The 136260-nt window shown below is 45.5% G+C and overlaps 4 protein-coding genes and 2 non-coding genes across 12 annotated transcripts in view; 5 read left to right on the top strand and 1 right to left on the bottom strand.

The window, feature by feature from the left end:
- The window catches only part of LOC135912903 (diacylglycerol lipase-beta-like), a 70557-nt gene extending 56991 nt beyond the window's left edge, over positions 1-13566 (bottom strand). Inside the window, exon 1 of the mRNA XM_070523786.1 lies at positions 13188-13566. The gene's annotated coding sequence lies outside the window, so the exon portion shown is untranslated. The remainder of the gene's footprint in view (positions 1-13187) is intronic.
- Positions 13567-17538: 3972 nt separating this feature from the next.
- On the top strand, positions 17539-17641 carry LOC135912956 (U6 spliceosomal RNA). The gene has a single exon (XR_010567835.1). It is a non-coding gene; the product is annotated as a U6 spliceosomal RNA (small nuclear RNA).
- Positions 17642-20306: 2665 nt separating this feature from the next.
- Positions 20307-87145, top strand: LOC135912902 (retinoic acid-induced protein 1-like). Of its 3 annotated transcripts, XM_065445500.1 has the most exons (10): positions 47860-48137; positions 54566-54664; positions 57466-57518; positions 59201-60161; positions 60282-61130; positions 71912-72084; positions 73211-73357; positions 75379-75472; positions 76509-76558; positions 84050-87145. In XM_065445500.1, exons 1-10 carry the CDS (start codon positions 48122-48124, stop codon positions 84071-84073), a joined length of 2466 nt encoding a protein of 821 aa, XP_065301572.1. In that variant the 5' UTR covers positions 47860-48121; the 3' UTR covers positions 84074-87145. The 3 variants fall into 3 exon arrangements, with proteins under 3 accessions (XP_065301571.1, XP_065301572.1, XP_065301570.1); XM_065445499.1 differs by lacking the exon at positions 47860-48137 and adding an exon at positions 20307-20906 and having other exon boundaries at positions 59201-61130; XM_065445498.1 differs by having other exon boundaries at positions 59201-61130.
- A 6353-nt stretch (positions 87146-93498) lies between these two features.
- Positions 93499-109399, top strand: LOC135912901 (uncharacterized). The gene is made up of 3 exons (XM_065445497.1): positions 93499-93765; positions 99415-99784; positions 106943-109399. Exons 1-3 carry the CDS (start codon positions 93723-93725, stop codon positions 107247-107249), a joined length of 720 nt encoding a protein of 239 aa, XP_065301569.1. The 5' UTR covers positions 93499-93722; the 3' UTR covers positions 107250-109399.
- TRNAT-UGU (transfer RNA threonine (anticodon UGU)) lies at positions 96312-96383 on the top strand. Its single transcript has one exon. It is a non-coding gene; the product is annotated as a tRNA-Thr (tRNA).
- Positions 109400-115799: 6400 nt separating the features above from the next.
- On the top strand, positions 115800-136046 carry LOC135912872 (oocyte zinc finger protein XlCOF6-like). 5 transcript variants are annotated; one of them, XR_010567809.1, is made up of 5 exons: positions 115800-115983; positions 120744-120950; positions 132264-133814; positions 135004-135044; positions 135920-136046. XR_010567809.1 is itself a non-coding variant. In XM_070522920.1 (5 exons), exons 4-5 carry the CDS (start codon positions 120788-120790, stop codon positions 133745-133747), a joined length of 1647 nt encoding a protein of 548 aa, XP_070379021.1. In that variant the 5' UTR covers positions 115848-115983; positions 116736-116862; positions 116947-117031; positions 120744-120787; the 3' UTR covers positions 133748-134961. The 5 variants fall into 5 exon arrangements, 4 of the variants coding, with proteins under 4 accessions (XP_065301517.1, XP_070379021.1, XP_065301518.1 ...); XM_070522920.1 differs by lacking the exons at positions 135004-135044; positions 135920-136046 and adding exons at positions 116736-116862; positions 116947-117031 and having other exon boundaries at positions 115848-115983; positions 132264-134961; XM_070522921.1 differs by lacking the exons at positions 135004-135044; positions 135920-136046 and adding exons at positions 116733-116862; positions 116947-117031 and having other exon boundaries at positions 115878-115983; positions 132264-134961.
- The last annotated feature ends 214 nt before the right edge of the window (positions 136047-136260 follow it).

Raw genomic sequence — 136260 nt, 5'->3', positions numbered from 1 at the left:
TTGGACGTGGCAAAAGGTACCCCGGACCAGCGGAAACAACGCTGTCTGCTATCTTCCACTGTGAAAATGAGAAGATAACGATACAGAGAAAGCAATAAGAGCTAAAGACGCGGAGTAAGATGATGCAACTTCCCTGTATACTGAATGAAGCTAAACAATAAAGGGGCTCTAAAATAAGAGGAGGAGAAAAGGAAACAAAAGAAAGAAAAAAAAACAAAAGCAAGCACACTCACGAACCTAACGCAGCGTGCGGTAACCTTTCCGCAAAAAATAAAAAAAACGCATGGTTTCCCAAATGCTCTGTCTCTATCTCGCACCTGTTCTTTCGGCGCACTCGGGCCTCCTTCCGACGCTCGTGTGCAAACGTTTCTTATCGCGCACTGAGAACCGTAAAAATTCTGCGTCGACGATCGATAATTCGCTCGTGGACCAATGTCCTTGGACCTGATTTCGCTAACGCAGGGTGCTTATATAGTTCGAACACCAAACTAGCGCAGCGGCGTTAACCGCGGCGGTCATAACCCGAAGGGAGCGGAATGCAAAAAAAAGTAAAAATAAACAGCGCACGGGTGCTTATATTTAGATGCATGGTAATGAACACCGGGTGGCCGAAATTATCCCCGAGTCGCACACTACGGCCTCTGTCGTAACCCTTGAGCTGATTTGTGACGTTAAGTTCCATAATTTCAGTTCACAACGAACTAGGCCTTTCTTTTTTTGCTTCCGAGAACTGTTAAATATATACAGACATGATTTTTTACCTATTGTATTTTTACCGCGGGGTGCACAGATGAGCGAGATTTTTGCAGGAGTCCGAATGCAACGCATATTTGCGTTAAAGGAAAGAAAAAAATCTAAACACCCGTATGGGTGCAGTCGTGTACATGCATCATCTGCAGTTGCTAACTGCGTTGTACTGGTGCCTGTTATCACAGGGTCGCAGGTTCGAGTCACTGCAACGACGACTGCATTTCTACGCGATGGTGGTTTTCAAAAAGAAAACAAAACGAAAGAGATAAACCACTCGCGCTATTATATTTAGTTCGCGCTTTATTAGGAAAATGTACGGCTGGTGAAAATTAGTCCCAAAAGAAACTTCTACTGTACGCCTTCGTTCTACATATATATCCCACGTTTCAGCCGCTTTGACGAAACACCTTGCCAGTTGGAACTGTTGTTCTCACTATACACTGTGGGTGTTTGATGAAACGCGAACAAGAAGGTTCAGAGGGGCACGCGAAAACTCCCAGGTGGTTGGCTGATGTATATTTCGCCATTGCGGTGCATTTTTTTTTATCCGCTCACAAAAAAAAAAAAAGATGTAGGCGCCTTGTCGATCGCTCTTATTTAACACGTCAACGTACATCGCCTAAACGCCAAGTACGATATTTAAGCAGCGTATGCATTATCGGGCAAGTCGGCGCATAAGCGGGAGGGTGGGGGGGGGGGGGGGGAGAAGAGAATCTGAGCGCGATATACACCGGAAAATAATTTACACCCTTGAAAGTGGAGAAAGGTGTAAATCGGTTTACAACTCCCCCTTAACACCCTTCTTTGAGTGTAAGGGTGTGACTTAGAGATCGATATACACCCTTATTCACTTTCCACAGCTTTGAGGCACCGTTCTCTCTCTTTATATATATATATATATATATATATATATATATATATATATATATATATATATATATATATATATATATATATAGTGTCATGGGTATAAAACTGTTTACACGGTGTATTTACAAGGCGTATATGAAACAGCAGCCGAGAATCCCGAGAGGCTGTTGCCACTTCGTCGTCTTCACCGTCGATGACCTTGTCCTGTTTTTCCCACCTATTGTGTTTTTACCTCGGCGTGCACAGATGAGCTAGATTTTCGCAGGAGACCGAATGCAACGCATATTTGTGTTAAAGGAAAGGGGAAAAATACATCCGTATGGGTATTACAGCGTATGGGTGTATATATATATATATATATATATATATATATATATATATATATATATATATATATATATATATATATATATATATATATATATATATATATATATATATATATATATGTATATATAGTCATATCATAAGAAGCCAACAAACACTGACACCAAGGACAACATAGGGGAAATTACTTGTGCTTAATAAATGAAATAAAGAAACGATAAATTAATGGAAATTAAAGTGGGTGAGAAAACAACTTGCCGCAGGTGGGAACAGAACCCACAGCCTTCGCATCTCGCCTGCGATGAGAAGGCTGTGGGTTCGGTTCCCACCTGCGGCAAGTTGTTTTTTAATCCATTTTAATTTCCATTAATTTATTGTTTCTTCATTTCATTTATTAAGCACAATTAAGTAATTTCCCCTATGTTGTCCTTGGTGTCAGTGTTTGTTGGCTTCTTATGATATGGCTAATAAATATGGGGCCCCTCGGTTAACCCCCTTTCTTCTAGTTATATATATAAGGTACAAAGCTGTATTTCCTCAGCGTTGTGCTCGAGCTATTTCGCGCTTGGAATATATATAGCTTTGTACCAAAAAGCGGAAGGGACAGAGCTGTCCCTTCACAGCTTTGCCCAGTCTATTTCGCGCTCCGCTTACGTCAGGTGAAGTCTTTTCTTTTTCAGCTCTTTTGATTTTAAATTTGCCGTTAAGCTTTTTTCTTTCGTTGTCGTTGTTGTTTTAGGATCACAATCCGGATGTGTTTCCCGCATGCCGTCACACGGTCGCCCAGTTCGCAGCACGCGGGCACAAGTAGCCAACCGCAAGCGCGTACACAGTGCACATACATCCGGCGCTGAATTTCAATGTGGAAATTTCCCCGACGTTCTAACCGCTTGCCGACGCCTTTGTTCAGCGCCCGCGAAGTGTAAACAAGTCCTTTCTCTTAATTCTTCTTCGCCCGGGCGCTTACGCCGGTTTCTCGTTTCCAGCGTCTCTTTCTTGTTCGCAGGTTAGCCGCGCGTATAAGATTTCCCAAATTAAAGCGTATACACGCATCAGACCCGCGCAACTTGTCCCTGGCAGCGCAGCGCCCTCTCGCGTGCGCGTCGACACACGATCGTGATGCGCCTCTCGTTATTTTCCCCCCGCCGTCGTCTCGGGACCGCCGACAATAGAGAGTTTTAGATTGCACTGTAAGATAATTTACACCCCAAAAAGTGAAAAATGGTGTAAATGTGTCTTAACTCACACTCTTAGGGTGTCCGTCCTAAGGGTGTGAGTTATAGACACATTTACACCCTTTTTTCACTTTTTAGGGTGTAAATTATCTTACAGCGTAGGGGACGCAAGCGGGCTTCGGTACGCAAGAACTAGGGGCCACGCGGTACTGCGCGTGCGCAGACCGGTACGTCTGGGTCTGCGCATGCGCAGTGCCGCGGCCCCTAGTTCTTGCGTACCGAAGCCGCTTGCGTGCCCTAACCTAAACCTCTCTAATGACGCCTGCCGCACTCCACCGTGGGTCAAGGACGATCTTCGCAGAAAATGAAGGTGCAACCGCCGCCATATAGATAGGAGCCTATGGACTGTTACGCAGGTACTTCGGTATACCCGTCACCGGGATCCGTTAATGTGACCGCACACGGATCGTTGCGGTCTGCAAGCCAGGGATCGAGGTCTACGGATATGTGCATGACGAGGCGCAGAGGCGCACCGTGAGGACGGACGTTGCGTGATCTGCACGTTCAAGGTGGTGTCGCGACGTGATACGAGTCACGTGTCACGTGACACGTAACGTGACGTGACGTCCTCGCCGGACCTGCAATAAATGTTTCTTCACTCACTCATTCACGTGACACGTGAAGCGAGCTTTCATACGTGGATTACTGTGGAAACTTTCACATGCGAACTAGATATGGTCATTGAGGTGTCTGTCTAACGTTTAAGTAGAGAGGCTGCGCATCGGAGACCGAGAGACGTAGGAACTTAAAAAAAAAAAGAATCGCGAGTCATTGCACTCTGTGAAGGTGGATGACCATGCGAAGGTGTTTAGCATACGGCACAGAGATGCCACAGAATTTTGAACGAAGGTATGAACATATTTTTGGTCTTGGTCGCTGTTCATGATGACGATAGGTATACGCGCAAGCATTCTCCTATCATCTCTGTTATTAAAATGCCTAAGCACTTCTATGTTTCTACCCAACGAGAAATTTGTCCGTCACGCAAGAAAATGAATGGCTCATACCTCGACAAATAATTTTAAAAAATTAACGCGGCCTTCTCATTACGACGATAGAAGAGAAGCAAAATTATATGCTGATATGATGAGCGGCAACGGAGCTATACCTGTAGAAGAGGACGACGACGTTCGTGCCATTACTGATGATAATAGTTTTTGCTCACGCAGATTTGTTGACGGACACGAAAAAATGCACGGAACCCTAGCTATAAGCAGCTTCGCTTTAAAGAAAGTGGGTTCCTGAAGTAGATGACGTCTACGTTTGCTTTACCTTATTCTGCTTGCCGCAACATATGTGTATAATGACACGTAATAGTTCATATTGATACGGGATAGTATTTCCTATGACGAAGAGCCGAGCAGGAATAAGACGACGACGACGATTGGAAGCTATAGCGCGGGCTGTTGCCTCTTGGCCAAGTGCGGCGTATTGCCTTGTAAATATACTTGTAAATAGCTTTTCGTCGGTGTCTTCCTACGTAACAATATTGTGAAAGACCAGCGCTTAGACGAAATACATTGAGAACAACGATACTCACATATTGCGCCAGTCATATACCAACCGTAGGAGCCAAGTAATGCTATGTTCAGACTACGTTCGTAAGGCGCCGATTTTTCGTAACATACGTAAGCGGAAGCGCAACAAGCGTATGCGTCTAGTTCAGACTGCGAACGTAAAGGTACCAACGTGCGCAATTCTCGCAAAAATCGTGGGTGAGAGTGTTGAAGGGTCGGCAACATTTACGACTGTTATGTTACGACCGTTGCGACACAGCCAATGACCGATAAGCTTTCGGCTTTCAACAACCGGTGACGACACTTCCGTCCTCCCGTCTGCAGATAGCTCCGGGCGCGGGAAGTGCCATTCCGCCATTCCGTGCGCACGATTGGCTGTGTTCGTGAAAATTTTTGCAGTGCGCCTTGCGAAAATCGCGCTACCATACTCCCCTTGAAAAAGCGCCTTGCGAGACTGTTTTCAGTTCATCTGGTTTATCCGCCGAGGAAATCGATGGCCGCAGATGCGTGCTCCGAACTTCGATGAGTGGTCTCATTAGGTTTTCAAGGAAGCGGAACTGCTGGGGCGACATGCGCATGATGTTATGAAACATCGCAGCGTCACCAACTCGGAGCTTGGCGAAAAGGTTGTGAAAATTGCCGTCCGCGGCCCTGTCGAGAAATACTTGCCGCACCCAAACCCTTCTGCGTCGCCTTCGTCGTCTTTGGGCGATTGAATACATGACTATAAGTTTGTTTTGAGCGTGAATTTCTTCGATCTCGGCCAGCGCTCGCATGTTGGCAGGAGCCATATTGGACCGCTGGTGACGTCCATTCTGCAGCTCCAAATTTGATTGGCCTGTTGTAAAAGCCGTAATTTAAGCAGCAGTAAATGTGAACAAAGGTGCCGGCTTAACTGCCGTAACGTTTTTTACAGCCGTTACGTTCGATACGCCAAAAGAGCTGTTACGCGCGTTACGACCGTAGTGTGAACATAGCATTAGCCTAACACTTCTAGCGGATCGAGGCTTGGTTATAGGCAGAAGGAATATGCGATAACAAAAGCCGTACACATGGCAACATCACTTTAATATTTCGGAAAAAAAAAAAACCTCTGCGACGTCATAAATTTTCATCAATCTCTCGCGCTTTAATTTTTTTTTTTCACTATAAAAACGTTACCCTGCATGCGTTCAAATTGAGATCTTTGAAAAGCCAAGAGGTCGGGCCTTAACGATACTGCGTTCCAGCCTGCCACTGAGCGTCGGGGTAAGGGGAAGGGCAAAAATAGCAGATGGAGAAAAGGGCAATGACTGCGTCCAAAAGGGCACAACGGCTAAGCCTGGCAACTTTTGAAGGTAATTGCTGTCTACGACAGCGACGGATGGGACCATTGTCCTTCAGGATCTTCGCCTCTGAATATGCTTTAGTGTCCGTCCTGCAGAAGTGAACAGAGGCGCTGAATGTCATAATGAGGACAGAGTCAAAACAGGTGGCGAATGTGTCCCGGCCGCAGATGCTGGAGCAGACGGACGTCTGGACAGACGCGCGTTTTTGCATAGACCATTGCAAGAGTAAGCGTTCGCAAACGTCACTCCCTCCCTCCCCCCTCTCTCTATCTCTCTGTCTCTCTCTAGCTCTCTCCATATGGCTCTAGTACAACGCGGACAGAAGACGGTGAGACGTTCTTCAAGAACAGCAGGACAACCTGTTCAAAAACAAAGAGGACAGAGACCCGTCTTCGTCCTCGCCGAATATCACTGACCCACTAGGCGAAGTCCGTTAATGTCCTTATCGTCGTTGTCGTCTACATAGAATGCACGCGTCAATATATATACTATTTTTTTTTTTCAGATGTAATCTTTGAGAGCGAGATTTAATGAATCCTGGAGAGGATTTCGAGTCTGGCGGCATGCCCATAGAATGCTACTGAAGATGGATAGGGTGAAAAATGAAACGATGTGCACTATTCACAACAAAGATGCACAGCATACACAAGAGCACAACGCTCAACACTCGACTGAAGTTTCTCGTTGAGAAGAGTGCCTCAAAAAGAACACAAAGGTGCCTTCGCTGCTAGAGATGCACACAGGCAGCGCGAGTTCATGGGCCAAGCACGAGTTCAAGGGTTGACAGTTGGCGAATGGTGAGTTTCGAACATTAAGGCCGTTCTTTGTAGTATATATGCCGGCTGTTTCTGTGAAAACTTTAACCGATATTTTTTTTTTTTAATCACCTAAGGCTGATAGTTTCTTTCTAATCCTTGAGATGGATTGCTCAAGCAGGTGGACATTACTTTCCCGAGGAATCTAAATGCATATTCGACTAATTAACAAAACTCCCCAATTAACTTTCTTTAAATTAATCACTTTATTGCGGACATTGCAGTCTGTAGCCGGCGAGTTCGCTAGGCGTATTTACTTGGAACGAATTTTTCAGGATGACAAAAGTTTCGAGATATTCAGTCCAGAGGTTGGCGACGAAAATACATGAGAATTTTTTGTGCTTCAGTGCATAAAAGGACGTTCACAACCGGCTCGAAACATCGCCGGAATCATCTTAGGGACCCTGGACTGAGGGTTCCTCCCACACTGCTCTCGCCATTCAAATATTATAAATTAAAGATGTTTTACTCTCTCTCTCTCTCTCTCTCTCTCATAAAAGCGTAAGTGGAAGAACAGTGCATTTTTTCTTTAATTCTGAAAGTTTGACTGCGCGGATCCCGAAACCGGTGCCATCCTTACAGTATTTGCTACAAGTAGATATGCCTTGTAATCTCGCTGGCTACAATTCACGAATTGCAATATATACGAAAATCATTCTCTCAGAAGATAATTATAGCGAATCTTGTTAATTGGTTGATTATGGATTTCGATTTCTCGAGCCAGTAATGTTCACCTGTTCGAGTGGACCTGCTAAAGGACTATAATTGTGCTACCTGGCGCAGGTGATTTTGAAAAAAAGTTGCTTAAAGCATTCGCAGAAACACCTGGTATATGTAGCCTGCAAGCGCTGATTAGGTAGGCAACATCTGCCTGCCACTTTACACGCATTGCACAGTGGCGACCTTATCCGTTTGATTTTAAACAGGAAATATTTTGCGTTCGCCACGTTTCTGGACAAATGAACAGAGGGACATCAGAAGAACTTCAGTTTGGCCTAGTTGGTACTTACTGCAAATCATATTGACCGCAAAAAAGACGGGGACAGAGGATGACGGCACGAGTAGTGACCGCCCGTGCTGTTTATGTGTTTTCTTCCTCTGTCCCCATCTTTCTTGCGGTCAATATGATTTACAGAGGCACATCACTTGTTCAAGAAATCGAAACGAATAATTGGGTAAATCACCTTTCATTTTTGAATCAGCTGTTTAACCAACAACTTTATGGCTCATTTTGCAAATTACGAATTGAATGCAGCGTGTTTTGAAGACACATTCACTTGTGAAAAAAAAGTAATTTTGAGACGAGCACCGGTTTTGAGATAAGTGTTGTCAAACTGTTGTTCGATGCTCCTACTTTCCGAATTACAACTCCCACCCCCCCGCCCCCTCCATTCCTATATATTTTTTTTTTCTTGCAATATGCAGGACAAAAATAACTGCAACATCAATGCACTTTCGTGGCACACTTCGTGAACGTATATATTTCAAAACTGGAGTCATCCTCAGAATTCGATCCAAGTGGATACAAGCCTTGCGGCTACAATTCGTAAATTTCAATGCGTACTATACAACAAAAATGGTTAATGTTTCCTATCTTTCTCAAGTAGTGACCTGTGCATTTCGATTTCCTGCGCGAGAAATGCAAATGCATATTCGACTAATCCAGCTCAAGGAGTACAATGGTGTTGCGTACCACAGGCTATATGTTTCTTAACATTTATGACCGCTTAGAGCGAATGTATAGCGATCGCGTATTGCGAAACGCGTATTCAGACACGATGTATCGAATAGCTAACGACTTCAGAATCGTGCATACCGTATGCATCGCGAATGGCACCCCGAAAACTATGGCAGGAAGGCAAGCTGTGTCGCTTCATTAGCGAGCGTGAATTATCCCATTGTTTCGGGAGACGGCATCTCTGTTTCTCCACCACTTCTGACGGATGAGAACAATGAGGCGGTCGGCGCATATCATCATCATCACTCGAGGACGCGGTGCTTCAGACGCGAGGCGAACGCTAATTGTGACAACTCGAGACGGGAGACGCCCGCCGTGAGAGTAGCTATAATTCGTAACACGAAGTGAAACTTCAGCGAGCTATGCGGCACACGTGTAACGCTTTCGTGATTACGGGGTGCTCTCGTCTCTTCCTGACAGCCTGAGTGGGGGCGCTTGGTTGCAGTGAGGTCGACGGGGTGGTTTAACTGTCCCATAGGCGTTGAGCGGTGACGTCACTTTGTGACGACGCGGCAGAAAACCTCGGATAGCGCGTGCGTGCGTGCGCGTGTGCGTGCGTGCGTGTGTGTGTGTGTGTGTGTGTGTGTGTGTGTGTTTGTTTGTGTGTGTGCGCGCGCGCTATTCTGTCACAGCAAGTGGATTACCTGAAAGAAACGGAAGTGCGCGAGAAATCGCAGGGGCCGTTAGCTTGCCGATGATTGGCCAATTACTTTGCAACGATTTACTTCGCGCCACATGCCTCGATTGCGGAATTGAAGCTGAACAGGATTTAAGTCGCAACTATTTAATAGAGATTCAACTGTGCTATGCAGCATCCGTTTCGGGAAATAACGTGCTCCAAGCCTTAGCAGAAATGCACATGGCGTCCCAGTTAATGCATTAATCAGCACCGCATTCTTTTTTTTTCCAACGGTGCCAAATGAAATGCTAATTAACGGGAACGTAGATCCACCTCTTCCAGCAATCCGAACTGGTGTGACAATCTATTGCTGTATGCCACAGAAATCATTTCCAAGTCGATATATGTATTGCGAACTCGGCACCTCTGATTCACAAATTCCACGGCGTGTCCTCAAGTGATTCGTTAAAATGTTGCTTAGTGATAATTCGTTAATTAGCTGATTAATAATTTCCATTGCTGGTGGTTTACTAATAGACCGGCGGTCCATTAAAGTTACAGAATGGGTTCTGAGGGAAGGGAAGCGCCGTCGAGGACACCATAAAACTAAGTGGTGCGTTGAAATTAGGAAACTTGCAGGCACAAGGTGGCGTCAGCTGGCGCGAGACAGCGGTAATTGGAGGTCGCTGCCGGGGAGAGGTATTTGTGCTGCAATGGACGTGATGATGATGATGACCACCGCCTTCTCGGGTCATTCAGCCAAAGGAGGGGAATTGTGTTATCTCCAACACGCGAAATTTAAATCATTGTTGAGGAATTTACGCTTGATCTACGAGAAGGCAACAGAATCTTAACGTTACGGTGCAACAATTACGAAACAATTCGTAAGTTTATATCTTGCCTTCAGGCGCCATTTCAATCTGTCCATTGAAAACTTAGTTTCACCACATTCCTTTCTTTTTTTTTTTTTCGCATCTTAAGAATCATGAATGGCGCATACTGCTGCAGAACAAATTCATAATATTCGATTCTTGAGTGAGCTTTATGGTGCTTACAGAATGTGGAAATCATGCTAGGGCTACCTACAGGGACATCAGATATGAATGAGGCCATCAACTATTTCATGTCCAGCATACTTAGAACGCACCTACGCGGTCACTCGAAATATATGCTGGACGTCGAACGCTGCCAGAAACAACGGAAGAAAAGTGAACACGAAGCTGCATGATGATGCATATGACACAGGGAGCAGAAGCCCTGCCGTGTATCCATGGCAACACATTTTATTATATCTCTTTGCACGCATTATTCAAACTAGCAGCGCTGCAGGTCCGATCAGATCGCGTTTCGAGGTGTTTGTGGCACGTTATAGATGTCAGTATTTTCATCGGTGCTTTTGCTTTAAATGCTCTATGTCGGAGTGCAAAGTTGAACACAACACACGGTCTATATATATATATATATATATATATATATATATATATATATATATATATATATATAGCCGACACGTGTGGGCTCAGAGTGTGTTGTTGCCCCAAGGTTCCCCATTGTGACGTGACCGTATAGAAGTCCCTACTTTGACCTCACAAAATTTTTATTGAGACAGCCTGCTGAAAGTCTGTAGACGCTTTTCTGTGGAGTCTATAGAGTATATGTGCATAAAAGACCTGCGATCATAATGGGCATATATATATATATATATATATATAATTTGTCGAGTTACTCTCATATAGGGAACGAGACAAAAGCAAGACAAACAACACCGGGGGGTAAAAGTTAATCCGAAGATTAATCCATAGATCTTCAATAGACCACTCGCAGAAACTCTTTGCCTGATTTCATCGTGCTTACTTTATTCCTATATTTTTCCGACCGTACAAATTTTGCACGCAAATAGGAATGCATTCGTTTCTCATACATACGCAGTAACCACATACACATGCCATAAACACACAAAATAAAATGCAAATGACGTAGTGAACGAAAAATACATACGCAGTAACCACATACACATACCTTAATCACACACAATAAAATGCAAATGACGAAGTGAACGAAAAAGGGAGCGAAAAATGCCTCCATGCAGAGAGAACATGCTGGCGTGACGACATAGATTTCAATATTTCGTTAAAGCAATTTTTTCTTTTTTCGGCTCTCACGAAACACACCGCTAATCCGCGCGGCGGGCAGAAAGCAAGTGGCTTGCATGGAACAGTAAGATATAGCTGTTCGAACCGTAACGAAAATAAGTGTTCCATGGATTTTATAGTAAAAGTGTGCGATCGCTTCGCCCCTAAGCTGACCGCTGCGCCAGAAGTTCTTGCACAATCACCCTAATGTTTCACTTCGTCTGACGCAAGCACAGTCGCGCGATTCTGTTGTGAACCGGAAGGTTCTAGTTGCCGTTGGAGTTGCGCAACCGAGACCTTTACGATGGAACCACATTCGGCGTCTTTGCGCGTCCTTGACGCGTAACGTCGGGCTCCATTGTCAACCCATTAAGGCGAACGAAGATGAACGTTAGATCAGACGGGAGCCCATATGGGCGTGCTCCCATGTGGGTACGGGTACAATGCCCAAAGTGAATTGTAATGTCCATCTGACGCCTTCACCCAATGACAGGGGGCGCAAACTTGCATTGTAGCGTCTCATTGGTTGACCGGGTTTTTACCGTTTCACAACTGCGCAGGGGATGACGATGCAATCTCTAGCAGTGGGCTCGAGAATTAATTTTGATGTGTCCAGCTGAGGTGCGTTATTTAATCTGCACATGTTGTGAATCCGGGCTGCATATGTAGGGAGCATATTTTTTTTTTATTGCGATAAAGACTTGCCCTTAACGCATAATTCTTGATGCCTATATGTGTATTATATGTGTGCTGTGAGGCCTGTGTTGTGTATGAATTGAAGCAGTGTTTTGTGGAATCTGTTGTCATGTATCCAGCGGTCATAGCTGGTTGTCACACTGTAGCGGAGGCCGGCTTGCAGTAGGAGACGCGAGCGTTCCGATGTTAAACCAGTACATGTCCATATTAGGTGGTATGCATCTGCTTCCATCACAGGAACGGAGCAGTATGGACACGTAGCACCCAGTGGTAAATGCGATATTCACAAAAGACAAGTCACCTTGTTGAGCCACGTTTGCGATCAGGCTGAGGTTTCCCTCGCTAACCAACAGTTATTGGACTGGAATCGAGCCCGAATCAACCGTCAGGGTCTCTTAGCACTTGCATCTTCTGCAGGACAACACCTAAGCAGACGACTGGGAAAGATGGCTCACTTGAAGCAACACGGCGAACGTCGGTGAAATTGTCGGAAGCCGCTTGAACTGGCTTATAGCGCCATTCCATGGATTGTCTCAGGTAACACCGAAGCATGCACAAGTAATCCGTGCAAAGGCTTCAAGTACGCCATAGCATTGGTTCAGCATACATTCATGGAATGAACGCGCTTCCATAGATACCTATTATAGCGCAGCACAAACAATGAGTAACTTTAGTTAATCTGAGATTAGCTTTACAAGAAAGAAGGCTTGGTATAGTTCTATAGCTGTATAGGAAGTATTTAGACATTTGAGCTGGTCGAACGCTAGCACTAACTACCGCGGCCGATCCCCCCACCCACCCACCTATACTCTCTCGACCTTCTTTAATCTTTGTATTGGTTTCGTACGGGGCACTTTCGGTGGGATCGGGATCGAATTTCTCGATCGCAATCGGCTCGTTTCCGCAGGCTGAGGAAGTGAGCCGATCGCGATCGAGAAATTCGATCTGGATCGGGCTCGATCGCGATCGAAAGGGGCTGGCGTGACTCAGGTATAAATCCCAGTAATCTGTTATTACTAGATTGCTCGTATAGCGTGCATTTGGTGCTCGAAATATAATTGGTGCGCTAAACAAAACGTCGAGCAGGCGTCAAATTTGGACGGGACTGTAGAAAACGTTGCGCGATAGAAAGAAGAAAAATAAATGTGACGGACACTTACCGAATTTTTTTTTTTCTTCTATTGGAAGTCGCGTCCGAACTCGGCTCAGATGTGGAACAAAAGCTGAAAGCACACAGCCACGGATTCCCTTATATGTTGCCGTGACTTTCTCTATACCACGGTGAAGATGTCACAGTACAAACAATCGTCTGTTTGTCATGTCTCCAGAAGTTCACCTCCCAACAATGCACACGGGGTATCACGAACTCGGTAGTAGTAGGAAAAAAGATTACAACGCGCGCCTTCGTTCTTTCACGTACTTTCGCGAACAAGCAGACGATCACGGGAATGGCCAGAAAACAAAACCGCGAGGAACATTTTCACACATGCCACTCTTTAAAACAGCAAAACCGCACTCTTGTCGTCTGCCTTCTCTCGCCTGCAAGTTTAGCTCTCGGGGCAGACGAAGCAACCGGCCGCCTTATAATAGCAGACGACATCCGCGCTTTTCCCCTCTCTCACTGGTCCTCGGTGGTGGCGGGGCGCACGACCAATGAGAAGAGATCGTTGAGGCCTTTTGTGTTTCGAGCGTCGTCTGGCGTGGGCCGGCGCGTATTACGTATTTTTTTCCGTGGTTGCCACTTTCGTGACGCCTTCTTCGTAGTCGTAACCGGTTCTTAGATCCTCTGCGTCATGTTACACCAAGTCACCAGCATATCTACGTGGCTGTGTACCTTAAATGTGACCAGCAAGTGATGAGGCCCAGTTCCTCTGACTTTAGGGATCAGTTTGACATAACAATGTATAAAAGAAATGCTTTTTTTTCTCTTCTTTCCTTTTTTTTCTATCCTGGTAAACACTCAACGAAGCAAAAACGACGAAACAGGAAGAAAGAAAACTCATAGGTGCCTGTGATGTTAAGAACAGGCAATGCTTTCTTTCACCAAGGTTCTCGCAGAATTACTGGCGGCAAATGCCCCCATCTCCACAGTGAAAAGCAAAAAAAGGGGGGGGGGGGAAACGGAGTGGGAAGGGTGAAGTCGAAGGGAAGGCGTTGCGCCAACGTTTCACTGAAAGTAGGCAAAATTACTTTAATTAGAAGTCACCGAGGGTCCGTAATCTTCTATGTGTTTGCATTAATTGCGTAGCAGGGCCCGGCGTTGTTTTGATTCTCCGTCAAGAGTATGAGCACCTCCAAAAGTGTTCGCGGCAAGAGCGCCAACCAAAACAAGTTGTTCAGAAACAGAAGGCAATCTACAAACAACAGACAAGCCTTATATGACAACACTGCTTAGGAGTGCACGTGAACCCCCGGCCACATGAAAACTAAAATAAAGTTATGATAAATAAAACATTCATGCCTCTATAGACGATGTTCAAAACCCGAAGTCTGTGACGTGTTTCCGGCTCCTGCAATCGCTTCCACCGCATACAACAGGCAATCGCATAGCCTTTAAGATCCGTATTTTTAATCCAGAGTTTGTCGCACCTGAGACGTGAATTTGGACACCACCTGTTACGGCATGTATTGGCCTCGAGCTCCACCACTGGAAAAGCTGGCGCCACCGTCGGCGTGACGTGCTAGGAGGGATCACGTGGACATAGCGGCCGCGTCGGCTGCTTCGGGCGCGCCGAAGCGAGCTGAAAACGAGTTTAAATTCCCTCGTACGCTGCGGTTTTCATTTAGTGGCGAAATTTTCCCGCTTCGAGTGTCTCCTTTACAACGCTTGAAAGCACTACAATAGGTAGTGGCTGCCTTTGAAGGCGCGCGACATGGTAGGCTACTGCTCGGTGCCGCAGGGCCGGACGCACGTAACGGAGGCCGGTGTCAGCCTTATTCACACGTAGCCGCAGGACAAGAAGCTGTGTGAAGCTTGGCTCGCGAAACATAAAACCGGCAAACAGTCATCGGCTACAACTCGGGTATGCAGGAAGCACAGACGCGAGGAAGATTTCTGCTACGGCGCCCGGTCTGCGATGTTCTGAAAACGCGCACTGAGACGCACGCCCGAGTCCGCTGCCCGACTAATGTCACAACGGTTTGGTCTATGAACTTGTCGATGCTATAGATACTGGCAAGTTCAGTGGAGTGGAAAGGCAGCGGTAAGCAGCACATTTAAAGAAAGCATGGCATATGGTCATGTTTGTGTTATGAATTAATGCACTGGATTACAAAAAAGGAGCAGCGGGAAATTGCACGCTGAGAACGCCGATAAACATACAGTGCGACGCAACTCGAGAAATAGTATCGAAAGGTCAAAGAATTTTGAAGAAAAAAAAGATTGAATCGTCGCGACGGCACATCACAGTCCCCCCCGTAGGCGTCGAAGTCTCTACAATGAAATGATTTTTGAACAGCTCTGATAGCGCCCACGCAACAATGGTTGCTTGTATACTGTCAAATGCTCATATTCTGCGGCCTAAAGTTCATGGCACGGTGCGAAAACGCGCGCGCGGAGAAAGCGAAACAGTGCGTGGACAAGCATGCAGACGCGCAGTCGGTCGCTGCGAATCTGCGCGATCGCTGCATTGAGGCTTCATTCTATTACGCTCCATTTAGTTATACAAACACTGTAAGAACATATTTCACATAGTTTGCCTTCAGCGTTTACCTACCTTTCACGCAAGAAGCCGGTACGGGAGACTCCATCGCGGCGACCGCGCGCAGTGGCGTTCACTGTACGTATTCGGTAAAGAGATAGCGACTGTAAACGATTGTGTGCTTTCAGTTTGCCCAAGATTATTATTTAGACAGTAAGAAACTTCTCTCGTTTCGAAAGTACTTACAGAAATGTCCGGGAAAGCTCGCGCGTGGTGTGTTCAGTGAGCGCTGACAGCAAACCCTATGAGGAGCGCGCCACGTGATCCCTCATACTACGCCAGCGAGGCGCTTCCGATAGAGGGCGACTCCGTAACTCCTCGCCGCCAATATGTTTGGGTGCAAGAGATGAGAGAGAGGGGTGACAAATATAAGATAGAGTATCTTGTTATAACGTTGTCGTTGTTATTATTATTATTTGTGTTGATCAATTGCTAGCAATTGTTAAAAAAACTGCACTCATCGAACATTCCACACAAATAAATGCATAACCACTCCGAACATGTAGTACCACTTTATTCAAACGCAGGCTGTCTTTTCTTTCGGCAAGTACGAAACCATTTTGACCCTTTATATGAGTTGGGATTGATTTTTGTCTCCGTTCATTTTCCTAATATTCCTGTGATTTTTCATTATTCCTTTAACCCGAATTCAATGCTTCCTATATGAAGCTTCAACTTCTCCTATTAGAGCACCGGCTTAATTATTTATCTTTTCATAACACTTCTTACGTTCTCCTGCGCTCTAGGTAAAAGTGCCCCGTTTGGTATTTGCAAAAGTGCGACCCACTTGGCTTCTTAATACCTTACCTATCTTAATAGCCAACAGTCACTCTGGACTGAGCTGAACAAGTTGAATGCGCTTCGTCCGGCTAATCCTGAACGTCGAAGTACGGTATCTTCAGCGTATTTTGTCACACTACGAGTTTAAATTTGACGCCTTAATTTTACACGTTCTATTTACTTTCTACATCAAGTGTACTAGAATATCTTTGCCCGATCGCTTTGTGGTGGGCTTGGCATCTTGAGTGACTTCTTTTTACAATTTTCGCGTGCTTCTACTCATTTCACTCTTGCTCATTTTTAAACATCAGTTGCCTCAGAAATATCTTAACCGATCTTGAAGGCCATGCTTCTGTCGCAAGGGAGGGTACCAAATTAATACGTCATGGCCGTCATGACATCATTCACACTTTTATTGTTTTAGTCGCAATTCCACACTTTTCTTTTAACTTTCTTCTCTTATTTTTAAATTCTTTTTCTGTCTCTACAATTTAGCAGTGTGGTTGTGAGCCAATTGTGGTAGGGTTTGGAAGTCGGTCCCACGGAGCAAGCTATCTTCTGTGCTACTCAAATAACAAGTATACCGTTGTTGACATCTGCCAGCACCGGTTGTTGCTGTTGGACAGGTGCGTCATCTATGCACTCACAGACAATTTCAGTTAAACACAATATATCCTCCGAGAGGGCCGTTTGAATTTTACGCCTATCTTAGAGTCTATAGAATGTCAGCGTTCGCAATGCCATCTATCAAGGAGTACACAAAATGCTTAAGCAACTGCTTTGACTCCGAGACTTGTAGCTGCCTTTTCTATCAGGCTTTATTCGAATTATCATGTACAGTAAACTTTTTATCACTAATTTTGCTTAACAGTACTGTGCGTACTATAGAGTTCATTTATAAAATTTATAATACAACCAATTTTACTAAGTATTAAAGAAGATATGTTGCAATATTCGCACCAAGTCACCGGGTATACTACAGGGTAGTGAAAACTGTGGCTATATATACGTTGTCCAACGGATGAGTAGTGTACTTCCAAAGTACATATACTAAAATTGGAACGATACAGAGAAGATTAGCATGGCCCCTGCGCAAGGATGACACGCAAAATCGTGAAGCGTTCCACATTTTTTTCTTAAAATTTGCTTTTTTCTTTTATTTTCTGTTTGTAATGGCCCCTCTCCGGCATATTCAAACCACTTTTGCTCATCTTTTGTGCAGCGATTTTTGTTGTAGAAACTTTGGCATCCGTTCTCTCTGCATTCGGACGTCATCGGTGATGCTGCACTTATATACGAGCCGAAAGCAAGCGGGAAAATTACGTGTTACGTGCAATGACGTATAGTTTATTTGTGAACCCTTGGCCAGCGTGACCTAAAAATTCGAAATCGTAATCGAGGTGCAGTGAGAGAGAGAAAGAGAGAGAACGCGTTTCATATGAGAAGCGGTGTAGGCAGGTGACGGTCGTACCGTACGTTGGTCGTATACGTCGATCATTTATTTATTCACGAGCTCATTTACATACCGGGTATGACGATGTTCCGGCAAGCGAACATTCCGTCCGTTCAATGCGGTGGCTGGAATCGCTGGAATATCTCTTACCTCACGTAAAGACTTCATTTACCAGACCTATTTCTGACGCCCAGCAGAATGAGGGGTGTTTTATGTTGCACCGCACGCTGATACGCTGAAGCGGTAGTAGAACGAAATTCCTTTGTGTGTGTGTGTGTGTGTGTGTGTGTGTGTGTGTGTGTGTGTGTGTGTGTGTGTGTGTGTGTGTGTGTGTGTACTTTCGGTTTCTCTCTTAGCTGAGTATTACATTTGCAAACTAAGTATTTGTTGTATCTCGTCGCATCATATGACCCGGTACCAAATATATGCTACGTAGCAACACCCTCCACCCCCCCCTGCCCTCCTTTCTTCACGCACGAACGCACGCACACACACATAAACGCATAAACCTACGCACACACCTTCCGTGTATACCAGCTGAGTATCCCCACCCTCGATATTTGCGCATCTACGTCACATTTCTCGTTGTTTAGGGCAGATGCACACACAAACCTTCCCTTGCCTAGACATCTATCCATGCCATGGTAGAGAGGTGGATGCCACTGGTTACTTAGCGCTGGCCTTGCAATCGATCGTGTATCGGTAGGGCACCTCATTGTGATTGTTACACTATACTGGTATCGGAGATTATCATATGACAGTTAATTAATATTTGGGGTTTTACGTGCCAAAACCACTTTCTGATTATGAGGCACGCCGTAGTGGAGGACTCCGGAAATTTTGACCACCTGGGGTTCTTTAACGTGCACCTAAATCTAAGCACACGGGTGTTTTCGCATTTCGCCCCCATCGAAATGCGGCCGCCGTGGCCGGTCATATGACAGTTGGCACTGATGCTGCGTATAGAAAGCCGACCCATTTTGTGGTCGAACGCTCGTACGACAGTAATTGATCCTCCTATTCACGGACGAGGCCAGGTTGGATAGAACGCCAGCTCCTTGACCTTGTGCCTGAGAGATAAAGGAAAAAAAGTGGGCCCGTAAGATTAACATTTTCATTTCTTCATACATTTATTGCCGCATTTATATATCATCTCGCGATGGACACTGAGCTTCCGAGCGAATTTATCGCGCGACATGAACTTAACAAAAATTTATCAAGTCAGTACATACTGCGTGGATCTTTCGCGTAGTGTGATCGTAAGGCAGACCTTCAAGTGCAAAATCTTTTTCTTTAGAGAGAAACTGAGTAGGCCTCTTTTCTCTAACTCATGAGTCACATGCTTAGAGTGACATTCTTCTGTCCTTAATGTGCACGCACTAAACGATACATGTGAATAAGTTTAAACATTTATGTTCCTTCTTTCCATTCCTTCTAATGTTTACAAGCAGTTCAGTTTCATTCTTTTTTTTTCATATTTTTCCACATTGTGGTTAAGGCCAAACCCTCGCTCATATCGGCATACCCCCTACTTCCTGACGTCATTTATTACGTCACAGCCTCAATACCGACATCACCACTTAATGGCGTCCTCCACCATCCCGTTTCAGAGGGAAGTGCATATCAATCGTCCAGTAATGGTGCACTATTTATTGTAATAAATATGCACGCACGTTATAAAACTGCAGAAAAAAAAAGTACATGTTGGCAGAGCATTAAGAAGTGTTGTAAGAGACATGCAGCTATGATATCTAAAAATAATTAAATGATCGAGATGGAGCATTTTCACACAAGTTGTCATTAGTGACACATGATATCTTTATTTCGTACGCACCGCAATGATGTCATTCATAGCCAGACACCTCATGTAAGGCTGGAGATTTACATTATTTACCACATGTAAATTAGCATATATCCTACACACGCTAGTAAATTAAGCTATATAAAAAATTGGAGTGTACTGCGCCAAGCTGTATTTCTTTATCTTGTGTTTCTTTACATAATATTTCATTTCATCTAATCACAATATACCTAGGTGTGTAGATTTGATGGATAATTTTTGTTTGCAGCGAAAGTTCTGTCTCAGTACTGTTTTGCTATTTAGTATCATACCATGGATATTGCGAAATATCGAACACTTTATTGGCAGCGGGCATTCCCAAGCTGTATTACTAAAGAAGGCGCCTTTATTCGCTGTGGTCGTTTATTGGACACGGAGTACTCCTGCGATTGAGGGGTGATGCTTAAGCGCTTTACAAATTTTATGTTCTTTGTTTCGTGCACTCCAGAGTGCTCTAGAGGTTCTAGACGTACTACGCGCTACTTTTTGAGTTTTTGGGTTTTTCCCGCCGCCGTCAGATGGTGCGTCAGTCGTTGCCATTGTGACAGTGTGTGGACTTTTTATTTTTCATAGAGTGGCTTTCGGACAATGTAGCGGCCATGGCCTTCGTTTTCGAGCGAAAACAGCGCAACGAGGAGATCACGGTAAGCCACTCTACCGACGCCGAAGGCGATCCGAGGCGCCGGGATCGTTACTGCGTCGAAGACGCGGCGACAGCCCCACGACTCGGCTCGCGTTCACGCCGCTAAGCCTAACGGTGCTCCCCCCGAGCGACACTACACTGCTGCTGGATGCGGATTTCGGACGCCGCCTCCTCCTTCCCACAGCGCCGATTTTTCCCGCATTGCTTTCGTGCGATTCGCTCGATCGCGAGGGAAACTTCAGGAACCTTGCCATTGTGTACCGCGCGACGCTAAGCGGCGGCTCGCTACGGTCGAGAAAGAACAAAAACTCCTCTGCGTTGCGTCCCTTGCCCCCCCCTCCCGGCTGGCTACCCGGATTATGTGTGCATAATCCCGCTCCAGTGATGACTCCAGCGGACGTAACGCCGGGCCCGTGGTGCGTAATGCGCGACGTCTACCCACTTCTTCAGTGCTGCCGCTAGGTAAGACCTATTTTTTCATTTAGCGTCTGCTTGCGTGCGAGTCGCTGAGAAAGAAAAAAAAATAAAATCAGGTTCGCCCGAAACGAAAGAGAATTGCGAAAGGGTGCTTTGTTTAGTCGCAAAGGGTGCTGTGGGATTTCTCGAAAACAAAACAAAAATATGAAAGCGGAACTAAGCGCTGCTATGGTATCCGTCACGTGGAGCGCGCGCAGTATTTCAAGGGAATTTCGGCCACTCCTTCGCTTAGCCGTCGCCTAGCTGTTCGGTTGTCCCAGCGTAACTTTTATTCACTCCCAAGGCCGTCGGTGTAGAACGGCGCGCAGCATGCGTAAACGTGGGGTGCGGGATTGCGCAGAAAAAAAGCAAACGCTACAGCTCCTTCACCGAATTTGACGCGCCCGACGGACCTTGTACTCGAATACCTGCGGCGTCTGACTCGAGCGCACTTTGTTACTAGCAGACGCAGCAACGTGGGATGGACCGAATCGTCGCTTGACAGACGTCGGTCCAGAAAGAAACATGAAAAGTTTGCACCGATCGGTGTTTCGCCTAGTCACAGCGAGGCCTAACTGCGGCGTTAATGTCTTTTCTTTTTGTGATCGCGCCCCCTCCCCTTTATTGAACACCCGGTTTTTGTTGCGGTCGCCGACGGTCTTCTACGTTCCCGTAGGATTTCGCGTGATGGCTTTCCAAGGGGCAGACCTTTGTGGCTGGGCGTTTCGGCACGCAACTAAAATAGATGAGCGTCTGCGCGAGTTTACGCGTGTTTGCGTTGGTGCGCAGTTTTTTGGCGTCGCGTACCTGGCAGAAGCGATGACGAATGCGGACCTTCTTGTTGCATAGCGTTGGCGCATGTGTTTGCGCCAACTTGCGCCAGACGCGCAAGTTCTTCCTCTGTTTACTCGCTAGTCGGATGGAAGAACGATCGTTTCGTTGACATTCTGTCGTCGCTGTGTGACCCGTTTTGCGTCGCGTGTGTTTTGCAGGCGATCTTAAACACCGGCGTGTTGGGCGTCGGCGATTGTTAACGCGTTTTGCTCGCACAACTAACGTAAGCATAGCTTGCCTTGCGTGCAACGGCAGCAGAAGGCAACAAATGGAAACCAACTGCTGCCGTTACTTAAAATAAGAAAGAAGTAAAAAATGTGTGCACGGTCATGTCGATTCTTGTTTTGAGCGCGTTATTTGGCCGAGCCATGCACGATCGATAACGTTGCCGTTTATTAAATGAACATAAGCGACGTCTGTTACTTTTGCATGCGACAGTACAGCAGAACTTTCAGCCGAGCGCTGAGGCAAAGTGCTGCCTGTTCTGCAGCGCCGTTTGGAATTCCGTGCTTATCGCATTTCGTAACACGTAGCTCCATGTCTACGTAGAAAAGGCCTTGAAAATAACATCACGTGACATTGCGTACATGTAGGCGCATTTACGCGCCGATATGCTCGTACCCCCTTATTAAGACTCGGTGAACGTAGTTGGTTAGATAAAACAACGCGAAAGACACGTACAGGGATGAAAGCTACGCAATTGAACATGTTCGTCCAAGTTTAGAGATAGCGTGTACACGTGCTTTTAACGTTTTCATCCATATCACAACTTTTGAATGTAATCTTCAAAGTTCATGCAATGCTTGAGGAGTGGGTTTACTAAGAGCTCAATGTTTAGGGGGAAAAAGAACACAAAAACAACTACGTGTCAAGCTAGCACGCTGCCTTGCTATCGGACCTGTGTATGTGTGCTTGTGTGTATGGGACACGGGCCTTATCTAATGCTCTCACACTTGTCAGATAAAAAGGACATTGTTAACGGCATAATCAGCAGGTTGGTTCAGCTCCGATTCCAAAAAAGGGTGGCCTTCCTGCTTTCCGCTCTCTCTCTCTATCTAGTTGTTGTAGTGTCCCAGTTTATTACAGAGCCAGTAAATAACTATTACAGCGGTATGTTTGTACCATGCCAAGGTTGCTGAAAGTAAATCATTGGTGTGAATGAAGCTGCAACAGCTTGCACATAAATGACGCTATTAATGTTGTGCCACTAGAGAAGCATGCTAGGCTTTATAAATGAAGAACACACACTTATTTAAAGTAGTACAGCCTGTGGAATAATGAAACTGCAATGCATTATTTACCAGAGCTCAAGTATTCACTGTAATCAAAGTGTAGCGTAATCGTTACTTAGCCTTTTGGACTAAGATCGATTTGTAAAGTAGCAATAGTTTGATTTTGTTTCTGTGTTGTTATTGTCTTGAAAAGTTTTATTAGCGGTGAGCAATGTTCGTCAGAACTTCGAGAAAGCAGAGCACTTCTAAAGTGTTTTTTACGTATGTCAATGACTGATGTTCTTGCTTGCATTAAAGTTGGCAGTAAGGAGTGTCACATTTGAACGAGATGAAATTGATTGGTCTTTCAGAAGCTGTAGCACTGACAGTTTCGATGATGCTGCCTGCGTAGTACACGCTTAATTAATATTCTTTCTTCAAACTTACTACAAGTCATTTCGGTGAAAGACACATTCCTGCTAATAAGAAGTCTGTATAGATGTTGCACATGGATTTAAAATTTGCTTAGAAACATATCAAATCTCTGTCTAGTGTTGCAAAGATGTACAGATTTTACAGTGTTGCAGTATGCTTGACATTTAGTTTACTACTGCCTTCACTCTCTTTAATCAATTCAGTAGATACTCAATAATTAACTGTTCATCAGTGCCTTTTTTATAGTTTCTTGAGTATAATGCGTCTGCCTAAACAGCTACATTTGACAAAGCATGCCGTTATGTGTTTGTAGAAATAAGAAACATTTTTGATGCACAACCTTCTTGTTTTTTTTTGCCATAAAATGTTTGTGTTATGATGAGCACTTAACTGAATGAATAATACAGTGCCCGAGGCACTCCCATTGTGTTTAATAGCCTTAGAAGGCTTTGTAAAACTCTGTGCTTTCTACACATCAAATTTCAATATAAGTTACTTGAGTGATTTGTGGTTTTCTGCCACCTGTGTCTTGCACAGACCTGTCGGTCATGTTACAGCAAGACAGAAATTGTGCTTCTAAGTGTTCGAGGTACTGTGTACCATTTTTCAAGGACCTTCTATTTTGCAGTGCTATAGAAAGCCTACCATTCGAAGTGTCTCAATGTACAGTGGTTTCTTTGGAAAGTGAGTAGAAATTCCTATAACTTAATTTTTCAATTTCTGTGGTCTCTTAAAAAATTATGTATGGATGGCGGCAACACTGATTACTGGACACGTTAGCAATCTCTGAGGCCATGCATCAATGCAGCACTCCGTTCACTGTTACGCCATTTGATTGTACCAGACGGCAGCACTTTTCAACGCATGCTAGCTGTAAACTAAAGAAATAAGTCTCACGCAAACAGAAGTCAGCAGCAGAGCATAAAGTACAATTTCAGGCAATACAATATTGTATACTATTGTATAGAAGCAAAATAACTCTCCCTGTGTGGCTTTCTGTTTATGTGATGGTACACGGATCGGTTTCACCGTTTCCCATCGAGCGGCGACACATGTCATTCTTGCACAGCTTTCAGAGCCAAATTCGAAATATATTTCCTTATTTATGGGAAGCAAGCATGCTCTTTTCCGTCAGTATGACACACAATGTTCTCATACCCACCACAATCTAAAGACATGTTCCAAGCAGGGGACAGTCCCTTTAAGAAACTCTGGAGGAGCAGGGAATCAGAAGGAGCCTTTGTTTTATGCCAGTGCTTTGCCCAGAAAACATGTACAGTGTAGTCTACTGTTAAAGGGAACATTATAATGTGTAGCTCTCACTTTCCCGGTGCTCTAGCTGCAACTGCCAGCTGAAGTAATGTAAGTGCACTGTGTAGGCATGTGTAGATGATGCCAGTGCCACCAAGCCGCAAGTCATCTGTTGCAAAGCACAGAGAGTGTACACTTGGGAGGGGGTAAAATTTGTGTGTTGTGCACTCATGTGTTCCCTTTGAAAGTAGATCGTAATGTGTTGCAAGGCAAGCCCTCCTGTTAGCGCAGGATATGTGATAGTTTGGCTTTTTCATTTAATTGCTCTCTCCGTGTTTCTTTAACCTCCTAACCCTTTAACTGCTGGGCAGGATTGTATTCATCTGGCAGCCCACGCACACCCCCTGGCAGTGGCCAAGACAATTTGAGGATGTGAAGCATGGGCAGACTGGTGCCACCTATTTACTCTGAAGTTGTTTGAAAGCTGAAATTTTATGGCAGGCTTTGATTTTATACAATTATTGGCAGAACAAAGCAGCTGTAGGGGTAGCTTGCATCTCTTGTTTTCTGAAATGTCAGGTGGTGCCAAGAAGCCCGTGCATTTTTTGAACAATACAGTATTTCAAGAATGGTTTGTCTTCAAGAGACAATGGCAGCGGCAGTGAGGCCATGTTGCCTGAGGAACACTAAATCCCATATTCAGAAATACATTTTAACTTCAAATCCATACTTCAAGGTGCAGTGGCCTTGCTTGTTGAGGCTCGAGCTGGTTGCCTAAGAACAAAAGCATACAGGAGCAAATATTCGCGACATGATGAGGCACGCGTATGCTGCTGCAAAAATCCGGAGACTACTCCGCACATTTTAATGCAGTGCGAAGGGATTAACCCAGTGAGACCCGTAGGTAATGTACACCTTCCAGAAACCCTTGGACTTGAGAGGAAGCTTCAGCTCGGGTGCTCCTATCGAAATACATGTAAAAGAATTCGTTTTGCTCGGCAAGCACTGCACCAAATTTGACAAGGTTTGTTGAACTTTAAAAAAAAAAACTTTAAATCTAGTGACTGTTGGTTTGCAATTTTTTATTTAAATCATCAATTTTTATTAAAAGCTGGCAAAAATCGGAAATGTTGAGAAAACTAAACTGTAAAGTTTACTCAGCAAGGAAAAACGATATCACGATTCTGTGAATAGCATCTGATAGTACATCTAAAGCAGACAGAATTTATATGTTACACATGAATCTCAAAAAATTTAGTAGTAATATGGAAGTGCAGCTTTTGCAGAACCCATGTACAAGCGTAACAAATTCATGCAAGATATTAATTGACATGTCGAATTTGCCCGCTTTGAATGATCTAATAGATGCCGTTTACAGAACTAGGATATCTGTTCTTGATGCAGAGCTATTAATTTGTAAACTTTGTGCATTTATATTTTTCAAACTTTCAAACTTTTGAAAATTCTTTTCACGAAATTCAGGCCCTAAATCGAAATTCCACTTCCAACAGTCACTATAATTTAACTTTTTCACTCAAGTGCAACAAATTTCATTAAAATCGGTCCAGGGAGTTATCTCAGAAAAGCGTCTTTGCGTTTTACATGCATTTGAATAGGCCGCATTGGAGTTGGGCCCGAGCTAAAGCTTCCTCTTAAAAGTGGACGGAAGCATCAACTGGTCAGCAGTAAAGATAAGCAAGAGACATTTAATGTATTAGTGGAAATAAAGCATGAAAAAATATTGGTACAACCAGATCCGTTATACGCATAGGTGCGGTACAAGGTAGATAGAGAAGTGTCGAGGAAGAAATAAAATGTTAAGGAGATGTATGCAAAAATCCTAGGATAAAGATCATGTATAGCACACCTGATTAACTCAAAGAGGCTGGGTGCTTGTTTATCACTGCCCTGTTTCAAAGAGGATACCATTAAATTATCATCATCAGCAGCTTGACTTGATCTAAATGATGCCTGGTGTGAACGCGGCAACGACGATCATTGCATTTCCTTTGGCCCGTTCCCGACAGGCGTCATCTAGGCCAAGTCAAGCATGAGCTTCAGGTTAAGATGCATTTCTGAATATGAGGGTAATTATGTGAAAAGTCACTTCAGCTCTCAAACTGTGCAGAAACTCGAGAACTGATTCAAAAGACTTCGATGTTGATTAAGAGGGGTCTTCAAGGGATGATGACGACGAAGAGGCCATGTTGCCCAAGTAACACCATTTATCGTAACTAAAATAATTAATTAGCTTAAATGTTAATTTTAGGTTTAATCTTCCGATTAAAAAATTTATAAAATGTCAAGCAAGATGTTGCCACTAGAAAGGATCTGCATTTAAAGCTTGCTATTGTATTTTATTACCCCGACAGAAAGTGAATTCATTGCATCTCGGAAAAACACCTGGTGCCCCAAGGGTTATTGGGCAATCAATTTAGAACAAAAACATAATTTCGCAGTTTGGTACCCCAGGTCGAAATTTGTGGGCCTGCTAGAAAAAACCTGAAATGGTGTGTTTAACAAGACAATAATTAAAAACACGGACCTTTTAATTTATTTGTATATATAATGTATTTGTTCACGCTTTCTCATTGTATGTCCTTTGATGTAGCATTCAAACTTTGTGGCATCTGATAAAGGAGTTGCTATTGCAGAGTTTGGATTGTTTGTGTCTCAAAACACCATACAACAAGCTTTCTAACTTTGTGCGCAAATGACTGCAATTTGCGCACCTGAATGGATGTAGCCACGCAAGTTTCTTAAAAGTACTTATACAGCTTCTTTGGAAACTCCATAGACAGAGCATTGTTTCCTAATTTTGACATGGTGACATGCAATTCCTGGACAGCTTACACGTGACCACATGCTCCAACTTTCTCTCAGTTAAAAATTTTTGTCTGATTTAGAAACTCTGAAACTACGTTGCTGAATTGTGAAAACAGGCTAGAACTGGTTAATCGCTCAAGGGCAAAATATTTTTTAGAGATAGCAAAATTTTTATTTTATTTCACGTGCTTTAACATCATAGATAAAACGCATAAATGTCTGTAGATAATGTGAAAATTTCAACTCAGTAAAAGCGATGACAATATAATTTCTATTGCCGTAGGCTTGTTTATGCCAGAAAAGTGACCATTGGGTGCCCATGTCAAGCTGTGGTTGTCAAGATCACTTAAGGGTTAATGCAAGTCCCCGTGTTGCAAGCACCCCATGGTCTACCGAGTTTCGAAGTGGCATGATATTTGGGGTCTAAGAATTCATCTGCATAAAATTGCTCACATACTTTTCTTCAAGTGAAGGGCCTCACATGGTTGTGTCAACTGGTTTTCCATGACACTGTGATATTGATAGACTACACCACAGTGAAAGCATGCACATATATAGTTAGTTTCTAGCACCATAAATTCAAAAAACGTTTCTTTGGTTGCGGTGGAAATGCTGCCTCAGTATAATGTCACATCAGGCCTTGTATGTGCTAGTGTATTGCGGGCCCTGCAACATAGATGGAACAGAAATTGTGTACACAAAATGTGGCAAATATTTAAAAGCAATATCAGTGTGTTGAGCGCAACAAATAAGCTAAAAGAATGAGAAGAACCATGTAGCTTTCTTTTTTTTTTTTTGAAGCCACTTGAAGCCAACAGACATTGAAGTCAAGGAAAGCATTTGGATTCTTAGTTGCTGTTGTTTCTTAATTGGAATGCACATATGATATAGTAAAGGGAAGCAAATGTGGACAAAAAAGACTGGTGGTTGCCACTCTAGCTCACACTCCCAGGGCTAGATGTAATACCTATATGCAAATACCCATGAAAGTGGACGAGAGAACGATGCCGTGGCATCTCAATTAGAGCGTTGCATGCGTAATGCAAAAGATGTGGATTCAATTCCCAACTGGTGGAAATATTTTTTTTGTCCTGTTTTATTTTGTCCGCTTCTAAGTAATGATGGAACAGAGGCACTGTCTTCTGGAATTAAACGCATAATGAAAGTGCCTCATTCTTGCTGAATGTACGGTGATATTGAATTTGTATTCTATTTGAGCCACAGGTCTCAATATGAAGGTAATTATATGAAAAGTCACTGCACCTCGCAAACTGTGCAGAAACTCGAGGACTGATTCAAAAGACTTCGATGGTGATTAAGAGGGGGGCCTTCAAGGGACAATGAGTGGATTAGCGGATACTCACTCGCTTTCACCAGTACTTTCGCAGGCTATGTAGTACTCATTCGTGCACGTTCGCTAGTAGTTGACACTCACCTGTGTTCCTACTTGTGCGCCAACACTTTGTCGCATTCAGAGTCACTTGCATTCGCACTAATTTGCACTCACTCTCTCACATGCATGCATCCACTCACACTCACTGTCAGTCGGCTGCTTTCCTGCTCAACAACCACTGGAAAGCACCAACACTGACTTTTGTTTGTACTCAACAGCCACTACATCACTCGCTGACGCTTGACGTCACGATTGTGGAGCAAGTGGGAGTGGGTCTACTCATCAGTGAGTGTGCCCGACCTATGGTGTGAGCATTTGCTGTTTGTTGTTGTTTAATGCTTGCAGCTGGTTAACTAGGTGGATGGGCAGCAATAATTAGAAAATGCGTGGAATGCACACTTTTGCAACCGACAACTGTCTGTTTCAATTCCCACCAACTCGGCCTGAAATATCCAGCAGGGTCCTAAAATGAATTTGTTGGCAGTAGGCTGAGCTTGTCTTTGTCCAGTCTAGTCCCATTCCTCATGCAGTTTCAGAGAAGTCATAAATGTCTAGGCACCTTAGTTGCATGCTGCTAAAGAAAGCCCATTTCTCTGTATTGGTATTTTATGCTGCCAGCAGCATTGTCGCATTAGAGTGGGTGTGGTTATTGAGCAAGCATACACAGGAGGCATTCTTCCATGCTCTAAGCCACGGTGACCCCAAAGGATGCTCCAGTTTTATTTTCTTTGCAAGATTAATGTGTTCCTTCATTGGAGCTCACAACTTCTGTGTCATTAATAGAACACATGATTTCACAGTTTATCCTTTAAGGATATTGCAACAATGTCCGAATTTTAGGAGGTATGTCTAGTCCTGCGTGTAATTCCTTCAAATGCTGTATTTGGCTTTACATGTGTTGAAACATACTTAGAAGAAGTAAGTTTTGCATGCTGGCATTTGCAAAGCTAAGACCTTTTTCTTTGGTGGAGCTCACAATTTCTGTATTGTTAATAAGACACCATGTTGCAGATTTCATCCTTTGAATGGTATTGTTGCGTATGAAGCGTGTTTAATTACATATGGTTTTGTAATCTCCAAATATTGGGCAAAATGGGCGTCATGTTCTGCTTTTGGTATTGTCATTTAATTGATCGCAGCCATTGTGCTGACCTTTCATTTGTTGCTTGGTTATGTGGTGCCACATTGAATCCATCTTTAATTCCTGCCCTTCTCATGCAGCGCTGTGTATTTTGGACAGAATGTGAGCTTTCGTTTCCTTGTTGCTCAATTCGTCACTCCACATTTTGGATTGAGAGGTACTTAGTGTTCTGTTTAATATCTGAAACAAGGTACTATTTTCTTATTCAAAACACAAGTTTTATTTCAATACTTTACTGTTCTTGCACTCCTTGAGCTTGGAGGATGCAGTGCCAAACCACATATGCAGTTGCCGCTGAAGCTAGATAATCTAAAATACCTTTAGCATAGCAGAGGCATGACTAATGCAGCCGTACTCAGAAATGCCAGACTAAGTATGATGAGCAGTGCTGGTGGTGGCATTTCGTGACGTTTCAGTCAACCATACCACGCAAAGAACTGTCTATAGTGGGCTGCGGAAATGAAATATGAAAGCTTTGCCGAGGACACGTCTACACCAGTACGAGGCAGAACACAGTTAGTGGCCTCTATAAAAATTTCTTGTTTTGGTTGGGCGCACTGTCATGCAGTGTTGCCGTTCTTTCTGCCCTCGTCTACTCTTCCATGCCAGCATGTCCTTTCCCGATACTCCGATAAACTTAAACATGCGCCCGCTGTGCTAAAGCTCTCTTGGCGGAATGCAGTAGTGGAGAGCCAACTCCCTCCCATCTGCACCTCCGCTGTCCCCCCTTCCCCCCCCCCCCTGCCCCTTTATACCCTTGCACGCTCTGTCCGCGAAGCCCGACTGCAAACGTAATGGCGCATGTCTCTTGCGTGCCGACCTGTCCAGCCGTCCGACACTTTTCCAACGGCGGCAGCGCTGTCGCGTCGAATGTGCCCCCAGCCTTGTCCCCCCCCCCCCCCCCCCCGACACTCCCGCGTTCCCCGCCCATCCCCGGGGCGATTCTTCCCGAGCCATTCATTCCGCGCGGTTCTCGCCGGGGGTGTTCTGTCCGGTCTGTCTCAGTTCATCCTCGTTTCGGCGAGCCGCGTTCGCTTTACCATTCCGTTAGTTCTCTGTCCGCCGGCAGAGGGAGCCACCCTCGCCTCCCCTCCGCGTCGGTGTGCGGTGGTCTTGACTGCGCGCTCTGACGTGGTCGTTGCGCGCACACGCTCGTCTCTCTCTCTCCCTCTCTCTCTATCACGTCTCATTGTCTCTCTCTCTATCGTCTCTTTGTCTCTCTCTCTCTCTCTCTGCTTCCTTCCCATTGTCTCTCAGCGCCGTGTTTAGTGCCGTCGCTCTGGCACTGCGTTGGTCGCCGTGAGCCCGCGCGTGGCGCTAATCTCCTTAGTTTGGCGCGGGTTTCGATGCAGCCCAGCTCCTTTTTCTTTTTTTTTTCTACTCCGCCTTTCTTGCCGTGCCCGAGGGGGCGGGGAAGTATCCGAGAGCCAGTGTCGGTTCCTCGCGAAACGAGAAAAAGAACAAGGTACTATCGGTCGGCGAAAGGGGCTGTCCGCTTTTTTTGCGCGACAACAGAGGCCACCGCTAAAGGGATGATGCGCCTTGCTAGCGTTCAACGCTGTTAAATGACCTTGCTGTCTGCGTTGAAATGAAAATTTTAGAGAAGCATCTCGGCGAGAGATTTCCTGAACGCGAGAACTTGCGTTTTATTCTGTAGTAGCAGTGGCAGTAGTTGTAGTAGGTTTTTCTTGCATACGGTGCACAAGAAAAGGAACAGAAGCTGAAGGAGCTTTACGCGTCTGACAAAAGCCTTCTGCACCCGTTGTTCTCAACAGATACAAATGTCACACAAAACACATCTGACGCCTCGTAGAACAATATGAGTGATAACACAGGGATATTTTGCTCTTACAAAAATGGCTAATAGCACACCTCTCATTCAGTAGTAAAGAGGAGGAGAACGAAAAATAGACCATGCATTCGGTGCCTATGCGTGGCAATAATGATATAACTTCAATATAAGCTGTAAACAGTGGTGTTCAGTGTTCATGAATCATTTGTTTCTCGTTAATTAGCTCGATTATTAAATACTTTAGGCTTGCAAGCTACATGATGGATCGTTCCAAATTTTTTCTACATTTTCTTATGTTTAAATGCTAGTTCAGCGCACTAAAAAAGGCACGGGGACAGGGTGGTGGAAGATGTCGAGAAAGTCACCGTACAAGGCGAAATTAGGATCGTCGAAGAAAGGACTGTTCTCCCAATCGTTTGACAGCATTTCCTTGCGAGAAACCAGGGAACACACACACACGCAGTTCACTAAGCGTCAATCGATAAACGCATAGTAAATTAGCATCCAGCGGGGCGCACCGCTGCTCTAATTTCCGCTCGAAAGCAGCGCCGTTGTGCGGACCGTTCTTATTCGTTGTCGAGACTACCGGTAGCAGCGCATTGTGAAGGAGTTTGTCAAAGGGATGGAGGGGCGTTGAGGTGAGTGGCCATTGGTATCGGCGCGCTGGCCGCATACCAAAGAAGTCTCAAACGCACGCAGCAGTTACGTCTATTCAAAACTTGGGGAAAATAACAGCGCGAAGACGGGAGATAGAGAACCAAGCACAATAAGGCCGGCGTTTATCTTATTGCATCTTTTCCTGCACTTAGCGTGGTCCTAGCGTAGTCCCGCGTCTCTTCCTTAATCCCTGCCCTGTTACGCTAGTAATCGTGCCGCCTTATGCTCGTTACCAACTAACCCAGCTTTCTGCCTTAACTTGCACTTCGCCCTTTCTGGTTCTTGACCTCTTCTGTGTCCCGTATTCTTCGCGCCATGTCCCCCCCCCCCCCCCCCCACACACACGCACACAATAAGTCACGTACTTTTCCAAGCCGTTCCGCGGAGTGGACACAAACCTTGCATTATTGAAAGCGTTCCTATTTCCTCACTTATTTCCATCGCATTTTCTGTCCCCCCTATCCCCATGGTGGTCTCCTCTAACGTGGCCACTGATAAACGGCGTCGCCTTCCCGCATCTGACTCAGCGTTGTCGTCAAGGGGTCGTTGTTGCTTATGGGTTTGTCTTCTCCCGCGCATGCACCTTCCGCGTCCCCATTTCCCCCTTTTCAGATGGGAACAGGGAAAGCGGGAAAGAAAGCAGCGGCGATAGGGAAGCGGGCGTACGCTGGCGCAGTGCATCGTGTGAGCGCGCCAGCGCCGTAATCCCTTCGGAACTCGCAGCTCCACTACTCTCCCCCGCCCCTCTCCCCCTTCCCGCGGTCCCTTCTCGTCGTGCGATCCGAACTGTACTCCCTCGCGTCTTAACAGTTCCGTGCATTGCAGCCCTGGTGTCAGCCAATCGAGTAACGAGAGCCGGTTGTGTGGGTTCCAGGGGGGGAAGGACGAAGAGGAAAGGGGAAGACGAATTGTACGCTACTATTCCCTCCGTTATGAAACCGATGAAACTACCGTTGAACGTCAGCGACCGTCGCGCGGTGGGGCGATCGAAATCGGACAGTGGAGGAATCCCTTTCGGTTCTTCTCTGGTTGGCTGACGCGGCTCGCAGCTTTGACCGCACTGCGCGGAATTGCTGCGGTGCAGTTCGGCGGGGGCTGTGGCTGCGCTGTGCTGCGGGCGTACGCGTAGCGCGGGGCGCTCGCCGCTCTGCGGAGAGGCGCGCGCACCTCGGGGCGTCGTCGTCGTCCATTGTCAGCGAAGATGCGGTCCTGTTTTTTATGTTTTTCTTTTTTTCACAGAAGGCGCGCGAACTGTTGACGACGAGGCTCCACACGGGGAGGAGACGAGCGCGTGCTCGTCGGAATATGTTCTCGGAAGAGATTCGTTGTCGTAGTTAGTATTGTCGTAGCAGACGACAAACACGAGCGAAAGTGTTTTCTTACCTTGTTGTCTGTCGTCGTCTGTTGCTGCTGTAACAGCAGACGACAAACACGAGCGAAAGTGTTTTCTTACCTTGTTGTCTGTCGTCGTCTGTTGCTGCTGTAACAGCAGACGACAAACACGAGTGCCAGTTGACCAAGCAGACGCGCATTCATCTCAGGTGAAGTGTTGGACTGACTGGGCTTAACGGCTCGGGCTAGTTGGTAATCCGTTTAGTTGACTTGCCCTAAATTTTTGAAACCGATGGAGGCAACAGTCTATTGTGTAGCCTGGATGTAGGCCTTTATCGGGGTCGGATCCTTTAGTTTTACCGCTTGTTTATTACGTTGGCAGTTTGATCGTCGCTGGCTCCTTTTGATGGCACGCCTTTGCAAGTCGCTGTGTTGCTCGCCGTCTGCACCAGAAGTTTGCGGTCGCTGTAATTCCTACCATCGAGGGTTCGTGAGCTACAGTTAGCAACTACACAGACAATTGCGGGAGAAAGCAGGCACGGGTGACTCTAGGAAAGCAAATTCGACACGCCAGCTCAGTGTGCCGTGCGCCTTCTCGTCGCATGGTAACGCATTGTCTTCTGCTGAAGCTATGTGCCACCAACTTTGTCGTCTGCACGAGGAGGGATCTCTCTGAAGGGTGTATTTTACGAGCATATACTCCCTTAGCCCATTATAGCTGTCGTTCGTATTAACAAACCGTCGCATCTTAAGAGGTCACATTGCCATTAAGAATTACTGTTCTTTTTTGTTTTTGTTTTTTACTGTGTTCCTTACCCCTACGCCACCAATTCTCCATCCGCCTTTTAGCCTTCTGGAAATGCAGGTTCATTTAGTTACGTTTTGCCCTGCTATCCGAAGGGCAAGACATTCATTCACCTCTAAATAAATGCTGCACACGGCAACCAAACATGTTCAATAGTATTCCCGGCTATTTTCACCGATTTATATAGATGAACATTTTTGTCGTTGTCAGAACTTCTTGTGTAAACCCTAACGACTTAGAATAATAGTAGATTGCCCTTTGAAGCAGGGTGGTGGCATGTGCCATCACGCTGCAGCATTCCATTCAAATTCTTAAGCATAATTAATGCGCCAAGCCCACCTTATATCACATTATATGGGGGATGCGTTCAGAATCATCAATTCCTTCAAATAAAAGACCCGAGTGCGGAGCAGTGGGAGAGGGCGCTTTCCAGCAGCGACCCGAAAGTCCAGCATGGACTAGTAAGGCACGCTCACCGAGTAGCCACCCTCAGTTGTGCCCTGGAATAGGGGCGTCGACCCTGCGCAGATGGGCAAGAAGACCGTGAAGAGGGCCGACCACATTTGCCACTGCTAATGTTTAACCAATTAGAGCAAATAAAGCTTTTTCCTCCTCCTCCTACACTGTCCTTCCCGTTGGAGGCCCCGATAATACCGCGTTTCCCCGATGGCGGCGCTGGTGCCGAGGCGCTGAAGTTGGCAGCCAAGTACGGGGTAATCTTAAAAGTCTAAATAGACAACCACGAGTCATCAAAAAACAAAGTGGGAAAAAAACAGACCGTGAACTGGGTGCAAACAAGGGAAACAACATCAAAAAAAAAAAAATTCGCCGGCGATTACGATGCTCCTTAAGAGGAAGCTTTAGCTCGGGTGCTCCTATCTAAATACATGTAAAAGGAGAATTCGTTTTTCTCGGCAACCACTGCACCAAATTTGACTGGGTTTGCTGCATTTAAAAGAAACAACTTAGAATCTAGTGACTGTTGGTTTCGAATTTTCGAGTTAGGTCGTTAATTTTTTATAAAAAATTGACAAAAATCGCAAATTTTCAGAAAACGAAACTATCAAGTTTACAACTCTGTAACTCAACAAGAAAAAATGATATCGCAATTCTGTGAATTGTATCTGACAGCACATCTAAAGCGGACAAAATTGATATGTTACACATGAACCTCAAAAAATGTATTAATATGTAATTACAACCTTTGCAGAACCCTCGCAAACAATGTAACAAATTCACGTAAGATGTAAAATGACATATGGAATTTGTCCGCTTTGAATGATCTAACGGATTCCGTTTACAGAACCGCGATATCTGTTCTTGATGCAGAGCTATTAGTTTGTAAACTTCATGCTTCTATTTTTTTCAAACTCCTGAATTTTTGAAAATCTTTCTAACAAAATTCAAGCCCTAAATCAAAATTCTGCTTCCAACAGTCACTAGAATTCATCTTACTCTCTCAAATGCAACAAATTTCATCAAAATCGGTCCAGGAGTTATCTCAGAAAAACGTTTTTGCGTTTTTACATGTATTTGAATAGGCCGCGTCGGAGTTGGGCCCGAGCTAAAGCTTCCTCTTAATGCGAAATTTGAGCGCATCTCTTCAGGTGTTTTGAATTCCATCGGTTGCGTCGCTCATTGTTGTTCAGAGAGGAAGCGCGAAAAGCGGAAAGCGTGTATCGCGCGGAGAGCTCGTTCTCATCCGCATTCTCTAGCGGCGGCGGCGCTGCTGAGCACGAGGTCGCGGGATCGAATCCCGGCCACGGCGGCCGCATTTCGATGGGGGCGAAATGCGAAAACACCCGTGTGCTTAGATTGAGGTGCACGTTAAGGAACCCCAGGTGGTCGAAATTCCCGGAGGCCCCCCCACTACGGCGTGCCTCGTAATCAGAAAGTGGTTTTGGCACGTAAAACCCCATAATTTATTTTTCTAGCGGCGGCGGCGCGGTCGATTTTTTTCTTTCTAGAAATTAAGGCCTTAAATCAGAATTCCGCTTCCAATAGTCAGAGTTTTAACTTTCTCAAATGCAACAAATTTCATGAAGATCATCTTAATGCAGTTTGTTCTATTTGAGAGAGAAAGGTAAGTCTAGTGACTGTTGGAAGCGGAATATTTATTTAAAGTTTTAATTTTTTAAGGAATTTTGAAAAATTCAGAAGCTTGAAAAAAATAGAAGCACAAAGTTTACATATTCATAGTTCTGCATCAAGAACAGATATCGCGGTTTTGTAAACGGCATTCATTAGACCATTGAAAGCGGACAAATTCGATGTGTCATTTTATATCTTACGTGAATTTGTTACGTTGTGTACAAGGGTTCTGCAAAAGCTGTATATCCATATTACCAATCTTTTTTTTTTAGATTCATGTGTAACATCAGTTTTGTTCTCTTTAGACGTACTATTAGATGCAATTCACAGAATTGTATTATCATTTTTCGTTGCTGAGTTACAGAGTTGTAAACTTGATAGTTTCGTTTTTTAAACGTTCTTGATTTTTGCCAATTTCTAGTAAAATATTGACGATCTAAATAAAAAATTCGAAACAAACAGTCACCGGAGTTTGAAGTATTTCTTTTAAATGCAATAAACCTCGTCAAATTTTGGTCCAGTGGTTGCCGAGAAAAACGAGTTCTCCTTTCACATGTATTTCTATAGGAGCGCCCGAGCTAAAGCTTCCTTCTGAAAGCCGATAATAAGTGTAGAAAGAAATGCCGGGATAACAAGCTTGGTGATATCAGCCAACACCCTGTTTCAGAAACTGTGTTCGTAGTATCCATCCACGACACGCCCATGTCATCTTTCGTTTGCTTAGAGTTTCCCGCAATATTAACCTAGAGGGAAATCTGGCGCCACTGCGTATGGGAGTTTTTTTAACGGGCTCTGTGCCTTCCTGGGAATGATGGTATTTGGGTGTGCGAAGCCTGTGTTGGCTTGTGTCTAGCGAGGCTTCGTCTAAATCGTAAATATGGCTGCACACATAATACATTCCTATGGTAAAATATTCATAAAAGGTTTTGAATCGCCCGCGTTGCATCTTTAAATGAAGTTTACGCACCTGCTGTGCAAACTCGAGCGGAGAAAAGCATGAACAGACGACAAACTATCGCAGCGCAAGCGTGGACCTTGTCGTCTGCCTTCCAACTTTAGCGGCCCGACGATACTTCTGACATTTCGAATAAATTGTACGTTCAAGCACAACTAATCGTCGTGTTTCAATAAAACAGGTTATGGTGTCATAATGAAGTTTAGAAAGATGCTTTTGACATGCTGTTTTAATAAAAAAAAAACAACGAAAGCATGAACAGACGACAAACTATCGCAGCGCAAGCGTGGACCTTGTCGTCTGCCTTGCAACTTTAGCGGCCCGACGATACTTTCGACATTTCGAATAAATTGTACGTTCAAGCACAACAGATCGTCGCGTTTCAATAAAACAGGTTATGGTGTCATAATAAAGTTTAGAAAAATGCTTTTGACATGCTGTTTTAATAAAAAAAAACAACGAAGCATTGTAACAGACTAATCGGCGCTTGCCAGGCGCGCCTACAAAGTGTCCTGGCCTTACGAGAACGATGCCAATCCGAAGCCATATCCCGGCGTTCTCACGCGTATACACAACCGCGTCGAAGCGCCAGATTATTCTCTAGATAATGTTGTCAGAAGCTTCTTACGTTCCTTGGTTCGCGGGCGCCATCATTCGTTAGTGTTTTCGTTCATTTCCTTTTGGCGCAGAAAACGCGGCGGCGTCTGGTGGGCTGAATCCGACACGGGTGCGTTCGCGTACCTGCCGTGGCTTTATACACTAATGACGCAGTGCACCACGCGACTGCCTTTTAGCGAATGAGAAGGGCGGGGGGGGGGGGGACAGTATACGAATCGCGGGGTAGGGGTTGGGTTGAAGGCTTGCTAATCGAACGTCCTGTTTGGCCCAGAACGCCCGCGTCCCAGGGGAATGCGACGTTGCCTGGCGGACCCGCCGCGGTTGCTCAGTGGCTATGGTGTTAGGCTGCTGAGCACGAGGTCGCGGGATCGAATCCCGGCCACGGCGGCCGCATTTCGATGGGGGCGAAATGCGAAAACACCCGTGTACTTAGATTTAGGTGCACGTTAAAGAACCCCAGGTGGTCAAAATTTCCGGAGTCCCCCACTACGGCGTGCCTCATAATCAGAAAGTGGTTTTGGCACGTAAAACCCCATATATTATTATTATTATTATTGCCTGGCGGAGTGTGCAAGCAGCTTGCTTACGAGGGTGGAATTCCTCATTGGACGGCTATGGCGAAGGGCCTAGCGGGATGCAAACAACCCATATATATATATATATATATATATATATATATATATATATATATATATATATATATATATATATATATATATATATATATATGCGCTATGGTGGCTTATTTTGAAAAAGATTTGTTACACCATGCTTGCTTTATATTCTCTCAATATTCACGGTGCACCAAAGCAGACCCTCTCTCTCGCTCTCTCTGAACCATCGGGGGGGGGGGGGGAGTGTAATGAAGTTGTGTGACATAATGGAGAATCACGAATATGACCAAGGTTTAATGTGAACGAAAGAGTGCGATTAAGGATAGGCGTAGAACGGCGAGCATCGTCAAATGCCGCCGAGTGCGTAAAAATGCGCGCCGTGCGATTAATTAGCCGTTCAGGAAGGTGCTGTGACTCGACGGCCGTCGAAGGAGCCCGGGTATAGCAGCGGCTGCTATGCCGTGAGTCGATACTAGGGGGCGCTGGGTTCAGAGGGAGCAGTGGTAAAGCAAACATGTCCGCAATAGACATTAGTAAGAGGCGACTTGATGATTGGTGGAAGAAAAGTAGGGAAACGACAAAAGACGGAGACGTACAAAAGCACAGTTCGCAATAGGGGATCAGAAAATTTGGGCGTGGTAGTTCATAGTGGTTTTTTTTTTTGTCTTTTTTCATTGTTTAACCTAGGTAGGATATTAGGCAGTATAGTAGCAAGAGCTTGGTGGCGCAACCCACTGCCCCGTTCCAAAGGGGAGGCTCATAACATCCATCCATCCATTTCCGAATCGAGCACGAATATGAATGTTTTCTCATTTGGGAAGCAACACGAAACACTTCTGTCGAATCTCTCCGGTAAAAAAAAGGACAAAAAATCTGGTGTGTGTGTGTATATATATATATATATATATATATATATATATATATATATATATATATATATATATATATATATATATATATATATATATAATATCGTCGCGAGTTGCCGGCATGTTGCCCAACGGCAAGCTTTACCGGGGGAACGTATGCGGAGAGCGCTACGTGCTTCGCATTGTTATCAAGGGCGCCTTATCATCCATCAGGTGGTTCGCATGATTGTTTTGCGCCTGTTCTTTGCTGAAACGAATGATGTTCCGTATTTTCCGCCAATGGACGCGGACACGGAAAATGCGGACCACCGATAGCTTATTGACGGCATCGCTGTTTAAAGAAAAAAATGTTGCGCAAGGGGGGCCACCAGCTCCCGATCGAACGCACGGGCGGCCAGACGACTTCTGCTCGATAGTTTTCAGTTATTCAATAAGAAATCGCTTACAGCGCTTGGGAAGACCACACGAGAAAGTTGTTCCGATTTATTATTTGACCAGTCGCACCGAATTTGTATCTCTCTGAAAAAAAAAAAAAAAAACAGAATGTGCGGTGGCTGTAGTAATCGCACTTGACCCCTTCAGCGGGCGCACTGTGCCTTCTGGTACATGACGCTGCTTGTCGCCTTGTTTCGTCCCCGTCATTTGCGGCAGCAGCGTTATGTTAACCCTTGATCTAAATTACTGGAAGAGGCTGCCATTTCCTATACGAGGAATCAAAATGCCTAATTGAATAATTAACGTAATTGCGCCAATTAACATTTTTAAAAAAATTATTGCTTTCTGGCGCATATTTCGTTCTAGGAATTGTAGCTAATGAGTATGCACGGCATGTCGACTTGAAACGATTTCTGAGGGTGTCGCCGGTTTCGAGTCGTGCTTGGGGTAAAAAATGCACCGTTTTCTTTTTTTTCGTTTTTTTATTCACTTCTTTTACAAAAACACTGCTTTATGCATTGATGCACAAAAGTAACTGGATCGGATATGCGTTTCGTCTGACACGTTGATAGCTCGAAACTGGTTCCATCCCGGGAGTTATTTTTTATTGTACTTTATTTTCTATACTAATCAATATTTTCTATACTAATCAAATATAGAAACCGCGTAATACAAGCTGCACAACGCAAACTAAAGTAAATATGTGTAAACAGCATTTAACAGCATAAAAAAAGTTCGTGGTAAGTTGACATGCTTTTCATACCATCATAGCTACAATTCCTAGATCGAAATATGTGGCATAAAACAGTCGATTATAAAAATAATTAGCGTAATTGTGTTAAATAATTGCTAATTTCTAATTTCTCGTAGAAATAATGGTCCGCCTCATCGAGTAATTTAGATCTAGGGTTAGAAATGTGCCGTCTGCCTCGAGCGGCAATTAAGAATTTAGTGCAGGTAAAAAAAAAAATCACCCTGTGCATTCAAAAGAAACGACTATAGCATGGGATCATTCGATTCGCATTCGAAATTTCGGATATACGCGCACCCCCTATAGTGATATAGACTACACTTCGAAGGCCTTCGAAATGCCCGTGCGAAATTCGTTTTATAGTGGTCTGGTATTCTTTCGAAACTCGATTTCCCTTCATTCGGCAGAAAAGAGGTTTGATTTCTGGTGTAGAAAAAGGAAGGCCCAACTTTCACTTTTGTGTATGAATTCGCGCCGCAAATTCGACGCCGATTTGTCAGTGTGAGGTTTCCGGCTTTCCGGCTCATTCATTCATTCATTCATTCATTCATTCATTCATTCATTCATTCATTCATTCATTCATTCAGCATTAGTTCAGACAGAGTGAAAGTCTTGGATGGCAAGACTAAAGGCTGAAGAAACACTGCCTGCCTGAACCAAGGGGCCTTGTCGTCCTTACATTGCTCAACGGTGATCGATGCTATGTGTTCAACAATGCTGATTCTTGGGCTAGTTGGTGCGGTTTACTCATAATGGCAAAGCCTTTAGCGCTATTCAAAAAGACAGGGACGTGTCCTGTGTCTCTGTCAGGTCCCAGTCTTTATTGAATTGCGCTGAAGGCTTTGCCATTATGAACGTTATGTTCCCCGTATTGTGGGCTATTAGTGACGGAGGAAATGCCCCCGATGCTCATTATGTCGAGTCTTTTGGTTTCTTTGGAATGCAGTGTCGCCCGCTTCGCTACGGATGACAAACAGATAACGAGACCCGAGTCTATGGCCGCAGTTTAAATTTGTGACGTGGTATTATACGGCGGTGGGGTTCGAGAACTTTGAGGAGCCGGCCTCTCCGCCCGTCATTGGCCTATTCCGCGCCTTTTCAGTTATTCAATAAGAAATCGCTTACAACGATTGAGAATCCCACACGCGAAAGTTGGGTTCAAGTTGGGTTCGAAGTTGGGAACAATTGTGACGAGACCCGAGTCTATGGCCGCAGTTTAAATCTGTGACGTGGTATTATACGGCGCTGGGGTTCGAGAACTTCGAGGAGCCGGCCTCTCCCCCCGTCATTCGCCTATTCCGCGCCTTTTTTTTTTTTTTTGGCCTTGCCTAAAATCTCCTCTCCTTCCGGAAGCCCTTGCGACGGCAAAGGTGCCCCTTGGGCGCGGGATCGAATCCCCCGGATGGATTTGGATGGATTCGGATGGGGCTGGCTGAATTGCAAATACGCGCGAGTACCGGGCATCGTTCGGGGCACGCCAATGAAACCCAGGTGGTCGAAATCAATCCGGAGTCATCGACTACGGCGTGCCTCGTAATCAAATCGTAGTTTTTGTCACGTAAGATCCCGTTTTTTTTTTTTTAAGTTTAGCGGCATAGTTGCTACAGCAGGAAAGCTGCCGCACCAGTTATCCCCTGATGGGCTTGATGGAGGCGATGCATGAAATCATCGCTGAAGAGTTGAAGCAAAAAAAAAATAATGCAGTTCCTTTTATTAGGAAAATAGATTTCGAGAGGGCAAGGGAACTACTGTATGAATTGTAATTTGTCAAGAGGTTCTGTCCGCAAGCAGGAAACGAACGTCAAATTTTAGATACACATAAACCAAAACAGAGTTTCTCGGTTCCCGTTGTCCTCGCTGATTAAATATATATATATCAATTCATGAAGCATCGTACGCGTACAGCAAAGACGTGGGATCGTTTGCCACCTGCGGCAAGTTGTCTTTTTCATTGACTTTCATTTCCATAACGTATTATCATTTCTGTATTTCTTTAATTCAATTAGTAAGCACTAGTAATTTTCCCTGTGTTGTCCTTGGTGTCTTCGTTTGTTGGCTTCTTGTGATATATATATATATATATATATATATATATATATATATATATATATATATATATATATATATATATATATATATATATATATATATATATATATACCCACATAATGTGTGTGTGGAAAGGGGGAGAGAGAGATAAGCGTGGACACGTTGCCACCACCGCGGACGAGGAGGGACCGTGGACGTGCGGCCTGGCATATGTGGCGAACTCACGGGGCTCGCGAAAGGAAAATATATTTGAAAAAAAAAGAGAAAGCGGTGACTGCTGATAGAAAGCGGATAAGCAGCATACAGCTTTTCCGCTCTCTCTCTCACTACATCTGCCTTCTGTGGGGAGCATTTAGTCCCTTGCGCATTTTTTACGCGAGTTCACGCCATTTTCTTTTTTCGCGACATTGCGTTTATTGCGACTATGTAGGTTTTAGGGTTACTTAGCGACGGTTCCACCCGCTGAAAACGCGCGGTACGTACTCCCTTGCCTGCATGGCGTCCTCGACTCTCTCTCTCTCCCTCCCCCCCTCTCTCTCTTCCTCTGCCGTACGAGTGTCGTTGTCGTTGTCGTCGTCTTTTCTGGCCCGGCCGGCGTTGACAAAAGAGTCCGCACGCTACAAGCAAAGCCCCATCGATCCGCGTCATCGGAGAACAGGGCTTCGGCTCACGGTGTCCCCCCTCCCCCTCTTCCCCCCCTCCCTTCTCTTCAACCAACGCCTCGCCAGCGCGCGCTGTCGCGTGCGCCTCTCCCTCGACCCTCTCCCTTCCCTTCCCTCCCCCTTGTTCCTCTTCCGACCCTCATTTACCGTCATGTTCATCTCCGCTCGTTATTAAAGCCACCCCCCTCCTCTCCACCCACCATCTCTGTTTTCTGACCCTCCCTCGCGGACCAGGCGGCGTGGGAGAGGAGGCCCCGAACGAACGTGTTTTGTTGCTCGCAGTTTGTGCTTTGCGTGGGAGCTTTCTTGCTTGCCTGCTTGCTTGCTTGAGTGCATAAAGCCACCGTCGCTCTTAACCCGAAACAGCGGAGGCGCTATATCTGTAGCGAACACGGGTTTCGAGGATTTAAACTTCGACAGCTTTCAAAGCAAGAGCCGGTGTTACGCTAACGCATTCGACGCAATCCTATCGGAGACCACCGCCACCATGTGCCAGGAGCAGAATAGAGAAGGAGAAAAAAAATGTTCCGTATTAGTACATTACCTCTTCCGCATTATTAAAAACACCTCTCATCGCGGTGGATGAGAAAAGACGTTAAAAAATTATTACTGGTGGCGACTTAGAGATCCAGATCGCCGTGAGGTCGCAGATTTTGGTCTCACCTGCTAGGGTCTATTCAATTATTTATAGGTGAAATGCGCTCCGTGGTGTTCTAAAAAAAGGGGGGGCCAGAGATTCATCATGGCAAGTTTCGGTAACGTTTCTTCAGCCTCCAACGCGGCCCAAGTGAGAAAAACAAGATATTTTGAAATTAGTGACATCACGCTGGTGTAACTACGTTGAAGTTTCGGCGTGAAATTAAATAAGATGGAACTTTGACGTTGATTTTTTTGTTTATTCCAATAATCAGTCGATTATCGCGAAATTTAACGAAAATTTGAGTTTTGTAATAATACTTTGTCAGTCTGTCTTATTGTTTCTCTTTTAGTGTCCCTTTAACACTTCGTGTCCCTTTAACACCCTAACCACCTTAACGAATTCCGAAAACATTTATAGAATTGCAGATTCTTTACTTTTCTTTTTTCAGGACCTGCGTATTTTGCGCCATATGTTTAATATTTTTTTTTGCACGAATTACCAGAAATTTACGACGATCCAACTCGTCATCGGCAGTTAAGGGGTTAAGGCGAGTTCTGTTTAAGCGTGACGGTGACTTGTACAGTACTATAAACGAGCTCCGGAACAACTTCTTGGCCTATAGTTTAGCCGGAAGAAAGTTGGCTCGCGTTTTGCTTGACCGTCAGTCTATCTGCACATGCGCGTGCTTCCCCAGCTGCTATCGCTAGAGAGCTTTAGATTAGGGCATAGAGTTTCCTACAAAAATTACTAGAGGGAACTCTGGCGCTGCAGTCGTTGTCCTACCATGGGAATGATGGGAAGTACACGGATTTGTCTGATCTTCGGGCTCGTGGATTCAGACGTTCTTGTGGCTTTGCATATTACGCTATATAAATCTTATTGTCGTATATTTCGGCGCAATCTATATTCTTCGAAGTGCAGAAGACGCCGGGAACGCGTACAATTGCTGTTAATTGCAACGATTGAGCTTGTCTATGTGCCCAAATCGAAACGCGCCAAGCGTCTCAAGGCACTGGCATGCCCGCGATAAATTCATAAGGGCGTTTCATTCGCTTGTCGATAGATGCGTTTGTGGCATAATGGTTTCAATATCAAGCTTCTGTGGTAGAGCCTCTGTGTTCGAATCCTGCCATCGGGCCATTTTAATTATGTTTATGTAATTATTTTTTGCGCAATATACTGTTGAAAATGACGAGTTTACAAAGCCGTTTGAAGCCGAAATGACGAAGTTTAGGCAAATCCATCTACTTCCCATAATTCCCATGCTGGGACAACCGCTCCCATTGCAGCTCCCGTAGACACTAGCGCCAGAGTTCCCTCTAGTAATTCTTGTACGAAACTCTATGGATTAGGGGACGCATGAAGTAGGGGCCACGATACAGCGCATGCGCAGACCCACACGTCTGGGTCTACGCATGCGCAGTACCGTCGCCCCTAGTTCTTGCGTACGCAAGCCTCTTGCGTCCCCTTATGTAACACTCTCTAATGTGCATGCTTCTTGCGGAACGTCTGCATGGCATGCGCTTGCTAATCGAAAGCGCAGTTTCTTTTTTTTGTAAACTGTGTACGGCAATGCGGCGCCGCTTGGAAAGAGACGTTATCAGAGGGGGATCGAGTCATCATTAACACCGTTGAATGAATGTCCGCGATGGTCGAAACTCTGTTTTAAAATTTCGTATCAACGGGAAAACGTATAAGCCGGACTCCACACATCAAGCAGGTCAGGCTGGTGAATGTGTAGGATGTGTACTTGTCCCCTTCTAACTGGGCGGCCGCGTATTTCGGGAATCGTATAGCCGCCTTAGATCGGCCGACATGCTGCTCAATTGGCCAGGACACTTGCTGGTAAAAACGGATTGGAAATTGCAGCTCCCTAGACCGCTAGCGCCGGCGGATTCCCTTCTACTGTTTTTTATGTAAAGCTCCGTGTTATTGGGAGTGATGTTGACCGCTAAGTTTGTTCTCGTATTCATTTGGTGTTCTAGTGTTAGAAAAAAGCTGATTGCCTTAATTGTCTCATTTTCTTTGAAAATTTTTGTTCATCGGTTCGAGACCAAATCCTGCGTTACCTCCACCCTTCCCCCAAAAAAGGAAAATTATAATAATAAATAAATGAAGCACTGTAATAACACTGAAGTTGGCGTTCAGCGGACTCGATGGACTGCTGAGTGCGTATAAACCAAGAAGGTGAACGACGATGATTTCCGTGTTCCATCAATTCTAAGCGCGTGTAGCAGCATCTCGCTCGAGAATCCGTGTCCGATGCGTTCGACCGCTCGCAGCAGAGCAGACGGCGTAGGGAGGGTAGTGATTCCTTGGGCGAAATCACCTTGCTTTCCGTGCTAGTAAACGCGATCGTACGTGTCATTCGTGTGCTTGCTTACATGCGTTGGGGCCGTAAGCGGTGCGCGCGTTTTATCCTTGGCTGGTTGGTCTCCGCCGCCAGCGCAGCTGGCTTCGTGCCCACCGTTTTGTGTGTTCATCTGATAAGTGGCGCCTTCTCTTGGGGGCGCAGTTTGTGGTGGTAGGCTTCCCGCTATGGAGGGCCGGTTTCGCGTAGGGAATGCGTGTACGCTCCCAAACGTTCTTCGGGCCGCGTGCCTTCGTGTCGCGTTTACTTTTAGTTGGCGTAATACAAGCTGCTCCTCCGGCGCATTGCGAGTCCCCCCCCCCCCCCCTTCCTTTCCTTTTTCTAGTTAGCATTCTTGGAGAGCACAGAATCACGCCTGCATATATTTGAGCTCCTTCGTGCGGTGGCGCTGCTAATTCATCGCCGCCGCATTTACGGGACCTTCGAGGCTGCTTCGATATCGTAATGCATGCTAATGCGTTCGTATTAGGTTGAACGTCCTTCGCCGCTTGTAGGCGGTGATAGCCCATGGGGCGCGCTTCGGAATGCCGGGGTCGCCTTTCCTGCTGTCTTTTTTCTGGGTGTTTTGGAAGTCTGCAGCCGCCGACGCTTGGGAGTTTTCGCGACGCGCTCGCTCACAGATGGCGTCAGCGGCGAAAACGAAATCCAGTGCGTCGGAGCTCCTGAAGGGGAAGGCGCGGCCGGGCGACGATCGAAAAGCGAGGGGCGCGCGCCTGTCAATCATCTCTCCACGCGCGTGTGTGTGCGCATGTATGTGTTAGGCGAGAGTGTGCGTGTGTTGTACACATGTACGTCTGTGAGAGAAGCGAAGGAACGGAATGGCGGCCCTCTCTTGCTCTTTAAAAGCATTCGTCGTCGTTGTCGTCTGCGCTCTGTTTGGGGGAGCAGAAGGCAGCGTGCCAGTCCGTCTCTATCGCTTCCCCAACCAGTGGAGGTGAAGTCTAGCGCGGCGTGCGCGCACACGCACGTACAGACACACACACACACGCACCGAGAAAGCAGCGTAGGAGACTGAGCCTCCCGCTGCGTGTTTTCTGGGAGGAGGAGAAGGCGGCGTGGAGCTCTGTGCCGCGCCGGCTATTTATCTATCTATCGGGGCCGAGCTCGCAGTGAAGCCCGAGTGAAGTATGGAGGGATGAAAGAGTGGGGGGATGAAGCGAAGAGGGGGAGAGGGAGGGGTGAAGGGTCGAAGCGGCTTGGAAGCGATGGAGTGAGGGGGGGAAGGAAAAAGCGCGGGAAAGTAAAAACGACGGGCCTCGGTCCGGCGCCTCCCGCTCTCCCGCCGCGCCTGCCGTCCGCTGGCTTTCCGGTCGCAAGGCATTTGCGTGTCCTGTCGGCTCGCTCGGACGCGAGGCTCTCTCTCTTGCGACGTGCGATGGGTTTGCTGCGGCGGCGGACACAGAAGCGGAGCCGGCATTCGGGGGACCCGACGAGACGGCGGCAGCGCTAGGCGAGCGAGTGAGCGTGTGCACGGCTGGATTTCTCGGCCATGTTGGCGTGGTGCGGTGAGTGTGCTGCGTTGCGGTGTTCCTTTTCTTCGTAATCCTTCAATCGCGTACCGAAGCGAGCAGCAACAGCAGCTGGCTGTCGTCTGCTCGCTCCCGATCCGCCATGTAAACAAACACGGATGTCGAGCGGCCGCCCCTAGCCGCATCTGTGGGAGTGTGCGTGCGCGCTCCGCTACCTGCGAGGTTTCAGTTTTCCGTGTTGAGAAGCACGCACATCCGTCGTGGTGCGTTTCGCGGGCTGGTTTTATTCGCCTGAAAGCGCTTTTGGTGGAGTCGAAAGTGTCGCGGCGCACGCGTCGTCTCCTGGCGGCGGTGTGTGCGTCGCAGAGTGTGTGTAGTAAGTGGTACCTCTTCTCATCGCGGAAACAGGCGTCGACGTCTGCTCTGGTTAGGCTTAGCAGCCCCCAGCAATCTGACGCAGCTAGGCTAGGCTAGCCTGCGGCAGTCGCGCAATGCATTTGTTGGTACGGATGGCACTTTTCGGCCGTAACGAGCCACCCGGCGCACACGCACGCACAGCTGGCGTTTGTACGTGTGTGTGTGTGCGCGCGCGCGGCTTCGTTTCTGCAGCGGAGTAGGCTCCCGCGGTGGTGGTGGTGTTCGTCTGTGCGAGCGCACTGTGCCCGGAAGGAACGGCGGGGGGGGGGCGATGTGGCGGAGGGTGTTCTCGTACTACGGCCCTACGGCTCAGATCGATTGGAAACTGGAGGAGAAAGAGGTCGCGTGAGCTGTTTGGGCGTACGGCGCTGGTGCTACGTAGCGGGTGGCACTGAAGCGGCTGAAGGGGGGGTTGGTGGGGAGAGAACGGGCTGCCCGCGTTCGCGCCCCTGTCAGCCCAGGGAACCCAGTTTCCTTGGAAACGGCAGCTTGCCGGCTTGCGTGGCCCAGGCGGGCTTCCGCAGTCGTCGACGTCTTCGCCGCCGCTCACCGGCGCGTGCGTGCGTGTTTGTGTGTATGCGCGTGGAGATTTAATTAGTACCCTCCCTCTCTGCCGCACTCTTTGACTCCTTCCCCGGGCCGTATCCCCTCGGGGGGCCCGCACTCTTGAGAAAAGACGCGGCGGCCCGCCTCTTCGAGATAAGGATGCCTGCCGTAGCCGCCTGGCGCGCGGGATCGCGTCGTAGCCCCCTTGCCCGATCCGATCACCTTGTCGCCCCCTCGAGAATGCCTAAGAAGGTACCGGTAGTTTCAACGGAGAGACGCTCCATAGCCCGGCGCGTCTGCAGATGACGATGCGATCGGGAAGGTTTTGAAGGTGTCTGCCTACGCGGAGCAGTGAAGGGGGCGGGAGGGGCTGCGGGTCGTAATAGCGCGATGACCCATTGTTCCGGGATGTGAGGCGACGTGTGGTGATCGATTTTGAAAAGAGGGGGTCCACCTCCCCTGCGTGTTGCTCTGCGGTACCCCCCCCCCCCCCGTACACACACACAAACAGTTGGCGCTCTCTCACACGCTCAGGTTGGTCCGAATTTGATGGCTCGTTGGGCTCTGAGGAGGACCGATATAAATGAGAAACGATTCGAAATGTTTTTTCCCGCCAGGATGAGGCGATGAAAACGGATGCCCGCAGTGGCTTTGAAATGTGCGTCCGCACTCACCCGTAAGAACGGGATGTGACCTCGCAACTCGACCAACACTGATATCTTTATACACTTGCTCTGTGCACCATCTTGCCAATTCCACGCGGTGTAATGAAAGCTACAGGTCAACTTGCCAGAAAAGAACCCGACGTAGGGCTTGTTCCTTGTCGGGTGCCGATTCCCCTCCCTCTAGTTGATGATGGTGGTGAGGATGGAGGGGGTCCCTGAAAGATTAATCAGCAGCATGCATTGCAATGAGCAAATTCTGCCACCTTATATAAAACACAAAGACGACTCTCATTGGTTGTGATGAGTAATAGATAGCTTTCATCACATTGCGCGCATTTGATGAGACGGGAAAACAGGTATAGGATGTCCTTGCTAGGTGTTTTTAGCTCCTTGCCGAGGACGACAAATGCACCTCGGCGTGTTATTAATCTCATCCACAGGTTAGTTTTGTCATGGTTTATGCTTTAATCTGCAGTACACGACTATGTGATGTTAGGAAGGTGAAAGGGCACTTAGGTATTGATAGAATCTTGGCAGGTTCATTATAGGAATGGTAAAGCATGTTAACTGTTCCAAGTGGATCAAGACAACGAATACGAAATACCCAAGACACAGGGCATTATGTGATTTTACAGGAAAACATACAGATATGAAGCAAGGCTAGTTCTCCGTAGTTATACAGTACGGTCCAGCCTTAAAAGGAACACTTGACGAGTTTTCTGCCATCATTTCCAGCAGAAATGTGTGATGAAGGCCTGTATATTGTTTTGGAGCATGAATGGATGCATGCACCTAATGTCGATTTCAGTCGATTCTCTGCAACATAGCCGAAAATTCAATTATAATGCCTTCAAACACTTGAAATCACCCAGCAAGGGATATTTCAGCAACTACTCAAATTAGGTAGAAAAAAAAAATCAAGCGAACCCGATGCTATACCTACTGTATACCACAAGCAATACGCAGAATGGATGTCACATTATCTAACTATCGTCTTTCGAGAATCTTATACAACTCGCCCACTGCCACAAGACTGGCGCACCGCATTTGTGATACCTATATTTAAAGGAGGCAACCGAAGACAGGCAACAAATTACTGCTCAGTGTCACTTACTTCAGTTACTTGCAGTGTCTTTAAAGACATAGTAGCTAAACACATACTCATGTTCCTAGATCAGAACAATTTACTATAGTCTTATCAGCATGGCTTCAGGACAGGGTTATCAGCTGTTACGCAGTTAACAGAAAGAATTCATGACTTTGCAGGTGCAGTAGATATAAGACAACAGGTTGATGTGGTTTGCGTGGATCTTGCGAACGCTTTTGATAAACAACCTCGTGTCCACTTAGCCTTCACATTATGTAATGCAGGAATAAATGAATGTGTAATAAAATGGAGTGAAGCATGCTTAACAAACCGTACGCAGGTAGTTAAACTGGATGGTTATGTATCAGATCCATTAGCCATACTTTCAGGAGTGCCCCAAGGCTCAGTATTGGGACCGCTGGTGTTTCTCCTTTATAGTAGTGTTGGCAGAAGAGGGTGTTCAGGTTAAGCTTTTTGCAGATTACTGCTTAATTTGTGCCACAATTACTGAGCTAGATGCCAACTTAAAATTAAGAAATGTTTGCAAAATTTATATGATTGCTGTAGGAAATGGAAATAAATTATTCCAAATCTACATTTACACACACCAGCAAAAGGAAAACTTCCTTTTCGTATAGCATTGAGGGACACTTGTTGGAGAACGCGCACCAGTTAAAGTATCTAGGGGTAACACTAACATGAAAATTGACATGGAACCAGTATATAGATAACGTCTGAATGACTGCCTATCAAAAGTAACACTTTTTGAGAAAAAAACTGGAACATGCATCACATGGTGTAAAACCTATGCTTACACCACATTCATTAGGATGATACTAGAATATGCAGCCCTTGCTTGGAGTCCCTGTCAAGTGACGCTTCATGGGGAGCTGGAAAGAATGCAGATACTAGTGGGGCTTCTTATTTGTTTTGACGTGCTGAAGGAAGGAATCGGGCACGCTGATGTTAAAGTGTTTCATCTTGGATCTTCTTGAGGTATGTAGAAAGAAATACAGGCTGAAGGTACTTTTTCAAATTAGGCAGGATCAACTTAAGATTGATAAGCTTAAATGTTGTACACACCTCAGATAAAAAAGACCTGCAGACTAACCACAACTGTGTCATAAAACCGTAGCAAACTAATAGTGGTACATTTCGATATTCATTCTTCCCGAATGTGATAAAAATGTGGAACCAACTGCCAAACGCAGTTGTTGTCCTAAAGATGCCACTGACTTCGAAAATACTGCTGGGGCGCATTTACGTGATTATCAATTTAATTTTGAAGTGCCAAGTCATATGTGTGACTTGATGTTTATTGTACTTATTTTGATAAATGTCAGTGAATCTGGAAGTGTGCTGAACAGAATTTAAGTGAATATCTTATTTCATTGTGAAGTGACATGTGTTAAGCAAATTTATGTACATTGTACATATTTGATCTACGTAATTTCTTGTCCTTTTTGTTATGACCCACTAGAGGGTTGACAGTACTGATAAAAAAAAAATTACCAGTTAGGCGTTGCTAACTAAGAGTGAACCATGCTGTAAATCGTGGCACACCCATTAGTGACTGGCAGTGGTGTGAGTGAGCTGCGGTGAATACAAATGCTGTTTGCATTTCACAGTTGTATGAAATTGTGCCGAATATCGTATGAGGATAGTGATAGAATGCATTTGGACATGTTAACTTGTTTTTTATAAAATGGGCTGTTTTTCACGAAACCAATGCAAGAACACTCACGGAAGCAGGGAGTCGTCCCGTAAGCGCTGTTCCCTCGGCACGTCAGAATCGGGCACACAATCCACGAACAACTACTTATTTAGGAAGATTTCTAGGAAGGGGGTCGTCTTGTGATGTCTCGGCAAGTGAAGCATTCGCTTGCCCTCATGTGTTGATTAGAATAACACTTTTGTCGGAAGAACCATTCTGACCAATCATGTGAGGAAATCATGAACCATTTAATGATTCACTTTCCAAACCATTATACAATGCAGGCGCTGCTGCTTCACTTTCAGTAGTGCTTCGCTTTGGCACAAGCCTCTTTCCTTGACCTCTTGGTCATGGAAATTCGTGTGTTAAACCATTCATTGTGAGGTCACCAAGGTGCCAGAAACGACAAGCTATCTAGTTCAGCTGTATCTTTTTTTTTTATTTTGTTCCTTTATCCTCGCACAATTTGCTGATGTAAAGCGTTGCAACTAATGAATGTTTTCTTCTTCTTGCTTTTAAAATTCACAATTGAAGTGAAGAGCATTCCTGCCCTGTCGCATTTTCCTTCTGCTATGTTGGCACCAAAGCATCATGCAGGAGCGAACAAGTTTTGAAGTGTTGATGTGCAAATCTGCACATTAGGTTTGCGTCTGCAGCGAAGGTTCATATATTCAAAATATATAGATCACATTGAGAACATGTAGGTTGTGTGCAGAATACGTACCACCACCTCAGGAGGCGAAATTTTTTTAAAAAGTGACAGGTGCTCACACAGTTGCATACCCAAGAAATATTGCATAGCTTCTGTCTGAGATTGAATAAGAGATTTGATTTGTGCTACGCAAGGATATGTTTTGTGTGAGAGCTTTGTTTGTTTGTGGTAGTTCTTTTTATGCTTGACCATCAGCATGTTTTCATTGTCTAGCCTAATGCAGCCCTCTGCAACAGCCCCGTCCTTGTATATTAAGGGAAAGAAAACTTGGCTTGGTTTTATTCATGTGCAATGCATTCATTCAAGACCTTCCATTCAGTTCCAACCATGGAAGCAGAAAAAGTTAAACTCGTCAGAGGCTTGTGCAATGAAATCAGCGTATTAGCAGTATTCACAAGATTAAAACAACAACAAAAAAAACTGAATCTGAACTTGCAACTGTGTTTCTTTAATCTGTGTTGATATTACGCTGCACTTGCAATATGCATTGTGTTGTATAAAAAGGCCCATTGTTGCTGTAACTATTCGTCACTCTAAGCATGCTTAACTTATAAGCCAGCTGCCAGAGAATTTTGATATTGTATTGTTTTTGATGCAAGTAGAAAAGAAGTGCTCTCAAACATTTTCTCTCTCTCTCTTTTTAAATGAGAATACTAAAAAATTGAGACTGCTACCCAAGGAGGAGATGGCCATTTGCGAACATGCAGGTGATTACTGTGATTGGGCACAGGAAAGGCACGAAAACGAGACTGGCGGTAACATTGATGTAAAATTGTCCCACAAGCAGGGACGTGTCACAGATTTTTTTACCGCATCTGCTCGTTGTAAATTCCTTGTTTTTTTTTCCAATAAAAACTGTGTTGCATTGTGGAGTAAGCAGATACTCAACTTGGCAACATTTAGAAACTTAAAAACCAGCAGATCAGACACATGAAAGCTATATGATTCAAACCTGTGATGTCAATGATGACAGTGTTTTGGCGAAACATTCAAAAAGGGGAAGGTTTGGTTTTATACCTGCTAATGAAACACTGTTTGCATACAAAGGCAGATAGCTTTAAAAGAATAAGATGTGAACTGATTTTTTTAATTGAGTCTGAGCCTTGATCACCTTGAAGGGGAGTCAAAGGTAAGATAGTGGTTAAACAGCTGTTGGATGTGTTACTTTTTCTTTTTCTTTTTTTTTCCCTTCAGCATTGAGTACTAACACCAGTCCCAGATCGACTAGTCCGGGTCTTTTGTGTGGTTTTGCACTGTTGCTTTCAATATTTACACCATCGCTGTGAACCCTCTTGATGAGCCTGAGCTTGTTTCTGCCTGCAGGACGTCCGGAGAGGGGCGGCGTGGACGGCGTAGGGGCCCAGTACGCCAGCTCCCCCCAGGTTCCCTGGAGGGGCATGGCTGATCCAGCCGCCTACCCGGGTGAGTGAGGCTCTGTTTTTGGCACCATAGATTTCGTTAAAATTTATTAGTTTCTTCTAATGCGATCCTTTCCTTTTCTGTGCCCTTGGGGTTTTGCATGGCTGGTTGGTGTTCGGTTTCTCGCCGAATAAACTGGCCGGATTTCGGAGACAGCGTGATAGTCGGCAAGGCCAATCTTGGAAGACTCATAGTCGGCAAAGCCGATCCTGAAGACGATGTATTCGAAGCTGGGCCGATTCTCGAAATGATGTAATCAAATTCCCGATTATGTGATCAAAACTGCGCCAATGCCCACGACTGTATAATCAAAAGTGTTGGCTTCGTTTTATGCGTGCGGTGCAATGCCATGCCGGAGAAGCTAAAGCAACCTTACGCATGGCCCACATCTTAAAGAAAGAATAGCAAATTGTGTCTCATGGTGAAAAAAAGCAAAAACATTTAAGATATTAGTTTTAACACCACACTTCACAATATTGATAAGCTAGTGTGATGTGGCATACAGTGTTCCTAGTTGTGCCGCATAACTTTGAGTTTGTTGCTGTATTCTTTTCACCAGCGTTTTATAGCAGCTGCTCATGTGTTAGGAGGTATCTAGACAGGCATTACTGTCACAACGGTGGAGGTTGGAATATGCAGCATTAGCATGTATAGGGCTAAAAATTATAAATACAAACGGCAATGAAGAACGCCTTTGGGCATAATTACATGGAAGTGCAACATGTAATCGCTCTGTAGCCAGCTTCTTAGCATAAGGTAGTCCCGAGTGTACGTTTTAGAGTATGAATTAAGCCACTGTTACAAAAACAAGTAAGAGTGGAAACTGAACAACACATTGAAGTAGTTTCCAAATTGCATTTTAGCACTGTGTAAGTGAGGTAGTTATTTTTCCTCACCGTAAATAAAAGGATTAAGTCAGAAAAGGATTCCAGGACCTGAATATAAGGATCTTGGAGGCACCTGATCTCTGATGCTATCTAGTTAACACTAAGGGGGCTTTATTGGGAGACCAGAAACACCATACAGCGCGCAGTATCGGCGTGGCGAGGAACGCCAGCCTGAGACACTCGGAAGCAAAGCGAATTGAACGCTGTTGGCGCTTGTCAAAGGCTCAGTCATGGTGTCGCTGTAGCCTGCTTCCCTGTGTCGCATATGGCCTAGCAAATGCGGCTCGTTACACTCAAAGGACGCCGTACTCAGTTGAAACTGGATTTTCGAGGCACTGACCAATAAAAACTAGAACAAAATTTGTTCAAACATGATATTCAACCCGTGCTGTGTTAGTTCGGAGCTGGATATCTAGACTACTTGACCACGGAGTGCGTGGTGTAATGCATTTTGATAACCGAACCACTTGTGTGGCTTCTACAGCATTGCAGGCCAAGTACGAGAGGGTCATCGTCAGCCTGGTATTTATCTAGGCGGTCGTAAGATCTCCAGTTGCAACCCAGTCTTCTGCCAGCCGATCCCGTGTTACATCTGCAAACCACCCATTTCTCTGCCATCCTCAACTGCGTTTTCCTTCTCTTGGGCACTCTTAATAGCCCAAGACCTCTCCGCTCTCCGCGTTACAGGTCCTGCCCGACTCCCATGTTTTCCTCTTAATGTCAACCAGCATATCGGCTACTCCCGTTCACTCTCGAATTTGCACCGCTGTCTTTTAATGACGGGATGGCATTGCATAATCACAAAGAAGAGATGCAGAACACGTCGCAGGCACCTGTGACATGGTCTGTGCGTCTCTTCTTTGCAGTTGTTTCCTTCCTTGCCCTACATCATGTCATTAACTAAGCATGAAGTAGCCCTGTAACATGTCCTCCCGCCTGCTTCTTGTCTCTTAATGCTACACCTATAATGTTTTGTTCTGTACCTTGTTGACAGTTCCTTAATATTATCTCGAGCTTTTTTGTTCCTTGTTTTTCCCTGCCCCATATACTAGTACGGGTAGAATGCAACAATTGCAGAATGGGATATGCTGGGGCCAGTGCACCATATGTGTCCCATCCCGTGGGTTTTAATGTGGTTTGCAACATGAGAAGATCCTGCAGGCACTGCAAACCTGGTAGCACTGTTGCATTACATTTGCTCAGGTTTTGGCTTTGGTGTCTCGCCGAGTAGGTGTAGCTGCAGCGGGGTCTCCCACGCAGCTGTGGCTCGGGCAAACGGTTGCACAAGTTGGAAATCAAATACAACTGCGCGCCTCATATGTGCCTCTTGGCGTAGCATTTGATTGAACTGATTTATGAAAGCTTCACTCAACGTAAATCCCAGCAAGCGCATTGCAAGTGCCACAACTATTCAAATTTTACATTGAATGGTTGTTTTGTAGTTTAGCACCAGTTGCGAATCAGTGATTCTCGGTTTACTTGAAGTGTGTGAAGTCTCAATGGATTGTCAAAAGTCTTGCTCACGAAATGATCTCTAGGTGAACATAATTTTCGTCTGCGTTGTTGACACGGGTGCTGTTAGCAGAATTGCAACGTCTGTATTTAAAAAAAAAAAGGCTATGAACGCTTACACTTGGCACATCGATATTTAAGAAATGCAATATCATTGAGTTTTAATCAAAAGAGAGTACAAATAAAGAGGTCTGCACCCAAAGGTCACTATAAGTTAACTGTCTCTTTTAAATACATGAACTGTTAGTGTAATGGTTCAGCTGTTGCCTTATGAGATGATTTCTGCATTTCACATGTATCTTGATAGGGAGGGTGAGGTTCTGTAGCTTCCTTTTAAAACAAAACCTACTGCTGCTGCTGCAACAGTGTGTTCCCATTATGATGTTTTGTGTTTTGTTCTTTCAGGTTGTGTTGGGCAGAGCATGAACTTTGCAGAACACCCCTATGAAAATCGTGGGGTAAGTAAAGTTCCTTTTTCTTTTATGTCTGTTTTCTTTCTTTTCTTCTTCTTTTTTTTTCTTCGATAAGTTTCGCAATCTCATTATCTTCATGTGTAGCTATATGTTTCGATAATGTCGGGCTGCATAAAAGCCCTGAGCTAGGCGTAACAGCTGCAAGGGACTCATTGCGTGCCGTGGCGTTGTGCTTAATAGCGAGGAACTGGGCTTGGCAATATGTTTAGCAAAACTTGCTGCAGAAGATGTAACAATTGCATTAGTTCATTCTGTACTTTTGCTGCTTAGTAGCTAGTGGCCTGTGCACTTATCAGTCAGCAAAAAGTAGCTTTTGCCAATTCAACCTTCTGAATGGCGTGTGTTCGTCAGAGTGGTGGTTTTTGTCTGATGATTAATTGAAAGACTGTCACGAGTACATGTTCTGGGTAGAGAGAGTTCATTAAAAGGCCAAGTATACTTTGTAAATGTAACTTGAAGGGGCACTGCAGAGAAACAGTACATTGGTTTGCTCTGGTAAGCATTCTGTCAAGTCTATTTTTGTTCCTTGCGAAATAGGAGGTTGATTACTAGAACAGAAATTAAAGGCTGAACTCATCCTTTTTTTCCCCCTCTGATACTCGGTGCTGGTACGTCAACATTATTCATTATAGTTTTCAAAGTGTCTTCTTGCATTCAGGACTTTGCCGCCCAGCAAAAGTTCTCAAAGACTGCTACGTACAGTTTCTCACTCCAAATTCAAAATGTTGTGCTCCAAAATCTGGCTTTTTTTTTTTTTTTCACCAAAAAGTTGCTCTAAAAGCTGTTTCAGCATTCCGACCCATACAGAAGTAAAATGGCCACCATTCTTATCATGAGAGGACCTGCCATGGTGGCTTAGCGGATACAGCATTACGCTGCTAAGCACAAGGTCGTGGTATTCATTCCTGGCCAAGGCAGCCAGCATTTCGATAGGGGTCAAACTGCAAGAACGCCCGTGTACCCTGCATTGGGTGCACGCTAAAAGAACCCTACATGGTCAAAATTAATCTAGAGTCCCCCACCTGCTGCAGGCCTCGCAATCATTATCATAGAACCCTAGAATTTTTTGTTCACCATGAGATGGGGCTTGACAAGCCAGAAATTATAGAAAAGACAAAGGGCTAGTGGCGCCATCTCGCTTGAAGTTTGTGCACTGGTGCTGTGGAGTTTTCCAGCACCTGACTGTGGTCTAGTCAATCGTTTCTTGACAAGGAAGGTTTACGTAGCATTTAAAGGAAGCAAGGACTTCCTCAAACTACCAAGTTTGACCACAATTAAATCTTTGGGAGCTTTGTAATGCATAGTCTGTTATCAAAAATAAAGCAGACACTTCATGTTTGAGGCGAGTGTTCTCATCACACTTGGAGTAAGTCAATAAGAGCTGGAAGTCACAATTGTATGGCTTCACATAGGGTGCTTCTTTTTCTTGCTTTTGCTCTGATCTGGGTAAATGCAAAACAAAAAAAAAGAAATTGCAGCGTTGTGCTGATACAGCCTTGCGAGTACAGCTCTTGGTGTCAAGCTTTTCTTTTTAAATGAACAATTCCTGTTGATGGCGCGCACCTAACGAGCTCTGCATGGAGCCTTTCCCTGCAATACTCTTGTGACGAACTTTGAATGTCCGTTGACAACAGTTTAATAAACACTTCTGGCACCTCACCTTGCAGCCTGGTCACTGTCAAAGCAGTGGTGGGGGCTACCCGTACCCGTCACAGTATCGTCCGCACCCGAGCTCTCCACCCGCGTCCTACGGTCCACCACCGGGCCAGCACTGTGGCGGAAACTACGGCAACGGCCCCATGCCGAGCAGCCCGGGGCCATACCAGCGGCAGCCGTATCCTGGCGCTGTGCCCGAGATGCGCTACGGTCCCCGTCACTCAGCCCCACCTGCATATCCAGGCTCCCCGGCACCACTCTCAAAGCCACCAGGCGCGTGGGATCACAGCATGGGCGGTGGAAATTATGGCACAAGGCCAGTCATGATGCAGAGTCCACCACCGATCCGCTCGCCTGTCAGCAGTGCACAGACACTGCACTCAATGGGAAACTATCGGACAGTAGTACCCCCAGGGCCGGCTGGCCCTCCCATGGGCGTGGCCCCACCCCCACCACATGGCAGTGTACCGGTCTCGCAGAGCCAGTCACCGTCGTGGTCCCAATCACCCAGAACAACCCCATCCCCGCTGGCCTGCCATGCGCGGTCCCCAGCACCCCCGCAACAGCCGCCCTTCTCTCCACCAACGCCTGCACCCACCCCGCAGCTCCAGAAGCCACCCTCACCAATATCCGGCTCCCACGATCCTCTCCAGTCGCTGGAGAAAATGGTTCTTCTGGACCCACACAATAGCGGCGGTGGAAACGTAAATTATGGCGGCATGCAGGAGTCCTCTGGCTACGGATCTAATTCGGGTGGTGGCACTGAGAGTGGGCCCAGCTCACCTTATCCGACTTACTACAACCTCGACCAGAACCGGATGTGCACCCCACCGGATCCGGGGCCTCCTTATGGCATTGCGAACTTCGCTGCCACGGGCGCCTACCGTACAGTGCTGCCCAACATGGACAACCCTGCTCTGCGGAGCGAAAGGACCAGTAGTGGGGGCATTCCCGCACCTGCCCCGCCCCCTGGTGTGTACCCTCAACCTGTTGTGAATGGTGTGAGTGATGGTGATTTTGGGACGAGTAGTAGTCCCATGGCGGGTCCTCCACCCAGGGTCAGTGAATTTGACCGACCGTACGCTGGTGCAGGACCACGGGGAGGAACACCACCCTGCGACGACCTGACAAAGCGACGGCGGAGTTCGGACAGTGCACTGTGCAATCGGCCTTCCAGTGTTGGAGTCCCCGGTCCGTCGGGGGCGACGTCGGCTTCGGGTGCAGTGGACAGTGGGTGCAAGCTCAGGCGGCGCAGTGTTGCAGGTGTTCCTGATGGGATAGGCGCATCACCGGGGCCCCTGACAGTTATGCCTGGTGAACCAGCACATAGGGTGAAAACAGAACCAGAAGTGAGCACGTCAGAACCAGAACGTGTGCCAGTGAGTGAGGTGGTGTGTTTTAGTGGTACTTCTGCTGCTACTACTACTACTAGTGCTGCCAAAGCTACAAGTGCCACCGCTGCTTCTTCTGTTGCCACTACACCAGCTACGCAACAGCCATCGCCAACAAAGCGCAAGAGGGGCCGACCCTTTGGCACAAAAAACAAGGCCAAGGACTCAGCGACTGTGGGCAAGCGAAGACGGCGCAAGGCGGTGGCTACGGTGCACCCGGTGCCTGCTGCGACGCCTACCACAGCGGTTGCGGCAGCAGCGACAACGAAAGTTCGCACGCCCACGACGGGACCCTACATTCGTGTGTTTGGGACGCGCGAGCGCCCGCTGTCATCCCACATCGTGAATGTGGCCCCACGCACTGTGCCAGAGGACGAGAGCAAGCGGAAAAAGGTCAGTGCCCCTGCCCGTGTAGGACCACACCACCCGACGGGTCGTCGGCTTGCCGGATCGGCGGCGCACACAAGCACGTTGTCACCCCACTACGACGCTGTGACGCGGGACCCTACGTGGTTGTGCGCGTTTTGCCTGAAGGGCAGCCATCACCAAGGTGAGTTGTGGCCCTTATCTGAATGGACGGTATGTAAAACCTGCAAGTCCGCTTTGCTGCACAACACTTTGACGTAATCAAGGTAGCCGACGTCAGATTAGAATTGTGCAGTTGATACAATCCCATTACCTACGATTTCTTGGTGCCAACATTAGCAATTGAGAACAAAGAACTGACCCAATAATGTTACACTTCTTTTCTACCGGTAATATGCTCCCGGAATACAGTACCTTTTTGGCAGGAATGTTCAAGATATCACCAAACTGCGATTGTATGATACATTTTGCAGCTGCTAGATACTGTGTAAACGAGAAAAGGTGTGAAGCACACCATGTGATTGAGAACAATAGCTGCTGGCTGATAGATTCTCCATGCGTGCCCGTCTCGTGAAATCGCTGGCGCGCACTCGGTTTCCTCTTCTGGTACGGTCGAATCCGACTATATTGAACAATTTCTGAACACGGTAAAGTTAAAATAAGTATATATAGCAAAAATTTCGCTTACATTGAACAAAAATAGCAGCGACTACCAATATATCGAACATCAAGAGATGCTAAAGTGCCCCCAGAAGTTGGCTTTCTCTTGCGGTGGCGGGGAAACAGCTATTGCCGACAACCCTATTGTGATAAGCATCTTCACATGTCTGTTTCACAGCGAATGGGCTGTAGTGGTGTTGGAACTGTACTGCACGCTCTGATTATGAAATAACCCAAACGATTCACTTAGGGGGCTCGAAGTGTATGTCGTGTTTCACTCTGGCGGCATCTTAGGCATTGCATTTTGGCAACCCCCACCAGCTCGACTTCCTTTCGGTTTAACCCTTCGAGGGTCAATGACGTAAATGTACGGCGCCGCGAACAAGTCCAAAAATGATCGATGCCGTACATTTACGGCGCCGCCTGTACGTTTAAAAAGCGCACCAATCTCCTAACTTTTTCTTTTCTGTCGTGCTGCCTGTGGGAATACAGGGAATGTTTATCGCGTGCCTCCGTCTCTTGGTTTTCGTTGCGTGGTTCGTTTTAGCGCTAGTTCGCTCCCACGCATCTATATAGTACCGCTGGCGCACGCGCGGGCGGGTGGCGGTTCGGGTTGTTTTCGCTGGCGGTTTCGGCTTCTTGCACTTGCAAAACTGATGGCTATCTCGTTCCTAATCGCTCAAAGGGTGACCGCTTCTTTCTCGCTCGTTTAGTGCTCATAGGAAGGATGCCTCCGTGCATGCGTTTCCGTTGCTTTCTTTTTGACACGCGAAAACTAATTGCCTCTGGTTGGCGATAAGATGAAGATTAGCAGACGTTTGTCACATGTTGTGCTTTTTTGACAAGCACACAACCACACAATTTTCTTGAGTGCGCGCACCTATGCAGTTTGATTACGCTATGTATGTACATATTAGATATTAGTGTAAGAGCATGAACAATTGAGTCTTGTGAAATATTCTCGTGTGTGCATTTTCAAGGCCTTGAACTATGTGTATAAACATGCATCAAATGTTTAATTTTGCATGTTTATTTCCTTTTTTATTGTTGTTATTCATGAATGAAGAGTACATATATACCAATGCAAAATATTTTTTTCTCACTTTACGGTCACCTTAGAAAATTTGTGGTAAATTTTTTTTCGAAGTAAGTCCCTAAGAAAAATTGAAATCAGCAATAAAAATATATTGACCCTGGGTGGTCGCATGTGGCGAAAAAAATTGACCCTCAAAGGGTTAATGTCGCTGTGTTTGTTGCTCTCTTAAAACACTAGGCAAGAAAGAAAGCATGTTGTTTTTAAAGAAAAGACAGCATGCGTCTCGGGTCACTCAGGCCTTGACGGCTTGCCAAGCATTGGCGTCTTGTGTCAACGATTTGTGCCGTGTGGGCACATCAAAACTTCCTGCCGGAATGTTCCGCTCGAAAAAGATGTTGACGCTGGCCAAATTCAAGGAGTGCTAACATGAGGGGGCTTACCGAAGCACCCAAAGACGACAATTTGCGTCTCTTGGGACGCTCGTGACCTGCTAGCTCGGTGCGCCGCGGTGCCTTGTACTGCAACAATTTCGACCGCGCTTTGTGTTACATACAGTTGAGTACATCAAATTTTTTAGTACTTTGGATCATGTTTTTGCAAGTTAGTGCGTTTTCTGTATCCTTTTCTTTTTCTGAACATATGAATGAGGTTCTACTGTAATGGAAGTATAAACATGTGCGAAAAGGAACATGGGTTCGGCCAAGTTAGCTGTGTGGAAAAGCTTGCTTGCGGACTTTTGCATATTGTTTATCTGCTCTATTTGCCATTCTGCTTCCTTTATTGTGAAAGCTATCCGGCCATTGCTCTTGCATTTGTAAAGCACGCAAATACATCTGCACTTCAGAAGCATGGTCACAGAATACAGGAAGGGTTTACCAAAGTTGCCAGCTGAATGCAGGGTGGATGCAAAGGATGGAAACAAAAAAGGCTATGGAGATTTCCTAGTGTGACAAGAAGAAAAGTATAAAGGAAAACCTGCACAGTAACACGAAGGGCAGTTATATATGTGACATTTGTGACAAATAGTCACCTAGCTTGCTTGAGCTAATGAGGTAAACCATACATTCTTATCTCCTTAAACTTTTCTCTCTTAAATGTCCCAGCTGGCACCCATGCATATCTGTGGTTCTGAACTTTCGTTATTTTCACTATAAAATTAGCCTTTACTGAATAATTCAAACTTGACGAGGCAGCATGTATGTGCCTGACCCCTATGGTGACCCCAATAGCGACTCCTTCACTGGCAGTGTCTGTCTCAATGGAGGTAGGGGGTCAGTGGGTCAGTAAACACACGTCACCTCCCGTAAAAAACGTCTATTTTCGGCCTGCTGTAGGAAACTTTTCAAGCAATAACTGTAGTTCACGATGTATCACCACAGTATTAACCATATTCTAACACGCGCCTATCTTTCCCAGAAGATTGAATCGGAAATTGTTTGCGCAGTGCAATCAGTCACAAAACCAAAACCGCCTTCGCGGCGTTCGTGTGCTTTACCGCATAACACGTGTATACCAGCGAAGCTGGCTTTAAAGCACCATGCGGCAAAGCTGACTTTAGGAAACCGGCTGGCATTGTGCAACACTTATATTAGATCCTTGCCCATTTTCCTTGCTATAAAATCATTGGCGCGATAAATTTCTTATTTTTTCAGGAGCTTTAACGTCATTTCCATGTTAGTTTTCTACTTTCGACGCGCAGAAATTGGGCACACACTTGATTTGGAGGCATGTCAGAATTGGGCAAATACTGCCAAATGAATCCACGGTGTGTTTTGGCATCTTTTCTGCATCTTGCTTAATTCGACTCGCCGAATAATTGGATCACTTTCGTCGGTCCCGTTAGGATCGAAATTATGGAAGTCAGCTGTGTCTACCTTGTACCGTTGCCTATGCCTGTAACAGTTCCAGTCGCGTCAATCTCTTCCCTGCGTTTTCTCTCGACCAATTCTCTAAATGTCTATTGCTTATCTCGACTGCTGACCAGTTACTACTTCCGTGCACTTTAAATCCTTTGCCTTTCTGGAAGGTGGATGTTACTTACAGGTCTCGCTTGGTGAATACCTTTGCATTCCATTAGCATGTGCCAAGTTATCTCCAGATTGTTCGCTGCCGCAAACACATGCCTAATCCTATCTGAGCAGCCCCCTGCCAGATCTATAGGGACGCTAAATAGTTCTCTTTTAGTGGGAAGCTGTGCAGAAGTTGTTTTAATAATTTACCAGGGTTCGTACACCTCTTTGAAATCCTTCAATACCCTCGAATGTGGGGAAAAAAAGAGATTCACGAGCCCCTAAAACTTCTAGAAAATAAATCTGCTCCTTGAATTCCTCAGTGACTGGGTTTCGGGGTGACTTTTGAACGTTCCAAGTGGCAAACTTCTGCATGGGGCCGTATAGAAGTTTGTGCACTGGAAAATGATCATAGATTATATTTTGTTTTAGGAGTGTTGCTAAATGATTGCAATGCGGCGTGTCCATGGCCACCGATGACACAAGCCTGTTTAATCACCATACTGAGCTACGCTTCTGCGATCCGAAAAAAAGAAAGAAAGGAAAGGAACAACCCTACCATCAGGGGGCATGACAAACGGGAAAAAGACACAAACGCGAAAGGCAGGTTGTGACACGGCCTTGAGGTTTCTGTATCAGCCTGCCCGCTGTGGCTTCGTAGATTTTGACGGCATCAACTTGAGCCTGGCTGACCTTTTGTCACTAAAGATGGGCTACGTTGTATTCTAAAATAGCCAAAGACTGAACTTGGTGAGTTTCGAGAACTCTTACTGGGCCATAATGACCCAAATTCTAAGAAAATATTTTTAACTACGTGACGTCACACCTGCATACTGCTGCTGAGGTCTTGATATGAAAGTCGGGAAATTTAACTTTGACCTCCATTTTCCCTTCTGAAGTTGACCTGTAACTGCAAAGTTAAGTGAGTGCTTTGAATGCATAGTTTATCAGTCTAAATCGATGTAATGGTGTGTGTGTTCTTTATATATATATATATATCATCAGCCTGGTTATGCCCACTGCAGGGCAAAGGCCTCTCCCATACTTCTCCAACTACCCCGGTCGTGTACTAATTGTGGCCATGTTGTCCCTGCAAATTTCTTAATCTCATCCGCCCACCTAACTTTCCGCCGCCCTCTGCTACGCTTCCCTTCCCTTGGAATCCATTCCGTAACTCTTAATGACCATCGGTTATCTTCCCGCCTCATTACATGTCCTGCCCATGCCCATTTCTTTTTCTTGATTTCAACTAAGGTGTCATTGACTCGCGTTTGCTCCCTCACACAATCTGCTTTTTTCTTATCGCTTAGCGTTACACCCATCATTCTTCTTTCCATAGCTCGTTGCGTTGTCCTCAATTTAAGCAGAACCGTTTTTGTAAGCCTCCAGGTTTCTGCCCTGCACGTGGGTACTGGTAAGACACAGCTGTTATACACTTTTCTCTTGAGGGATAATGGCAACACTGCTGTTCATGATCTGAAAATGCCTGCCAAACGCACCCCAGCCCATTCTTATTCTTTGGATTATTCCAGTCTCATTATCCGGATCCGCGGTCACTACCCGCCCTAAGTAGATATATTCCTTTACCACTTTGTATGCCTCACTACCTATCGTAAACTGCTGTTCTCTTCTGATATATATATATATATATATATATATATATATATATATAATCGCTTCATGTCAACTGTCCCAACCAGTGCGCTCCACCATCTGCAATATAATTTTTTTTTAATTGCTGACAGGGAAAGTCTTTCCCTAAATAGTTTGGAAGGGGAAAAGTTGTTTTTCCACATTTGAAAGCTATTTTAGTTTTCTCAAATTGGGACCAAACACAGGCGAAGGAGAAAAAATTGCTGGAAATTGATTATTTTCTTCATTGTCATCATTAATTTATTATGGTTGGTATAATCGTTTCTTTTTATTTATTTTTTTTTTTTTTGTAGGCAGCAGTTTGGTATTAGTTTTTTTTTTTGTAACATATATACAGGGTGTCTCGACTTTTGTGGGCCAAGATTTAAAGATATGCAAATGCCTCATAGCTGAACAGAACCAAGGTAATGTTCGCCGTCGCATGGAGATACTCAGATTATTTTTTTGCATTCCACCTAATTGCATGACTAATGTCCCACATATGAAATAAAGATGTAGGTGCATGTAATGTAACTTGAAATCACCAAATATTGCTAGATAAGAGAATTGTTACATAGAAGGCGTCGCATATCTGAGCTATTTTATCATTGAACAAGCGGGTTGACACATTTCCCTTTAGCAGCCATGACATGCCTCTTGCAATCAAAACACGGTACTTCATGCACTGAATGCACAAAGCAGCATAACAGTGCGATTTGACATCGTATTGCACCCTCAAGTTGTAGTTGTAATAGAGTAGTCTTGTTATGTTAAATGGAACCTCAAGGGACTGGAGAAATGTGTACCGATTATCGGGACTTCCATTTCCCGAGAGAGATAGGCAGAGGTGTAGAACTGTATGTACTACACCCTCTTAACACTGTTAGACACGTTAGGAATAAAGAAGTTGTAGCAGGTAGTTTGTCTTGTGGCTTGAGCATGGCAGATGACTTCTGGACTGACTAGGCTTTGCTGGTCTTGATTTAGAGGAGGTGTCAGTGACGTGTCAAAGCAAAATCGTCGCTTTTGCCATAGAGTTTCTGACTATGTTACCTAGAGGAAAATCTGACGCTGCTGCGATTGTATGCTTAGGAATGCCGAGATGTGGCTTCGGATTGGCATTGTTCTCGAAGAGCTAGGATGGCTTGGAGACGACGCTCCTGGCTAGCACCGTTCCGTCTGTCGCAATGCTTCCTTTCTTACTAAAACAGCTAGCAAAATATTTTTCTATCTCTGTTATCGCTCTGTTGTTCCGTTGAGTTTCAAAAATGTTCATTCTAATCTAAGCTTTTTTTTTTTTCGTTATCCAAATACAAAACGAACTAGTGTAAAACCTGTTCTTTCATTTAACTGGCAATCTCATTTAAAGAATTTCCGTTTAATGAGATTCTACTGTATATGAAGTAGTCATTCCGTAAAGAGCATTGCAAAACAATAACTGCGCAGTGAGACATACGGAGTGAGATTTATATGACACCACTGCTTGTGTAGCTGCAGCAATGTTGTCTACTATTTACGAAACCTCTATAAGGCTTCTTTAAAAAAAATACCAAAAAAATGGCCCAGGCAAATTACACATGTAGGTCCTAGTTTGGGCACGAAAGAACTGTGGCCTTCAATAAATATACCACTCAGTAGCAAAGCCACCATGTTATTTTTGCTAGTACAGTCTTTGAAAGGCTACTTGAAAAGGCCCAACTGATCTAAGGCGAAAAGTATAAGCGGATCCGAGGGGTTAGATTTTTGTCTTCATATGGTTTCAAAGAGCAAAAAATTTTAAGCCCCCCAGATTCCTCTTCTCGTTCATTACATGTCGAGGGGCCCGACCTAAACCCCTCAATATTGAGAGGCTAGATAGACCATGGCAGCCTTAAATAACACTAACTGCCATGAGAACTTTTTTTTTATTTCTGCATTTACTTTGCCACTCATCTCTAGAAAAATATTCCAGGAATGCCCAGAGCAATTTTTTTCTACTGCTCTTCTAAAGAATTGCAAAGAATTGCAAGAATTGCAAAGAATGACATTGTGAATTATTTATTTATGCGTCAAAATTACAAGGTAGTGCAGCCCTTGTCACGACAAGTTAACTCGTCACCAGCAGTTAAGGCATTAATGTCACAAGGTAGCGCACAAGAGTTTATTGGCCACTTGCCTGCTTCTAAGCTCACGCCTGTGGTTGAAAGGATGTTGCGCTTACGCTGACGGGGGCGTGAGCAGCGTTGTCTTAACACTCTGTGTGGTGATCTGGCACGCACACACAGATAATGAAGAAAAAAAGTGGGAGGGTGGCCGCCGTGGAATGGTGAAGCACCGCACACTTAATTGGTGAAGCACCGCACGCGTGAGGTGGAGGATGTGGGTTAGGCTCTCACCTCTGGCCAGTTGTACATTTGTCCACTTTCATTTGCCTTCTCCTTATATTTTCCTCACTTTAAAATTAATTTCTCCTGTGCTTTCTCTGACTTCATTGTCTTTCTTCGTACGACTGTAACTAACCAATGTAGACTTGCTCTTTAGAGTCTCCTTAAAGGAGTTCTAACAGGAAATTTTCATCTTTTCATCGCTTCATTGGGTAGCTGTCGACACAGTAATTATGCTATGGAGCCTCAATTCTTTGAGAATGGAGCAAATAACTAATTCCTTTACCTTTAATGTGACTATTTCGATGCGCGCGGCAAGAGCAGCGTAGCTTCGGATGTGAAAAAAAAAAGGGATTGCGTGCATCATCGAAACCTGTTGTGACAGTGTCGGGGTATCAAATACCACTGGCGCCTACACGCACACTATGCAGAAAGCCGCGGTCATGCGTTGAGTTGAGGCCACGTTTTCATTTAGAAGGGTGCTGTAACTAAATATTTTTGATGCAGTCGAGAAATTGAGGCTTTGCACCCTAATTACAGTCAACAGCTACCTAAGATTGGAAAAAAAGAAAAAAAAAAGCGAAACACAACATTGTTTAGTCGGTACTCCTTCAAAGGGATCCTGAAACACTTTTTGACCACAGTAAGACAGCGTTGCTGATCTGTTTAATGAGGGTCCTCAGAACATATGAGCCAAATACTATTGCACTGTATGCAGCAGCGAATGTAGAATTTTGTTTCAAAAGCAGTGAAAATCGCTTGCTCTCGTTTCCGCAACATTGTCATGCAGCAGCATTGCAAGCAACTGGACCCACAGCAGCTATTGGCTGATTTTGTAATTGCAAGAACATTCTCAATAATGCAATTATTGCTTGTTCGAGATATATAAATGAAGAATACATATGTCTGTGATCTCCAAAAGACATAAAAACCATTTCATCTTTGCATTCCCTGTCTAAACGCGACATTTGCGCATTGCTGCTACTGTTGCACATGACCTTAGAGATGGGATGCATGGTGCAGATACCGCATTCGCCACAAGCATTCTCGAGTTCAACTTTTGGGAAGGACCAACGGGCCATTCCTTCCTTGTGCCCTTTTGCTGTCTCCCCTGTGTAGCTTCCAGCTTGCAAGTGGAAATGAGAGAGAAAGCTGCTTATCAGTCCACTAACTTCGTCTAACTTCACTTGTGCTTGAAGGATTCGAAAAATTTCTTGTGGCAGGAGATTCGTGAAGGGATGTAGTTTAATAGCGATGTCATTTTGTGATTAGTTAGAAAAGTGTTTCAGGACCCCTTTAAAGGGAGACAACTGCAATGAAATTTTGCTTTGGCCAAATTGGTTATAAATGAGTATCATGTATATTATTTACACAATCTTGACGAACCTGCTGGGTAGGTAAGTGCCTCATTTTCTTAGCAGCTGTATTTAATTAGCACATAAGCAGGTGAAGCGTGCACCTCGTAGTTGACGCATATCATGTAAATCCCGGCACGGCACCTTCGAGAATTCTCTGCAGCCGAGGAGCAGCGTGTTTTGGCTCATGCGCCACTTCCGGCTAGCACTAATGACATTATTTATTTATTTATTTATTTATTTATTTATTTATTTATTTATTTATTTTATTCCGGCTAGCACTAATGACATTATTTATTTATTTATTTATTTATTTATTTATTTATTTATTTATTCAGATTCAGTATATAAACCATCTACTTTTGCAAGCTCTTTTTGGCGCAACCGCTTGTGTTTCAAATTAAAAGTTTTGTGCAGAGGTTGCTACATGGCTGCAACATCGGAAGCTAGACTTCTTACACTGCACAAAATTTCATTGCAGTTGATTGGCCCACAGAAAAAACTACATGCCTGTATCCCTTTGAACCACAAGAGTTTCCGAGTAAATATTCCAGGAGCAAGTTGTGCACTGTGTCTATTCGAGTTTCTTCAGCAGCGCATCTACTGCCTTGGGAGTGATGAGAAGCACATCGATTTGCTTCAGCTTGGCTTTGACTGTACTTGAGAAATCTTATATTAACCCCTCTCAAAGCAAATTGTTTTGTAGAAAAGTTATTATCTGTTAAGCCTTTATTTTCTCTTAACCTATGCTTTTGAGGACACTGCAAGAAGGAGCAATTGCTTAGAATGCGAGAAAGATGCATATGCACGTTAAGTGTTCCCTACCACACAACATCGATATTCCATGACACAGTTGAAACTGCCTTAATTAATTTGTGATTTAATGAAATAAATTTATTTTCTACATAAACTGCCGAACTGCTCTAAAAAAACTTGTGGTTAAGGAAAAAGCCGATTCACAGGTAAATCCATGTAGAGTATGGTTTGCTGTTAAAGGGAACATTTAACCAGTAACATAACCAACATAGCTGGAACATGGCACTTTCATTTGGAAAGAAGTGGTTTATATTGTCAATTGCACCTTACATTTTCACATGACACTGACTTCTGTCGGCCATAGGACATGCATATCTGGGCAATAATCAAGGGAAAAATGCCAACTCCGTTTCACTGGTGTGGACCCTTTAACTGCGAACCACATTGCACTCATCACATAGACTTTCATGGCGGCTGGACAATTATAGTGCCAGATTTTCATTTGATAATGTTTGGTACATTTTCAGTTTGTATCTGCTCATGTTACACCGGTGCTTTGTTTCTTCATACGCGTGCACTAACAAATATGGTAACTCGCCTTTAGCCTTCTTCGTTAGAGTGCAGTGAATCGCCTTCGTACGTAGTTGCTGCAAATGGTAGAACCTGTTTTTAAAATGTCATTTTATTTATCTACTTGTCATCCTTTTTTGTAGATTTGGTTGATTGTTATCTCATATGCATTCTACAAGAGCTAAATTGTTCTGACTTAGTAAACTGCAATTTCTTATGCACCTGCTAACACTAATTTGTAGTAATTTTCTTCTTAAGGTTCTGCTACAGTATTCAGTTGACATATTGTAATATGCATGCTGTGTAACTGATTTGTCTGTACCTTTTCTCTTTTTCTTTCTCTTGCATGGACTGCAACAAAGTTTGTATCGTATCTTGTATTTTGTAGCAGTGCTTATCACCAACCAGTGTGTACCCTTGGGCGACTGTTAATTTCTAATTGTGGCATCAATGTTTGTTCACCCCCCCCCCCCCCATCCTTTATGTAATGTTCAAATGAGCCCTTATGGTATTCAAAACAAAAACTAAGAACTGAACTACAAAGTAGTGTGCCTTTTAACGTCTCCGATTCACTTGTGTGCCAGGGCTGGGTGACCTGTACGGGCCATACCCGGGCACTGTGGTGCGACCAGCCGAGCCGGAACCGGTAAGCTGCCAGGAGGAGGTGCTACGCAGGGGCAGGGCCACCAAACGGAAAAAGAGCGACTCGACCTCAGGCACCGAGGAAGGCTCCACACCGCGGCGATGCAGCCGGCAGGTGAGTTGACTCCCCCCCTGCTCCGTTTGTCGTCTTTATACTTGTGCAAGAGCTACCCTCACGACGACGACGTGCGCTCCCTGCTTTGCAGCTGGAAAATTGGGCAGCAAAAGCTTCGTCAAAAGGGGCATGCATTAATATGTCCATTCGATTCGCCCTGCACTTGGTGAACTATTCGACAGTAAACTTACAGAAGCACATTGCAAAAGGGGCGTAGGGAAAGAACTATGAGTTAACAACTCGCCTAAGATCACACCCTTTTTAACTAGCTCATTGTGGTTCTTTACCGTGGCCTGGCACCTCCTGCTCGAGCCTTGCATTACCTCTCCCGCATGGGCAGGAAATGCCGCGAACTCATTCTGCACAATGTTCTGCATAAACCCTTCACCAAGTGAAACTAACAACATGCAGACGATGCCACGTTGCACTGGTGAAGCAAGCAGCGAGCTGCAACACGCAAATTGAATGTGCTGTCGTGTTCGATACGAGCTGCAACGTGGTGCCACTATGGTCAAAGGGGCTCCAAGCATGGAGGAAGTAAAAAAAAAAACTAGGGGAGAGATTTACAACACGCAGCCAGCCTCGGCAAGTGAACTCTCTGTGAATCTAGTCCCTTCGCTTTCTCCCTCGCAGTGTTGACCCAACAGATGAACTCTGAGACTTGGGGTATCGGCCAAGAATGCTTGGTTCCTGGTAGTTTTTAATTGATGTACACTTGTTTGGTTGCCTTGCCATAGCTCTGCCTTCAAAGCGGGAGCACTACAGCCTACCACGTAATGTGACGATCGCGTGTTGGGCTCATATGTTTGGCTTCAGTCGGATTTTTACAGTGCTCTCCCCTAATTCTTTCTTTCCTCCGTGGCTCCAGCCCTGCACGGAGGTGCTGACATAAAAAAAAAGAAGAAGAAGAAAGAAATAAAGAAAGAATTGGTTTAATAAGAACCAGTGCTTCAAAGGGTGTTCTCCAATTTTTGGTATGTCGGCGTCACCATGCCGTCTTGGGGCCCCTTTGATTGCAGGTATCATCTTGCAGCTCATATTAAACGCGATTGCACCTAATGTATACATCAGAGCAGTGCACAAACGTGGGAGTTTGAGTGTAAATGTCTATTTTCTCTGGTGACAGCGGAGGCCCAGTGAAGCAGAAAGGGAAGTGGAGGTGTCCAAGGAACTCTGGGTGCACGAGACGTGTGCCACCTGGTCCCAGGGAGTGTACCTCGGTGGGAACCGGGTGCATGGACTACAAGAAGCCGTAGCCGAAGCCGCTCACCTGGTGAGTCCTCCTCCACAGCACATGTCGGGGTTCAAGCTTCGTTTAACTTCAGCGTGCGTAACTTGCAAGTGCTGCAAAGGCCGCCCCGGCAAGACTGTAGTAAAAAAAAATAGAGTTGTCGAAACATCTGTTGAAGTGACACTATAAGAAAAGCATTCTTTTTAAAGGCCAACTGCAGCAAAAGTTTCATGTGTGTAGAGCCTAGTTTCAGATACTTCAGATATAGAGGAGTCTTTCTGCGAAATCTTATATTTGGAATATGAGTCGGTATGTTGTAAAAAAATAAGGGAGAAAGCTGTGTTTCTGATATCTAAAAACATAAGAAATAGTAATAGTAAGTAGAACGGCAACGGCAACAGTAGAAATGACGCAGAAACCGGTACATTGAGAAACAGCACATTTCCTTGGCATGACCGAGATCGCCCTGCAATCTGAGGCCATGTTTTGTGTTGTATCAGCTAACCACCATGTGCTTGCGTCATCTGCTTAGGTGATAATTAAAGACTTTACCTGTCATTGAGCAGCCCTACGGCTTTATCAAAATTGCTTTGACACCAGAGTGAAATTTTGTCGCCATTTATTTACTTATCAGGTACCTGCTTCACCTTTGCAGGCATTTTACAGCAGAAGGGACGTAACCAAAAAAAAAAAACTAATTTTCATCTAATTCAAATATACAAAGCATGGTAAAAATCGCCATTTTGCACTATGTATCCAGCTTGTGGGAGAAGCACATTCCGCTCCCTTATTGTCCAGTGAAAAAAACATAGCGAAAAGCAAAGCATCGCCCTTAAAAGGAAATTCGTTAAGTTTTAAGCTATGGTTCATTCTCTGCGTCATGTATGATGATGGCCTAATATATACTGTTATTTAACTATACCATTTATTGATAAATGCTGCTTCGGCTTTTACCCCTTTGACAGTCAATGACGTAAATATACGGCGCCGCGAACAAGTCCGAAAATGGTCAATGCTGTATATTTACGGCGCCGTCTGTACGTTTAAAAAGCACGCCAATTTCCTTTTTCTTTTCTGTCATGTGCTGCCACTATGTAGGGATACAGGGAATTTTTTTTGCGGGCCTCCCTCTCTCGGTTTTTGTTGCATGGTTTGTTTTAGCACTAGTTCACTCCCGCGCGTCTATATACTAGCGCTCGTGCATTGGCGCGCGCACGTGCGAGCGGCCGTTTGGATTTTATTTCGTGGGCAGTTTCGGCTTGTTCCGCTTGCAAAAGTGATGGCTCTCTCGTTACTAATCGCTCAAAGGGTGACCGCTTGTTTCTCGCTCGTTTAGTGCTCACAGGGGTGCGCATAGGAAGGATGCCGCCGTGCGTGCATTTCCATTTCTTTTCTTTTTTTTTAAGACTTGTGAAAAGTAATTGCTCTAGCTGGTTGGCGATAAGATGAAGATTAGCGGAAGTTTGTCACACGTGTTGCTTTTTTTTAATGGGCTCACAACTAAACAGTTTTCTTGAGTGCGTGCACCTACGCACTTCGATTACGCTATGGACGTACATCTTTATGTAAGAGCAGGAACATTTGAGGCTTGCGAAATATTCTCGTGTGCGGATTTTCAAAGCCTTGAACTATGTGCATAAACATGCATAAAATTTTTCATTCTGATAAGTTTATTTGCTTTTTTATTGTTATTCATGAATGAAGAGTGCATATATACCAACTCAAAATATTTTTTCTCACTTTACGGTCACCCTAAAAAAATTACGGTAATTTTTTTTTTTTTTTTCAAAATGAGTCCCTAAGAAAAATCGGAATCTGCAATAAAAAAAATCAACCCTAGGCAGTCGCATATGGCGAAACAAATCGACCCTCAAAGGGTTAATAAACGGCCCCATTCACCACAGGTTGTTCTAGTCGTAGAAGAACTTGCAGCGAAAACTGTAAGAGAATTAAGGAAAGCAAAGTGCGGGTGGTAAATCTCCACATGGCTTGGCCACCAGCACTGGTTAGCACCAAGGTGTATTGCGCAGAAGGGTTTAATTGTTTTCCCTCCCTTGTTGCAGGTATGCTGCAAGTGCAAGCTCGTCGGTGCTTCTCTGGGCTGCATCACCCGGGGCTGCAGCGAAAAATACCACTACCTCTGTGCCGTAGAAAAAGGTATTGTAACAGTGTCGCTATTACTAGAGACACTTCCATGTGGTGCCTTTCGTAGTGCCTAGTGTAGTAGTTAGCTTATTAGCATGACTGTACACACAAACGATCAGGCATTGGTGTCCACAATGGTGCGTACATGTTCGCTCACTATTCTGACTGACTGCCTCGATTTGTCGCGTGCCCGTCGGCATGGCATTACCCATTACCGCGTACCCATCGGCTACCAGGCATCAGTGTATAAAGGTGCAATAAATGCCCTTGTGATTGTCTGCACTACTGTGCTGTCGTTCCTTTGTCCCAAGAGCACGGATGAGACCCCACCATTCATACTTGCATGTGATGTCAGCCGCACTGTTGATTTCGTACTATCATCTGCTCGCGTCAGCTCTCGCTCATGCTTGTTTTGGCTTTGCAATGATGAGCGTAAACCAAGACATCCCTGTGGAAAGGTTTTTGGAGACAGTACATCATATCTGATTCTGTACGACAAGATGGCCCCTGAATACAAGGATGCAGAGACGACGCTCAGCATTCTCATTGTCTTTTGAACATGGCAATGCCATAACAGAAGGGAGCACAGCAACATAACTATGATCAGTGCCAACGACGTCGTCATCTTCATGAGACGTAGCTCACGTTCAGAATGAATGACGAAGGCCGTAAACATCGTAGCAATGTGTCAGCAGATGAAGGAAAGAGCATGCGACATCTGGCACCTACACGCAGAGTAAAAAAGAGGATGCCAGATTTGCATGTTGTCACGCGACTGCCGCAGCGGTTCGCCGCCAGTTGGTTTGGCCGCTCTGCTGCCTCTGCATTTTGTCGCCGCCACGCGTTTTCTTACTAGTGTGCGTGCACCTTAACAGATAATACCACACCTGTGTGCTTGGCATCTGTGGCCAGTGAAGTGCAAATGGCGATGCACCGCTTTCATTGTATGTCTTGTAGAAAACGAAAATTCTTTCTGGTGTTTGCTTATCAGAAGTATAGCTGGGTTGAATGCTGATTTGTGCATTTTTTTTTTCTCTTTTCCAATCAGGTTGTTATTTGGACACTGAAAACTTCTCCATCGTGTGCTCCAAACACAAGGTTAGTACGGGTTTGCTTTCCAAGTTTGCACATTATGCTGAGGAATTCTTTGTCATTGTTTTTGTTTGCATTCACTCACAACAAATCGCACTGATTGCAAATGCAATCTTTATGACTTAGTGGCTTGGTTTGACTTGTCCTGTGGTTTGGGTGTTGTTGGCAACTACTGGATAGTCGCCCTTGTACTGTTAGTCTACGGGACCAGTCACGGTGCCACGGAGCCGTCCGCATAATCAAGCTTGTCCGTGTTATTGGTCGACAACCTTAAATCACCTTTAAAGGGCCCCTGAAACGGTTCGGGCAAATTTTGTAGATGCGTAGGGTACAGCTTAAGTAGAACGTTCGCACCACAATTTAAGTGAAGCGTTACGTGTTAATGGAGCTACAAGCGATTAGAAGTTACCCTCCTCCCTAGCCATGCTTTTCCTCCTCAACTCGTTCGCCGAGTGGTCGGGGCTAAGCTCCGCCTTCACTGATTTTGCGTCACGATGCGACGTCACATCATCCACTTCCGGTTGTTTTGGAGCCCGACCCCACCCACGCGAAACCTCTTAGCTAGCCGCTTGGCCGTCGACCTCAAGCGAGAGCTATCGAAGCAGTTTGCGTTGCAAGCATTCTGTCGTACTGCCGAATGTGACTGGTATTCCGGTAACCACAGGCAAGCTGGTGATTTCGGCAAATGGCTGGAGGCATAAACTCAAGCTGATGAAGGAACTTTAGCGTAGACGTACGTGAGCGGCCTGATCGGTCTGCACGGTCCAGCCACTTGTATGCGCAGCGCTTAACCAGCCACACAAAGTGCTAATATTGCTCTAACCAAGTGTAAAACATTTCAAACATTTATAAAAACAACGTGTTGATGATTGCACTCTCGCAAAAAGTACACACCAGCAGTAAAGAATAATACACTTAGTTACTGCTGCTGTGTATGGTTGAGCTCTGTGCCACCAGGTGGCTGCACTGTGCAGACCATTCTAAAGTCCCTCAATCATTTAAAAGTACCGCCAGGCTTTGATCCAGCCGACAACGTCTGCGATAGGCTGATCAGTGACATGCGACCTTGCTCCGCCCCTTTGCCGCCATGAAAGTTCCTGCGCGCCGGGCGAAGAGCGCGCGTTTCGCCTGTTGTGCTTTGCACATCGCTGCGATAATTTCGTTCCGGGAGGTCCGAAATGCCTTGTTGCTGTGCGGTTGGGTGCCGAAACCGGACGAAGGATGGCAAGAAGTTATTTTGCATCGCGCGCGGCAACCAGAACCTAACCAGACGAAAAGTATGGTTACACAGAATTGCACGGACGGACTTTGAACAGTCGGTAACAGCACGACTATGCGAGGCAAGTAACATACAACGTTACAAAGGTGCCATAGAAAGTATACACGTGCGTGTGTCGACCGGTGATAGTATTTCACTCACGTGCATGAATGTTGAGGGCCGAAGTTTGTGGAGATTATGTATTTTAGTTCGCTGTGAGTCCGCTGAATAGATCGGCATGACCTAGGATGCGAAGGACCGAAATGCCTTGTTGCTGTGCGGATGGGTGCCGAGATCAGACGGAGGACGGCAAGAAGTTATTTTGCATCCCGCGCAGCAAACAAAACCTAACCAGAAGGTAATTCTGGTTGCATAGAAATGGACGGAAAGGCTGAACCGTCTGTAACTGCACGACTATGCGAGGAAAGTAACGTAGAGCGACACGAAGGTGCGAGAGAAAGTATACACCTGTGTGTGCAGAGCTGCAGTATTATTTCATTCGCGCGCATGAATGTTGACGGCCGAAGTTTGTGGAGATTACTGATTTTAGTGCATTACGAGCCTGTTGACTAAGCAAGTGCAGTATGACCTAGCATGCAAGTAAATAGTGGGGCAGAAGCGCATTAACTCGCTGACAAATATCTGCATTGCGTTACGTGCGATAAAAAATAAACTTCAGCAGCGAATTCTACTTTTACACTTTCCTGTGTTTGTGCGCGCGTTGTTAACTGCGCTTTACAACATGTCCAAAATGTAATTTCCAATATCGTAATCGTATTTTGTGCATTGCATATGTGAATAAATATATTGCTAAGTGCCTGCATTACTCTGTTTTTTAAAATGAATACTGCATAGCCACAGCTACTGGCCGTCAAATAATAAAGCGTAATACAGTATATCAAAGTACATTACATACAGCTGCGAGCTCGTTCCTTCCAAGTTTCCCTTACACTCGAAGATGTTTCAGTAATCGGCAATGCCATTTTACTGATGAAAAACACACAACTGCAAATGAACATAAGAAAAACGCCACAAGCGATACGCGGATTGCCAGCAAAACACAGTGCAGTAATAGCTGGGTCAATCCGCGTGCGTTTCGTATAAGGGCCCTCTAATTCTTACTGGGATTTAGCGGTGCACGGAGGCGAAAAGGGATAAACACAACAATGCGCGTCATGATTCCAGTTTATGCGGCGACGTCGCACGGTTCACGAGAACAGTCAACCACATTCACACACGCGCACAGACTGCGCTCGACGTTGGTGTGCCGCGAGATCAGATCGCGCTGGCAGCCCGAACACGATCGAGGAGACATGCTGACACGATCCATACCACCTCTTCATGTCACGACAGTTGCACTGGCTCGTAGCATTGAACCACAAGACACAGCAGTCGTCGTGTAATCGCTACACGACAGACACACTCAGCAACAAGAAGATGTTGGCGTCTCGTTTCCACAAACACACAGGATGTTGTTTAGTTGCCGTGAGGGTCGCGCGCTTTGAGAATCGCACGTTTGAGCGACGTTATGTCGAAAGTTTTCCGGTCCAAGCGGCATGTCAGCCTTCATTTTTACACGACTTCTTCGTTCAGTGCAACCGCTATGTGTACGCAGCACACTTACATGCAAAAGATTTCACAGAGCATACGGGATTAAGTGTAAGCAATCACCGAGGCTTGCGCGGCGATTGAGCGCAAACGAACGAAATGTAAACACGCGGAATCGAGGCGATCAAGCCCTCATTATGCTGTCTTGAGTTATTTTCTTGGAGCACTTATTTGAAATTAAAGGACTAAATTTAGCAGTTCGGGTCCTTCTTTCGTTTTTCGCCACAGTCAGGCACCAGAAGGTTTTATTTCCGCGCGTTTGCAGATATTTTTTCACCGCACGAATGCCGCGGCGCCGTGGTTTAGCGTGGGCGCCATCTGCTACAGGAACTTCCTTTGTTTCGTTATTTTGATTTTAAGTTTGACCTTTGCCACATAATTTAAACTTGACGGGCCAGCATGCATGCACCTATGGTGACTCCAATCACGACCTCTTTAGTGGTAGCGTCTGTCTTGGCGAAACTTAAACAACAGTGAATACGTCGAACACACACCATCCCCTGCCGAAAACTCCTATTTTCCTCCTGCCACAGGAAGAATTTCAATCGAACATGGTAGCTCACAATGAACGATTACAGTATTTACCTGATTCCAATAAAAATTGGATACAAAATCGAGACAGCATTGACGACAGCCTACCGTCAGTGCCAGCATAGCCAGCGTCATCGTCATTGCCGTCGAAGATGTCGACAGACGCAGTTCTCGCATCCCATTTACGCATCATGTATGCTAGGGTAACGATGACGGCGCACTGGTTTCAGTCTTCGATTACGAAAGATAATTTTACTTGCTGAGCTAGCGGAAATGAGACGCAGGACGTGTTTTTGGCATTATAGAGAATTGCATGCGTGTGTGGCTGGACTAGCTATAGAAGTCATTAGCACAGGCATGTGCCAGCATCCCATTTGCAATTGTTGTGGTGTCATTTGAGAAATGCGAAATATCAAACGCACAATGGACCTTTCGGAGGTCATATTCAAAGACTGCAGTAACATGCTCTCTGAGAGTTTTGACGATGGACATTGGGTATACAATCGCCGACCGTTTATTCGGAGCTCACAGGGACTGCAGAAATGTCCGAATAAACAAGTTGTCTGAAAAAGCACATTAAGAAAAAAAAAAATCCTTTATTTCCACGCACTTATTCGGGCTCGGCAGTAGGCTTGAAGAAATCGTGAATGCGCCATTGCACACTGTTCCATTAACGTGCAATCAGATAAGCCTGAATCACGAAGAGGGTCGTACGGTCACTATAGGCAACTGAAAGCACAGTCACTGCTTGTGCACGCTCTGCATGTGACGTCAGCGTAGCACATGGTGCGTCATCTTCCGACTCGGAGTTATCGTCCGGCAGCGCAGCAGAATGATGAATGATCTCGCCATCGTCGAGTGCAGCGCATGTCAGTACAGCATTATCAGCACCTGTGAAACTGTCGAATGAGATGGTGTCCGGAATCGCAATGCAACCGCTGCGCAGGTCTCGGCAGAGCATTTTCGGTGTCAGTGGGGAGCACATTGGAAGGCGACAAATCCGAGGCCTCCCGGCAGCCGCTTGCCGGCATTTCCCAGCACAGTCTGCGCGGGCACTGTCGGCGCCATTAGACACTTGACGTGATGTTTCCATGTGCCGCGTAGCATCACCGCAACCTCGACACAGCACGCAAAGCAAGCGACACACTGACACCAGTCACACAAACGAAAAACGTGGCCTACTCGCAGCATCGTGCATGAAGAAAGAAACGAAACAGCTGCTGGATTGTCTTGACATGGCTTACTAAGCTGAGACCGGAACTGCTGTAGGAATGGCTGTAGCCATAAACCAGGCAGAAACGACGATGATGAGCGGAGATTTGCAGTAGTGCGACTTCGTGGGGCAGCAAGGAGGCTCCGTTCCAAACAAAAATGATGTTCAGCAAGTCGAACCATGCACCGGTCAGAGTCAATGCATAGTGCTCTCGATCGAGTTGGCTCAAAGTGTCAGAAAAATCAGACGAGAGGTTGCAAGGTGTTCGAACTTTCGGCAGTTGTTATACATTATGATCTGTGGGGAGAATGGCAGTGCCACAAAGCAGTATATGTTGTTCATGTTGTATATGAAAATGTAACTGATAGTTTGGCTTTCCAATGTAATAAATTACAGAGTAACCACTGCCACATTTTTGGTATCTTATTTCTGAAAGTTGAAGAAAAGGAAGGAAAACATACATGCGAAGATACAAAATTGCTGCTGTACTTCACCACATATAAAATAAAAAAAGCTGGAATATACAAATGATTGTTCGTGTCCTCAGGTACACTTCCTGAAAAAAGTACATTTTCAAGCTACCTTTGACCTCAGTGCCCATGACACATGTGCCAATCGGCAAAACAGTTATGCGTAGTGGTAAAACAAAGGTGTGCTTCACAGGTGCTGCAAAAAACATTTGTCTTGACTTTTCTTGGTGTTCTTACAGCACTGCTTGCAGTTCCTTCGGTTGTCAACCTTGTGAGGCTTGTGGCAAACCCAGTCGGGTGGCAGATAAGATATGCTGGCTGGTTGATCATCATCAAGATTCAAAATTTGCTTGATGAGCATCTCTCGGAAAAAAAGTTGGTCAAAGTGGGCATTCAGACGTAGCGCAGGAATATTGGGGTGCTCTTTCCAATGTTCTTTCCAATGTTCTTGAAATAGAATAAAATTATTTACACAAGCAATATCTATGCACTGGAAAAAGAGTGTTTTCCTCCAGAGCACACATTTACGAAGGACATTGTACGTGCCAAAGATCTGGTCAGATTTGTCAATGCCCAGCATACCTGCATTGTACTCATGCCCCAACAAGGGCTTTTTTATGGTCCTCTCGCTCCGTTTGTTGCCCACTTTTGCACGTCTCTTTGCAGGGACATGTTCATTGGCTGTATGAATGGTGCTCATTAGGCTTGCAGACCAACGGTCCTTCCACTGAAGAAGCAAGGCGTTTCCTTCCCTGTCCCAACGAATGTCTCCACGTTGAGCTTTCTTATTCCATTTTGAATATTTCATATCGTCAAGGAAGCCTTGACAATCTTTTCTTGTTGTTCCACATGCCAGCGTTTTGCACTGAAGGAGGTGTTTGAAAAGGTCCTTCGAAATATAAAGATTGTCCATATAAATTTTGTATCCCTGTCCTAAATATTTATCACAAAGTTTACTGACTATATCAAAAGCCAATCCATGCGGTCCTGGTGTCTCCCGCTTGCCCATGTAAACAAAGAACTGCAATATGTATCCAGTTTCCGACTCGGCTAAAACCCACAATTTGTAACCCCACTTCGTCACCTTGTCACAAATATATTGCCCGATTCCCGAGCGTGCTTTAGATTTCACCATCCTTTCATCGACTGAAATGGCTTCCCACGGCTGAAAAAATTGTGCCGACGCCTTGTTGATCTGTCGAAGTAGCATAAATACCTTCCGCAGTTTGCCAGCTGAAGCAGCACTATCATCCTCAGGGTCCGAATCATGCAAGAAAGCAAGCAGGGACAAGAAACGCTTCCTGCTCATGATCTTCCCTGGGAGTAGACTGCTGTAGATTGTGCCGGTGTTCCAATACAAATGGAGCCGAGGTAGTTGCACAATGCCCATGTAAATCAACAGTGCAACGAAACGCAACCTCTCAGGGTGCGTGACCTCTAGCCAAATAGACATCTGGCTGAGCATAGCTGGGCTTCTCAAGAATCTTCATCCTCGCATACTTGGTGTGTGCACAGAAAGTGGCAATCGTGTCAGCGGTAAAAAACATCATGAACATGTCCAGTGCACTGAGAAACCTCCGCGTCTCACTCCGGCACGTCACGTCCAGCTGTACTCCAGGTGCTCGTTTCGGTGAGAACTTGACTCGGATTGGTGTGTTTGGCAAAATATCGTCTCCATGTATAAAAATGTAAACAGGTGTCGTCACTTACAAAGCACGCGCACCGTATAACAATAACATTGACATCCGAAACTATGCTTACCTTGCCACACTAGTTGAAGGTCTGGGCTGCATAGACGAATCAGCACTGTTGGAGTCGAAATCATATGATCCAGTGTCCTCTATGGACTCCTCACTCCCTGGTGGTACCTGCGTGGGAGACGCCTACTGCGAGCTGACGTGCGTCCTGCAGGACCTTTATTAAAGTTTGTCCATTCCTCACTACTGCTCATATCAAGAATATCGGTATCAGAAGCAGCGGAATCACTTTGAGAAAACTTCTTCAGCAGCGCGCGATGTGTTTTCGACGGCATTTTGCAAAAACTCTGTTTAGGAGCCCTTGCGCCGGAACTCAAAAAAAAAAGAAAGAAAGAAAGAAAATGCGCAGTTCTATTACTGGCCAGATGGCGCCAGGTGTCCGTAAATAGGGAGTTTTATTTTTGGTGGGGCATTCAAAACTATCGATCCATAGCGATCTACGCTCTATGGCGCGATAAGTTTGAAAGAGTTAAACTGCAAAGCTTTGCTTTTTGAGAAACTCTTACTGTTTTCTCTGTAGCTTCATGCTACAGTTAGGTGGATGACAATTTTTCCTTTCATTTTCACTGTTGGCAACTGCTTAACAAGAATTGCACCTTTAACGTCATCTGTGATGTTGCAAACCTGCTCACCCCCCCTCCCCCCCTCTTTTTTTTTCAGAAACCAAACGCACGCCCCTCCTAAGCAGTCGCCGGTGGAAAGAAAACACGAATGATTTCCGACCTCTGTAGCAAGACCTCCGTGTCATTGCTTTGAACAAGTTGCCAAGTCTTGTTGCAGAGGCATGGGCTGCTACCGTTTCCCAGCTGTGGGAGGCTTGGAAGGAACCTCATCAGATACCCTCCCACTACTCCCTGCGTTCAGTGTAGACAGAAGTAAAAAAAAAAGAGAGATAGACGCTGTGGAGAAAGTGGCTGAGCTTGGTTTTCACTGAATGTCTCCAGGGGGCACTGCGTGGTTGTCCCAACAAGGCCATCGTTCGTAATCTGCTCAAACTTGTCCCATTCTTTTTCTTCTTCTTCTTTGCCTCTCGATTGGTGGTGCTGCAGGAATGGTCTGTCCTCATGGTTACTGTTGTCAGCGAAAGTACAGTATGGTACACTCGTAAAGGGAACACCTAACGTCCTGCAATATTTCAACCATGTCTCAACGAAGCGACCGACATAATGCACTAGGCAGGACATCTATGTGTGAAAAATAATCCACCCCCTTCAGCGCATACTTTGGCTTTAATTAAGCACGGAATGCATAGGTGTTTTCCTTTAAAGTGATCTATACTGTACAGTTGGCCACAGAAGGTTGTGGGACACTAGCTACACGAGACATGAATTTCTGCTCCGTTAAGGCATGGCGCTTCTAATATAAGGAATCGCCGCGTAGGCTGCAAGAACTAGTGCAGACTGAAATTTTAAACTGGAGACTGTATGTCCAATGTTAAGAGGAATTGGCTTTTGTTCAAAAGCCGTGTCCTGTAGACTTCTGTGGCTGACTAAATACACACAGCCTGCTCTATTGTGTTGATGCGTGATCCGTGTGAGTGTTTCCGTGTAGAAGACAGTCAGAAGTTGTGCATTGGTCGACATGCCTCGCCATGGTGGCATTTGCCGCCGTGTCCTGTAGGTAACAGATGCTGCATTTGTGTGTGTGCAAGTTTGTGGAGTGCTTCCGTCAATAAAAGACTATTGGTGGAACGGGCAGTCCAGGCCCGGCAGGCGAAATTTACTTTCCGGGGACCGTTCTTATCCATTCTTAATGGTGTGGGTGGGTGGAATACTCCTTGTGTCCCCTAGGATTCTTTTCTTGTAAACGCTGTAAATATTACTGTGCAAGTTTTTTTTTTTTTCCTAGATAAGTTCTGTGATGGCCGAATGTGGCAAGCAGCAGACGGCGGTCCTGTAAGGTGATTTGCGAGTACAGATCATTTAAACATGGAACTTGAATTTTCATGCCCTGTGAGAATGTGTTTCTTCTTTTTCTTTTTTCGCACAAGTTCGCAAGTTGCCAAAATAGTGATTGGAGCTGTGCTGACACATTAGTGAATGTTGAGGAATGGTCTGTGACTACCTAAGTTTTTTTTTACTTCTGTCTGCCATTTGGGTGATCTGTGAAGCGGCTGCCTCACGACATAAAATGCATTTCCAGCAGAGGAAACATCGCAATGACAGTGTGTAAAATGTAAGTACACAGCCTTTTGTTTTATTTTCAGTGTAGACATTGCAATTGCTTGTAACTGTTTGTGCATATTTTGACAAAGTGTACAGTTGCACTGCCGTTAGCATATTTTTTTCCGGTCAAAGTCATTACAGCTTATCCTTGTGCCGAATTGTGCTTGCTTTCCTGTTTTTCTTTTCTTTACCCATGCTATGTTTGCTGTCATATTGTATCTTGGAAGGGACTACTGCAAGTGTGTGCATGTAGGTTGAAAGCCATGTCTTTTCAAAGTAACACTGCAAAGTTCACGTGGGGCACCTCTTGTGGATTTTGTCACACCTCATACAGGCAGTTTTGTCTATGGAAATGCTGCCAAGATTGGGCATGTAGAAGAAAAATGTTGCAAGAGCGGAATGGTGCCAAAATTTGTTTTTTCGTTTAGACTAATGTTGAAGCACTTTTGAAGCTTAGATATCTTGCAATGGGACAGGGAGGGTCATTGTCAGCTTAGGGGTTTGCTGTAGTCTAGTAACACACCATCAATGCGTACGCATCTAGCTGTGTATATAATCCGACGTGCAGTACCATCTGTTCCCTGCCTACCCTTCTGCCCAAACCACAATGCGCAGCTTCTGTCAAAAGTATGCAGGCCATACAGTATGCTTGCATGGCATTGAAATGTTCAAGATAAGTTTGGAAGATTCTGAACTGTTCGAAGCACGGTGAAGCTCCAGTGGCCCGCATACTTTTGGAAAGGGCCCTTCGGTCTAGCTGCAAAGTAAGAATAGTATAAATGGCTAAAAGTTGTTTACAGTGTGGTGTAGTTGATGGTACTTGCTTGTCTACAAACCCATCTCTGGTTTCTAAGGCATTCTCTTTTTTTTGAGGCAGCCTGCGCTGCTGCTGCTTCAAGGTGTTTTCAGGTCAGTCTTAACTTCTGCCTGCCCCCCTCCCCCCCACACACAACACTTTAGGCCGGTGGGAGCCAACTTGTTTCAGAAAAGGGAAAAGTGCATCTTTGAAGGTCGCAACAAGTGTTGGGACCGTCGAGTTCGGTCGAGTTTTTCGTCGTGGCTGTGTGGGGTCGTGCTGTCGAGACTTTATAGATCTGACAGCCGGCAAACAACCCCCGTGTGCTGAAATGGACCGTCCGGGCTTCCGGTTTGTTTTTTGACAAGACAAAAGATCATTCCCTCTATGTCGTGGTATCTTCACAGCTTCTTACGTTTGTTTTTGGATTGTATTTTCCAAGCTGCGAAAACGTTTCCTCAATGATGGCATCAGTACGACTTGAGCCGTGTGGTTGTTTCGAGAGAGAGACTGTGCCACTAATGATAGTGACCTTTGTGTGCATGTGTGTGTGTGTGCTGTATTGGTCCTCTTCTGCAAAACTCCTTTCCCCTCTTCTCCAAAATAATGTGGCCCCCTTTGATGCGTTAGTTTATCACGAAGTGGGAATCGATATTTGCAGCTGCCATTCAACATGTCGTTTTGTGTGCAACTCGGTTGGTGTACATAGTTTGCTTGCTCTGAGAACAAAGCGTGAAAAATACAAATGTGGTGGCAGGCTGTGATGTAATAAACAGAGATGAAGCTTGTCCAAAATGCGTTTTCTTTATCGCCCTTCTGCGCATTGCTAGCTCAAGTTGCAGTGATTGCAGTTAGCTGGTGTAGTACATTCAAGCCTTGATACGACAAAGTACATCTAAAATGTTTCTAGCCATTACCAGCATGTTACAAATATTGGGCATAAGGAAGGCATGGGTGCTGGCTACACTATGGGACCTCCTCCTGCATACTAAATACGTGTAATTTGACCCAAATTCTAACAACAAATTTTGATTCTGATTCTGAGAACAGTCAAGAGTCCCTTAAGGTCACGGTGGTACAAGTCCACTGTGAAGAATAAATACCTAAAATGGTGTATCGCAAATGCGGGAACAGATTAGGCCACTTCCTAATCCACATAAGCCTTCTACCCAACGTTCAATAAGAACAGTTTAACCATTTAAATGTTGTGAAACACAGTTTAGGGTAGCCCGGTTAGTACCGAATAGGACGGATTCGGCGTAACTCCAAACAAAACTCGTATCCCCACTCGAGTCTATACCCATGCTGCGATGAATACGCATCGCCTAGCACAGTAAATGGGCTTACGCAAGCACACCAGACCAGACCTCGCACCCACAACACCGCAATGGGAGGCAGCGCCGTCCAGCTCAACCGAGCGAGAGGGACAGCCGAGGCCGCTGGACTGGGGACCACCCCAATCTACCTTTTATTCTCTCTCTTAACACATGCTAGTACTGGTACTAATCATTGCAGTTTCCCTGCAGCGCAGGGAAGGCGGCTTGGAGGAGTCGCTGCGAAGCAACCGCCACGATCGCGCACACGTTGGTAGTTCTGAACTTAGTGTCACACATTACTTCCCCCCTTTTCTTTGGCTTCTGGATTGGATTGGCGCGGCTCGCTACGTGCTTGCGCGCGCTTTTCCGAGCGCAGATTGGTGTGCGCCTGGTTTCTGCACTAGGCTGTTATGCGATCGCTTTTTCGAGCGCAGATTGATGTGAGCCTGGTTTCTGCACTAGGCTTTTGCACGATCGCCTGCTTTTTGCACTGGGCTTTCAGAAGGCGAAGTGAGCGTCGCTTACTGCAGGCGGCAAGTGATTTGGCTCATGTACTGCGTGAGCAAAAACATAGGCACGTGGCTCATGAAGGAGATGACCGGCGACTTGCTTAATCTGTCGGACCATGTCATCGCCGACTGGAGGAACTACGCTCGTGAGGTCGTGCGGGACGAGCTGCTGGCGCGACCCCCACTCGGTGGCCCCGGGAGGATTGTGCAAATTGATGAATGCCTCCTTCGCGGCAAGCGAAAATACAATCGAGGCCGCCTGATGACGGGCGACAACGTTCCGCCGAGCCGCCAAAATTACGGCGGCATTGCAGATCGTGGACCATGGGTATTCGGCATGATCTGCGTGACCACCGGGGAGCTCCGACTATTCAAGGTCGACCGACGAGACGCGGCGACGCTAGGCCCCATTATTGCAGCCAACGTTGAACCGGGAACCACCATCCACAGTGATGAATGGGCCCCATACAACTGCATCCCGAACTTGGTGGGGGCTAACGGAGCAAGACTGAATTTGCAATGGGAGGCTGTTAACCACAGCATGAACTTTGTAGACCCAATCACGGGCGCTCACACCCAGAAAATCGAAAGCTACTGGCAGAAGGTGAAGCGCTACCTCGACTCCGCCGGCTACAGGGTGACTCCACAGCTTCTCGAGTCGCACCTGATATGGCTATGGTGGGCATCGATTAATGGGCACATGCGCTGCAAGGACTCGTTTCTGCGTTTATTTGAAGCGATCGCACGGCGCTACCCACTGTGACATAGTAATGGAAAATAAAGCGCACTTTTCTGACCCTTTGCTTTTGTATGAATGTTTCCCGGCATTGCTGCGCGCTTCCATACACGGTAGGCCCGCGGCGCTGCACTTCCGCAGTAAGCGCGGAAGTTGTTCTTTATTAGGGCTCTTGCATTGCCCAGGGGGCGCTGCGAAAAAGGTGCTAAAAAGCGCCCTCTGCGCTAAAATGGGTCGTACCAAGCTCGGTCGTCTGCTTCGGAAAGCACGTTTACACTATGGACCCGCCACTTTCGGTTATGTTGTTTCACGGCCTGCGGCGAATATCGGGCGCCGAACATTTCTTCGGGGGTGGCACGCTGCGTAAAGGCAAGAAATTATGCAGTGCCGAATACGTGTACGCCGTTCAAGAATTGGGCGGCGAAGTTTTAGCGCCGTGTCAATCGCAAGTGAAGCGAGTCGCGTAAGAAGTGGAACTTCAGGTAAGGTTTGCACGCTAGCTGCTAGATTCAGGCGCACAAACGCGAGGAAATGCTTGCTATAAATGAATGCACAGCGGCGATAAGCAGACATCATGTGTACGGAACTGTCCGAGCACACGACGGTACGCGCCGCGATGTACGAACTGCTCGAGCGCACGACCGTACGCGCCGCGATGGCAGCGGTCTTTCGACATGCCGCGAAACGGCGGGCCTCCTGCAATCTTTGTTGACTGCATGCCGCTAAACAAGTAGTTATGCCTGCGTTGTAGTAGCGGCCATCTGTCCTTTTTAGTAACTGGTAATAACTGATGCAATGAATATGAGCTCGCACGTACGTGCGAATCGCGCTGCAGCGCGAGCTCGTACGCCGCTCGCTTGATGTAGGTTTTAATGACAGCGCTCGAACATCGATGTGCTGCAATCAATACTGCCTTGCTGCGTTGCCTCAACGTGCTGGCTTGAGATCAAGGATGAGCGCATTTAACTCTCTTAACCTGTGCTGCTCGTAGTGGAGTAGTGAATTGTCATTGAATGAGCCCGACCATTTGTGCTCATTTGCACACACCTGGTCACTTCACCACTTCGCATCGGTCGAATTGTTAATTGTCGCTGTGGCCGGGTCTCGAATCGTGAATTACCAGCCATGCCTGCTGCTATGTCGGTCTGCTGTCGGGAGTGTAGGTGCAAAAGACCGAACATTAGAACGCAGATAATCAAGCAAGCTTCAAGACAGGCGAAGCAGTCAGCATGGCGCGAAGTTTCGCTTACTCAGCGCGACGAACTGCAGCTATGCAGCGCGCCCGACACTCCACTTCGTGAGGCCTTGAAGGAAAACGGCAGAATGATGTTGGGATTCAGGCCTTCTTGTTCATGGCAGCCCACGACGCAGAAGTAATAACGGTGACGCCTTCTCGAGGCTGGGCTAGGTCTCTCCGGATCGGCGCCACCGATTTCGTCTGCTCCCAGCATTGCGTCCCACGGCACACGGAGAGCCCGTTTTCGTTAAACTATTGGCGGCGAGGAGTTACGGAGTCGCCCTCTATCGGAAGCGCCTCCATGCCGTAGTATGAGGGATCACGTGACGCGCTCCTCATAGGTTTTGCTGTCAGCGCTCACTGAAAACACCACGCGCGAGCTTTCCCGGACATTTCTGTAAGCACTTCCGAAACGAGAGAAGTTTCTTACTGTCTAAATAATAATCTTGGGCAAGCTGAAAGCACACAATCGTTTACAGCCGCTATCTCTTTACCGAATACGTACAGTCAACGCCACTGCGCGCGGTCGCCGCGATGGAGTCTCCCGAACCGGCTTCTTGCGTGAAAGCTAGGTAAACGCCGAGAGCAAACTATGTGAAATATGTTCTTATAGTGTTTGTAAAACTAAATGGAGCGTAATAGAATTAAGCCTCAATGCAGCGATCGCGCAGATTCGCAGCGACCGACTGCGCGTCTGCATGCTTGTCCGCGCACTGTTTCGCTTTCTCCGCGCGTGCGTTTTCGCACCGTGCCATGAGCTTTAGGCCGCAGAATATGAGCATTTGACAGTATACAGGCAACTATTGTTGCGTGGGCGCTATCAGAGCTGTTCGAAAATAATTTCATTGTAGAGACTTCGACGCCTACGGGGACTGTGATGTGCCGTCGCGACGATGCAATCTTTTTTTTCTTCTAAATTCTTTGACAATTTCAATACTATTTCTAGAGTTGCGTCGCACTGTATGTTTATCGGCGTTCTCAGCGTGCAATTTCCCGCTGCTCCTTTTTTGTAATCCAGTGCATTATTTCATAACACAAACATGACCATATGCCATGCTTTCTTTAAATGTGCTTCTCACCGCTGCCTTTCCAGTCCACTGAACTTGGCAGTATCTATGGTATCGACAAGTTCATAGACCAAACCGTCATGACATTAGCCGGGCAGCGGACTCAGGCGAGCGTCTCAGTGCGCGTTTTGAGAACATCGCAGACCGGGCGCCGTAGCAGAAATCTTCCTCGCGTCTGTGCTTGCTGCATACCCGAGTTGTAGCCGATGACGGCCGGTTTTATGTTTCGCGAGCCAAGCTTCACACAGCTTCTTGTCCTGCGGCTACGTGTGAATAAGGCCGACACCGGCCTCCGTTACGTGCGTCCGGCCCTGCGGCACCGAGCAGTAGCCTACCATGTTGCGCGCCTTCAAAGGCAGCCACTACCTATTGTAGTGCTTTCAAACGTTGTAAAGGAGACACTCGAAGCGGGAAAATTTCGCCACTAAATGAAAACCGCAGCGTACGAGGGAATTTAAACTCGTTTTCAGCTCGCTTCGGCGCGCCCGAAGCAGCCGACGCGGCCGCTATGTCCACGTGATCCCTCCTAGCACGTCACGGCGACGGTGGCGCCAGCTTTTCCAGTGGTGGAGCTCGAGGCCAATAGGCTGCGGCGAGCTCGCAGCGTGGTCGGCATGGTCTGCGAGAAGTGACGAGCCTTTCCGCACTCGCAACAGGGCAGAAAAAAGTGGGAATCGACGCAAAACTCGGCCTAGAAACGTGCTTCGCCACAGCCAGGGCCCAATACGACCCAAGCTGATACGACCCAGATGTCGTTTCCCGCGCCGCCACCAGGCGCCGCTACTATACCTCAAACTCCAGCGCAAGACGCCCATGGTAAGCGACGCTCACTTCGCCTTTTGAAAGCCCAGTGCAAAAAGCAGGCGATCGTGCAAAAGCCTAGTGCACAAACCAGGCTCACATCAATCTGCGCTCGAAAAAGCGATCGCATAACAGCCTAGTGCAGCAACCAGGCGCACACCAATCTGCGCTCGGAAAAGCGCGCGCAAGCACGTAGCGAGCCGCGCCAATCCAATCCAGAAGCCAAAGAAAAGGGGGGAAGTAATGTGTGACACTAAGTTCAGAACTACCCACACGTTTTCTGCACATGCTGCACCTCGAAATCGTTTCTGCGGCTGCACGTATTTACTTGGGTGCAGCAAGAACGGAACAAAGCAGGCCGAAACGATGTAACGCCGCGTTCGCATTTATTAAGCGTGCGTCCCGGGCAACGATCCGCGCACCGTCAACAGAAGAGCGCGGCCGACGGCTGCGTTGCGTCGCCAACACTGCAGTTGCACTATCACTACGCAGAGCACGACACTAGTTCGTAACGCGCGGTTCCGGCTTGTACCCGATGCGTTCGTGGACAGTTGGCTTCGCCGGGCTCAAGCCGGCGGCGTCTGCGTTCGACGCGGTGGCCTTACCGCCAGCGCCACTTGACTCGCACGCCGCCGACGATCCTTTGTCATCCCACTCCTTCTTCAGCGCCTCGTACTCTTGCAAGTCGTCGAGTTTCACCTCGATGCGAGTCGGCTGCCGCCGATACATGGTCGCATCCAGTGGCCAACGCGCGACAGAGGGCCGCAGAAGCCGGACGTGTACCAAGCTTGGGAGTGTTGAGCGAGCACGCACAAGCAAACGTATACAGCATGCGCAAAAACAAAGACGCTTTCGTGCACCCACGTTCACCACTCCGCTTTCCGCTGGCTGTGCCTGTATTTTTGCAATGTCAGTCCAGTCGCTCTGGGACGCATAGGAGCGAACGGTGGCGCCACGCGACTTGCACCAAGTGTGTAAGCAGCCTAATTTGAATAGTGTTTCGTACTTGTCGGCATGCTGTGGATAAAGATAAGTGCAGTTGATGAAGTTAAGCTCGCCAGATAAAAGAAAAACCTTAGTTTTTACAGGGAAAGTGGCCTCCTCTGGGTTACAGTAAGTCGTGGTCAACGTTGGTCGTGATCTACAAGACGCACTGTAGGCAAGCACTGCAGGTCCCATAAATTCACCATACAGGTACAAAAGTGCCCAAAAGAGGAAGTCATGGAAAAAGGAAAAAGCAAAAAACTTCGTTCTTTTTTTTTTCCCCATGCAGGAACTTTTTTTTGCAGGAACTTTTTCTGCTGGGGCATAATGGGGCTGGAAAATGGCAAGCGCAGTTTCGTACCTCCTGCGTCCATCTAAACTTTTTATTTTCAGCTTAATTCCTCGTCACTGAAACTTAGTGTCACATCGTTTTTTTTATGTGTGTGATCTATTTTACATTTACTATCACCTACGTGGTCAAATCACAAGAGGCCATGAGAATCAGATGAAGTTGAGCGGATTGGATTAAGTCAATTAGGTGTGTGTTCTATGGATAGTGTGGTTGCGCGGCGTTCCGTAGCGTTGTCGAAGCAACGAAGTGCTAGCCGTGCTGGTACGGAATTGTCTGTGGTGGACTGTTTGTTGTCCAAGAAGGCCTCCAAGGATTACCGCGGCCGTGCGGACGACAGCCTACTCGTCCTGCAGACAACGTCTCGTGCGCGATGGAAACACCGGCAACGGAGTCAAGGCCTACGAGGCAGAGAGGTACGGCCATCATGGCGGCAAAATGTGAACCTCGCAGGCCTTTAAATATCAACCCCCTTGTGTAAAAAACGTCATGCCTGCCAAATTGCACTGTAGTGTGTCAATCAAGAACGGGACATAGAAAGCCTGAGTGGCTTAAGGCATGTGTCACTTTGGGGAGTTGTTACATAGTGTTATCACAGGACTTCAGTATAAAACCCATGCAAGCGATCTTGCGCGCGATGTCGTGTTCGCTCGTCGCCTACTAGTCGTACCGCATGCTCGTGATGACTTCGAGCGACGTCTCCCCTGTGTTGCCGGTATGAGGGCAGTGGTACAGGTGCCGAAGCTAGCCTGACGCGTGCTTTATTAATTTAAGTTCATGTATTTTACTGTAAAAAGCAGCATAACATACTTCTGAGGGACTTGCAGCAGGTATCCTCGCACGTATAAAAATTCAGTTGTTTGCTCCTTCCGTGCGGCAGTCGGTAGTACTTGAGGAAAGTACATCCAGTTCCGGCTTCGCACTATTGACTAGTCGCGCATAGCACTTCCAGACGAAGAGCGACAAGACCGAGCGATCTGTTCAAGCGACGGCCGGATCCGACCCTCGAAGCCGTCGCTGTCGCGCACAAAATCGCTCTCGGGGCACACGGGATGTATTGACCGAACATTTCGTCCGCTGCGCGCATTTGAATTAGACAATATTATCGATCGGGTCAGTTTCACTTTTAGCAGTCAACCTTGTGGAACGTCATTCTTCTTTTTTATCCAGACTTGCCTATTAGGCAGCGTCTATTCTCACGACAGTCGCCTCCCAGTTGCGGCCTGGCAGAGGACAATTCTGTAGTACCGGTGTCACACGTGCAGTTCTGATCGTGATCGGGGCCGATCCGGATCCGTGTGCTACTTCGCGGTCACCCTCGAGGACGGTATTCTGAAAACTCTTAAACAAAAGGACAAGATAGCTCAATGAAAAATGTTTGAAACGCTTATAGAGCGCAGCTGTAGAAGCTCTAAAATCTTCATGTACGGTGAGCGTCAGCGTAACCGAGCCAACGAGCGCAGCGGATGAAAGAGTGAACGCGGAGCAGCGGGAGATGAAAAAAAGCGGCGAGCGCGAGGAGGAAAGCGGAGGAGGGAGAAGCGGAAGCGTGAGAAGAAAAGCATGGATGGATGGATGTTATGAGCGTCCCCCTTGGAACGGGGCGGTGGGTTGCGCCACCAAGCTCTTGCTACTATACTGCCTAATATTCTACCTAGGTTAAACAATGAAAAAAGACAAAAAAAAAACACTATAAACTACCACGCCCAACTTTTCTGATCCCCTATTGCGAACTGTGCTTTCATAGTGTGCTGCAAGGCACGCAGTGCGGCGACGACGGCTCCAAGATAGCTGGCGCCAGAGTAGCGCGCGTTGCATGGAGGAAGGAAAAAGATAGGCAGCATACCGCAATGCGATCGAAGCCAACCTGGTGGCCCAACATGTGATTTCACGTCACAGTGCGCGGTTGATTTTAGTGTTCCCGCTCTGCAGGCAGAGCCACAGCAGGGCACCCGAACAAATGCGCACTGAATGAAAACGACTGGCATAGCTACTGGGAACCAAACATCTCAGCTAATCTCGATTGTTTCTCCATGATCTCGACGCAAGAGGTCGTGTTGGGCAACAACCACTGTGGCTTCACAAAGCATTTGCTTGCCAAGGTTGACTGCGTGGCATAATGTACCTGTGTTTTTCCTTCCTCCGTGGCGCATTGCCTGGGAGGTCTGTCTTCGGCAGCTGCTGTGAGTCGCGCCCATGTGTCACCCGTGCGCTGCTCCTCGTGATCTCCCTGTTAGTGAGGCAGTCACGCCACTCTTCACTCGGCAACATGCCACACGAGACAGATTGTCCGCATTAGCCATTATATCGTGAAATGAGACACATGTAGAATTGCACTCAGATTTTGCATTAGGGAGTATCATAATCGCTGAATTTTTTATCAGCAAAGTAAGCTATAAAATTGAGATATTGTCTAGATTTAACCATATTCTGCAAATCTTCATTTGCAGCATTAGGGCATTATGCAGTTATGAGAGTTGCAGAAGATCAGCAGATGATAACTTGATTTGGATCGTTGAACTGTGTAGCAGCAACCATTGTTGACACAATCAAGAAATCCGATCCAGATCAGTACCAGTTGTGTTCAGAAGTGTACATGGGAGCCACATTATTTCTGCAGGTTCTCTGCCAAAGATGCTGAAATATTCATGAACCTAGGTAGTTGTTTTACTGAACTGTGCCAAACACACTAAGTTAAACCCAGCTTGTCTCACCACACCAGCAAGACCCTCGTTTATTACATAACGAGGGTCTTGAATCCGCCAATATTGATGCCGTCAGGTAGCACGTGTAGGTTTATTGAGCAGTTGCCTTCACCCAAAGAGATCACGTTCTCGTGATGCCTGTGGCAGAAAAGATGTTCCACATCCGCCGCCAAGGTTTGTGAGTGGTGGCACTGGCTAACACTCCCAGGGTCCTACTAGGAAACATAGATACCCAATAAACTGGATGGGGAAACGGTGCCACAGTAGCTCAATTGGTAGAGCATCGCTCGTGTAATGCGAAGACGTGGGATCGTTCCCCACCTGTGGCAAGTTTTTTTCATCCACTTTCATTTCCATTAATTTATCATTTCATTATTTCATTTATTAGGCACAAGTAACTTCCCCTATGTTTTCCTTGGTGTCAGTGTTTGTTGACTTCTTATGATTAATAAAAATTGGGCCCCTCAGCTAAACCCCTTTCTTCTCGTTTATCACACTGGCATAAGAAACACGAAACGATGGTATGCCGCACTTACGGGTCGGGCTTCATCGACAGTGCTTTGTTGGACCCAGCAAGTCACAGTGTGTTGTCAGAAACAAACTAATTGTAACAGTAACCAGGAGAGTAATGTAGCTGGCTATCGACAGTTTGTCACGGCAGTTAGCCACATCAGCAACAGTCGTAAGAAATTCAACAGAATAATGCTGGTGTCATACGGAGCATTCGTAATTGCGGGCTCACCATTGAACTTTTCGTTCACAATTGGTGCTTCTTTGTGCAAGGTGCAGTATGGCGATCGAGTGATTTGATCCCAGTCGCACTCCAATGCAGCGCTTGGTACCAGCAGTCGATGATAGCAGTTAGCTACATTAGTGGCTGTAGTGATAAATTCATCAGGAAAATTTTCAAGGCAAACGGGAGGATTGACACATACGTAGCTGACTACCAGCAGTTATCCACGTGAGCAAATATGAGAAGTTCAACAGAATACCAGCATCACACAGGGGCATTTTTGATCGTGGGCTCGGCATTAAATATGCCTGTAACGATTTGCACTTATTTGTGCAAGCTGCGGTATCGCGATCAAAATTGCATGGCATTTGAGACGTCGCCAACTGCCGTGAGAGTGGAAAAAAAATTATTGGGCAGGCAGTTATTGATGTCTTTTTAGGTGGCCAAGGGACAGTACGGAGCCTGCCATGAGAAGTTCTGTACAGGAACTATCACAGCTGCCATGAGAATGGACACTGCCTTCATATTACAAGTGTCTACACTTCTGCCTACAATGCTGCACCAGAGCCCTGCAATCCAGTGAAATTGATATATATGCATTGATGCTCGGTTTGAGATATTGTCGCCAGTTGAAGTCACAAGGACGCCCGGGTGACACAGTATTTAGCCTGGTGCCTTGAACCTATTACTTTTTCTTTGCTCTGCAGCCTTGTGCACAAGCAATCTAGACTAAAGTGTGCAGTTCAGGATGTCAATGTTCTAGCCTGTACATAAAGCAGGAAAAAGGAAAAATCTTCTGGCCTGCAGATAGCTTAACATTTAGTTCGCGTATGGTCGCACTCTCACTCGGCAGCAGAGCACAGCCAGACAGTTATGTGTGCGAGCACTATATAACAGCCAGAGCATTGTCCACATCGCCATGGCCTGGCACTGCTGTATCTTGTAGCTGTGAGTGTGTGTGTGTCTGGCAGAAGTGGGATCACACTTACTGTACTCACTTTTCAGTTTTCTTGTTAATTTCTTGGTCATGACACACAGTATTGTTACCTCCTGCAGAGCAGTCTTACAGTGGGCCGAGTCATTTACTTCATTGAAAATCAGTCTCTCTTCCTGTCTTGTTACATGTAACTAAGAGAGAGCTTCTGCATTTATCTTGGTGCAGTTATCATGACGCTGCATGATAATTTCGGGACATTAGTCCTAAGAGTATTACTTTCTTTAAAGGACAACTCCAGTATTTTACTCTTTTTAATCGTGTTGAGGTCACAGTTGTGTTTCTTCCCTTCCGTCTTATCTTTAGTGTACCAAATAGTTTTTTTAATGACGCACAAAATAATCTTAAAATGTCTCCCCCAGAAGTTGCATATCAACTTTTAACTGCAAATGTAACTCATGCTCCAAACCTTGGGTAGAGTAGCTTTCATGGATTGCCTCAAAAAACATCACAAATTGGTCACAATAACCAGAAATGCCAACGTTAGCTGCCCAACTGATTTGAACACGAGACACCGTTCGTGTGATCAAAATCTAGCTTACTGTTTAGTGGGGCCTCTGCGCAACTTTTGTAAAGTTCACAGCTTTTGGAAAGCCTTGGAAAACATACATAGAGCAAGCTCACTTGTAGTGAAGCCAGAAACACCATGAACGTTGCCTACATGGAAGGAGGGGCAAAAATTCTGAAATCAGCTGTTAAACCAACGCTGACGATGTTCATGACCCAAGGTCTGTTCGGTTCGCCAGCACAACTGTGACCCGGTTCACAAGAAATTGTGCAGCTCGATTTCTATGATGCAGGCACAGCGCAACACTCGTAACAAATGCCGGGGGTCAGATGCGATACAGGCGTTCTGTTTTGACCGACTAATGTGCACTGAGTGCTCAAGTTTGAGAGGTCCTGAACTGCTGGTATAACAGCTTCTGATGTGTAAATGTACACATAAGCGAGGTTTCAGTGGTGCTTGTGTCCATGTGCTGTTTTGTCTGCTGTGTTGCTGCTTCACACCTGTACATTGGCACGAACAGTAGAGAGGGTGCAGCAAAATCGTGAACCAGCCCTGCATCTTTTTGTGGTGTGGCTTTGAGGGCACTAGTGCTGCACTGTTCAAACAAATAGCAGGGTGCAGAACCTCATAAACTGGTTCAGGTGGTACAGGCAAATCAAATGTACCTTTGAGCTCAAGGCGACGACAATACTTTTGCTCGTTACTGAACTTATGCATGACATTCAGGCATTTCACTTCCTTGGCACGCTGCACAGTACAGGGCGCTGTGATGCTGCTACAAGCAATCTTTTGTGTAAGATATTTTTACCAATCTGAATCGCGATCTGAAGAACACGATCCAACTTCGTGCACAGACGTTACGATGACATAGGGAGTTTTCCTGGGTTTTTTTTTTTTTTCAGTGCGTAAAAGCTGTGGATCTTTCAGCACAGAAGTGCATTAGTTGAGACGCATGCTCTCCATCCTTTTTTTATAACTTTAATGACAACCTCCAACAAGCCTGACATCGCTAAGGTTATTTAGCTGAGATTGCCGACTCATTGACCTGTGCTGTTCATGTGAGCAGTGCTGTTTCTGGCTACAGGCATGACAGATTTTTTTCTATCCTGTTTCTCCTTCATTCAGCGAGGAGGCTGACGGAGGAGCAGCTACAGGAGATGCTGAACAGTGATACAGACTGTTCGGATGATGACCCAGATTTTTTCAGCCGAGATCCCAGCCCTAAAAGCCAACGTTCCCATCACCGCCAGAGGAGGTCCCGAGAGTCATCGCAGTCCTCTGAGGATGTCGACAATCCTGACAAAGGCCCGCCACGGAAGAAGACTGTCAAAGCCAAATCGGAGCCAGTAAAGAAGAAGGTTGCAACAAAGGAAGTGCGCAAGAACGGTCCCAGACGTTCTTCATCATGGGCGCCCGCCTATGACGTACCACCGCCAATAGAAAATCCAGCTGCATACTCGCTGTGGGATACTGAAACCAAGGTTGTCGAACCTGTGTAAGTTGGTGTTATTAATTCTGTATACATCTTGCGATTCAGCGGAGTGGCCAGTGATGTGCGACAATGGCAGAGTTAGCAGCATTTTGTAAGCCTTAAAGGCCAACTGCAACAAGATTTTGGACCGTGCAGAAAGCCTAGTTTCAGGTAATGTAGGTATAGAGTGGATGGCTCACAAAAATCTCGCAGTAAATATACAGAAATCTACCATTACTGCCCACTGGAAATAATGCAGAACCTGAAACACTGAGACACAGCTTAGCGCATAAGCATAACTCTGAGATAGGTGGCACCCACAGTGTATTGAAAATCTCGGAGGCTATGTGTTGCTATTTGCATCTTTCTTGCATTCCTAGCTATGCTATTAAAAGGCTGCTAAAGGTGTGCTACTGGTGTAACATTTTCGACTTCTCATGTTTTGTGCTATGTGAAGGTTAGGAACCTCAAAATCCTAGAAAAAGATGCTGTAAAACCTCAGATTACCCTAACTAATTTAATATGGTAGCTATCCTATGGCCAGTTTGGGCTTCGTTCACCAGGTGGCGACTGTCGTGACATCATGACGCAGAATACGGTCACATGGGAGCAGGACATTATGATGTTTTGGCACTCACTGTGGCTCGCTAGGCCACCACCTATGCTGCCACTCGCTGCAAGGCCAGGTGTACCAGCATAGGAGGCTACCGAGCGAGCCGGAGCGAGTGTCAAAACATTGCGGTGTCCTGCTCCGACATGGTTACTTTCTGCGTCATGACAGTCACCACTCGGGGGAACTTTCCGTGCACCTACATTCACCACTCCGCTTTCCGCGCACGCAACAGCGCCATGTTGTGCTGGCTGGGCCTGTATTTTTTACAATATCAGTCCAGTCGCTATGGGATGCATAGGAGCGAGCGGTGGCGCCACGCGACTCGCACCAAGCATGTAAGCATCCTAATTTGAATAATGTTTCGTACTTGTCGGCATGCTGTCGATAAAGATAAGTGCAGTTGGTGACGTTTACCGGCATTTCTTCCTGGGCTTATAGAGGTCTTGGACTTTATATTAATACAGAAAGAAAGTAAAAAAAATACAGTTACCAGGCTTGCACTTTGCCAAGATTTCTTCATTCTTAATGCTGCTCGCAACTAATTTAGTTGCATGCAAACTATGGGTAAAATTTGTAAATAACTGTATATAGTTTTTCTCCTACTACCCTATCCCATCCGCTATTCTTTCTCCTTGTATTTTGCACCTGTAGCCCGACTTTCTAATGCTGACCGCTGTTCAATTGTTCGCAGTCCAAGCTACACTCTTATAAAAATTTACACCCTTTAGGGCTTATCTTGCCCGCAACAATAATCATCACCTGTCTTGCCTGCATTTACTTTTCATTTCATGCTGCGAGCCCTGTACTTACTAGCCTTGAATGGCTTGCACATTATCACTGTGACAGCATTCTCGGCAGGAAAGTAGCAGGCGCTGAGTTTTCAAGAAAGGAAACGCAAGCAATGCAGATGACGATTATTGTTGTGGGACAAGATAAGCTCCAAGGGTGCAAACTTTTTTAAGAGTGTAGACACTTAATGCAAGTCAGCAGCAATATGCTTCCTTTCTCTTTCCACCATAAAATAAAGAGTCAGCTACTAATACTATAAAATTTATAAAGTTTTATTGCAGTTGGCCTTGAGGGACGTACTGGCACACCAATTTTTTTCTTTTTCTTCAATGAATAGCTGAATCCACTGAGCACTTGCTGGGATGAAAGGGTAAGCATGGCGGCAGGATCCTTTACGTTTCTATGTAAAGGAAAGTGGAGAATAGGGAGGACATGTCAAATGGAGAAAAGTACAGGATGAAGGATGGAAGGGCCAATTGGGCGGCATGCAGCCAGCATTCTGTGGCACGGTCATTGTGCGGCCTTTGGTATCTGCACCGGCCTGTCTGGTGTTTGCACGAGTGGTTTGTGGTACCACATGATTGTTACCTCCACTTTAAGTGATGCGTATAGTCTTCCGCTTTACGTTCGAAGCTGCTCTGCACTTGGCTCGTTTCGAACTGGTTGCATTAAGAGGTGATGCAAGTGTTGCACTCTTGAAAACGTTGAGGCTTCATACTATAACTACAGAGTTGATGCCTGCTTTAAAAGGCAGAAGAAAACAGAAGTAAGACATGTTCTCATGTCGGCGCATTGACATACCTGACGACTCAGTTTTCTTTTGTGAATTGAAATGTATTGGGTGCAATCATCCCTGGTGAGTGATATATGCTTGCTCTCTCTTGCATTCAGCGCCTTTCTTATGCATGCTCTTGCTTTCCTGTTTTGCCCATCTGCATTTAGAATTAAAAATACATTTAAATGCATTTAAAATGTAAGAGTGTACAAGTACAGATAGGTGCTTGTTGCACATTCCTCTGCTTTGTGTGCAGTGTTACCTGTGTTTTGATGAATTTTCTGTTTATTGAGGTTGATTTGTGCCATTCGGCCCAACTTAATATTCAAACACAATGCCCATGTTGCAGAGTTCGTTTTTAAGGCCTTCATGTTGTCTGCTGTCGTTTAAATGGCCGAGTGGGTGCTGCTGCGAGCATAGCTTCGGTAAACAAATCAAAAGTATGTCAGGTGGAAAGAGGGATGTGAAATTTTACAGAAATTCACAAGGTCTTTGAACAGTGGCAGAGCAAGAAATTAAAAAGTTGCATGCGGTTTATTTGGTAAAATAAAAAAAAGTATTTGCAATATTTGGTGGACATCAACTGAGCAGCTTGTAAATGAGGAACAACTGAAGTGTGATTATATCTGGTACACCATTGACGGTGACAGTAATGAAATGGAAAGACAGCATCCCACCAGGTGCTTGTAGGATGTGTTGCCAGGAGGTTCCAGAAACTGAAATGCACGTTATAAAATATTTTAATGGAATCACAAGATGTGTTTAAAAATTGAACATTTTTTTGAACACTGGGAACATTTTTTCAGCAACAAGGAGGCATATTTTGCTTCTGCAGATTCAGGGGCGAGATTTGAGGGCTGTGAATCGATAGCTTGCGACAGCGATGATGCTAGAAGTACTTTGCATTAGACTGGAACATTTCAGCACCTTTCAGCTTTCTGTTCTAGCAATAGTACAACTTGTTTGGGCTTTCAGAGTTGAAGACCTTTAAAGCCGTCAACTCAAGGGCCTTTTAAGAGTGTTTGTGTTACACTTAGCATTCGATGTTTACGGTTTAGGCCAAGAAAAGTGTGCCACATCTTTCGTGCTGGATGTCGGTTCTTGCAAAAAAGTGGCTCATGAAAACAGTTTATTGGAGGACTAAGATAGGGTTCGCAGTTGAAAGCTCACTTCTGCTTCAATGCACGAGGCTCAGCGAGGTTAAAAAGGACTGGTGACATGGCAGTTTTAACATACTTTAGTGTGTTAAAGGATGGTCTTGGACATTTAAACTCTCGATTAAATGCCAACGAGCCTCAGAGTGTGTTTAATAGTTTACTATAAAAAGCTTTTCTTTGAAACGGTTTCAGTTTCGTTTTTCATGAGGTGTATGTGCCATGGAATCATGATGCAGAAGGTGGTCATATGGTAGCAGAACATCACGATGTTTTGGTACTCGCTTCAGCTTACTCGGTTGTCTATTATGTTGCTAAATAGAGTTGCTCAACCAGTAGCATCAGAGCAGATGAATCAGTAAGCCGTAGCAAGTGCCACAACATGGCCGTGTTCTGCTCCCCTTCGACCACCTTCTGCATCATGATGCCATGACACATACATGTCATGGAAAGATGAAACTGAAACTGTTTCACTGAAAATCTTGTCATAATAATTTAGTTAGGGCTCTCTGAGGCTAGCTTGCTAGTATTTATTATAGAGTTTCAAGGTCCAGGACTGTAACATGAAAACTGAGAAGTCGAAAATGTTATGTCAGCTCCTCCTTAAGGTCATGCCTTGAGCTGCCTCCCGAACATACTTTCCTTTTTTCATACTCGCCTCCATTCTACCTGCCTGTGCAATGAAAATGGGAAGCAAGGAAGAGCAGCGTTAAAAGAGAAGAGGGAGCCTTGGGTCGATTCCCTGCAGTCTGCACTGTGACCATTGCGTTGGATAAACTGGGCGAGTTCACCGATTCTAACACAGAGTTGGTTTTTAGCACACGCCACTGAACTACTGACCAACTTTAGCTTCTGCAACTCACCAGCTTGCCAGTTTCTCAAGTGCCAATGGTGAGCGTATAATCTCAGGAATTAGGGTTGTAAAAAAAAAAAGATGCATTAGTGAAGAGAACTTGGAGAAGTACATCTGTGCTTGCTACAAGAAATAGTTGGGCACATATGGTATAACATTGAGCAAATGTGAAGGTTTGGTTCTCGTGCCCTTGAATACCCACACCTTGGTTCTTCTTCTCCTATCGCTCGTATGACTTTATCGTACATACCTAGTCAGTTTCCTCTCTCTTGGTCGTCGGAGCTGTGTACCCGCGTATAAAGAATAGTCTGTGTTCTTGCATGCACTCACTCTTAATTCCTCCACAGTTGCATCACCGTAGGGACAGTGTCCTTCCTAGCCTGCTTCTCAAAAATTTTCGCAGTCTGTGTATTAAATGCAAGTAGTGTTGAAGAGCAGAATCTGCAGTTGTACAGAATGATCAAATGTAAAAAAAAAAATTGCAAATTGTGTACGTGTCAAGAAAACGCTAAGCTCAATGTGAAAACTTATCCATCGAAAAAGGTCAGTCATTGAGAAAAATATATTTGCGAGGAAAAAAAAATGACCAATTACAGAGGGCAATAAAAACGAATAATAGGTGACAAGGGTGGCGATGTGTTGGTACGTCTGACTAAAGGTAGTTGAGTGCAGGGGAACACAAGCACAAAAGAAGGCACGTTGGAGGCACAGGTGCTTGTGTGTCCAATGTACATTCTATTGTCCTTGTGTTCCCCTGCGATCAACCACCTTTAGCCAAAAATAGAATGCCAAAGCTTGGGAAAACAAACTCAAAGCTGCTGAACCATAGTCATACGTATACAGGGTGTCCAACGTAGCTAGACAGAACCATGGTAATGTTGTTTGCCGTCGCTTGGAGATACTCATCTTTTTCATTCTGCCGTGTTTCAAGGTTTAGGACCATAACACGGCAGAATTAAGTAGTCTTAATTGCTTAATCAACCTATTAAATATTATAATTAGATGTAAAGTGTCAATGTGAAAACTGTAAAGCTACGTGAAAAACTCCCGATACAGCTTTCTGTCGATCAATACATGCTACATAGAAGTGTTTTTCCGACCATGAAAGAAGCCCGCAAAATATACACATAATATTACCACACGACTAGCCGCCCGAGGCACTTTGCGTGCATTTGCAGGCTTCTTTGATGCTCGGAAAAAGACTTTTATGTAGCTTGTATCCAACAACAGAAAGCTGTATCAGGAGCTTCCTTGTTGCTCAACAATTTTCTCATTGGTACTTTTCACCTAATTATAATAATTGGAAAGTTAATTAAAGGTAAGTATTAATTAGGCGGATAAAAAAATCTGATCATCTCCAAGCGATGGCAAACAACATTACCTTGTTTCTGTTTGGCAACATGGCATTTGTATATTTTTAATGTTTGGCTCAAGTTACGTGAGACACCCTGTATAGCAGTTCATGTTAATGAAAATGCAGCACTTGTTCATAGTTCTCTTGGCATTTGGATAACAGGTTGCATACAGATGTATTCATATTGCCTGTAGAAGGGAGGTCAGCAGCAGGACACACAGCTGCTGTGTATGTGGTAGGTAATGATGCCACAAGTGCTTTGCATCAGGTGATCAGAATATTTCAATAGCTGACGGCTTTTGGCTGTAGCAGTGGCACAACTCACTCAGGCTTTATAGATTCGAAGACCTTGAAGGCCATTAGTTGAATGGCCATTGAAGTGTCCAAATGTTATAAGTGTAACAGTTCATGTGAACGAAAACAGCACATATTCACGGTACATTCACCATCTCTGGAGTTTAAGAAATTTTTTTATTATGTTTATTTGTGGTGTTGCCAGTATCATGCGAGGCCTTAGCAGATGGGCAGTCATGTGCATAAAACAATATGGTCAGTGCAAATCGAATGCAACAAAGATTTAGTTCTCATGTAGTTAGTGAAAACATTACAAATTCAAGCGAATTTAATGAAACATGCGTACCAGTCGGCTGCTACAGTGTGACAATCAAATTCCTGCTAATGCAGGCATAGGTAACGAGTATGAATAATGCAAGCATAAGCTTATAAAATGCCAACTGCAACGAAATTTCAGTTTGACTAAATTGTTTATAAATGAGTAGTATGTACTATTGAAACTACCTTGGCAAAGTTGCAGTGCATGTAATTGCCCAATTTTCTTAACAGCTTTTAAATGACGCCTAAGTGGATAGCTTGTACACCTAGTGGTGAGTGGATATGACTCAAATCATAGCACATCACCTCTGAAGTTTTCAGTGCACGCTGACTAATCTCGGAGGTCATAACAAGGAGCCGGGCTAGTTCTCAACATTCTCTGCATTATTTCCGATTGAGCAGTGATGTCATTTTTCTTTCCCCTCAGTTTCATTATCAAAAAGTGAATTTTTTTTAGCTTTTCATGACTCATATTACAAATGTAAAATTTTGCATGAAAGCAGCTCTATATCCAATCTATGTGAAACTAGCCTTCTTACCTGGTCCGAAATTTTGTTGCAGTTGACATTTAAATTTTCTGGAGGGGTGGGTGGGGGAAGAAAGCTGCTTGTTGCTGGTTGGGAGATAACACAGTTTTAGCGTATCCTGTTTTCTGGCAAATGCAGGCATTTTGTGCAGATTGTCGGGTGAGCGGAAGTGTAAGCATGGGCGGCCAGAGTGGTGATGCCGCCACTCTGACTGCTCATGTTAACGTCTGCATTTACCCGGCATTTCGCCCAAGCCACCTGTGAACACTGAAATACCATACATGCTACAACTCTCTGATGAAGAACAGTCTGTCCTAATGCTCTTGATGTTGCACCCTCTCAAATCTGTGCAATTCACCAGTGACGTAGAATTAGTAATCAGTGGGTCAAGACAGCTCTGTTCTTGAACTGCAAGCAGAAAGAGTGAATGTATGAGAGTGCCGTTACAGTAAGCGTACCTTGTCAATGTGTTAATTGCATACTGATGTTTTCATATCTCCTGCAGGAAGAAAGCTGACAAGACATACTACTGCTGCGTCCGTGGTTGCGATTCTGGTGACACAAGTGACAAAGATGGCCTCTGGCTGTTTGCCATGCCGGAAAAGCAGGAGCTCATGTCGGTGTGGGTTGAGCGGTTACCAATCAACTACGAGCGCAACCGGCCGCTGAGTCCACGGGTCTGCTTCCGCCATTTTGACAAGTCCGACTTCGTGCGACGGCAGCAGCGACTTCTCGGCCTCCGGGAGGATGCCATCCCCTTGAAGAAAGAGCTCTCCGATGACACATTGCAGGTCAAGAAGGAAGCATGTTAAGCAGGCTGCCGCTGGAATTAAACGGAAGAAGCAATGCATTGAACAGCAGGGAAGTAGCCTGTAAGAATAACTGCAATGTCTGTTAACTGCTACAAAAAGTTGAGCAGGGAGGTGTGGCTTATTGATCTCTCTGAACAGGTAGTGTGCATACTCGAAATTCATTAGAGAAATCACTTGTCTAATCTAAAGGCCTTGGTGCATGTACCAAACATGTACATTAAGCGACTTGTGTATGGGCTCTGCAACATTTACCTCTGTACATTTCTTTGGTTGTACTCGCTGGCTCAAACACTGGAGAGCCTCTTCTTGGAAAGGGATTGATATGGCTATTCGTGGACTGCACTTACATTTAACAAACTGAAAGACCAAAAGGCTGTGATTCAAAAAAATTATGAGAGAAACGCAGGGTAAAAAAGCAACTTCTTCTCTTTTTTTTTTTTCTGGGCAACACAATGAAAAGAAAAGTAATCGAACATATCTAAAGCTAGCTGCAGAATTGTTAATGTTTGCATTTTTTTCTGATCAACTCAGTTATCACAAGCTCCATTGCATGAACATTGCACCAGGTTGTTCGTGGGGACCTGACGGCGCTATCTTAGTGCAGGTGTCATTAGACAGCAGGACATCTTGCGCCTATGTTAAGGCAGGGCCAGTGACTCAAGCGTAATGCACACTTCATTGTTCTCTGTGTGCTTGCGCTGTTGTGAGGTGAATCTGCGAAGTATTCCTGTTTCTATGAATGCCTATTTTCACGAAAAATGAGCCAACGTCGCATTCTGTTTAAGGCTGGCTAAATGACATTATTTATATATAAAGATGTTTATAAAGGAGCAGTTGTGCACTCCTTCCTCAACTTCAAATTTATGTTCATGATGTGAGGCTTTTTTTAAGTGTGAACGTAAAATTCATTCGTTCACTCCCCTGATAATTGGTCCCAGTTTGTAACCTCCTACTGCATCATAGCTTGCACATAGTCATGCATATAAATAGTGCTCATGCTTAACATATCTAAACTTGGGGTTCTGTCCACTTGTCACATTTGAGGAAGGAAAGCTTTGTTAGCCACTGTTGAAAGGTGGCTAATACCCTATGCACATGCTCATAAAGCCCCAGACTACCTTTGTCTTAAAAACCAATTGCACACAAACTGTGCATGACTTGGAAGTCATAGGGTAAGCTTTCTCCCAAAGTCATTGGCTCTGTGCTTATGCTTTAAATACTTTTCACATTGAACACAATCCAACTTATTACGCAGACCTTATTTTCTCAGTGTTTGCAAGCAGTCTTGTTGCCATTAGACGTGGGAGTAATTGTGTTCTGGTTTTGGTCAGGCAAGTTGATGTCGCAGGAGGCTGCAAAGAGCTTTGGGAAAGTTGTGGCATGCAATGTATTTTTGATTTTCATTGTTTCCATGCAACCTTCCTACTGTTTATTTATGCGACAGTATTGGTCGAGATTAAGAAATATGTTCACACTATGCCACAATTATGTGTTCTGACATAAGCTGTGTATGCTCTCACTTCTGCCAGTTCTTTTGTGAAATGTTTGGTGTTTCTAGAGATGTTCGCTTTGCAGTTCACATCTGGTCTTTGGAAAAGCAACTGTTTCGCTGCAAATGTGGTTGTTTTTTCTCATTTTTTTTTCAATCTTAACATGTTCTTTGTTTTCCTGTGAACAAGAAAGAAAGATCTGCATTGTGTACAGTTGGTGTACGTGTTCAGTAGACAATTCTTTCTGCAGTATATTTTTTCTTCCTTTTGGCTATTGTGTTACCTGTTGTCATCGCCACTACTGCCATCACCATCATAATCATTTCTAGAGTAGGTATTAATTCCTGTGACTCTCTTAGTGCAGCTGCTGAATGCTTCAGTGGGGCATTATGAGAGCTTGAGTCACTCCATATCACTGTACAGAAATGCACCTGACAGTGCAGTAAATCATTTCATTCAGCACAAGGTGCGTTTTGTGCCTGGTATGTTGCACAAGCACATCAAAACCTTCCGGTATGAAGCATGTTAATGGTTACAGTTTCTTTACTGGATGTGCACCTGTGTACAGACCACGAAGCATCTTCTTGTGTTTTGTTTAGCGTTGTTTTTATATGGATTCATTTTCCTCTCACTTGTTTAAATAAATGTTTGCCATTTTAATAGTTTCGATTGGGAAGAAAGCTGGCCACAGCATAGCTACAATATGGCTGCAACGTGTTGACTCGGTGTCTGCTTAGCTTATTTTTCTATACGGCAAATATACAGCGGTGACATTTGCGAGCTACGGGCTTTTTGCCCATCTCCCCTCTTCTGTGTTTTCTATCCAGATGATGGAGCCGGCCGAGTGAAGGCCGGCCTTTCAGAAAGTGAGCACAGTTTTTACTTTGCAATCCCTTGCATTCTAGAATGTTCGTCCACTCGACACCCCTCCACTGAACTGGCAATTACACTTCACTCTTGAGTGGTTCCAAAATGAAAAGCTTTCTAACCAGGTTGCTTTCGGCATCCACTTTGATGCACTGGAGTAAAAGTATGTTTCTCGAGAAATCCTCTTCACAAGAAATTGGTGTTACTCTAGCACTAGCTCTTCAGTCGTAGGGTGACACTGTGCTCCACTCAGAGTCGAGTAAAAGTTTCAAATCAAGGCCCATTTGTCAATGTGGGTGTCATGCTCCCCTACCAGAGTTGGCTACATCTCCGCCCTTCAAAGAAAGGGAAAAAAATGATCTGCCTTAATGACCTTGTGCACTTGTAATAGATTCATTGTAGTAGGTTCACATCACAATTCAGACACTGTACTTTACATTCTTGTCATAGAGCCCAGTGCAAATAGTGGTGCTCTACTGTCAGCCGCATGCCAAAAATATGGAACTTTTAAAGGCCTACTGCATCAAAATTTTACTTGGGCCAAATTGACTATAAATGAGTAGCATATACTGTTGAAGCAATCGTGGCAAAGTTACAAGAAAGGTAATTCTCTCTTTTTTTTTTTTTAGTAACAGCTTAATAGCACCTTAGAGGACAGTGCATGCACCTGGAGTTAGCAGATATGACAGAAATTGTAGCACATTATCAACAATAATAATGGTTATCGTGGAGGTCCTGCTGAAGAGCCAAACCGGTTCTCATTGCTCAGTGGTGTGTACCACTCCCAGAGAGCAATAATAGCAGCAGTCTTTAATGCTTTCCATGCCGCAAAAATTGAAAATTGTACCAAACTTGTCAGAATTTCTTTTCCTTGGTTTCTAGAGATCATTTTTTCTGAACAAAATGGTGAATTTTTTTTTTTTTCGATTCACTAAGGTTGCTTTATTTCTTAAGATTGCTTAAAATAGGTTAAAGAAGGCTTCTCTGGACAGCACTAAGATCTTGTGACACAGCACTCTGCAGGGCTCAATACAGCATGAAGAAAAAAAATTAAGTTGCAAAACATGTACGTGAGAAGTGGCTACGTTTCCACAGCTCCAAAGGCACAGTTGGCAGGTTACCTTCGTGTGATAGGATTTGAAGCAAGGTGCGGCACAGAGGCCAACTCTGCACTGTTCGCACAAGTACTATGTCTCCTTGTGTTTCTGTGAACCATCTTTGTTGCCAGGCTGGTAGCAAACTATGCATATCCTCTTGGGTGTTGCTTTCTTCTGTGCGGGGGGAATTCTGGGAACATGTCTGCCTTGGAGTCCCGCTCACGGACAGCAGCAAGTACTCCCGGACCATCCACAGAATCGTTGTCCAAGTCCTTGGGTGAACAGATTTTCGTTTTCTGAGCAAAGCTCTACGGCGCTATCTTCTGACGAGGAGTTGTCAAAATACTTCCTTTTGCATACCCTTTCGTTCTCACGCAGCAGGAAGGCAACCGTGTTTCTTGTGCAGGCGTTGGAGGAGGTGGCAATAAAGAGTAGGGAGAGAGACAGTGTCGCAACTAACATGTGATTACCTAGTGTTGAAAATTGCAACTAAACTCAATTTGACGACTATAGTCGTCGTGGGTTTGCTTTGTGAGGAATTTTCATTTATGACTATGCTTGTCGTTGATAACATTGGTACAAACACTGATCGCCACTATACTCGGCATCAGCAGTATAGAAAAAGTTAAATCGAAGTTTTTTTACCTCTTTTCCCCTCATTACGGGCATTAGGTGCTGCTGTCGTGGCGATTATACAACATGGGGCACTAAGTATATGCCTATATGCCATAGGTTAGGTGCCCGATTAGACAACTTGGGTCACTGGATATGTGCAACTGGGCATGTGGCAGTGAGTATGTGAACATTTCTTTGCCAGTCACCTAGAAGCCACTGTGGGTAGGTGCGCAAATTGGCAAGCAGAGCAAAAAGTGAAGTCTGCAACAGAAAAATGGTAGAAATCTGCAGCAGTGAATTGAACAAGCAGGCATGAAAAGCAGCCCAATGTGGAGGAGGAAAAGTCACCAGTATGGGACCAATTAGAGGGTGACTTTAATGGCAGAAAAAGTGGAGAGAGGGGGAGGTGTCCAGAGCAGGTGTTGAGCAAGTAGCAGCATTGAGCTACAGAAAAAGATCTGCTACTTAGAAGATCTGTTAAGGTCACAGCTACAACTAGTTCGCGACAGAAGCAGCCAAGTTGGGAGAAACAGTTTGGTGAACAGAATGGGGAAATTGATGAAGGAAAACCAAACTAAAAATGGGACGTGTGTGCATCGAGTGAAGAGAGTTGAGCTACATAGAAGGGAGGTAAAACTGAATTAAATTTAAGCGTCAAAGGAACCTTCGCTTGTGCTCTTGCATATGCATGGGATCTGCCGATTCTTTTGCTTCAGTGTCAAAAATGTCTATTTTTTTGACACATCCACTCGTATTTAAAGCGTAACATATTTGCTTGGAGGCTGCTTGACATTTACCCTATCCGAAGCCGGGCTCCTTATGGGGTACAAAATTTAATTGCATTTGACCTTGGAAGAGCAGATTTGGCCAAGGTGTTGCCCTCCACCTGCACCTATCCATCCGACAAGACCACTGCCTCTAAATATCTTCCCTTAGTGTGAAAACGGCCACCAATAGCATTGTTGCATATGAGCGGTGCGAATTGTACGAGTGCAGCATTAAACAGTACTTTTACATAAGAAACACGTGTGTATAGCATGCAGCTGTAGCAGCGTTGTGGAATCGAAGCTTGGTGAGGGTCTCATTCTGTTTACGCAGTTTCAAAATTTTAATGTTCAGCTTCGTCCGCAGGTGTATGCCTGCACCGCATTTTTATAACACGGTCAGAACATCTCCTAAAACAGTTGCACCAATGCAGTCGAGTGCCTTTGTAACAAAAAGCTTGGGACTTCCAAAATACTTTGTTATATCGATCATTTTGTTGCAAATATCACGCACCGCGCCACTCACAATAAGATGGGCTGAGCACGTTGACCAAGAGAAAACCTTCACGTGAATCCAAGCGAGTCTAATAACTCGCAAAGCTTTTATGCACGCTTTCGTCTGGTGAAATGTACGACTGTGCAGCCCACCTTATTGCACCAAATTTCGCAGCATGCTCGGCGGAGAAACCCAGCAGTGACGTAAGGTAAAGCTGGAAATTGTCAAATGCCACTATCACCTCCCTTCCTGACAGAATTCTTCGTTTTTTATTGCGATAGCAATTATATAAGCACTCCAGGCGCATATCTGCCATCGCCGTGAGGTTCCATATGAGAAGGCATGTGAGGGTGATCCGGCGGACACGGTTCAATCTCGCGAGCGAGGGACGCGGCTCAAATGCGCGCTGTGGATCCTGAGGCAGGGGGACGAGGCGAGGGAGGAAGGGCGTTCGCCGTAGAGTTTCTTACAATAATTGCTACTACAGTGCCTCGATGTCCTCCTCGCTCGCCGCTCGGTACAAAGTGGAAGCAGCCACGGCGTGCGTCTGCTGCGGCATTGGCCACGCGAATCGCAGACGCCATAGTAGACGCCGTAGGAACCCGTTGCCGGCGCTTGCGTGTCTTAAAAGCGGTCTGTGACGTGGTCAAAGCATTCTCTATGGTCAAAGCATGGTCAACGTGGGCGCCCCCGCGGGCCTCATCTTCAAGGCGATCTGCGATGTTTGCAGAGTGCCGGTAGCTTAACGACGTTTCGTTCGCATTGAAGCGACATAAAAAAAGGGGGGGGGGGGGTGCTTTAGTGCCAAAACCACGTTCTGATTATGAGGCATGCCGTCCCAAGCAACAAAAAGTCCGTGGCAAAAAGTGTGCCCGACGTCTCCGGCCGACTGCAAAACGGTTGGCCCGACTTCGGCAACCAATTAAGGGCGGCCCAGCTTTGGGGACTGACATTGGCCTAACGTCGGCCGATCGTCGGCAATCGATGTAGGCCCGACCACTGTGGCTGACTTGGCCGTCGGCGTCCCATACGAGGGCCTACCTAGGTTTTAGGTACGTAGTCAGTCGGCCAGTCGTAAGGCCATTCTATTTGGCCAACGCAGCCGAGCGCGTGCCACACGCGGGCAAGCCATGGCCCTGACGACAATAATTGTCGGCATTGCATCGGCCCGGTGCTGATAGCCGACGTTGCTTTTGACGCTCTGAATAATCGTAGCATTAATTTGCATCATGCACTTGCAACAGCATGCACATCATGCTTGTGTGGTGGCCGGCATAGAAGTGCCACACGAAAGCGAACGCTATTTTGTATTTTTCATGCCACATAAATACCAGGAAAAATATTCTTATACAGGTACGTCTTTATTTATTGTATTTGTCTTGGATATATACACCCACACGTTCACAAAAGTTTCAAACGCTAGTTCATGGTGGGCTTGAAGTGGGGTCACGGCGCCTTCTCTCGTTCCGGCCTCCATCCCTGTGAGCTGCTCCGACTAACCAGCGTTTCGTGACTCCAGCCACTGATGACAGTGAAGCGTCTGGGAAGGTGCTCCCCACAGATGCTGCAATAAAGCAGCACATATAAGAAAGCTGCCCCCGCTTTATAGTTGGTTAGTCGCATTCCATTTAAAGAAGTGAAACAATCAAAAAGATCATATAAGCCAGATATTCACAAAACATTAAAGAAACGATAACAAAGCAATATTAGGGACGTGCATATCAGTATCGAAGCTGTCAGGAAGAGTGGCTGGACGACACAAATCGTGTAAGTACCGGATAGTTGGTAATTTATATGTCGTTAGCAATAGGGGGAACTCAACACGGAACCATAACTAAAACATGCATACACAGTGGCTAGTGTGTCTCCTAGACGAAGATGAAAACAGACTAAAAGGGGAAGCAGCAATAAATTACATCCGAAAAATAACAGCCGAATCTTTCCAAGGCAATGACGAGGTTGTATTTGAAGAAAAGAAGAACATGATAGAGATCCAGGTGGAAAAGGAGCTCGTACTGACAAATTTAAACCGGAAGAAAGCGGAAGGGAAAATTCCTAAGCGCACAGCCACAGGGCTAGACGACGTATACCCGTTAGGTTGATTAATGAACTAGGACCAAAAAGTAAGGAAGCTCTGGTGAAAGCAGTGGAAAAAACTTTAAAAAATAGACGAATACCAGGCAGTTGGCGGTAAAGTAAAATGAATTTAATGTGTAAATGTAAGGGGAGAAAGAATTCACTCGTATAGACCGTTGACCATTTCATCGTTAATCTACAGGCTAGCAATGCAGGCAATCAAATGAAAGCTTCAAGCATGGGCAGAGAATAATGGCATTTTGGGAGAACTTCAGGATGACTTCAGAATATATCTATATAGGCGTTTAGATAACTTATTTTTTCTTACTCAGTGTATTGAAATATCAAAAGTACAAAGCAGATCGTTATATGTGGCCTTTTTAGACATTACAGGAGCCTATGAGAACGTAGACCGCAACATTTTGTAGGATATTCTGAAAGTGGAAGGCTTAGGTGATGATTGTCCACAGCTTTTGAGAGAGATTTACCTAAAAAATGCTGTTTGCGTTGAATGGGAAGGGATGAGGCGCGAGGAGAAAGCTCATATCAACAAGGGACTGAGGCAGGGGTGCTGTTTATCCCCAATGCTGTTTATAATGTACATGGTGAGGATGGAGAGGGCGCTAGAATGAAGTAATATCGGCTTTAATCTCTTTCAGCTCAATGCCTTAACCAAAAGCATTCTTTTATTCTTATCCGTTTGTTTCATCGTGTTAGACTCGCATATTAATTATATTGAGTGTTTTGTTTTCCTTTCGCGTCAAATAAAGACCGAGCACGTTGTGCGCACATTTCGGTGTCCCTTTCTTGTCGCTGCGTGTTACGGTAACACACACAGCGAAGAAATATATGTGCACGCACTAAGTACCACGGCCTTAATTTCGAAAGAACGAAAGAAGCATGCCGTCAAAAGAAGATTGTAGAACCCGAATGTGGCCAATGAAAGCTCAGAGTCTGGCGTCGCACAACGCTTAGTAAGGAATATCGGCTCAGTTCCCGCAGTAACAATGGAATACGCGCACTGCCTCTGACCGTAGCACTCTTCACGACAACGCGGCCGGCGCGCGCCGCCGTAGCAGACGACGCAGGTCATGACTCCGCCCCTATAGCGTCTGCGCCTGCGCGAGCTGCTTCCGTCGCGCGACTCCAGCGCTCAGCGCATCGCCCCTTCCTCCGTGGCATCGCCGATGCAATGCGCTCCGAGTTTTCCCCTAAGTTTGAAACAGACTGTACTAATGAATTCCAGCGTGAACTCCAGGTGAACGTTTTTTGACATGTGCTTTGGAGCTCCATTTCTGCGGCGCCTGTACGTCTTACACCTATCAAGAGGTAAGTGACAGTTCATGGTGTCAACGTTTTTCTATTAGCAGCCCCGCAATCTTTTCGACTAAAGTGTCTTGTCTGCGTGTAATAGAATGGCGGGTATTGTAGTACATCCCCATCATTTGTAGAGACGGTAACATCAATCGGCGATTGACTATTGGGTGTGCTGCGTTCGGTCGCATCGTACAACTTTTCTGCAAACTTCCGAGCCTATACTATGTCGTATATTTCTGCGGAGCGCTGAGATGCGCCCAAGAAAAAATTTCTGAATTCGAAACTTTAGAACCGTTAACTCCTTCCATGTTGCCCACAGGATGGTTCCGCGAGAGTTGTCGGTTTGTCTCTCCCGAACAGTGGCGAATAATAAGGAAAGGAATATTAATGATAACTTCGATCCCGACACACACTGTCCAGAATATCCTTGCTTGAGCTTCGTTCGCGTTTTCTTTGCGTAACCGTGATTGCGAGAGCAATCAATCGTACAACCACGTAAGGTTGAAATAGCTCAAATTTTGTACGCATTTGTATCACGGTCCGGGCACTTGCACGTTAACGCTGCTGAATTTTAATACGTTTGTCTTTAGAACTACTGTTATTCGTACTGACAGTGCATGCACTATTCTTGGAATAACAAAACTTTCGAGCGACTTGTTAGACTTCTGCTTACTTACACGTGATCGGCTGGTGGTGACATCAAGACAAGTTTATTCCTCGGCTGTCTGTGACGAACGAAACGTTTGCGCCTACTTCCCGAGCAGCAGAAAGTCCCCGTTACATAATCGGTCCGGCGTCTCTGGCCGACTGCAAGACGGTTGGCCCGACCTCGGCACCCGATTTGGGGCCGGCATCGGCGATTGACACTGGCCTCACGTCTAACGACCATCGGCAAGTGACTTAGGCCCGAGCACTGTAGCCGCCGGCTCATTATTGTATAACTGTTGTTACACTGTGCAATTACCTTTGTTTTAGATGTCTTGCTGTGAAGCCGCTGCCAAGTGAAAGGGGGCTGCGGCTTTGGAACACTGCACGCGTGCCGACTAGGACCCAACATTCCGTAAGCACCGGTTTCAGGGTGTCTACCAACCGGGAAAACCGGGAATTCTCAGGGAATTTGAACAGTCTGGAAAAACTCAAGGAAAACTCAGGGAATTTGTGCTTCTATCGGGGAAAATTAGCTCTAACTTTATTGAAAGGGAACGAAAGTCGTGTTAATGCTGGCTCCAGTAACAGAGGAATCGCAACGAATCGTCATTGACGCCGTGTCATCGGCACGATGTATTGCCAGAGTAGTTAACGACCGATTTTCTAGACGCCCGATTTTTCGGACATGCCCGATAATTTGCACGGTTTTGCGGCACCACCACGTACTCCATATAGTCAATGTATATTGCCCTGACTGCAGGTCTGAAATGGCATTAATCAAAGCCGCCACCGCCGCTATTTTGATTATCTCGCCGCCTCGAACCGGCACTCTCGCAGGCAGATCCGCTGGCAGCCGTAACCACGACCGCGGCAACGTTAGGCCTATAGATGCTTCTATGTTCGCTATTAAGCTTCTTGCCGAGCGGTGCCGTGTTTTTCATTGAAATAATTCGCCGCTATCACCAATGGCACCGACTCCGCCTTTTTCATCCTCGCGATTGGCTTTGAAGCTCGCAGAGCACAGCGTGTTGCGTAATGCCAGTCTCCGAAAGTTAGCTTCGCCTCAGTATACTAGTGTTAGGCGGTGAAGCATAACAAGCGTGGGAAGGGGGCAATTGTCACGAGACACAGTATGTATTCCTTAATTACACATGCGTGCACCCCGTCTCCTGTCACAGTACAAGACCTGATATGCCTAATAAGCGTACTGGCAGGCCTTCAGAGCTTTTTCAGACGTGCCTGTGGTAATTTTAGCCCTTAAAGGCAGTTAAAGACATGCATTAATTTTTTTCAGACTGCCCGTTTTTTTTCGTTTTTTTTTTGCGGCCCCTCGGAATTTCGAAAAATGAAATGTTGACTGTACAACTGACCAAGGGGATGCTTCAGATGATCCATGTGGTGAAAGCGTGGTAGTAGGAGGATGAGAACAGAAAGGACCGATGCACTGAGGAATTAACGGGAAAGGAAGGGTGCCGCCGCCTTTTTGAAGGAGCTTGAGCTAAAAAAAACTAAGTGTTGGCTGACGCTGAGACACAGGTATCCCTCATCCAAACCAAAATAAATTGTTTAAGCAGTGAAACCCAACACTGAGATGTTGTGTACAGGCTGAGAGTACGTCAGGACAGTTCAGGTTGACTTCCCAGCTGCTGAGAGAGAACCTTAGTTGTGACAAAGTTCAGGTCCTCATACAGATGAACTTGCTATCAGTTGATAGAAATAGCTGATATTAAAAAATATTTACTTATGTATGCATCTCCTTTTCATTCGTATTTGAAAATGTTCGACTCAATTTGGAATGAGCTTTACCATTTCTTTCGCTGTGCATTTTACTAACACCTTCCTTCTGTTTTCTTTTTAAATAAAATAGATATTACTCCTTACTATTCAAACTGGATTAAGTCATTTTTTTTTGTTTCAGCATGCTTACTAGAGAGTGACAGCATCGGGCAATGTGGTGTCAGCCTGTCTTGACATAAAACAAAGTTCTGGCTCATTCAGGGAATTTCGCAAAGGTGCTCAGGGAAAACCTGGAAAACTCAGGGAATTTGGAAATGTCAACTTGGTAGACACCCTGGGTTTGCCTTTGGCCATCGGCTGGGTAATTGGTGTGTAATGAGGTTAGAAAAACAGAATGCTTATACAGAGCTGACTAATGGCCACGTCCTCTGCTACATAGGTCTTCGAGATAAAATAGAATATCGGGTAGGGTTTCTAATTCATAAGGACATGGCAAGCAATATCGATGAATTCTACAGTATGAGTATCCGTATAAATGTTTTCGGTTAATGTTTTTAATGGACCAATCCCTCTTGCAATATTGTCAAGCAGCTGAAGACCCACTTTTCTGTATCGCAAGTTTCTGGACTGTTATCATTGGTTGTGTCTGTTGTCATTGAACTTTGTGTAATCGCATTGTATGTGCGTCACAAATTGCGTAGTACTTTGTGGAAGGCATGAAGGCATCGGCAATGCAACTGGAACCTTTGACGAGTCATGTATGAAAGCCGATGCACTTGACCCACAGGTGACACTTCAATGATCAATGAGTGGGCACACCGCTATCATTGTGTTGAGTATCACTGGTTTTGCTGGGCACAGGTTTGCCCAGCGCATTGTGCCACTTTGGTTGTTCACAGTCACTGTGACAGTAATAATAAAAGGTTAGCAGTCATCTTAATAAATGTTATGAGCAGATATTGGTATGATCACATCGATTACAGCTAGTAGGAGCCTACTCTCCGACCTCCAGTGATGATAATATTTAATTAGAAATGAGAAAGGTCCAACCTTTCTGTACTGTAATCATGGGTGACATTAATGCAAAAGTGGGGGGAAATTGGCTGGGATAAAGGGCGACTGGCAGCTATGGCATCAATTCTAGAAATAGTAGACGAGACATGTTCGTAGAGTTCACGGGAAGAAATCAGCATCAAATTATGAATACCTTCTTCTGGAAGTGCAAAATACGAATTGGGCCTGGAAAAGCCCTTATGGAGAAAGGAGAGATGAAATAAATTTCATAATATGTGCCAACCATAGTGCAGTATGTAGAAGTGTTGGGTAGGGTAAATGGTAGCGATCATAGGTTAGAGAGGTGTAGGATTGTTCTCAATTTGAGGAGAGAAAGACCAAATTAGTTCAAGGGAAACAGGCCAACCAGCTTAGACACAGAGCAAATGTAGATTACAAGACTGGTAATTGGAGATCAATGGGAGAAGCTGCTTAGGGATATTAAACAGTGGCACATACTGAATGCCACTTACCCAGTGGCCTAACTCGGTGTCGAATTTTGGTGAAAAGCAGCACATAACTAATGTTACATGCTCAATGACCCAAGTTCGGACAGCGGTTGGTTTTGAACCCCGCTCCCTCAGCACAGCAGCCAGATGCTCTACCTATGTGACCATCAACTACACGGTGACCCAAGTTGGCACGAAAGAGGTTAGGTGCACGTACGTACGTACGTACGTACGTACGTACGTACGTACATACATACATACATACATACATACATACATACATACATACATACATACATACATACATACATACATACATACATACATACATACATACTGCTAACTGGGTTAAAGTCTTTAAAAAGGTAAAAAAATTAATTTGGCAAGCAATGTAATGGGTAGGGCACGTAACCGACGGTCTAGCAGGGTTACAGAATGAGTACCGATAGAATTGATGTGCGGTTATGGACAGCAGACTACTATGTATAGTGATGAAATAGAAAATTTGCAAGCACAGAATGGTATCAGCTGGCACAAGACATAGGGTGATTGTGGATCCTACAGTGGGCATTTAAATAGGTTGATAGCGATGACCTTAGGATCTTGCAACCACTTTCATTAGTTGGACTACACCAATAGCTATAGCATGTATGACATGAAAAGTGTCCATATGTTCTGTCGTAAGCCTTCCACAGAAAAAGAGGGTGCCCTGCTTTCTAGTATTCAACGTGGAATGTCCCTTGTAGCCCTTTAGGAGTCCTGCATCGAAAGTTTATTTCGTGTTCCATGACTATGCCTTGTACTCTGCCTCTGCATATTTTTCATTGTTGTATTTACCTCTTCTCGATGTAACAGGACTGCAATGATCCTAATTTTTTTGTGCAGGCCTCACAAATGCGGTGAGCCCAACTGATAGCATCACTGCCAAAATGGAATGCCCTGGCCCTTCCAAGATAGCCTGCCTGGTCGAGGTTGGCATGCAGTGCAGCTTGCCTCTGGTTGACAAGTCTGTCGAGTGCTTGTTCAAAGCAATGACTGAGTCTAGGAGTGTGCAGACTATGGAGACTCTGGATCAGTTAAGCTTGACTTCAGGTGGGTAGTGACCGGCACTTCTCTTATGTTAAGGCATTTTGCGTTTCTAGGCTTATAGCGAACATATGTGTCAGCAGACCTGACCGCCAGAGTGCCTGCCGAAGCGTCATCACGCCATATGAAGACAGATTCAGGTTGTTTACCAACCGGGAAAATGGGGAATTCTCAGGGATATCGAATAGTCTGGAAATACTCAGGGAAAGCTCAGGGAATTTGTCCTTCTATCAGGGAAATTTGCTGTAATTTTATTAAAAGGGAACGAAAGTCGTGGTTATGCTGGCTCGAGTAACAAAGAGGAATCGTAATGAATCTACTTTAACTCCTGGAGGAGGTGCCATTGTAAAGTCAACAACCGGCTTTCCAGACGCCTGATAATTCTGACAGCTTCGTGGGACCACCACGAGTGGGTCTAAAAATTATTCTGCAGAAAACTAAAGTAATGTTTAACAGCCTCGGAAGAGAACAGCAATTTACAATAGGCAGCGAGGCACTGGAAGTCGTAAGGGAATACATCTACCTACTTAGGGCAGGTAGTGACGGCGGATGCGGATCATGAGACGGAAATACTCAGAAGAATAAGAATGGGCTGGGGTGCGTTTGGCAGGCATTCTCAGATCATGAACAGCAGGTTGCCATTATCCCTCTAGAGAAAAGTGTATAATAGCTGTGTCTTAATTACCAGTACTCACCTACGGGGCAGAAACCTGGAGGCTTACGAAAAGGGTTCTACTCAAATTGAGGACGACGCAACGAGCTAATGGAAAGAAGAATGATAGGTGTAACGTTAAGGGATAAGAAAAGAGCAGATTGGGTGAGGGAACAAACGCGAGTTAATGACATCTTAGTTGAAATCAAGAAAAAGAAATGGGCATGGGCAGGACATGTAATGAGGAGGGAAGATAACCGATGGTCATTAAGGGTTACGGACTGGATTCGAAGGGAAGCGTAACAGGGGGTGGCAGAAAGTTAGGTGGGCGGATGAGATTAAGAAGTTTGCAGGGACGGCATGGCCACAATTAGTACATGACCGGGGTTGGAGAAATATAGGAGAGGCCTTTGCCCTGCAGTGGGCGTAACCAGGCTGATGATAATGATGACACCACGTACCCGAGCACACAAGGGTTGGACCCTCCCGCGTCTAACCGTGCACGGCTTAGCCGTGTCTGGGGAAAGGGGGATCCTGGGGGTTGAGCTGATGCTGGGTGTTTGGACCTTTAAGGCCCCCCGGCGGAGGCAACACACCCCTTTGCCCAGGTGAAAATTTCCAACTGGGAATGCAACTGGTTCCAGTTCAACTGGTTTATGGAACAATTCCCAGTTGGTCCCCATTGCAACTGGTCCCAGTTGATCCCCATTGCAACTGGTCCCAGTTGATCCCCATTGCAACTGGTCCCAGTTGATTCCCATTGCAACTGGTCCCAGTTGGCCCCTTTGCAACTGGTCCCAGTTGGTCCACATCGGAACAGGTTCCAGTTCCTATTGCAACTGGCATCGATTGTGCAATAGAGGTAGTGAGCCATGGCCAGCAGGAACCACTGGTAAACGTTTACACACAAGTGGGATTCAAGCTGGCCATAGCTTGTATGCTTTTTGTGGTTGCCATCGCGTGTCGCAAAGAACCAGCCGATTCAGTGAACTTTATGCAGCCTAAGCAGCTTGGTGTTGAAATTGGACATTTATTGGGACACTTGAGCTTGTGTTTAGCGATGAAACATCTTGAATGCTCCCTTGATGATCTTGCACACGTTTACACATTTCGTAACTCTTGCACATCACCATCTGAAAGAAATATTTATATGAATTCAGTAAAAAGGCAACCACTTCGTACAAGCAATTCTACTTATACATCATACAGACATACGTATCAGTAGTGTATGCACTTCTGCCACACGTTATAGGCAGAGCTACAGATACTTCTGTGTGCTATTCAAAGCACAAGTCTTGCACGACACTGGTTCGTATTGACACGTGAACTTTTCTCGGTAACTGCACTCACCCATAGGCCACTTAAGTTTATCGCTCTGCACAAGACGCACCTGCATGGCTGTAGCTTACTCGAATGCTATCGTTGACTATTTGTTGTGTATATATGTTATCGCTGAACCTAGAGCAATCAGATTGTATGCGCGACACGAACTGTGTAGTACTTTCTGGAAGTAATGCGGGCACCATCGTTTACGCCGGAACCTTCGGCAAGTTATGTGAAAAAAAAAAACCGACGCGTCTGACTCGCAGATAATGGGGCTCAAAAACAAGCACCAAGCTCGCAAGCATTGATGTGTACAAACGTCACGTAGTAGAACACTCGAGTCAACGACAATGTGCTGCAGTATTGACACCTTTGTGATAAAGAACCACTTGCACTCGAAACATAAATAAGTTCAATATATAATTACCTCCAAATGGCAGAATCAAGAGCAGGGAAAAGTGCGCACGTCAATCCAAACACGATGGGTCCACAAAGCCGCGTAGTCGGTGTTAAAACAGGTGTCATCCGTTGGCCTGTAATCATGCCGTCTTCCAAAGGTGAAAATGTCCAACACTAATACTACTTAAATGAGGTTACACAGGCAATGACACCACAGGTTCCTCTAGAAAAATCTTTTCAGCTGCGCACGCCTCGCTCCATGTCTTGCTCGAATAGCTTGCTGTTAATATGGCTGCCGAACTACGCCGCACGTTTACACAGTTTCGTATTTGTGATGAAGTTTCTCGCTATTAATAAATATTACGCTATCTATGTGAGGTAAGAATTTTATTTCACTTTTATTTGACATAATTTAAATTTATTGCTATATCATTATTATTGTTTGAGCCATAGAGGTTTCAGCCGATCATGAGAAGATACGCAACTAATGTTTCTTTTTTTTTCACAATGGCGGTTGTTGTGGTCATGGTACAGTGGTACAGTGGCTAGTCATGGTAGAGCACTGTCGGTGTAAGCATCATAATATTCTTTCACCGTGTGGAAGACTGTACTAGACTAGCCATGGACGCGTAGTAAGCGTGCGTTGTGTAGCTCTATGCGCTGCTCAGCATTTTCTTTTCCTTTTTCTCTCTTTTTTTGTCGTAGGGAAGTAATATCGCCGTGCTGCAAACACCAGTTGTTTCCACCAAATGCCATACAGCTCACTAGCGCTTAGCTAGGCAACGACGTCAGCGGCACAAAGTTGGTGCAACATTACCATAACACCGCGATGTCGGTCAGGCACGCAACGGTAACGTCATGAGACGAACCAAAATGCCTCATTAGACAACTAAAGACTAGGGCCAACATTCACAAATTTAGTGCGTTGAAACTAAAGCACGCGTACGTGTCAAGGCAATGTGCTCCACATTTACGCAAGAGGATCCTGCATGATTCAGTTATCCATATAAATAAATCTTGTGTCGGATAAAACCCATCTCTAATGTCGCACTCGTTGCAGCATATCGCTTAACTCAACTTTTTTATGTTAACAGTTGTACGAGTACAGATCCCAACTACTAACCAGTTGCTACTATACAACTGGACAAAGTTCCAGTTGGAATCCAAATAGAACCAGTTGCTTCGAGTACAGCTGGTTCAGGTTCCAGTTGGATCCCAACTGGGACCATTTGCTTCCAGTACAACTGGTAATGGTTCCAGTTGCGTTCCAGTTGCATACCAACTGGGACCATTTGCTCCCAGTACAACTGGAGATGGTTCCAGTTGGATCCCAACTGGAACCAGTTTCATCCCAGTTGGTTTCTAACTGGGACCAGTTGACCTGTAACTGGGACCGGTTGGTTTCCTACTGGAACCAGTTGTTCCCAGTTAATACCAGTTGGAACCAGTTGGATTCCAGTTGAATATTTTCACCTGGGTGGCCTCTGCTTCACATAGACGGCACCTCCAGGCTGACCCACCTGGGGGAAATTGGTAGTCGCCTTTTCCTGTCCTCTCCCCCGCAGGGGCGTCTGCGTCGGCAGGCGTTTGGTGTGTTGCGACACCACGTACCCGAGCACACGAGGGTTGGCCCCTCCCGCGTCTAACCGTGCGCGGCTTAGCCGTGTCTGGGGAAAGGGGGATCCGTGGGGTTGAGCTGATGCTGGGTGTGTGGACCTTTAAGGCCCCCCGGCGGAGGCAACACACCCCTTTGGCCTCTGCTTCACATAGACAGCACCTCCAGGCTGACCCACCTGGAGGGAATCGGCAGTCGCCTTTTCCTGTCCTCCTCTTCAATCTTTTGCTTTCTCTCTAGCTGTTCCTTCTTTCCTGTCTCCTTATCACTTCTCATTTCCGTATTCTGGGCGGCAAGGGTTAACCTGGTGTAATTATCCAAACTTGGGTATTTTATGTTAGGTTATAGCGGCGATGCAAGGCTGGCGTCTGCAGGTACTTTCCCGACCTTGTAGCGTCCCCTTGTTGGGCTTGGTGGTGGGTGGTCACCATCGCCGCCGAATTTCCAAACTTTGTATGGCAAACGCTTTTCCCCCACTACCTGATCACTCCCTGAAGAGGGGGCACACCGATCAACCTTTCAGCTTCTTTATGCAACCAAAACAGTCATTTCCGAAATACCACGTTGTTCACAGTCAACACGAAACTAAGACAGTCCGAATGATATCACCTTTTCTTGCAGCCAAATCCCTCACAGAAGCAATAGGCCCAGGTTATAAAGTAACAAGGATGTGAAGCGGTGATCTTCTTCTCGAAGTTCGCGACAAGCCACAGTACGAGAGACTCTCGAAACTTGTAGCGTTCGGGGACATTCCCATCTCAGTAGGCCCACACAGGACGATGAATACAGTGCGCGGGATCGCCTCGGAAGATGACCTTCTCAAACTTAGTGAAAGTGAATTACTAGAAGGATGGCAGGAACAGAATGTTGTCAAGGTGCAAAGAATTAAAATAAGACGAGATTGCAAAGAAATACTAACTAGGCACATTATCATAACTTTTGGAACCAGCATTCTTCCTGAATCAATCAAGACCGGTTACTGCAAGCTACGTGTCAGACCATACATTCCAAACCCGCGTCGATGTTTTAAGTGTCAGCGTTTTGGGCACGGGTCACAAACCTGCAGAGGGCGTGCGACTTGTGCCAAGTGTAGCTCCATCGAACACTCTTATGACGTTTGCAGTTCAGCAACTCACTGTGCCAACTGTGAAGGAGACCACCCTGCTTACTCAAGATCCTGCCCTTCGTGGAAAAAGGAAAAAAATAATAGAACTCAAAGTGAAACTAAATCTGACTTTCCCAGAGGCACGCAAGCGTTTCTTTTCCAACAATCGGAACAGTCCTTCCTACACCGATGTGGGGCGCCGGGGGGCAGCGCCACATCATTCGGCGCCCGCCCAAGTCACTCGGAGAGTGACGGCGGTCACGCCATCCGCCCCCCTGACTGGGACAGCCAGCGCTGTTCCGTCGCCCGCAAATGAGGGCCAGCAGACCTCTGGGCCTGTTGTACCCAGGGCCACTGCTCGTACAGATCGGCCCACTACTCTCGCGAAAGTGCCTGCTCCGCGGGCAGTATCCACCGCCTCAGACGAGGTGATGGATACAAGCACAAATCCGGCGTCTCAGACGCCCAAGGAACGGCGCAGCTCCCTCGAGCGCGCCGGGAAGAAAGAGAGCTCGTATCAAGGGGCCGGAAAAGGTCTCGTGAGCTTATATAATCTATATTTCTTAGACACGCAGCACAAAACACATAGATTATGGATACCCAGATAATACAATGGAATGTCAGGGGTTTACTCCACAACCTTGACACTATTAAGGAACTCTTAAATAAGTTTAATCCAAAGATGCTGTGTGTCCAAGAAACACATCTTAATCCTTCACACACGACCTTTCTCCGGCAGTATGCCATATACCGAAAAGACCGCAACGACGCTCTTGCCTCGTCTGGCGGTTTGGCAATAATTGTAGATAAGGGTGTTGCTTGCCGGCAATTGCAACTTAAAACCCCCCTAGAGGCAGTTGCAGTTTGTGCGATACTGTTTAATAAACTAGTAACGATTTCCTCAGTATACATCCCTCCGAACTGCCATCTTTCAAAAACAGAATTCCAAAGCTTTATTAATGAACTCGTCGAACCTTATATTGTCATCGGAGATTTCAGTGCACACAACACCCTTTGGGGAGGTTGTCGCTGTGATGCCAGGGGACGCCTAGTAGAAAGCCTCCTCTTCACTACAGGTGCATGTTATCTAAATAATAAAGAGCCTACATTCTATAGCGTGGCAAACAAAACATTTTCATCTATCGATTTGAGCATTGCATCTGGTACACTCGTTCCGTATTTAGAGTGGAACGTGCTTAAAAACCCATATGGGAGTGACCATTTTCCAATTATCATAAAATCAACAAAACATGATCAATGCTCCCCATGCGTCCCCCACTGGATAGTCGAGTCAGCCGACTGGAAACATTATAAAGAACTTACCCGCATGACCTGGGAAGACATCTCTGCACTTTCTATTGATGACGCCGTGGCATATCTGACAGCATTTATAGTTGATGCGGCGTCACTGTGTATCCCTGACTCAAATGATTCGCCCACTAGGCGACGTGTTCCCTGGTGGAATGCGGAGTGCAAAGAAGCTCGTAAAAATCAAAATAAGCCTTGGAGTCACCTTCACGAATCTCCAACTGCCGAGAATCTTATCAATTTCAAGAAAATAAAGTCACTAGGTAGAAGAACACGCCGCCAGGCCAAACGGGAAAGTTGGCAAAAATACATCAGTAGCATCAGTTCATATACAGACGAACGGAAAGCCTGGAATAGGGTCAACAAAATAAAAGGCCGTGAAACTCACTCTCTACCTTTAGTAAACACACAACGAGACACTATTGAGGACCAAGCTGATTCGCTAGGGGCACATTTCCAGTACATCTCGAGCTCATCCCAATACTCAGATACATTTCTAAGATATCAGTGACAATCGGACCGACAGCCTCTGAACCGGAAAGGAAATAAAAATGAACCTTGCAACCGGCCATTTAACATGGTGGAATTTCAGGCTGCATTGAACTGTTGCAATAAATCAGCTCCTGGAGGCGATCGAATAGTTTATGAGATGATAGAACACCTACACGCCGAAACACACAAAACACTACTATCACTCTTAATTCTATATTCTCTGCCAGTTACATTCCATCTGCCTGGAAGCAAGCAGTCGTCATTCCTATTCTCAAAGAGGGCAAGGATCCAACTTCGGTCTGCAGCTACAGGCCTATAGCCCTGACAAGCTGCCTATGCAAACTCTTTAAGAAACTGGCAAACAGACGCCTAATTCATTATCTTGAGAGCAACAAAATACTAGACCCCTTACAGTGTGGTTTTAGGGAGGGTAGATGTACGACAGATCACCTTGCCCGCATGGAGGCGAGTATCTGAGATGCCTTCGTGCACAAGCAGTTTTTATTAGTCGTATCTTTAGATATGGAAAAGGCATACGACACAACCTGGCGTTTTGGAATTCTTCGTGATCTGGCTTGTATGGGTGTCAAAGGCAATCTCTTGAACCTGATTCAAAGCTACCTCTAATCGTATGTTCAGTGTGAGGGTTGGTAAAGTACTATCTCGTCAGTTTACGCAGGAAACAGGTGTGCCACAAGGTGGTGTACTGAGCTGCACGCTCTTCATCGTAAAAATGAATTCCCTCTATAGCGTCATACCACGAACAATGTTTTATTCAGTGTATGTGGATGGCGTACAGATAGAATTTAAATCGTGCAATATTTCTATCTGTGAGCGACATATACAGCTTGGCCTAAACAAAATATCTAAGTGGGCTGACGAGAATGGATTCAAGTTAAACCCCCAAAAAAGCACATGCATTCTATTCTCTAAAAAGAAGTATATTACCTGACCCTGTTGTCCATCTTATGGACAACCGCTATCTGTCAGCCACGAACATAAATTTTTAGGAATCATCTTAGACTCTAAAGTAACATTTGTCCCTCACCTTAAGTATCTGAGAGAGAGAGATGTCTGAAGACAATGAACTTACTAAAGCTCTTGTCCCGCACATCTTGGGGAAGTGACAGGAGATGCCGTTTGAACCTCTACAAAAGCCTTATATGGTCCCGCCTCGACCATGGAGCAATAGTATATAGCTCTGCTGCGCCTAGTGCTTTAAAGATGCTAGATCCCATTCACCACATGGGTATATGCCTGGCTACAGGCACTTATAGGACAAGTCCCGTAGAAAGCTTGTATGTGGAGTGTAATGAATGGTCATTACATCTCCAAAGGACGTATTTAACCTTTTCCTATGCCCTCAAGGTTAAATCAGACGTTCAGCATCCATGTCACTCATCTATTCAAGAAGTGTCTACAGCCACATTATTTCGTAACCGCCCAGCTATTAGACCTCCGTTGAGCCTTCGTTTGACAACACTGGCAGAACAAACAGGTGTCTTAGTCCCAGAGAATGTCCTAATGGCACCCACTCGCCTGCTCCCACCATGGGAATGGCAGACCATTAAATGCGACGTCTCTTTCGTAGAAATATCTAAGAGGGCACCAGAAGCACATATACAATTCCATTTTCGTGAACTTCAGGAGAAGTACTCCTGTGCAGAATATTATACAGACGCTTCTAAGTCCTCTAAAGGTGTTTCCTACGCAGCTCTGGGACCTTCATTTTCAGTATCCGGAGCACTAAATCCACACACAAGTATATTTACAGCTGAAGCCTATGCTATACTCTCGGCTGTTCAAAACATAAGGCTCACAAAACTTGCTAGGGTTATTGTATTTACAGATTCATTAAGTGTAGTCAGAGCCCTACTTAGACCAAGAAAATATAAAAACTCACTTTTTAGTGAGCTGTACAGTCTGTTGTGCTACCTATATATGTGCAATCAAGTGATTGTGATATGCTGGGTACCTGGTCACAAAGGTATAAAAGGCAACGAAGCTGCTGACGAAAGCGCTGGGTCAGTAACTTTTAGCGATGCAGATTCAAATATCCCCATCCCTGCCACAGACCTAAAGCCTTTTCTACGCAGTAAATTGCGGAATCATTGGCAAGGCGAATGGGATAAACAAGCAATGAATAAGCTTCACATAATAAAACCAAAACTGGGGAACTGGATAAATGGGAAAATAGCAAGGTACAAGGAAGTACTTCTCTGCTGATTAAGTATAGGCCACACATACGGCACCCACTCTTATCTCTTGACTGGGGGAGATCCTCCAACTTGTGTTAAGTGCGGCAATAATCTCACTGTCCTCCATGCTCTTATTCAGTGCCCTGCAATAGAAACAGAGAGGAAAAAGTATTGCCCTGCTGCATATCGCGAGAATTTACTCCTTCACCCTGCATTTTTTCTTAGCGATGAACCGCTTTTTAATCTGCTAACAGTCTTAGAGTTTTTAGCCGAAACGGGCGCCCTGAAAATCATCTGGCCAGGCAACTTTTAAGCACACGACTAACAGCCCTGCATTCAAGGGCTCTCTTGAAACTCTGGTGTAGTGTTATGGTTTTATTGCATCATCTTTTAACGAAAGCCCATTGCCATAGCCCACATCACATCCTAGTCACCGTCATTATTTTAGCACCTACATATTGCACTCCACTTACAGCGTAAGTTTTTTAGGCCCTTTTACAGCCATATCACATTTACCATGATGAGTTCATTGTGCATGTCATCCACAATACATCGTCAACATTACCACCTGTCATGGCGCTCTTTGGTCAAACCTGGCCCTTGCGCCATAAAACACCACACATCATCATCACATGGTAAAATTGAGAAATAAATTTCTATTATATGCAGGTGTGTACAGCATGTTGTGTGATGCCTTCCCCTGCTAGTTTGTTAAAATGCATTGTGCTTTGCAAAAGGAGTGGTTTGCAGCATTCCTTGTCAGTTCCAGCAATCATTTGCCACTATTCTGGGCTGGCAGAGCACAAGGAGCAGAGTGGGTGTCAAATTTTTTTCACTTTGAACAAAACTGCGATTGAAGATGTCAACTTTCTTACGCTTATAAGGATGGCACTGAGAAAATCCCAGGTTAGCAAGTAGTCTTCTCGGTTGAAGAACGGCTAGGTGACTCACGGAGAAGTTACCTTATTTTGGCGTGTATAACCCATACCAAAAATTGCAAAAATTTCTCAGTAAGGTCGGGATTTGGGTGCGGATCATAGGACTTTCGATTTGAGGTCTAGCTTCATGTCAGCACAGTGTGCGCTGCCACAGAGCCACACTTCAGGGCAAATTTCTCAATTACTGAAACTTTCGTTATCTCCTGGGGAACCCCACTGTCTTTCAAGCCCTCTGTGTTGAATCTCCCTTCTCCCCTTGTGCATTGTTAGTCATGCTCTTCCTCTGTACAGGTCGTCATTTTGTGTTTACCACTTCACGAATAGTGTACACGGCACCGGCAAAGTAAAACTTTGATCATGATAAGCTGTGCTCAGCGGCCCAGCAGCGTCTCTGAATATGGTGGAACAGTCACTGGCTGAAGATATGGCATGGACCAGTCGTTTATCCCCAAATGAATACTGTTTCTACAAATGTCTGAGAGTTGTATACAGTTATTTTTGCGGGTTATATGTGCATGATTTTCTTTCTTTCTGGGCTGTTCTGAAAGCATTGCGGAACATTTCCAGTGCACACATAAACATGGACGAGCAAAGAAGGATAACAAGAACCGGCATCCTTGTTGTCTTTCTCTGCTCGTTTGTGTTTTTTTGTGCGCTATAACAATGTTAACGTAATGCTCTTCACAACTACTAGCCCAGCTGTGCACACTTCACTCTTCAGAAAGAGACAGCCAGTTTTACATGTTGCTGGGTTATATGGGGAAAAATACTATATTTTCCAGCTGGCTCCTTGCAGTCTCAACTCGGGAAAATGTTGCCAAGGTTCAGGGTGTGATCAAGAAACCCCCTGATGAAATCTCTTATGCGACAAATGGTTGTGCCAGCAAATTTTAAAAAGTTTTTCAAGTGCCATATGTGGCCTCTGGGCTTTGAGTGCTCATTGAAGTTGGACAGAGCAAGCTGGCTCAAAGCATTTTAAACTGTTCTCTAAGGGTCGTAGAAATCCATGAAAGTCTTCGAACACTCCACATTCTATCACTTTGTTATTTTTTGCCTTTCTGAAAAAATAATTTTTATTGGTGACCTTCACAAACAGGGTCATGAGGCATTCAGATGCTGAAATATTGAGTAAATTAAAGAAAGGCTTGGGAGTTCTTGTTTCATCATACTTGAAATTGCCCTCAAGATCTTGTAAATGAATAAAGAAAAGAGAGCCATTCATTAAATTTAGCGTCTGTCTTCTTTCTTAGTGTTCATTAATATCTTTTACTTTTGTTTTATTTGTGCAGCATCCAGGCCTTGTATTTCTCCATCAACTGCCAAATGTGACAACTCAAAGCAAGGATGCCTCCACCGATGTGACTTATGTGACTATAAGACTGACAAACTGTCCTGTCTAGAAACACATGGCAGCATTCATACGGGCAAGAAGCCATTTGAGTGCCCTTCATGCTCTCGGAGCTTCACGCGAAAGGCAGAGCTGAAATCCCACCTGCGCACCCACACGGGAGAGAAGACATTTCAGTGCTCTTTGTGCTTTCAGAGCTTCTCAAAGAAGGCAGAGCTGAAATTCCACCTGTACACCCACACAGGCGAGAAGCCATTTAAGTGCACTTCATGCTCTCAGAGCTTCATGCGAAAGATCCACCTGAAAAAGCACCTGCGCACTCACGCATGCGAGAAGCCATTTCATTGCCCTTCATGCTCTCGGAGCTTCATACGAAAGACCTACCTGAACAAGCACCTTCGCACTCACACTGGCGAGAAGCCATTTCAGTGCCCTTCGTGCTCTCGGTGCTTCTCACAAAAGACCTACCTGAAACGGCACCTTCGCACTCACACGGGAGAGAAGCCATTTCAGTGCTCTTCGTGCTTTCAGAGCTTCTCAAAGAAGGCAAAGCTGAAATCCCACCTGTACGCCCACGCAGGCGAGAAGCCATTTGAGTGCTCTTCGTGCTCTCGAAGCTTCACGCGAAAGGCAAAGCTGAAATCCCACCTTCGCACTCACACGGGAGAGAAGCCATTTCAGTGCTCTTTGTGCTTTCAGAGCTTCTCCTCAAAGAAGGTAGAGCTGAAATTCCACCTGTACGCCCACACAGGCGAGAAGTCATTTAAGTGCCCTTCATGCTCTGAGAGCTTCATGCGAAAGATCCACCTGAAAAAGCACCTGCGCACTCATGCATGCGAGGAGCCATTTCATTGCCCTTCGTGCTCTCGGAGGTTCATACGAAAGATCGACCTGGAAATGCACCTATGCACTCACACAGGTGAGAAGCCATTTCAGTGCCCTTCGTGCTCTCGGTGCTTCCCACAAAAGACATACCGGAACGAACACCTTCGCACTCACACAGGCGAGAAGCCATTTGAGTGCCCTTTATGCTCTCGGAGCTTCATGCGAAAGAGATACCTGAACAGGCACCTTCGCGCTCACACAGGCGAGAAGCCATTTGAGTGCCCTTTATGCTCTCGGAGCTTCATGCGAAAGAGATACCTGAACAGGCACCTTCGCACTCACACAGGCGAGATGCCATTTGAGTGCCCTTCATGCTCTCGGAGCTTCAGGCAAAAGATCCACCTGAAAAGCCACCTGCGCACTCACAGGCAAGAAGCCATTTCAGTGCCCTTGGAGTTTCTCACGAAAGACCCATGTGAAAAGGCACCTCCGCATTCACACAGGCAAGAAGCCATTTCAGAGCCCTTCGTGCCTTCGGAGCTTTCCACTAAAGACCCACCTGAAATGCCACCTCACACTCACACAGGTGAGAAGCCATAGCAGTGCCCTTCCTCTGAAAGCTTCTCACGAACGACCTCCCTGAAAGAGTGCCTGCGCACCCACGCAGGTGAGACGCCATTTCAATTCCCCTGATGCCTTCAGAGCTTCTCGCAAAAGGGCAACCTTATGAAATGCGCACCTACACAGGTCAGAAGTGATATCTGTGCCCTTTATGCCTTCAGAGCTTCTCATTGAAGCGTGCCATCAAGATACAGCAGCGCGTTCATACAGGTGACCGAACATGCAATTGCAGCTTTTGCTCCATGTCCTTTATGCAGTCTCATCACTTGAGGAGACATAAGAAAGCACAGCGTCATGATACTGTAGGCCAAGGCAATAACCATGTTGATCTAGATTCCGAATTAAAATCCACAGATGTACAGCATGTTGCATAGTGCTCTACTGCAATGGTAACACAAGTGTCTGCATTTGCTCCTAAAGGGGCCTGAAACACTTTTTGGGTCACCATATTTGCGCTAAATGTTTTTGCGGCATGTCATAGGACATAGAGCAAAACAAATTCTAAAAACTGACGCACACAAAGCCGTTATAGCTGAGAAAAAGAACATAGTTAAACCTTTATATATTGATAGTAAAATCAGCAATTTGCTTTGTTATATTGCGACTTTTCATTCTTTGAAAAATATTGAATATTTGTTCCGATCTCAAAAATTACTGTTTGCATGTGCCTAAAAAACATGTACTGTATTTATTCGAATCTAAGTAGATATATTTTTTCAGATAATCATACAAAACACTAAGGTTTGCTTATATTCGAGGAATGTTAAAAACTCGCCAGTTTTTAATTAAAATTGATAGATGCATAGCTAGCAGTATCTCGAAAAGTCAGCATTACAGCCACTAGATTCCGCTCCAGTAGCCAATTAAAGTACATAAGCAACGTCACCATTTTGAGCTGTGTTGTATTGGCATGCGGCATGGCATTGTTGTAATGGCACCAAGCAGGCGATGCCACTATTGTGTGATTTCAAACGAAAAGTTGTGCTAGCTGCATAGGCATTGCCAAACATTCAAATTGGGCAGGACTTCAGCATCGATGAGAAAAACGTCCCTTCATTGGAGGGGGCAATGGGGGGTTTCTGTGTGCGCTGCAACGAGGATGGAATTTCAGGACCACATCAGCAATGACGACGTACAAGAGCTCAGCTTGTTCATTTTCAATAAATGTTGTTTTCATTTTGTGAACGCTGTCACTTTTTTGTTCAGCCTACTTCTTTCTTTTCCGGACTTTTCAGGGGTCGGCTTATCGGAGCCAGCCTAGATTGAAGTTACTACGGTATGTTCATTGTTATATTTATTATTATAGTATAAATGTCTGAATGATCTGCTTTCTAAGTTGTGTATTTTGGTTCTGTGGTTTTCAGTATTATCTTTTGGTATATATGAACTTCTGTTAGACCCATTCATGTATGTGTTGCCTCTAAATTCTGGTATACACGGGTCATCCTCAAGACTCTCTTAATCTTCTATTCGCATTTCTTTTTTTTTTACTTATGGGTACTTTTTTAGAGCAATTGATTGTTCAATAACTTAGCTTCTCACTGTCTCTTTCATCAGAGCACCAAATAAATGCCTTTGAATTATGAGTATTCAGTGTCCTTGATATTTTAGTACTTTAATGACAGCATATAGTCATGTTAGCATTTTATTGTATCGGGGTTGCAAGACATGTTGAGTAATGGTAGTTGGAAGTTCACTATTAGTGCAGAAGGCACTTGTTATCACTAATATACATGAGTAATTTAAGTCTTCAGTCAAATGTCAAGTCCCCCACGCCTATTTCATTTCTACATTTTATATCAAATCTATCGGCATTTGTACAAGCACTGGTATGACACACGTCTGTAGAAATATTTGTATAAAATTTACATTTTGAATCTAGCATAGAATGACGTCTAAGCTGTATAATACATATGTGCACAGAAGGCAAGAAATTGGCCCAGTCATGTTTATCGACATTTATGAACATTCTTGGTAAATTGAAGTTGTGGTGGTGTCATATAAGAAATTTCCTCACCAACAAAGTTTTGATCATGGCATGTTCTTAAGATAATAAATAAGAGAATTAACTGTTTCTATTGTAATTGTGTTTGTAAATATTGGATGCTTTTGAATAGGCACTACATGAAGGCAAATATTTTCTCCCCGTAGGGTCGTCTGTATGAGCAGGCATTTGGTGTGTTGCGACAACGCGTACCCAAGTGCACGACACTTGGATCCTCCCACGACTAACCGTGCATCGCTTAGCCGTGTCCGAGGAAACGGGGATCCTGGGGGTTGAGCCGATGCCGTGCGTTTTGACCTTTATTAGCCCTGAGAACGACCTAGAGGGGCGCTGCTAGCGCCGCTCGCGTGACGTCAGGGCACGCACTCGTGCCTGTTGCAGTTCGGGCGGTGTCCGGACGCCTTCTGCCGAGCTTCCGTTTGTTCGCTCTCGTTCCCAATGCTTGTATGCTTATGGCGGGCCTCTCAGATATATATTTTCGATGTCT

This window comes from Dermacentor albipictus, chromosome 8, assembly GCF_038994185.2.
Source record: "Dermacentor albipictus isolate Rhodes 1998 colony chromosome 8, USDA_Dalb.pri_finalv2, whole genome shotgun sequence".
Taxonomy (NCBI): domain Eukaryota; kingdom Metazoa; phylum Arthropoda; class Arachnida; order Ixodida; family Ixodidae; genus Dermacentor; species Dermacentor albipictus.
The sequence above is the reverse complement of the archived record's forward strand: the minus strand, read 5'-3'. Positions and strand labels throughout refer to the sequence as shown.

What these genes read in the sequence shown, in the direction of transcription:
- LOC135912902 (XM_065445498.1), top strand. An exon ending in ACCCCTATGAAAATCGTGGG is followed by an intron (nt 57,519 to 59,200) that starts GTAAGTAAAGTT and finishes CTCACCTTGCAG; the next exon opens with CCTGGTCACTGTCAAAGCAG. An exon ending in GAAGGGCAGCCATCACCAAG is followed by an intron (nt 61,131 to 71,911) that starts GTGAGTTGTGGC and finishes CTTGTGTGCCAG; the next exon opens with GGCTGGGTGACCTGTACGGG.
- LOC135912901 (XM_065445497.1), top strand. Translation starts at nt 93,723, where the DNA reads ATGGAAACACCGGCAACGGAGTCAAGGCCTACGAGGCAGAGAG. An exon ending in AAGGCCTACGAGGCAGAGAG is followed by an intron (nt 93,766 to 99,414) that starts GTACGGCCATCA and finishes TCCTTCATTCAG; the next exon opens with CGAGGAGGCTGACGGAGGAG. An exon ending in ACCAAGGTTGTCGAACCTGT is followed by an intron (nt 99,785 to 106,942) that starts GTAAGTTGGTGT and finishes TATCTCCTGCAG; the next exon opens with GAAGAAAGCTGACAAGACAT.
- LOC135912872 (XM_065445445.1), top strand. Translation starts at nt 115,929, where the DNA reads ATGTGCTTTGGAGCTCCATTTCTGCGGCGCCTGTACGTCTTACACCTA. An exon ending in CGTCTTACACCTATCAAGAG is followed by an intron (nt 115,984 to 120,743) that starts GTAAGTGACAGT and finishes TTTTTTGTGCAG; the next exon opens with GCCTCACAAATGCGGTGAGC. An exon ending in TCAGTTAAGCTTGACTTCAG is followed by an intron (nt 120,951 to 132,263) that starts GTGGGTAGTGAC and finishes TTATTTGTGCAG; the next exon opens with CATCCAGGCCTTGTATTTCT.